At 50.5% G+C, this 140,993-nt stretch overlaps 4 protein-coding genes across 4 annotated transcripts in view; 3 read left to right on the top strand and 1 right to left on the bottom strand.

The window, feature by feature from the left end:
• PDLIM2 (PDZ and LIM domain 2) overlaps positions 1-14,953 on the top strand; it is a 15,896-nt gene extending 943 nt beyond the window's left edge. Inside the window, exons 2-9 of the mRNA XM_065399828.1 lie at positions 3,112-3,263; positions 6,758-6,827; positions 7,156-7,349; positions 7,558-7,642; positions 11,446-11,585; positions 13,271-13,416; positions 13,676-13,793; positions 14,755-14,953. Coding sequence (XP_065255900.1) covers positions 3,112-3,263; positions 6,758-6,827; positions 7,156-7,349; positions 7,558-7,642; positions 11,446-11,585; positions 13,271-13,416; positions 13,676-13,793; positions 14,755-14,953 — 1,104 coding nt within the window. The remainder of the gene's footprint in view (positions 1-3,111; positions 3,264-6,757; positions 6,828-7,155; positions 7,350-7,557; positions 7,643-11,445; positions 11,586-13,270; positions 13,417-13,675; positions 13,794-14,754) is intronic.
• Positions 14,954-27,022: 12,069 nt separating this feature from the next.
• C2H8orf58 (chromosome 2 C8orf58 homolog) lies at positions 27,023-49,011 on the top strand. The gene is made up of 10 exons (XM_065398348.1): positions 27,023-27,071; positions 30,386-30,510; positions 33,030-33,183; positions 38,424-38,534; positions 40,063-40,742; positions 44,821-44,985; positions 45,391-45,580; positions 46,254-46,366; positions 47,089-47,207; positions 48,909-49,011. The coding sequence occupies exons 1-10, from the start codon at positions 27,023-27,025 to the stop codon at positions 49,009-49,011; spliced, it is 1,809 nt and encodes a 602-aa protein (XP_065254420.1).
• Positions 49,012-57,291: 8,280 nt separating this feature from the next.
• CCAR2 (cell cycle and apoptosis regulator 2) lies at positions 57,292-66,136 on the top strand. The gene is made up of 20 exons (XM_065397762.1): positions 57,292-57,364; positions 57,830-57,945; positions 59,163-59,254; positions 59,850-59,941; positions 60,520-60,634; positions 60,846-60,972; positions 61,391-61,487; positions 61,646-61,762; positions 61,880-62,114; positions 62,200-62,313; positions 62,400-62,563; positions 63,242-63,425; positions 63,510-63,734; positions 63,821-64,021; positions 64,103-64,438; positions 64,530-64,679; positions 64,769-64,877; positions 64,965-65,162; positions 65,253-65,458; positions 65,582-66,136. The coding sequence occupies exons 2-20, from the start codon at positions 57,879-57,881 to the stop codon at positions 65,630-65,632; spliced, it is 2,880 nt and encodes a 959-aa protein (XP_065253834.1). The 5' UTR covers positions 57,292-57,364; positions 57,830-57,878; the 3' UTR covers positions 65,633-66,136.
• BIN3 (bridging integrator 3) lies at positions 65,997-121,313 on the bottom strand. Its single transcript, XM_065397763.1, has 9 exons — positions 121,264-121,313; positions 103,507-103,555; positions 95,417-95,457; positions 94,824-94,885; positions 90,501-90,637; positions 89,885-89,925; positions 73,478-73,619; positions 70,642-70,776; positions 65,997-66,582 (listed from the first exon to the last, which is right to left on the bottom strand). The coding sequence occupies exons 1-9, from the start codon at positions 121,269-121,271 to the stop codon at positions 66,436-66,438; spliced, it is 762 nt and encodes a 253-aa protein (XP_065253835.1). The 5' UTR covers positions 121,272-121,313; the 3' UTR covers positions 65,997-66,435.
• Between the last annotated feature and the right edge of the window lie 19,680 nt (positions 121,314-140,993).

Genomic DNA, 140,993 nt, shown 5'->3' on the forward strand with positions numbered 1-140,993 from the left:
TACTGATCTGGTCTGGCTCCCATTCCCTCTCAAAAGGTTGCAGCTGTCTGGAGGCGCTTGCCTTCCAAGCCTACCTCATTCATTCAACAGGGCAATTGATTACAACTACAACGTGGGGGGAAGATCTTATTCTACTTCTAGCAAAAAGACATTTTTCTTTTACCTTAATTATACTACCTTAGGGGTCAGCTATAACATATTACCAAGGTTCAATACTGCTGTTTCAGCAGGGCGGCGCTGGGGAAGGAGGGCTTTTTTCCACAGGGCGGGTGGCGCTGGGGGGGGGTTGTTTCTGTGGGGCGGGCGGCGCTGGGGGGGGTGTTGTGTTTCGGGGGGGCTGGGTGGTGCTGGGGAGGGGGTTCGGCGGGGCCGGGGGGGTTCGGCCCTCAGCTGTTTCCTTTGGAGTAATATGGCCTTCGCCGCTTTACGAGTTGTGCAGGCCTGTTCTAAAGCCTAGCCTGGGAGTGGCCTGAGGGTGTGTCTGGGGTCTCAGCAAAGGGATCTTGGCTGGTGGCGTGCAGAGAGGGTGGCAGCCAGGCCCCCAGCTGGACACGGCTTTGCGTTCTGGAAGTAGCTGCTGGAACGGGAGCCAGGAAGCCGGGGGATGCCCGGAGTTATGGCTCTCCCTGCTAAGTGGCATGTGCTGGGCTAGCTGCAGTGGTTCAAGGAGCCCCAGGTGGAGAGCAGCCAGTCCAGGAGGGGGGGTAAAGAAGCCGCAGAGAGTGGGAGGCTGTCCCCCGGCAGGGATGCTGCAGGTGCCTTCCTGTGGGGATCTGAAAGGGAAGAGCCCAGGCACTGGGTCCAGCTCCCCGTTGGTGTGGGGTCTGACAGGCTTGATCCTGGGGTGAGCTCCCTGTGGATTTCCCCATGGCTCCCTAGTATAATCTGGCTGGCTCTCTCGCATCTTTCTGCTGGCATGCTGTCCTCTCCATCCCCCCGTGCCGCAGCCGCTCGCTCTCCCATCGGCGAAGGGCAGGGGCTGCAGAGGAAGCCAGCTCCCCGCTGAGTGGGCGTGGTGCCAAGGGACCTGGGAGCAGATCCTGTTTACCGTCCTTGAGGAATCCTGGTCTGTGGGAACAGGCTAGAAGTCCCTGTGGTGCACGTGTGCGGAGAAAAACAATGGGCCCTAACGTCACCCCGGCCAAGAGGAGTTTCTCTCTGTTGTTGTTCTGGCCTTGACCTTGGTGTCCACTGTAAACCTGGCCTCAATCAGGAGAGATCAGGACTGGGAGGTGGGGTCTTCTGCCTCCAAGTCACCAGCTGGGACCCGTGAGCAGGCTGGCTGTGACCGAGAGCCCTTCCCGCCTCAGCAGAGAGGCCAAGGACTAGGTGGACCATGGAGATTCAACATCCTCCCCCAGCCTTAGGGGTGGTCCCTCTGAATCAGGTTTTGAGGCACATTGGCAAGACAGAACTCATCCTGTGCTGCACTGTGGATTTTCAGAAGCTTTTATGCCCTGCGGCTGTCGCTCTGGCATCTTTCCCCAGCACTAGAGTCATGTCACTTTATTGTAAGTAGCGCAGGTAGCGAGGCCTACAGTTAAGCTTGCTGGACATTTCCCATTCTAAGGCCCTGTTTTCCAAAGCCAAACTTTAAGCCTTCGGCCTGATATCTTCCATGCCAATTGGCGGTCTCAGGCTGAACTTTTTTGGAAAGTTTCAGCTAAAATGGTTCAGCCCTTTCTGAGAATGGAATTTGCCTCATTTGTTGCAGAGGTTGGCAGGTGTGTAGTGAATGAGGCAGGAGGCTGCAGGAAGAGAGAGGATGGTCTCATAGGTAAGGTGGTTGAATGCAGTCCTGGAGAACTGGATTCTATCCCTGCCTCTGCCACAGAGTTCCTGTGTGATTCTGGGAAAGTCACTTCAACCGGACATTTGTTTGACAGATGGTCACTAATTGTGTGTTCCTCATTTTCTGGGTGTCCAACTTGAGACCAGATAAGCAGAAGTGCTGAGCGCTCCCAGCTTTGCCTGAAGTGAGTTGGGAGCTGGGCTGTGAGCATATAACATGCTACGTGTTGCTAAGTATGCTGAAAAATCAGGCTCCAGGCGTCTCAAATGGACACCCAAAATTAGCTGACAATTTTGGCTTTAATCTTTGTGCCTAGTTTTCACACATATAAGCTGCGGGGGGGGGAGGGTGTAATACCACCCCTTGCCTCCCGGGCTCTGTGAATTTGTTAATTCATGTTTGCAAAGAATGAAGACTGCAATGAGAGCACTGTAGAAGAAGCCCACAAGGAAATGAATAATTCTCTATTCAGAGCAGGATAGTCATGCATGGGACTGCACAGTGTTGGAGGAGGATAAAAGGAAATACTGCCCAGCTTTGCTGAGCACTGGCCAGAGAGTAAGGCATGTAGTGTTGGGGGTGGGAGAGGGGTGCCTGGGGAGTCTCACCCACGGGGCTAGCGGGTAGCCACTCAAAAACTCAGCAGTGTCCTCTGCCCCAGGTCTACTCCCTACACTGTGGCCCCATTTTGACAGCCGCTTCCCAAGGGCAGCAGGGTATTTGGATGCTATCTGGTTTCCAGGTCAGGGATGGTTTCCCCTCCCCCAGGTCTAGGTACGATGTCTGGGAACCTCCTGTCTGGGGGCGAAAGCTCTAGGCCCCTGAGTGGAATGTAGGGCTCCTCTGAGCCAGCCGGGGCCAGGGGCAGGTAGAGAAATCGCTGCTGACTCGCAGGGTTTGGCCATCCCTTTGGGCTCCTCCTCACTGCAGAGTTACCCTGTGTGACCGCTAGTGTGTTCTGGCCAACCATGGGCAGGGCCGGAGGCTGGGCTGGAAGAGGTCCCACCGAGAAGCCAAGCTGGGGGAAAAGCTGGAAGCTGGTGGCGTGGCGGTAGGTGATGGTAAATGCAAGCCCAAGGCAGGGCTAAGCTTGGGCCAGTGTGTGTCATCTGTTCAGAGCAGGTTGGGAAGGCCCCCCTGCTTATCTCCCCCTCCCCTCTCGCTGCTCCTTGGGCGAGGGTGGCAGTGTCTCCTGTGCCATGGTATGCTGGAGGTGGCTGGCAGGCCTCTGCCCCTGGCATTGTGTCTCCCCCAGGGCGGTTTTTCTCTGCAGTAATGCCTGGGTGTTCTCCCGCTCCCCCCGCCCCCTTGCTGCGCAGGTGACGGAGCACGGGAAGGCAGCTGCAGGGGACCTCCGACCTGGTGACGTCATCGTCTCCATCAATGGCGACAGCACGGCCGACATGCTCAATGTGGAGGCGCAGAACAAGATCAAGCAGAGCTCCGGCCGGCTCCAGCTTCAAGTGGACAGGTGAGATCCGCCTGCCCGCGTCCGCACTGTGCTGCTCCCTGTTCCTCAGCAGGGCAGGGATCTGCTCGGGGGTCTGGCTTCGCTATTTCCGCCCCAGTCCCCTTGCGCTGGGGAGTGGTGCAGCGTCCAGGTGGGGCATCGGGGGTCTATGGCGCCATGGAGAAGAGCGTGGAGGAATCTGGAGTCCTGCAAGTTCAAACTAGCAATCACTCCAGCAGGATCAGTCCTAGCTCTTTTCATCACAGCAACAAGGCCTAAGGGGTGGAGCTGGGAGTCACGACTCCTGGGTTCTCTTCCCGGCTCTGCCACTGATTCACTGGCTAGCCTTGGGCAAGTTACTGACCCCCTCTGTGCCTCAGTTTCTCCTGCTGTGCAGGGAGGGGTAATGATCCCTCCACCTCTCCCGGAGAGCTGGGGGTTAGTTAACAAATTGGTACAGCACTATTTATGTCCCAATACAATATGCCATTACCAGGGCTCAGCCCTGTACTGCTCCTGCCTACACTTCCTGCATGGACAGGTTGTGGAGCCAGGGATGAGGGTTATTCCCCCCTGCCCCTCAGTGGTGGAAGCACACCAGCCTGGGCAAAGGTTGAGCGGGGTTCAGGGCTCCAGCTCCCTCTGTTTACATGGAGCAGCAGAGGCGTACAAGAGAGAGCCGAGGCCTGTATGGGGGATACAAGGCTGGAATACAGAGGGGTCTTGCCCTGGTCTCTTTGCTACACCCTGGGGATCACTGCTCTGGGGTCCTGTGCCAGGCTTTATGCTGCAGCTTTGAGGGCCGGGGGGCATGCTGGGCACAGAGCTGTGGCTCCTGGGTGGGTGGGGGGCTGTGACATGCTATGGGGTGGGCATGCTGTGCTCTGGGTGGCTCTGAGGCTGGGTGAGGGGATCAGCTGTGCTGTGCTTCTGAGGCAGGGGCATGCTGGGCACAGAGCTGTGGCTCGGGCGGCATGCAGGGCAGGGCTGGGGTTCTGTAGGGTGGGGCTGTGCCAGGCACAGCGTGTCTGTTCCTCCCTGCTTCGGGAGACGCCATCTCTGCTGTTGGCCTCAGGGGGCCTTTAGGCTGCTTCTGGAAACCAGCACGCTGTGCGCACGACGGAGCAGGCAGCTTTGGCAGCTACCGCCCTGCAGCCCAGGTCTGACTGGTTCCAGCAAGCCTCTGGCCTCTGGGAGGGGCAGGTCAGGGGTGTCCTGTGACAGCCCCTTGCAGCATGGGGCAGGCCCCAGTCAGCGGAAGCTGGAGCTGGACACGGCTCCCCCGGATGGCCAGGCTGCAGGAGAGGGACCCTGCGTGGCAGGTCTGTCAATCCAGTCGCCCCTGGGGCTGGCTCTTCATGACCCTCCCCGATTCACCTGCTTGGCCCGGATGAGCTGGCTGCAGCGGCTGCATTGACGCTTATGATCTAAGCCAGACCCAGAGGAAGGGAGGCCAGGAGCTGTCTTTCCCCTGAAGCTGGGTAGCTGGGCCCTGCCCCAGTGGGGAGGTGGAAAGTTTCTTTGCGCTGTCTCCTGATGACTCTGACTGTCCAGAACGTGAAACTATCTTTGCGGGGGGGGGAGGCGGTGTGATGGGTGCATCCTAAAAATACCTCGCTGCTGACCTGGGCGCAGCCACATGCCAGCCTGACTCACGGCTTCCTCTGGCCCTCCCCCGCCATCTGCGGCGCTCGCAAGGGATTGTTTGGCAAGGGAATCTGCCTGGCCGGCTGCCCCAGGGGTTGCATTGTAGGGTGAGGACGTGCCTGGGAGCGCCAGGCAAACTCTTGGGCTGAGCCCCCGCCTTGCCCTGGTCAGACGCTTCTGCAGCAGGTCGCGTCGCCTGGACGCTTGCTCGCATCCCCCCTCAGCAGTTGCAGCTCAAATGCGTGTGCGCACAAGCTTCTGTGCAGTCACGCTTGCACAGGCGTGTGCAGCCTAGTTTCATCATTGCTGGTGCACGAGCTCCTGGGGAGCTGCCTGCCCAAGAGACCCCCTCCCGCACGCATGAAGCCCCTTTCTCTCGCCAGCCCATCTCTCCTGGCTGCCTCTCTGCTCGGTGCTGCGTCCTCTCCAGCTGACTGGGACGTGCAGCGGGTTCCTGACGAAGGGTGGGAAACCCTCATGGTATCTTGGAAGTGGCCCAAGACCCACAAACCCAGCCGGAGCGGCTCAGGAGGCTGCATTCCTCTCATTCCGGGCCCTTTGGCTCATCTCCTTCCCTTCCCCGCCTGCCCCAAGAGCCAGCCCGCTGTCCCTGTGCTCCCGCTGGGTCCCCAGGGTGGGGAGCCACGCCTCTCCATCCCCAGGCTGCTGGCCCTTCCCCTCGCCTGCTCTGGCTCGTCACTCCTTGGCCCCTGCTGTACTGCAGCCCTAGAGCACAGGGAAGAGCAGCGCCCCATCTGAGTAGCCGCCCCCAGCTTACACACCCTTGCCCCGGGAGCTGGCTCTGTCCCTCTGTGAAAGCAACGTGCCCTTTTGCTGCCATTGGGCGTGTCTGCGTGTGTGTGTGAGAGGCAAGCAGACACCCGCAGTCTGCTCTGTGTCCTGCTGGCTGGGGCTAACCCCATGTGGCCCCTTTCCCCGGGTGGAGTGCTGGTCCCTATATTCTGATCCCTTTGGGGCTGGGCCCGGGCTTCAGAACTCCCAGCGCCCTGCCCCTCTGCTCACGGGCGTATGGGATGTGGGGGGATGACTCCTCTCATCTCCCACCGTCATGTTGCATTCCTACGGTCCCATTTGTACCCCTCTATTTAACTGCCCTTAATGAATTCCAGCTCCTGGCTACATCAAAGCCCCCAGCGGGTTCCTGCTGAGAGGGGGAGAGAATATGAAGCAGCCCTGTATTCCCCTCCTCCCTCCGCCTGGCCTCCGGGGCTGGCGCTGCGTCCAGCACATCTGGGCTGGGACCAGGAGCAGGAGTGGAAGAAGTCCTCTTAACCCTTTGTCCTTCTAACTGTGGCCCTCTAGGTCCCTGGATAGGGAGTGTGCTGGGTGGAGCGAGGCCTCTGGGGTGAACCGAGTTCTTCCTCGCTGACGGGGAGACTGTTCTGGTAGCCCCCACTGAAATCAGGGCCCCGTTGCTCCGGGTGCTGTACGTAAATAGTTCACTGGGGAACGGGCTGTTTCCTACCAGCCAAATAAACAAGATGATGGGTTATTAATGTTACCCCATTGGACGGATGGGGACTGAGGGGCTAGGGGTCTTGCCCAAGGGTGCAGTCTGTGGTGGAGCCGGGAGTAAACCTTGGGTCTCCTGTGTCCCAGGCCTGTGCCCCCAGCTTATCCTTCTTCTGCTTTCCCATGGGGAGGGTAGTTGGTGCAGTCTGTCAGACACAGTATACCAAGGAACGTGGCCTCAGGGCAGGGCACGAGAGGGGGTAACTAGCCAGCTGCCTTCTCTGGTCCCGGGTGTCATCCCAAGGCCCCAAAGGTGGAATGGGGGCCAGCCAAGCCGACCTCACTCTCTCTCTCTCTCTCTCTCTCCATCTCCTCCCTCTTTCCACTGCACTCAGGTCCCAGTTGTTCTCTCCCCACCAGACCAACGGTGAGAGCTCCCCAGAGATGTTGGCCATGCGGTTCCAGGTGAGACCCCCTCCCATCCCCAGCTCACCACCAGGTCCTTCCCCAGACCCTGGGGAGAGTGGAAACATCCAGCCCCACCTGGCAGCGGGAGCTCCATGTCTTGGCCCCAAGCCCTGCCCGTAGGGGGGAGAGTGCTGTGCCTGTTAATGGCCCTGGGACTAGATTTCAGGGCATGGCTGCCTTTGCCCATCCCAAGGCCTCTCCCCACACAAGCGTCCTTCCTGCTCAACCCCAAAGGAGGGGGAGTGACGGGGAGCCAGGCCATCCTGACTGGTGCGTGGGGTGGCTCCATCCCCCTGCCCGCTTGGCTGACAGTATCTTTCCCCAGGATGTCGTACGAACCAGGGATGACAGCCAGGGCTCGGTGAGGTCCTCCTACTCCAGCCCGGCGTCCCTCAGCCCCCGGCCTGGCAGCCCCTTCTCATCCTCGTCACCCGGGTACCGGCCCGGCAGCCCCTATAGCCCCCAGAGGCCCAGCCTGCCCTCCGAGGGCAGAGGGGAGACGGTGGCGAGCAGCTGCAGGTAAGGCCCAGAACCAGGGAGAGGTAGAGGCTCATGGCTGGAGCAACGAGCACCAGCAGTTAGAGGCGGGGTGGGCGTGCCACGCATCTGGCTTTGAATGGCACAGGTGTGGGGGGCTGGCAGGGTGGAGGTGATGGGGTACAGCTGACCCCTTTTTGTGATTCCCCCTATGAATGGGTTTCCCATGGACTTTTCCCCCCCCTTTCAGCTTCCAGTCTCTGACCAGTTCTCCCAGTGTCTTTGAGGATCGCTCCCCCTCACCCCACGGGCACCAGCGTCCAGGCAGCAGACAGGTGAGCAGGAGGGCGCTGGGGTAACAGCATCCCAGGTGCACAGCGTTCTGTGTTGGGGGGGATCCCCCCGCCATCGAGCTGGGGTGTGACGCTGCAGGGGGCAGGTCTTGGCTTCGTACCCTGGGGACCTGGCGTTGTGCTGGAGGTGTGTCTCTGTGGGAGAGTCTGAGTTATGTTGTCTCTTTCCTCTGCCTGGGCCGCCGCGGGAAGCCTCGTGAGGCCCTGTGTGGTGCCAATGACCCAAGCTCCTCCAATTCCCCCGCAGGGTTTGGGATGCCTTGTTTCTGAACGCAGGGGGAGCAGGGTGCCAGGGGCCCAGCTGGCAATTCCTGTCGCTGGCTGTCCCTTTTTTGTCAGATGGGATAACTGGACATTCTCACCATAGCAAAGTCCAGTCCATCTTCATAGTCCTACTGAGCTCTTGGCCCCAGCAATATCTTGTGGCAGCGAGTCCCACAGGCAAACCACACATTTTGCAGCAATCTGAAACATGCTGCCATTGGGTGTCGCTGATTTGGGGTGTCGCTACTGCCTTTCCTGTCCTACTCATTGGTGTGGTCTGTCCATCTGCACCAATGCCTGTCTCTGAACCCCCCTCTCCTGGGATATTTTTCCTTGGGGCATTTGTCCCTTCCCCTCCCGGTGCTGACTCTGGGTCCGGGTCCAGGTGTATTTGTAGGATTGGGGAAGAGCTCCATTGTGGCAACAGGAGGGGATTTTACTGCCGGAGGGGGTTGGGGTGTTCACATCAGCCCTCTGGCGCTGTGACTGCTCCTCCCTTGGTCCATCCAGCTGTGCCCGCCTGCTCCATCCAGTCTCCTTGTTCCTGTACTGCCCCAGAGGGACCCTCCTGGTGGAGCGAGGGCTTTGGCCTCCATGTTGCCCCACGTCAGCCGCCCCCTTGAGGCCGTGCACTGGGCCCCGTTACTAAGGCAGCCGGATCCCACCTCTGTCCCCGCAGGCAGCAGTGCACCTGGCTGGGGATGTTTGCCTGTTTCTACCTGGCGTCTCCGAGGCAACGGCTCAGGGCAGGGGAGGCAAAACCAGTTTGGGGAGATGCTGCTGCTTTCCCGTGGGCATGCAAGGCAGGGGCGTTGGCAGGGGAGGCTGCCTCCACAAAGACACGTGCTGGGTCCTGGGAGCCTCTGCTCTTCCCTGGAGGAGCCGCTTGCTCCATTGCCTCTGGGGGGGGCTGTTCAGTCTCTGTTCAAAGCCTTCCCTCGTTGCTGGATACTGCCTGCCCCAGTGCCCACTCCCCAATCCTGGGTGTGTTCTCTGTGCTGATAGCCAGGCCACACTGGCACCACAGCTGCAGGTCCAGGGAGTTCATGGCTGGGGAGCTGCAGCCCAGTACCTGAGCCATGAGCCCCAGTTACCCGCCCTGCCGGTGCTCGGCAGAGCCTGGCTCCAAGGGGCTGCATCCCCCTGCTGCCCTGGGGCGGTGGGCTCCGTTCCCTGCTCCGCACCACTGGGCTCCCTGTACAGCTTTCCCTATCCCAGAGGTGCCTGGGCAGTGTGGCCCAGGCCGGTTGCAGTGCAAGCCTCCAGTAGACTTTCTAGCCAAACCTACACCCGGGGTGAGGTGCTGGGAAGCCTGTGACTCACCAGGGGGTCTGGCTCCTGGACTCTCCCATATCTTACACCCTGTAGCCTCCCCTTTCCCATGGGGGCCTGTTCTGTGCACTCCGGTGACATAGTGCCCAGAGCCACATCCTAGCACGCCCCACTTCGCGTTGGCCCAGCATTTTCTTGGCTCCCATCCTCTCCAGCGTGTTTCGCCTGGGCCTGGGCGCTGCTGCTGCTTGTTCCTCCTGGCTCCACTCCGTGGCAGCCGCTGACTCCGGGGGCCCTCTCCCTTCCCTCCTTAGCTTTCTTTATTTTCTCGGGGCTGGGGATATTTTTCAAGCCCAAATTGGGAAGCGTGGTGGCCCCGGAGCATGGCCTGTTCCAGCTGGCAGCGGGCTTGGCACCAGCAGACCCTTGGCTTCCCCTGCTGGTTTGTTCTCTCGTTCCTTCCCAGCGTTTATTTGCTTTGGTCTCTGGGTCCTGGTGGGCTCCTCCCTGCCTGGAGGCCACACTAGAGCTGGGGCCCTGCGGGTGGGATCGGAGATGGGGAGACAGGACCCCAGTGTGCGGGAGCTGAGCAGGGATGCTTTCCCTGAGCCACATGGCTCCTTGGCAACTGCTTAGCTCTTCCTAGCAGCAAAGAGGGCCCCAGAGGCTAGACCATCCCCCCCAACCTGCCTGTCTCTTGATTCCCAATGACACCCTCCAGCCTCCCGAGGGTCTGTCTTTGGGACGCTCGAGTTAACTGCAGGGCCTGGCGTGTGGCACGTTGATATGGCCGGACCTCGCTGCATTGTGAGAGCTGGAGTGTCGCTGATGGGAGGACGGATGCTTAAAGTGCAGGCGGAACTGCAAGGAGAGTCTCTAAGGGATCGATTGGCACCGTAATCTCTATTGGGCCACTCTGGGGCCAGGGAACACGAGGGTTGCAGTGCGCATGGCACAGGTACACACTCGTGGGCTCTGTGCTTGGCTCCTTGCAGAGATCTGAGCCAGCCAGATCCCCTGCCCCGGGGAAGGGGACCAGACCCCTCTACTTTCCTCCTTGGATGGAAGGCTGAGCAGCCGGGCTCTGCTGGCTTGCGGGGTGTGCTCTGTCGAGTTTTTCTCCCAGAAACATTTGCTTCCACTTATCCGGGGTTTCGCCTTTCTTGTGGCTCCAGGACTGTTAAACAGGAGCAGATGTCGTTGGAGGAGCATTTCTGGGCTAGCAGCACAGGCTTAAAATAACAGGCTTTTTTGGGGGGGGCGGGAGGGAGTGTCTCCTGGATTTGGCTAGAGCCGACCCAGAAATAGGCATGCTGGGCAGGGACACAGCACTGGCAGAGAGGGCGCCGGGCAGCACCGTGACGGGGAGGAGAGGGGCATGTCTGCCTGGTGCTGCGTAGCTGGCTGGTCCTTGCAGAAAGGAGCCAGGGCTGTGGCAGGGGTGGGGAGCAAGCGGGGAGGGGTGCTGTGCTGGCCCCGTTTCCCTCCAATCCCCATGGAGGGGAGCAGGGTCTGGCTGGCCTTGGAACTGGCACCGGCTTGGTGGGGCGGCTGGGGACCCCTTCTAGGGCCTGCTCCAAGAGGGTGTGACTACCCAGAACGTCCTTTGCTTGCTCTGGGGTGGAATGAGCACGTGCAGCTCACCGCATAGTGCCAGGATGAGCAGAGCCTCCATCTCCCCTGCAAGCTGACGGGGCGTCTGCCTCTTGCAGATCTATCCATTGCCCACTTCCCCCAGCAAACAGAGCCCTCTCTGCACCGCTCACGCCCCGGCTGGGGGCCCCCCGGAAACCAGCCCTGCATTGTGGGCCAGGGCCCTGTGGGACAGGGAGGGCGTTGCCGTGTGCGTCTCCCCAGCCAGGAGCCGCAGGTCTGAGGGGGTCCCCTTTGCTCTGCTGGGAAACACTCCAGCAGCTGGGAGGAGATGTCTGGACTGTGGGTCAGGAGCGTCCTCTAGTGGCCGGAGCATGCCGTGCAGCCCTGGGTGTATGTGAAAGGGCCACGCTCTTGTATCCTGCGGAGTAAAAACGGGATGGACCCGTTGAGTGTCTGCACAAAGCACCCCTGCCCTGCGGCATCCCATTCGCTAGTATCCACAGCTTGACTTGTCCCTTGCTAAGGCATCGGGACGGGCGCCGTGGCCTAGCAAGCAGAGCTCTGGCTTGGGAAGGCTGGGTCCCCAAGTTCTGCGCCAGCCTCGCTCAGGGTCTGGCTCCTCACGCTCCCTCCTTCTCTCTCTTGTGTCTCAGGAGCGAGGCAGCTTGTGCCACCCGAGCAGCTCTCCAGTTGCAGCTCTGCCTCTGATCAACCGCACACCATCCCCTCTCGGCCCCTGGGAGATGGGGAGGGCCCCGGGCAGGGCCTCGCCCTCGTACAGCCCCCGCAACAGGTAAGTCTGGCTCGCCAGCTGGGGCTTGGGCAGGGAGGGGGGTGTGACCCAGCCCAGAGCGAAGGATGCTGTGAGGAATCAGTCTGTGACCCACAGGGCTCCAGGGGAAGTGTGACATAAGCCAGGCTGGCAAGAGGACCCGGAGGATGCTGCCATTCAGGGCGAAGGGGCGTTGGCAGAGCGGTGCCAGCCTTGAACTGATTTGGAGAGTGTGAGGGGGGTTGGGTCGAGGTGAATTGCCTCAGCGGGGCAGTGAGGGGGCTGGAGACTGAGGCACGTTGTGGGATCTGGGTCCGGGGAGGGGTCTCTTGGGTCTCAGCTGAGCTGGGAGATAGAGGGCGGGGCTGTGGGGTCAGTTCAGGGGTGCATAGCCTGGGGAGACTGGGTCTGGTTGGGGTTGTGGGGGTCAGGTTGGGATTGAGCCGCATCACTAGAGCTGCTTCCTTAAAGGCGTCCTGTTCCTACCTCACCCCCCCACCCTTGCTAGTCTAGTCCCACAGCCCTGCCAACGTACCTCTGTTCAGACCCACGGCACCCCCTGCTGCTCTGCTGAGCTCTGCCAAGGTGCTGCGCAGGCTGGGCCTGAGGTCTGCCAGCATTGCGGGGGGCAGGGGGTGGTGAGGGGAGCCAAGCACTGGAGTAGCTGAGAGTGAGGCAAGGCACCTTTGGAGAGAACGGGCCCCTGGCTGAGAGTGGAGTTGTGGGGTGGGGGAGCCCTCTGGTAGGCTGGGAAATCCCTGCCCAGAGATCCCAGGCCCCAGCCTGCTCACCAGGGGTTCCCCTGGCCCAGGGAGCCATGCAAGGGTTAACTCAGCTGATCCAGGTGTGCGTGGGAAGGAGCAGGGCAGGCCTGGGCATCACCCTGGCCAGGGAGCGTCAGTGCCTTGTCAGCACAGAGAGCTGGAGACTGGGCCTGCAGAGAGACCAAAGGGGCAGCAGGCTCGCCCCCTTGGCAGGGCCCTGGGGTAGGTATTTGGAGGGGTGTGAATTCCCAGTTCCCACCCACAGGGGGAACTGGCCATGTGTATGGGATGCAGGGTGCTGGCTGGGCTGTGGCCCCCGGGTTTCCTCATGGAGGAAGTGCAGAGGTGTGGGCTAGAAAGGCACCCCCCTGAACAACTCAGGTGGGACGGGCTGATGGGCACAGAGTTGTCTGTGCCTGGGGTGAGGAGTTGGCTCTGTCAGCGGAGCTCAGCAGCTGGGGTCTCTCCTCCCTTGGGATGGGAGCTGCAGGTACCTCATCCTGGCTGGAATCAAGAGGGGAGGGAGATCCTGCCAGTTCCTCCCTAGAGATGTGGGACTGTGGCCCCAGGGGCCCCTCTGGATAGGGGGTTAGCAGTCACCTCTGGGTCCCCAAGCTGGCACGCTGAGGAGGTTGGATTGTCTGAACACCCTCCCGCGGCCAGGCTGCTGCTGCCTTGGCACAACGGGGATTCGCTTGGAGCTTCGGCGGGTGAGGGGACCTTAACTGCCCCTTGTGTCGGGATGGGACGAGCCCCCTGCCCCTTTCTGGAGCACTGAGGCTTCCAGGTGGGTAGCTGCACGCAGTGGGTGGTTAGCAGGGCTGATTGGCCGGGATCTTGCTCCCTGCCCCACCTCGTGCTGGGTGCCTGGGGCTGGACATAGCTAGGCGCTCTGTGTTCTTCAGTGGGGCTGCTATACATCAGGGCCTGCTCTCTCCGCAGCCTGGACTCGGAGCCGGCCATGCGGCGCTTGGAGGAGGACTCCGAGGTCTACAAAATGATGCAGGAGAACCGTGAGATCCGGGCCGCTCCGCGGCAATCCAACACCTTCCGCCTGCTCCAGGTGGCTCTGGAGACTGATGGTGGAGGTGAGCAGAGGCTGGAAGGACCTGGAGCAGAGGGGCAGAGAAGGGAGTAGGCAGGAGTCCAGAAAAGGAGAGCAGAGGGGCCAGGACAAGGGCAGGGGTGTGATAGTCTCCAGGGTATGGGGTTCTGCATGGATGGAAGGGTCGGGGTGGAGGAGATTAGTCTTTGGGGTCCAGGGCAGTGTGTGGGGAGGCCTGGGGAGGGTCTGTGGACATGGGAGTGCATCCTTGATCCTAATGTCTCCCTTGCTCTCCTTTTCAGCGGGCACCACGACCCCCTTTCCCAGCAAGCTGTCCCCCAGCACCCACAAGCCAGTCACCAGCTCCGTGGCGGGGGTTCAGAAGCTGCACACATGTGAGAAGTGCGGCACTGGCATCACGTGAGTGTGGCTAATGCGGGGGAGGGAGACTCCGGAGACCCTCAACCTCCCTTCGGGCTGACGGCTCCATTTATCCCAGGATTTCTGGGGGGAGAGCCCAGTCGGGAACTCGCAGCAAGCCCGGGCTCTCTTGTCCTTCCAGCCCCCAGTGCTAGCTCCTGCAGGCCAGGCCTCATCTCCGTGCGGCAGGAGAGGGTGTCAGCCTGGTGCTCAGAGTCCAGACTCCTGGGTTCAGTTCCTGGCCAAGGGGAAGCAGTCTAGGTGGGGAGCAGTCTGCCCCGCCCATATTGCTAGGCGGGGGCGCGGAATGGCGTTGGCAGAATACAGAAGGCTGATGCGCTGGTATAGCAATGAGAGCACAGGAACTGGGCGTCGATCTCCTGGGTTCTATCCCCACCTCTGCCACCGATGCCCTTTGCAAGTCCCGTTCCCCCTCTGTGCCTCAGTTTCCCCATCTGGGAAGGCTTCGCGAATGTCTGCAGCATTGGAGATGGGGATCCATCCTTCTCCGGGCTCTGGGGCAGTTCAGACCCACGGACCCAAGCCCATGTGCCCTTTTGCCCGTCGAAGCGTGGCTAGGCATGGGGCTTGGCTGCATTAACCCCTAGGGACGAGGTGGAGGTGGCCACGTGGTCGCCCTTCTCCGTGTGTCTCTGTGCACACGGAAAGGCTTCTGGGGCTACTCTCCCGCTCGGCTGGTTACTGAAGCAGTGAGAGTTGCTCCGAGCGGCTGGAGCAATGCTATGGTGAGCGGCCTGAGGCTGGAGTTCAGAGGAAGGTGCCCTGGTCTCAGGGATGTCCCCACGGAGCAGGCAGGAACCCGTTGCTTGAATGGCTTGGCCGTAGCTTGGGAGAACGGAAGGCGGAGTTGACCCTGTTGGGATTTGAAGAGGCAGTGGCGCTGGGATGCTGTTGGCCAGCTCTTCCTCCCAGCTGACCGCGTCCACGCTGTCTCCCGCAGGACCCAGGCGGTGAGAATCCAGGAGAGCCGGTACCGCCACCCCTCCTGCTACATCTGTGCCGACTGTGGCCTCAACCTCAAGATGCGGGGCCACTTCTGGGTGGGCGAGGAGCTGTACTGCGAGAAGCACGCCCGCCAGCGCTACCAGGGCCTCGGGGAGGGCGCCGCCGCTGCCACGGCCATCTCCTCCAAGTCCTGAGCTGCACCCGAGAGCATGGGGCCTGGGGCTCCCTGGCTCTGCCCGCCCCCCCCCCTCCCCGGGGCTTCCGCCAAGCACAAACGCCACCTCCCATGCTGGGAGTCTCACTGCCGTGTCCTGCTCTCGGCCTCCCTCGATTGGCTGCTAGGCTCTTGCCCCCGCTGCTCCCCAGCCCGTCGGCTTCGCTGCTCTTGTTGCCGCCAGCCAATCGAGAGAGACCGATGAGGGAGCCTGCTAGGTATAGGGTAGCGGGTGGGAATGGGATAAAGAGTGGCCTTTGGCCTCTCGGTCACCAGTTCGAATCCAGATCCCTCTGCTCAGCCAGTCCCAGCTGGTGGTTGTCCATCTGCAGAAATGAGCTTGTTTGGTTCTCAGCCTGTTTCTTAAAAGGCGTCTGGCCTAAGGTGCCCAGCTGTGGGAGATGCTTGTCCCGTCTTCTTCCTGCTCAGTGGGCAGAGGGTTCGGACTCCAGGGCTGCCGGCCCCGTACCTCTCACCAGGCCACCTCCAGGATACAGACACACACTGTAGGACGGCTGTATCGCCTCATTCTCACGATCACTGCCAGGAGCTGTGCGTGCGTCTGGGTGCAGTGGGGAGGGTGGGGGTGGCGCTCACACACTTAGGTACTGGGGGCATTGCAGGGGGGAATGGGATAGGCACAGCTTTGTACACTGACTTTGTAAAGCTTCTCAAAGGTATTAAACCAGATCTCTATATAAAATATAATATATATACCTGCCCCGCACCCGCCCGCTCCTGTGTCTGGTCTGTGGATGCAGCCAAGAGGGAGGGGGAGCATGCTTTTTCCCCAGGACCAATGGGGCTTAAAGGAACAGGGTGCGTCCCACCCACCCGAGTCGGGATAGAGACAGACAGGTGTGTGGGGGAGAATAGAGAGGGGGTTGATGAGGGAAATACCCATTCCTATCAGAGGGGCACACCCTGGAGGTGGAGGAAATGCACCTTCCCATTAAGGATGTAGGGGGATGCTCTGGGGTCCCTCCTTCCCATGATAGGGATTGTGCAGGGCTTAGTCCCTTTCTGTATTCTGCCAAGCTGGGTGGGGTATGGAAGGGGGGCACCTCTAGTCCCAGGAGCCAATGCAGACTTGGGAGGCTCCATGGCCAACCTACCAGTTAATTGAGCAGCCCGGTGCAACCTGAGGAGATTTCCAGCAGCAGTGGGGCCTCTCCCTGCCGCTAGCTCTGGGGTGCAGGATACAATGTGGGTGAGGGTGGGCGCCCCAGGCCCACAGGAGCCAGGTTTGCACTGTAGTCCCAGCCCAGGTGGGGGTGCTGGCAGCGGCATCTGGGGCCTGCTCAGAGGTCAGCAGCAGCTGGGCTGACGGATCCCACTGCACAATGCAGTGCCCGCTGTCACCTGCCCCCTTTGAGTGCACTGTGGGCAGCTGGACGCTGGAGGGCAGCAGCTTCCCTTCAGCACATTGCACTGACTTGGGATGGTGCAGCCAGGCCAAAGCCTCCTGGGCAGGGGTGTGTGTGTGTGTGTGTTTGCAGGAGAGAACGCCCTGGCTGCTCGGGCAGCAGTGCATTGTGGGTGGGCGTGGGCCAGATCCTGAGGCAGCAATGCCCTGACCTGGCAGGTCCCCTCGCAGCAGGCAGCTGAGTGCATGTGCAGAGCAGGGAGCTCGGAGCTTTGCTCTTGCAACATCTGTGGGCTCCTCTGGCAAAGGGCATGGCTGGGGAAGGGGGAGGCAAGCCGGCTGGAGCAGGGCCCCGCTCCCTGCCCAGGTGGTGATTACCTGACGGGGGGCCTGCACGGAGATGCAGAACAGCGCTAGCAAGCAGAGCTCAAAGGCTGTCCAGGCCCATGGGGCTGGGTGTGTTCTGACCCTGGGGCGAGCACCAGGCCGGTGGCTGCCAGATGCACAGGAGAGGGAGGCAGGCAGGCCAGCACAGTACCTGTGCTCCATCCCAGCTGCTGGAGGAGAGGCCACGGGTACCAGTGTGCCCAGGTCTGGTGTTCCCTGGGGCATTAGTATCCCGCTGTGCCAGGGAAGAAAGGGTCATGGGCAACCACCCTACAGCTACATGCAGACCCTTGCGGAGCACGTGGCCCTGAATGCTGGCCGCCTGCCTGGCTTGGTACCTGCATGGCACCTGCAGGACCAGCCCTCCACTTCTCAGTGCACAGAGATCAGACCCTTGCCCAGGTGATCTGAAGGAGCATTGCCCTGTAGGGGGACTCAGGTGCCCAGTCCCGCTCTGCCAGAGGGATGGAAGCAATTGGGCAGTACTCACTGGCCCTGGGGGAGCAGCCCAGCTGTCTGCGTTAGGAACAGCGTCTGCAAACTGCTTCAGGGATGAGTGACTTGGAAGCAGCTGAGGAGCCTGTAGCAGCCTGAAATCGGCTGGGAGATGGTTGAGCTTGCTTAGCCAGCAGAGACCTTCCTACCCAGACCCCATGCCTGGCATCTCCTCATCCTGCTTCCCAGTGAGGGGTAAGTAGCTCTCTGGGAATGCTAATGTAAGTGGGGAAGGGGGTGCGGGGAGAGGAAGTGGCTTCATGGGACTCTCCTCTGTCACAGCCCAGCCTCTCCACCCCCTGAGTGGTAGGTGTGAAGCATCACTGGGGATGTGATGTGCCTGAGGATGCAGAGGGAACGGGTGGCAGAGCTGGGTTTGAAACTCAGGAGCTCCTGCCACCCCTCTGTTAGGCCTCTTGTCCGTCGCCATAGAGGGAATGTGTATGGGAGCTGGAAACAAGAACCCAGGAGTCTTAGGCCCCTGTCCTGCGCCTGCGCCACTTGGGATGGGGTGATTGTGGTGCAAGTCTGTTGGACGTGCAGCATCCTGCAGTCGCTTCTCTGCCCAGCCTCCCAGCTGAATCCCGTTTCTCTGGCACGGGGCGTCTCTGTGGCTGGAATGCCTGTGGGGTGGGGACTGAATTGGAAAGGTGGCGGGGGGTCACTAATCCCCAAGAGGTCAAGTTGGGGGGGGGGGGGAGGGAAGGGGGAGAATCCAGCCCTTTAAGAAGCACAAACAAAACACTGTGCCAAAGGCCAGGAGCAGCATTCCTGGCGCCTCCTCGCTTCCTGTTTGAAGCTGCATTCCTGCCATGAAGTCACCGCAGAAAGAGCCTGCTCTGGAATGCAGCCTGTGCGTGCTGTGCGGTCAGGGCTGCAAGCGGCAGGCTCTGGGGCAGAGCTCTCTGCCCATGGTGCACCCCGATGTGTGCTTGGGTTCCCTGGGAGCTGCGGGGGACTCCCCTGGCTTAGTCTGAGGCAGAAATTGGCAGCTCTCTCGTTTTCTCTGGGGCTGGACTGACTTCAGGGCAAAGAACACCAGGGCACTGGGACTCCTGGGTCTGTTCTGGTGCTGGGAGGGAGTGGGATCTAGTGGCGAGAGGAGGGGGGGCTAGGTCCTCCTATCTCTGTGTACTGCAATCACTTTGGGTGGAGAGAAAGCTAGGCCTAGAGGGGTGCGAGCCAGGACTCCTGGGTTCTGTTCCCTGCTCTAACACTCATAGCTTTGGACAGGGCACTTAAGCTCTGTGCCTCAGTTTCCCCACCACTAAAGCTGGGAGGGTGACTGTCCTCCCCCACCCCTTGGTGGCAGCCTGATGGAGCTGAGGACTAAGCAGACCGTGTGGAGACATGTTAGTGTTAGATGGCCACACGCCAGCCCTTTAACCAAACCCCAGAGCTCTGCTGGGGCGGGGATCTGCAGCCAGTGCAGGTGTGAGATGGATGCTGAAGACCCCTTGATGCCGCTAACAAGGCAGCTCAACTGCTGCACCTGGATAATCCTCACAGGCCTTTCATGGGGCCCTCCTGTGGGGCAATGAGCCCCAGGCCCCGCCCATGCCCCCTTGTTCTCTGTTGGGAAGTGTTAATGGGAAGTGTCAGTGCTTTATTGCTAGCTGTTAGTGGAGGTCTTTGTTCCCCTGAAGGAGGGCCAGGCGGGCTCTTTATCGGCTCCTCTCCAAGCCCAGGGCTGTTTGACTTTGCACTGAGGTGTGCTGGGGGTGCTATCAGGGATTTGCTGCTTATCTGCAGGGCCTTGTGCAGCAGCCGGCTCCCCCTGGGTTTCACTGGGCCCCCTGCTGCCTTGCTGGTTTCAGCAGAGAATCCTGCGCATAGATTAGGAGTGCGGGTTGAATGGGAGCCACATGGACAAGGCCTCCAGTCCTGGCCAGGGCACGGCTGCTCTCAGCAGGATGCTTTCCCAGCAGCCAGGCCCAGGACCTCTCTCTCCCTGGGGGAGAGGCCCATCTATCTCCCCTGGGCTTGGAGTGCTGGTGATGGGCAGGTAGCACGTAGGGGATCCAGGCAAGGCCTTTGCACCCCCATCCCTCTGCCTGTGTGCCTGTTCACATTTCAGCTCAGTGTGCCGCTGGGGGACTTCACTGCCATGGTACCCGCCAAACGATGCCCCATGGGGAGGAAGGGGATGTCCCAAAGGCCTGATGGAAATGCAGCAGGCCCTGCAGTAATGCGACTGTACAGCCCTGGAAAGGCAAAGCACACCTGCACAACGTGCCCTATGGGGTGGGTACCAATATGCCCCAGAGATGCACAATTAACCCCATGAAAGGCATTGACGTGGCTGTAGAAAATCCATGCTGCATGTGTGTGGCTAGAGGGTTGCCAACCCTCCAGGATTGGCCTGGAGTCTCCTGGAACTGATTTCCCGGTGACTATTGAAAGCAATCTGGGAGATTTGAATAGGATATTTAAAGAAAATGACATTGTCATGTTTGGGGGGCGGGGGAGGGGGAATCTCCCAGAATAGCTTCCATCAAAGTTGGCAACCCTAGGTGTGGCCCTTGTGACGCTGGGAATGCATGGCCAGGCTTGTGTTCAGGGGCTGGTACCATATGGCCCTTAAGCCCTGTATGATGAATGCTCTGAGCTCCCCACCTGCCATCCGGTTTTGGTGTGGAGTCTGGAGCAGCCGTGGCCTGTTAGAACGTGTACCGCGGAGTGGCAGGCAGTGGGCCGCGCTCCAAGGTTAACTGGCTAGGAGACATGTTGGCTGGGCTCTGCAGAGGTTGCCGGTTCCCCAGCCCCTGGGCGCTCTGGCAGTTGTTACACATGGTCTCCAGCCCCCTCTCCAGCTGCAGGAAGCTGCTCTTTACCCCCTGCTGGATTAGAAATGAGTCTATCACTGTGCCATTGACCCCTGCCACGATCCGGAAACGCCTCCCGCTTGCTGGCGTTATATGCAGCACCACCTGTTGTGGCTTTCTTCCTCCGAGGGCCCTTCAGCACAGCTGCTGGGACTTCAGAGCTGCGAGCTTCCCCAGAGCCATGCCCTGCCCGTGCCAGCCAGGACTCCAGCAGTGTGCACTTTCCCACAGCAGGGTCTGACATATAAGGTGCAAACACTTCAGCGCCCATGCAAGCCTTCCAGGCCCTTCCACCACTCCAAGGATTCTAGGTGGGAGGATTTTTTCGCTTTTGCTTGAACACAGGTTCTATCACTGAGTTCTCAGCAGTGGCCTGGCCTGTGGCTAGGTTACTCTGCTCTTTCAGAGAGGCAGGACTTGTCCCTAAAGAACCCCCACCAAACTCAAATAAATCGGGGCGGGAGTGAGGCCTAGGAGTTAGACCATGGAGCCTGCCGGGTTCTGGTCCTGGCGCTGGGTAGGAAGTGGGGTGTAGAGACGTGGTGGGCATCTTCCTTGCCGGGACTCCTGGGTTCAGTTCCAGCCCGGTGCTGCTGTCTCTCTTTGGTTGCAGTCTGTGAAAGGGGAAGAGGGGCGCTGGCCCTGACCCTGGTGTGAGGGGTGAATCCGTGACCAACAGGCGCTACGCTAGGTATGTGCGAGGGGCTGGTCCTGGGATCCGGGTAGAAGAGGCCAGCCCTTTGTGTTTGCAGCCCAGCCCTGTCTGCAATCCCATCTGAACTCTGTCCCTTGGGTATACGTGCTCCCCTTGCCCTTGCAGATCCCTGCCTAAGCTCCTGCTGCTGCTGAGGGCTGATTCCGGCTTGTCAGCAGTGGCAGGAGGAGGGGGGCAGGTGAATTCCCGCACGTTCGCCTAAGTCCCTTTATCTCCCTTATCTCTGTCTCCCTCCCTGAAGAGGGACAGACGGGAACAGGAGGCTCAGGCAGGGCTTCCTTCAGCAGCTGCTCCCACCCCTGCATTCTCTGCAGGCCCCGGGAGGGCGTGGGCCTGGGCCCTGATGCACACGGGGGCTCCCCTAGGTGCTGAGGGGCACCGGATACATTCTAGGGCCTTCACGGTTTGTTTCCTTTTCCCCAAAGGGCAAAAAGTGAGGGGGTGGCTGGCCCCTGTCTGGCACCTCGAGCTGGGTCCATAGGTCTTGGTCTTGCTCATGAGCGGCAGGTTGGCTTCTCTTCTGTGCCCCACAAAATGATGTGCCCATGGGTCCCTGCCTTGCACGCTAAATGGGTGTGTGTGTGTGTGGGGGGGGAGGCAGCTGATCCCATGCCAACCAACCTTGGAGGGGGAGCCAGGGGTTGGTGGATTCTCGCCTGGTGCCCCGAGTGGGATGCCAGCAGAGCTTCCCTTCTGCTTCCAGCTTCTCTGGCCTGCAAACAGGCAGGAAGCAACAGCTTGGCTCCCCTCTGCACCACCCTGGGCCTCCCCACCTAGAACCCCACATTCTCTGGCACTCGGTGGCTGAAGGAACCAGCCGCTCCCTCTTGACAGCTTCTTAATGGTTCCTCGATTGCTCCCTCCCTGCTGAGGAGGCATTGCTGGGCTCAGGGTCCCATGGGGGGCAAGAGAAACAAGCCCCCAGCGTGTCTCGTGGGCTCAGGGCATGATACCTTGGCGTCTTCATGGCTACAGCTTGCGGAGAGGCCGCCTGCAGGCCCCCCTTGGACAGCAAGGCCTGGGCCACTGGGCTCCTGACCTGGCCTGAGGGAACTAGAGCCGGGAGGCTGCCCTGGAGGGGCTGCGAGGAGGAGAGGTGGGTCACCGCTGAGGAACGTGGGCTGGGAGTCACAGCAAGACCTGGGTGCAGGTCGTGGTTCCCTAGGTGCCACGGGGGGGGGGAGGCCATTGCTCCTTGGTCTCGAGCAAGAGGCTTGTGAGGGCTACTTCATGGTCCCCTTCTGTTTACTGAGGCTGCAGGACACAGTGGCCCCTGTCCAAGCCCCCTTGCTGCAGAAGGGGTGAGAGCCTTGCATCTCCTGCAGTTGGCATAGGGATAGTGCCCTGTGTCCCCTCCTCCTCTTTCACTTCTCTTTGGCTCCTGGAGGGAGTCAGGGACCCAGGTGCTTGGGGCAGCTGGGGAAAGCCAGCAGGGGATGTGTTTCCTGCCCTAGGAGCTGAGTGGAGGGGGCTACTTCCTTTAGCCCTGGGAGCCTCCTGGGCAACAGCGGCAGTAGGCCGTGACCGTGCATGCGGGGAGCCCTGGGCACCTACACGATGCCTGCCTGGGTTGGCCGATGTCCCCACCCCATGCTGGCTTTCTTGGCTGTATCTGTGTGCCCGGGTCCGGCCCTTCTCTCCGCTCCCGAGGGACAGTATCCCCCCACTTCAGTGCACAGCCTTGGATAAGAGAAAGCGGGGTGGGGCGGCCAGGCCCATGGCTAGATGCATCCAAGGCAGGAAACAATGCCCTATAATGAATGGAGCAGCTCTCCACACCAAGAACTGCCCCTTGTTTGCATCTGCATAGGCAGCCTGCTCTGTGTCTGCGCGCCCCGGCACCGAGCCCTGCCCCGTGACTGCAGGGGTTTGTTTGCTGTGCATCTTAGGACCTGGCCAGGATCTAGTTCAAGGCGTTGGATAAAATCTCATCGCCCCCTTGGACCATCTCCACAAGGCTCCCAGAAGCAATGGGCCAGGCTCTAGTGTCTGCTCAGCTCGAACCCCCTTGCCCCCCCCCTTCCCCCAAGCAGTCACCACCCAGGAACAGCAGGAAGCTAAGCAGCTATTTACCTTTTGACACCTAATTACCTCTGAGTGCAGCAGGCCTTGGGAGGGATTAGCTGAGGGGCCTTTTGTTCCCTCGCCTCTTCACACGCCCTCCCCTGCACGTACATGCCCATCGGCACATACACACATCACCAGGCGCCCACACACACGGGCATGCAGGAGTGTATGCACACCTGCCTGCATGCATGCTCAAATGCATGACGCTATACATCTGAGAACACATGTACTTCTGGGCAGGCACATGTCAACACCCAGGCCCCCCACAGGCCTAAGAGCACACACAACACATGTACACCTGGAGACATGCCTGTAAATATGCATGTAAAACTGCATGTACACCCATGTGCCCTGCACACACCTGTGTATGTTCAGGTGTGTATATATATATATATACATGAGCCTGGGCGGGCATACACCCTATATGTCTCTGCCCAAGCACCTGCCATCTGGATCTTTGAGCACTTTACAGACCAATGAGGTAAGCCTTGAAACACCCCTGTGAGGAAGGCAGGTATTCTCCCCAAAGAACAAATGGGGAAACAGGCACAAAGGGAAGTGAGTTGCTCCAGGACACAGCTTGAGTTGGTTTCAGAGAGTGGGGGGTATAGAACCCAGGACTCCTGATTGCTACTCCACCCCTGCTCTAACCACTTGATCATATTCCCTCCTAGGCCCAGCAATAGAACCAAGGAATTCTGCTTCCCAGATCCCTGGAGTTAAGAATAGAACCCAGGAGCCTGGCCTGTTCTGCATACCCGGCCACGCCCCTTTCACAGACTATGAAGTGAAATGGTTAACACTGTTGATATGTCTGTGAGCTTTAATTAGGCTTCCACATTAACACTCCATCAAGGAAATTCACATCTTCTCCTCCTCGTTTTTCAATCTGTCTGCTGATTCCCCCCCCCCCCCCCCCCGGCCCATATTGGCTGGGCTGGCTATTAGGGTGCAGAAAACCAGACACTGTCCTGAGTTTGAATGTAAATGCTGACTGACTCCGATAGAGAACAGCTGAAAAATCTGGCTGTGTGAATTTGTATTATTGTAGCTGATGGCTTGTCTCACCTTGTCCATGTGCACAGATAATGAATACCCCCTCCTTCCGAGTGTCTGCAGTGTCCTGCATAGTGTGTGTGTGTGTGTGTATATATATATAAACACATAATTAAAATAGCCATCTATTTTCCAAGGGAATTGTTGTACCTGGCCATTTTCTCAGGGGTTACAATGAGTTCAACACTGGGGCAGCAGCCCTGCTGCATGAAACCTGCCGCTCCATAAAATAGATGCCGCACAGGCTGTGGTAAGGCAAGCATCCTCCGTACACTGCTGCCCTTCCAGATGCCTCAGTCCTGCACTGGAGAGATGGGGAAACTGAGGCAAGGTGGAGCCATACAACTTGACCGAGGCTGCAAAACAAATCAATGGCAGGGTAGGAATAGTTGGCTTGTCATCTCTTCAGGGCAGTGGTTGTCTTTTTGTTCTGTTAGTACAGCGTCGAGCACATAGGGAGCTTGGTCCCTTAGCCACTACCCTAAGGAATGGAGCCCTGGGGAACCCTGCCTTCTAGACTCCCCTGCTCTAAACATTGCCCCCCCCCCCCAACCCAACCCAGGAGGCCTGACTCCTAGTTCCTCTGCTCTAACCATGCTGCACCTCAGTGTTTTGTTTCATTATTCCTTGATGGCTGCGGGTGAGCTCCAGCTCTGAAATAGCAACATGCCCTGGGCAGATGCCAAGCGGAGTTCCCTGCTCTAGTTGCTAGTTCGAACTGGAGCTCCTTCCTTGTTCAGGGCATGGTCTAAACTGCTGCTTTAGTGGGAACTAAATGCCCTAGCGACCTCATATCGCCACTCAGCGCAGGCCCCTGCCCCATAAGCTGCACCCCCCACCTGCTTCCAGTGCATTGCCTGGGCTGGCTGAGTGACATCCAGCCAGTCATCTCCCCTCCGAACCATGCCTGCATGTGCTTGTGCTCCATACTATGCACTTCCCCGTGGCCTGCCCCGACACCCGGTGCCACGGGGCGAGGGTGATGATCCTCAGTGCACTAGTTCCTACTCCTCCTTAGTTCTGCTGCCTGCGGGGGATATCAGTTCCTCCCCGGAGCCGTGAGCCTGGCCACGTGACTGCCCAATAACCCCATCAGCGCCTGCCCCTTCTGCAGTGAGAGAGAGACCCTGGCATGTGCCTGGCTGCAGGGCACCAGGTTGCAGTCTCCTCCAGAACCAACTTGTCCAGAGCCCTGCAATGCTGCCACCTCCGTGCACTGGACAAGATGCCCAGCCTTCAGCAGAGGAGGGGGAAGCTGGGTGATGGGGGGCAGGGTGTTCTCTGTAACGGTGGGGACCTTTCCCACCCTCATCTGTCTGTATGGCATCAACTGGTTGCATTATCCAAGGGTCTCCACCCCTCTGGGTCCCTTGTTTGACTCTATGATCTGCGCCTCTTCTCTGTTCATTTTGTGTTAGCTGATCTCCTTTGTCACTACAGTGCCACATTCACTTCGTCCCTGTGCCCCTCGCTGGGACTGGGGGCTAGCACTGCATGGGAACAGCCCCAACCAGGCACAGCTGTTGGCACGACGGGGGGGTTGGATGCCCTGCTGTGTTAATCTCCTCCAGGGAGCGGATTAGTAGGAACCTGGCTGACTGCTTTCCCTGTTCTTAGAGAGAGACTGAGAACCTCCGTGAGCCAAACTTTTCAGGGGATGACAGAAACCTTCCAATAATTGTGTGTGGGTGGGTCATTTAATGACAGGAGCCTGTGTAGTGAGAAGCAACCAGGCAGGTGGCTGGTTGAGGGGAACAGGAGAGTGCAGTTCACCACGTGTCTTAATATGCAGATATTTTCTGAGCAGTAGCCCTGCAGGGAAATACCCAGCCTGTGGTTAGGACACAGGAGGGGCTACTCCAGGCAGTTAATTTCTCTTTACAAGTGCATTGATTTTAGCTGGAGGATTAGGCCTCTTAAATGCTGGATGAAGGTGGTAAATCTAATCAAGAGGATTTGGGTTCCCAATCCCCATTTATCTGTGTGAGGGCAGCTGTGGGCAGGTCTGACTTCCTGTCTCTCTCAATAATAACAGGTGCCCTCAGTTCTGAAGGGGATTTTCTTCCTTTTACAGGTGTAAAATAATCTGTTTTTCCATGCCCCATCCCTGTTACTCCAGCCCTTGCCCTCTGATGGGCATGTAAACTAGCGGTTAGTGTGAACTGGGTTCTTCTCTCCCTAACTCTGCCACTGAATTGCTCTTTAGCAAGGTGTGTCCCCACTCAGTGCCTCAGTTTCCCCATCTGATAAATCAGTCATATAGGTGCAAAGGGCACCATCTAAGGAGGAGTGGGCCTTTAGATCAGACTGTTGTCCCATCAGGTTGGGGATTGGGCATCATACGGTAGCTTGTACCCCATGCTTTGGGGGAAGGCAGCAACTCCACCAGTTAGTTAGGTGCCTGATTCGGTGGGTAGAGATCGATCTTCTGGGATCTCATCTGGACATGATAAATCGATCCCAGAAGCGCTCCCCCATCGACTGCGGAACTCCTGCTCGCAGAGAGGAGGAAGCGCTGTCAACGGGGGAGCTTGCCTGCGCTGCGTGGACCCGCAGTAAGTAAACCAGCTACACTATTCTCGTAGCTGAAGTTGCGTTTCCTAGATCAATCCCCCGCCCCAGTGTGGACCAGCCCTTTGAGGAGCTGGGCCCATGTGGCTGTAGTACCCCCCACCCCTCACTCCTGAGCGGGGCTTTATGCAAACCACCCCCTCTCCGCGCCCATGAGAGATTAGTTCCCTCGGCCGATCCTGGAGAGGGGATGGGGCACCGGAGGTTTCGACAGCTTTATGATAAGTGATTTATTTTCCAGTTCACAAGCCAACAGAAAGGACAGTTGCCGCAGCACAGCGAGGGCTGACTGGGCAGGACTCTTCCCTCCCGAGCCTAAATCCTAGGGCGTGAGCAGAGATTTTCTCCTCAAACCCCCCTGCTGCTCATCAACACGCCCACCCCCCCCCATTCACACCCCCTTCTCTCCGCCCCTCCGGCGGGGGGAGCCGTCCTCTGGGAGTGTCCCAGCCCAGGCAGACCCCTCCCCGCAGAACGCGGCCAGGAGCCTGCCGAGGGGGGCTAAGCAGAGCGAGCGCCCGGAGCTTGCCGCACGCACACGGGGCAGGAGCCGGTGTCCGCTCGGAGATGCTGAGGAGACGGCGGGTCTTCGCCGTGGAGCCGCTCTGGAGCCGAGGTGAGCACCCCGGGAGTGGCTGTGGGTGGTAGCCGCGGAAGGGAGGGGACGCCCTGGGCTCTCTCCGCTCCCTTTGCGCTCCGGGGCTGGGGCGGGTTCTGCGCCCCCGGGGCTTTCCAGCGCCCTTCCATGCGCGCAGCTGGCTCCGGGGTTCCTGCCGCCGCCGCGGACAGGCGCTGAGACTTCTCTGCCCGCAGCCGAGAGTGGCCCCGGTTCTCCCCCCCTTCCCCCGACCTTCTCCTCTCCACGGGGCGCTCTCTTCTTCCCCGCGCCTCGCCTACGCCCAATGCGCCCTGGTAGTAGGGAGTGAGTCTGGTCCGTGGGGTGGGGGGCTCCCTGCGCACTGTTGGGGTTCCTGTTTCCCAGACTTTCCCTTGGCCCATGCCACCCCCACGCCAGGCCCTTGTTTCTGGGCGCCTTAGGGAAGGTTCCTGCTCTGTGTGCCTTGATGGGTGCCCCATTGCTGGGGAGCTCCCTGCTCTGTGTGGGGCCTGCAGGCACCCTAGGCATTCCGTGCTCCGTGCACCCTAATAGGTGTCAGTAGGCTTTGGATTTGTTTGCCATTTGGGCTCTATGCGATCCAGCCCAGGCAAACAAACTGCCCCAAGGCACAATGCTCCACACTGCAGCTCCCTCTCTTTGAGGGAAGGGGCGAAGCTAACTTGCTCCGGGATGGGCTTGCCCCTCCCCAGCACAGGGGACTCCTGGGCTGGTGTCCTTCTGCACTGGGGAAGGGGCTTCCGGAACGCCAGTAGGTGCCAGCGCTTTCTGCAGGAGTTCCCTTGGAGGAGGGACGGGGGAAGAGGTGTATTTACAGCACACAAACTGTGCTTCCTTCTGGGGTTCACTCCCTCCTGGGGTGCAGGTCTCCAGAGTCATCCCTGACCATGGCTCCAATCAGTGGTTTAGTCCAGAGCAGATGTGGCTCCACTGAGCTAGGCACACTCATACCTCTACTGTAGTTCGGTTGTTCTCAACCTTTTCCATACCAGAACCCCCTGTTACACAGAAAGATGTTTGGGACCCAGCCAGCCATACAGACAAGGAGCATAGCTGGGGACCTCTGGAGCAGAGGGTAACTGCTCTTTGCACTGCTGTTCTTGACACCTGATGTCAAACATGGCCACGTCTCTGTAGTGCAGCCACTATCCAACTTGCTGGTGAAACAGGTTTTCCGAACCAGTTTAGCGGTGTGCTGGTGTGGACCTGGCTGAGCAGTGGAGACTCAAACCGGCCCGCCTATGGCTTTGTCTGTCCCACCAGGACTGTCGCCCTCCAGAGGAGATCACAACACAGTCCTGTGAGGAGCAATAACACTTGTGCTGCTCTGTAATTCAGAGTCCCAGAACAATTCCAGTGGGGCTCAGTGCTTTTTCGGAGGGGGGGAGCGGCCAGCAGGGGTTTGGAGCCAGGATTCCTGAGTTCTGTTCCTGGCTCTGCCAGTGACTCGCTGTTTGACATGCGGGGTGGGGGCGTCAATGAATCTCCCTTCTGAGCCTAGCTCTGAGTTCAGCCCTGCCCTGTTTCCCCTGGATTATTTTGAACCCTATTTCCTCTTCCAGCCTGGAAAAGGGGACTCCTCAGAGGGGTGGGAAAGACACAGCCGTGCAGGGAATGGGGCTAGGATGCAGGAGAGAGCGAGCTGGAAACCATTCACAGCGAGAAGCCAGCAGTGAGTCTCCGAGCTCCCTGCATGGGGGCTATGTACATGCCACACCCAGGGGCGGCTCCAGGCACCAGTGCACCAAGCGCATGCCTGGGGCGGCAAGCCACAGGGGGCGGCCTGCCGGTCGCTGTGGGGGCGGCAGTCAGGGAGCCTTCGGCGGCATGCCTGTGGGAGGTCCGCCGGTCCCGCAGCTTCGGCAGCAATTCGGCGGCGGGTACGCCGAATCCGCAGGACCAGCGGACCTCCCGCAGGCATGCCGCCGAATCCGCGTTACCAGCGGACCTCCCGCAGGCGCACCGCCGAAAGCCGCCTGACTGCCATGCTTGGGGCGGCAAAATACATAGAGCCACACCTATGTCCAGGTGGAGATTTGCCATGGACAGCTGGCTCAGCTACCTGCTGGAGGAGGCTAGCGGCTTTGGGATTGGTGATGGAACAAGGAGGCTTTCAGCTCTGGTTTATGGGATCAAATCCAGCTCAGATCAGTAGTAACTGAAAGCCCCAGTTCAGCTACCAGTAGCCACAGGTGTTAGTAGCAGACCAAGGCAAAGAACCGAGCAGGCCATGCAGGCGGGCTGAGCTCCCTCTTGGTCAGCACTGAGGTATGTTGGCAGCATGGACATGTGGAGAGGGCAGGGAGGAAGCTTACGCATCGGTTACTGGTGCTGGGCCTGTCCTGGGAATAAGGAAGTTGGCAGGGCTGCGCTAGCATGAGCATTAAATACACGTGTGAGAGAGAGAGAAAAAGTGGCAAGAGGCCCCATGTATCTATTATAATCTGTTCCCTCCAGTCTTTCCTTGTAAAACTACCTTGTGTGTGTACATTCCACCCCACCTTGAAACTGGGGGTGGAGCTAACAGTCCCTGCTGGCTGATGGAAATATTTGGGAATTATTGGAATTTGTATAAAAATGTCCCTGCAAGGTGTGTTTTGGCCATTAATTGCAAAGTTGTTGTTTAAAGGAAATGAGGAATGCTGCAGATTTAACTGCTGCCTGTCTGATTGGGCATTAATCTGCTCGCCAGTCCTACATGCATTTGCCTTTTGGTTGCATGTGCTGCTTAGGTGTCTGTCTTATTTTGCTTAAAACCAATAGGCTCTTGATAATCTGCAATGTATGGTATGAATGAAATCTTGGTCTTGTGCCACTTCTGTTTTGGTCAGGATACTTCCTGGAGTGTGAGGCAAATGTAGTGTGGTCTAGTGGACGGAGCATGAAACCATGACCTTGGGCAAGTTACTTAACCTTTCTAGTATCTCTCTCTTAGCTCAGCTGACTCACAACACCTTGTGAGGCAATTATTAATGACTGTTCATACATTGCTCTGGCACAGAACCATGCATCTTCAAAGCAAACTATTGTAGTAGCATTGTTTGTGTATGATTAAATGCATAAAGAAATAGCTGAGAAGATGTCCTATAATGGGGTGCAAACAAGAAATTATGTGGTTGTGTCAGATAGTCTGTGTGTCCAGGTGTGGCCCTACATCTTGGTCTCCAGACACAAATCCTGTCCTCCCTGCCTGTGAGGATTAAATCAGCCCAATGCAGGGCTCTCAGGAAGGGAGAGATGCCCTCCCATAAGACCAACCCTGCCAGCCAAGATCCTCGAATCTGGGCTCTGCTGGTGACTTGTTCTCTCTGCAGAAGGGATGGAAAAGGGGCTTCCATTGGCTGCCACAGCCCAGGCCCCACACTGGGGTCAGCACAATGCCATGCCCGACGCCTACCATGGCATGCGCTTGACCACAGCCAGCTCCTATGTTTCACACGTAGGTGTCGATAAAGCTAGGTATCTAAATCAATGTTTAGGGCTTGTCTACATGGGGTGTCTTCCACTTCCAGTATATCTGGAATTAAGCTAATTTGGCATAAATCTGTCCCATATGTGAAACTAATCCGGAATCGTTAATCTGCTTTAAATTCACACCCTACCTTAGTTCAGTTTAGCTTTCGTGTGTAGACAAGCCCTGAGTGATCGAACCCACTTTGCTGAGCACCTGCAGCTCTGTCTGAAGTGGGAGCAGGGCACTTGTCAGTTCTGGAAGATCTAGCCCAGGGGTCGGCAACCTTTCAGAAGTGGTGTGCTGAGTCTTCATTTATTCACTCTAATTTAAGGTTTCGTGTGCCAGTAATACGTTTTAACCTTTTTAGAAGGCCCCTTTCTACAGGTCTATAATATAATAATAATAATAATAATAAATAATACTAAACTATTGTTGTATGTAAAGTAAATAAGGTTTTTAAAACATTTAAGAAGCTTCATTTAAAATTAAATTAAAATGCAGAGCCCCCCGGACTGGTGGCCAGGACCCGGGCAGTGTGAGGCCATAGGTTGCCTATCCCTGATCTAGCCACTTACTCAGGGTCCTAACTATTGATCTAATTACCTAGCTTTGTAGATGCTCAAGTTTGAAATGTTGGTGTCTGTGTGGTTGTCTTTCCATCTCCTCAGTCCAGATTTAAGATTTGTTCTTAGTTCATAGTAATCTTAAGTAATACTTTTGCTTAAGGAAGGAGCTGAAATAAGGGAATTGGGAGAGCTCTTCTTGCTAAAACAAGGAGAGGTGCATGAAATAAACTGGTGTCCTAGTAGACGCACAGTCGGGAAAGTAACTGAAATACTTTCCTCATGGATTGTATTTTCTAAATGGACAACCTACCCTAAATTTTCAAAGGCTGAGGGACAATCTTCACTCATTGCTATATTTGCTTTCCACAACCAACTCTCTGTATAACTTTTCATGAGTGATGTACCCGAATGCTTGGCTGCTAATATCTAAACTGTATTCTTAAATTTATTCACCTACATTTGGGTTATTGCTGATTATGCACTATATGTATCTTATGACTTTAAAAACAAACTTTGTATTTGTGGGTAATCTAAGCACGACACCCAGATGTACAGACACTCTTTTCTTAACCTGTGTACTATATCCTTTTTTAACATTAGTTTTAATAACATTTTTAAATCTGAAATCCATGTGGCTGGTTGGTTGTCCCAAAGCCACTCTTGACCCCTAAACCACCATATTGGCCCATGGGTGGGGTCAGCGGGTGGAAAGGCTTCTTAACGGATAGCTAGACCATCTGGAGGGCTTCCTCCCATGTGGCACCTGGGGACATGTGCAACTGCCAGCTCTTGCGACTCAAAGCCTAGATCCACCTGTCCGGCAGCATGGGAATGAAAGCTTGTCTATCTTGTCTTGGAGGATCTGCTTTCTGGGCCCCTCCCTCCACTTCCTGACACTTTCACACTGGGGGTTTTGGACACCTGTGATGGGAGGAGATGTGGGACTGCCATCTCCGAGTGAGTCTTGCTGGTTACACTGGGTGCAATTATGTCCCGTATTGCAAGGTGATGGCAGATGCATTCCTGCCTGTGTCTTGCGTAGATAAGCAGTTGACCCAGCTATCTCACTGCTGGGCCCTCCCCAGGCAATGCAGCATCCATCCATCAGGGGAACTGAGCCCAGCCCAGCTGCACAGATAAGTGACTTTGGCCTCTAATGTTCCCAGGATGCCAGAGAGGGGGGGAGGGATGGTGTTGGTTTCTAGAAACATTCCCTGCTGGGGGGCTCTGGGGCAGGCCCGGGCTCTGGGGATCAGGGAAGGGTAATATTGCCTGCTCTGAAGGTGCATGTGGTGGTGGCGGCAGAGAGGCCGATCCCAAGCCATAGTCTCCCCTAGCAGAGACCTGGCCCTGTGGCTTTATGCCATGTGGTGCGTGGGAAACGGCATCTTGTCTCCCAGCAGAGAGTGGGTGACTTGTATTCTCTGGGCAGTGACTGGAGACTGTGGGTCAGGCCCTCGCCGGAGGAGCTGGCTGCGGTCGAGCACATGCTGTGGTATGGGTCGGGCGTGGCGCTGCGCTGACCCCAGTTTGATCCCATCGGCCAATGGACGCCCCTTTTCCATCCCTGCTGGAGAGAGAACGAGTCACTGGCAGAGCCCAGATTGGGGCACCTTAGTGACTGGGTTGGTCTTATGGGAAGGCATCTCTCCCTTCCTGAGAGCCCTGCGTTGGGCTGACTTATCCTCGCAGGCAGCAAGGACGGGATTTGCCTCCTCGTGGAACCCGTTAACGCTGCAGTGGATCGTGCTTTCTGCCTGGCCTCCGTGTTGCTGGCAGGTCTGTTCCCTCTGGCTTCCCTGATCAGGCTGGGGTATGTTGTCCCTAGTCCAGAGGTGGGCAAGCTTCAGCCCGCGGGATCCTTCTGCCCGGCCCCTGAGCTCCTGACCCAGGAGGCTCGCCCCCGGCCCTTCCCCTGCTGTTCCCCCTCCCCTGCAGCCTCAGCTCACCCCACTGCTGGCGCAACGCTCTGGGCAGCAGGGTTGCGAGCTCCTGGGGCAGCGCAGCTGCAGAGCCCGGCCTGACCCGGACTCTGTGCTGCGCAGTGGCATGGCTGGCTCCAACCGGGCGGCGCAGTGCTCCAGGCAGCACGGTAAGGGGGTGGGAAGCGGGGGGCGAGGGGGGTGGATAGAGGGCAGGGGAGTTCGGGGTGGTGGTCGGGAGCGGGGAACGGGTTGAATAGGGGCAGGGGTCCTGGAGGGCAGTCAGGAAGGAGGGGGGTTTGGATGGGGCGGACGAGGGACAGGCAGGGGCAGGGGTTCCAGGGGCGGTCAGGGGATAGGGAGAAGGGGTGGTTGGATGGGGCAGAGGTCCGGGGTGGGAGGAGTCAGAAATGAGAGGGGGGGTTGGATGGGGCGGCGGGGGGCAGTCAGGGGTGGGAGTTTTGGGGGCGGTCAGGAGACAGGGAGCGGGGGGGGGAATGGGGCAGGGGTTCCGGGGGGGCCATCAGGGGGCGAGAAGCAGGGAGGGATAGGGGGTGGGGACCGGGCCACGCCTGGCTGTCTGGGGAGGCATAGCCTCCCCTAACTGGCCCTCCATACAATTTCCGAAACCCGATGCGGCCCTCAGGCCAAAAGGTTTGCCCGCCCCTGCCCTAGTCAGTATCCCTAATAGCAGTGGGGAGGGTGACTTGTGTGCGCTAGCGGTGAGGGAAGCGTAGAAACAGGGCTCTTAAATCCTAGTGCCTGCAGACAGCACAGCGTGAGGAGTGGGGCAGGGAGAGCTGTGCTGAGCTGGGAAGTTATCCCTCCATCTGAGCTGGGAAGTTATCCCTCCGTGCAGCAGGGCTCTGGTGCCCAAATGAAAGCACCAGCTGCTGACAACCCTTGTGTCAGCGCCCTTGCCCAGGCTGGGGGACACTTGACGTGCTCACGGAGTGACGTGGTGAGAGTGGCGTTCAGTGGAGCCTGGCTCGCTCAGTGCCGAGGAATGCGGTTTGGGCCTGGTGCCAGGAGGGAGCTGTTTACAAAGCACCTCAGCAATGCGATTCACAAAGGGCCTGGGATCTGGGTCGGGCCCCAGGGGATGTTTCCGGGGAGACTTGGGACGCGCTGGGCTGTCAGATGCGCGCTTGGCAACGGGCTGCAAAATGCAGAATGAATCCACACGTCCGGGTGTAAGAACTTGAGGTCAAAGGATCCCAATTCCTAACCCGGCCACCGGGGGAGGGCTGGGGTCACAGTGCAGGGAGATGAATGCAGCTTCCAGGGAAATGGCGAGTGACCCTCTCTGAACTGCCCTTACAGAAACTAGATCAGACCTCTGTGGTCTGCGGCCAGGGGCAGGGCAGGATCCGTCCCTGCTGCCCACTCCAGTCACAAATAGAGTGACCAGATCGCAAGAGTGAAATATCAGGACACAGTGGGCGAGCAGGGCGGGGGGAGGGGAGAGGACGACAAAGACAGACACAGGTGCACAGAGCCATGAGAGGGGGCCCTTGGAAGCTGCGAGAGGGGTTGTACGGCCCCTGCTGCAGCCTGCACCACAAGCCACAGGGCAAGGACACCTATTGAATTCAATGAGAATTTTGCATGTGAATTGATGTACCTAGTTCTGAGATTATAAAGCCAGAAGGGATCTGGTGATCACCTGGTCTCACTGCCTGTATAGCACAGACATAGAACTTTCCCAAAATAATTCCTAGAGGATAGCTTTTAGAAAAAGCTTTTAGAAAAACACCATGACCCTTAGTATATTGTTAATCGTTAATTACTCTCACCATTGAAAAGGTATGCCTTCTATCCAGTCTGAATTTGTCTAGCTGCAACTTCCAACCATTGGCTCATGCTCTACCTTTCTCTGCTAGACTGAAGTGCCCATTATTAACTATTTGTTCCCCATGTAGATACTTACAGTCTATAACCAAGTCACTTCTTAACCTTCTTTTTGTTAAGCTAAATAGATTGAGGTCCTTGAGTCGATCACTATAAGGCATGTTTTATAATTCTTTAATCAGTCTTGTGACTCTTCTCTGAACACTCTCCAATTTATCAATATCCTTCTTCAATTGTGCACACCAGAACTGGACACAGTATTCCAGCAGTGGTTGCACCAGTGCCAAATACAGAGATAAAATAACCTCTCTATTCCTGCTTGCGATTCCCCTATTTAGGCATCTGGTCACCCTATTTCTGTATGCATTTCCCCAGGTTTTTTTGTAAAAATCAAAACTGAACTGCCCCAGAAATTCTGTCATGTGGAATCATCGTGAAACTCGCATGGCTCCAACCCTGCCGATGAACCTTTAGATCCACTGCACAGACTTCTGCCACTTGAGCTAATGGAGTAAGTGATGGCAGAGGCAGTAGGTTGTCATCCTATATGTGATAGATCAGCTCTATAGGGGGATGAGACACTTTTTTTGCCACTGGGTTTCACAAATATCTGCTGACAGAAGAGGAACTGTGAAACTCAGGAATCCTGGGTCTATTCCAGGCTCCTGAACGGAGTGGTCTCTAGTACTCAAAGACCCTTCTTCCCTGTCCCCTCCAGTCTATGTCTATCCTATTGCTGTCTAACCCGCCCCAGCTCCTCATCTGATTTCAACTGCCCCCCACTACCGCTCTGGATTCCTTGTCCCAGTTGCCTGGTCCTGTTTCACTCTCCTCTCTCCCCGCCCCCATCCCTCAGGTGGGATGTTCGTTCCAGACTGGCAAAATTCTAAGGCTTCCCAACATTTCAACACTTCCCATTCTAAATTTTCAGTTGCTTAACTATAGGCTAGCTCTGCCTACAACAAAGCATATTCAGAACCTCTGATTAAAGGGATTATAAGTGTAGCAACCTCCATCATAGCTAGTCACCAAAGATTGAACCCGAGCCATCCAGACTTGAAAGCATGAGCTTCTACTACTTGAGTTCAAGATATAACTCCCTTAGCTGGTAGCTATACAGTTATCCTCTAAAAATCCACCAGAGGAGGGCACAAAACACATGTTGGACAGTGAATTACAAAAGTGACAAATATTATTATTAGACCTGCAATACTTTTCACAATGAACATCCGTGGGGGATAAACTGGGAGTTTACGAATATTTGGAAAACAATTTTAGAATAACATTCAGTGCTGTGGTTTAAAAGAAAAAAAACCTGTTAAAACTCATAACTTAGCAGCATTCAGTGTTTGGAAAAAAAACAACTTCTAGGAGCTCTGGGATACAAGTTAAGAATGTTGAAACAGGAAGATGTTATGCTTAGTTATCACTTGGGCAAGGCGGCATGCTATGTAATACTTGCAAGATTTCACTGTAATGTTTTACAATATATAGCAGCGCAATGCTGATTCCATTGATATTGTTGAGCAATTCATGCTGATTTTATTTCAGCCCACATCTTAATAGTTTTGAATACTATAGATCACAATTTTCAGCTCAGTTGGTCTGAACATGCAGAGCTTTAAAACTGCTATGCTCTAAACTGTATATTAACTACAATTTTATAAACCTGCATGTCAGAGAACTGTGTGCCACTGTTTAGTAGTAGTGGCACAAGGCTATTCAGTGTGAATCACAGAAATGTAGGACTGGAAGGGACATCAACAGGTCATCTAGTCAAACCCCTGCACTGAGGCAGGACTGAGTAATAACAACACTAGACCATCCTTGACAGGTGTTTGTCTAACCTCTTAAAAAACTCCAATGACTGCTATTCCATAACCTCTCTAGGTAATTTGTCCAGTGCTTAACTACCTTTACAGTTAGGAAGTTTTTCCTAATGTCTAACCTAAATCTCCCTTGCTACAATTTAAGCCCATTGCTGCTTTTTCCTGCATGTCCTGAGTGGGACGGGGGTGGGTCCAGGCAGTGGGACTGGGGGGAGGGAGGTCGAGGAAGTCAGTGGGTGTGTGGGGATGGACCAGGGGAAGCAGGGTGGAGGAACTGAGAGGGACAGGACTGGGACTGGGGGAGTCGGGGGGGGGGGGCTTGAGGGGGATGGGGCAGGACTGGGATGGGGGGCGTAGGGTAGGGGCTGAGGGGAGCATGAATGGGACAGGGTAGAGAGAGCTGTGTAGAGTGGGGCGGGGCAGGGGAGACAATGGGGCTGGGCTGGGGAGGGTCGGGGGGTTGGGGAGAGGGACAGGGTCTGGAGGGGATGAGACAGGGGAGCAGGACTGGAATGGGGGGGAAGTTGAGGGGGTGGGACAGCAGGAGGAGCGATGGGGGTGGGATGATGGGAGAGGCTGAAGAAGAGATTTGGGGTAGGGCAAGGCTGAGGGCAGTGGGTTGGGGGGAGCAGGGGGACTGTGGGGGAGGCTGTTGGAACGGGGGCAGGGACTGAGGGCAGTGGGTTCGGGGTGGGAGGTACAGGGGGGGACTGCGGGGGAGGCTGAGGGAACAGGGTCAGGGTGGGGGCTGAGGGCAGTGGGTCGGGTCTACACTGGCACCTCTCAGCATTGCTGTGCCGGGCGGCAGACCTGCGCCAGCGCTACCCTGGCGATGGAAGAGTCCTCAGTGGAAATGCAGATGTCATGACACAGACCCTCCTCAGCACTTCAAACCTGGCGCTGCTCTGGTCAGTCGCTAGGCTCTTGTCACTTTCAAACCCATGCAGGGTATCTGGCTCTTTTTCAGTTCTCAGGTTAAGAAAAGCCTCTGCATTTTGTGAGGGCTTCAGCATTCACTTTCCTACTTGACAATCTGTCTGCCTGACACATTGCTCCCAGGGCATTCATCTTTATTCATTATCGGCAGGTCCATCAGATTAACGAGCAACGCAATGGTGTCAAGGATTTTTAATTTTTCAAACCACTTTGGCCTCAACAGGGATAACAGCAAATCTGGACAGAGCAGATGGGTGTCAGGATGGGTTTGGGTATTTATTTACTTAAGTGAAAATGTTTGGGGCTGAGCAAAGGCTGCAAACTTCCCTTTGGAAACATCTGCTGATCTTTTGCCCCAGGGGCTAATGACAGCCTGGAATCCGGGACAGATTTCCACATCCATTCAGGGTGAGATGATTGGGGGGGGGGGGGGGGAGGGACTGTGGGGGAGGCAGAGGGAACAGGGTCAGGGGGGCTGAGGGCAGTGGATTGAGGGTGGGGGGGACTGCAGGGGAGGCTGAGGGAACAGGGTCAGGGTGGGGGCTGAGGGCAGTGGGGCTGAGGGGAGCCCCCCCAGAGGGACCTACCAGGGGGCCAGGTGAGCCCAGCAGTGCTTACCTGGAGCGGCTCCCAGGAAGTATCCAGCAGGCAGGTCCCTCCCAGTCCCTCTGGCCCCTTCCTAGGGTCGGGTCGAGGGGAGGGGGGCTGCCTGCTGCCGCAGTCTACAAGCCCCGCCCCCCTGCAGCATGCAGCAGAGCGAGACCTCCTGCTAACTCTCTCTGTGCCCGGGGCAGGGGCAGGGCTGCGCTCTGCAGGCTCCTGCCGGCCCGGCAGCGGGCCCCGTGGGCTGGCGCTGCTGCGCCGGGAGCTCAGCTGCGCGCTGCCCCAGGGCCCAGGGAGGAAAGGTGCGTGGCGCCGGCTTGCCGCGGTCCCCTTCATATAGGGTGACCAGATGTCCCGACCAATGTAAGGTTGGGACGTGGGACAAGTCCCCTAAAATCGGGACTGTCCTGATAATATCGGGACGTCTGGTCACCCTAGTCACAAATGTCCCAAGCACCAGCAGTTCCCATCCCTCTCGGAGAGGGTCCCGCAGCCAGGTGGCTCTGTTGGGGAAAGCGTTCCCTGATAACTCTTGTGCCTCCAGGTCATCTCCCCCAGGTATCTGTAGACAGTTGCTGTGTCCTCTACCCCTAATGCACACACCTTCCAGGGCTTCATGGAGGGTTGTGCTCTGGCTTGGAGGAGGTGAGGAGTGGGAGGCTGGAAACCCCGGGGACTGGTGGGGGATGGAGGAGGGGGAGCCTTGTGTCTTCACAGTGGACTTTATTGTAGGAGCAGACCCTAAAGCTGAGAGCGAGGGGTGGAGGACTCTACCCTTGGTCCAAGCGGTGTGAGTCCAAAGGGGAAGCAGAGGAGCTGGCTCTGGATAACGGTGGGCTGCTCTAGCCCTGAGGCGATGCAGTAGGATAGTAATGCTCCGGACTGCGCCCGAGCTGTTCATGGGAAGGGCTGGGGTGATGGTGGAGGTGGATTTTTGTCCCTTAAACAGCTTTGCTGAGCCACAGCTTGGGGGTGGGGTGGAGGATTCAATGAGGGGTCAGGAGGGTGGGTGTCTTCCTCATCTCCCTGGGGTGTTTCTCTATATCCAGCGGCCCAAAGTTATTCAGGAGAGGGCTGGGACAGGAGGTGCTGCGTGGAAGTGCATCGGCAGAGCTGTGTGGGAGGCCCAGAAATGGACTAATAGTGGGGGGCTGTCGGGGTATCAGGGGTGCATCAGCAGAGCTGGAACGGGGAGCTCAGAGCTGAGAGATGAGGTGTCTCAGTAAAACCAGGTGGGAAACGTTGGTCTGGAAGAGCAGGGCAGAGCTGTGGGAGTGTGCTGGGCTGGAATAGCTGGGGAGCTGTGGGCCAGGACTGAGGCGCTGGCAAAGCTGCGGGTCAGGATTAGCAGCGTGGGGCGGGGGAGGCTTGCACACAGCTGGCTGACTGGTTCTGAGTAGAATGATGCTTTCAGTGAGGGCTAGATTGACACACACCTTGTAAAAGGAGGGGAGCAGGGGCAGGGGACTGCAGTGGCTGGCCCTTGATGTCCCAAGGACTAGAGAGATGCATGTGCCTGTCTTTACCCTGTGCAAAAACTTCCATGGTGAACTTTCCCCCCCCACCCCGCCCCACCCCGCCCCGCTCTCTGCTGCGTTTCTCCCTGAAACTCCCCGCCTGCCTGAATCACCAGGAGCTGCTTGTTCTCCTTGGAATGTGCATGGAGCAATAAGGGATGGGCAGGGAAGAAGGTTGGAGTCAGGGAGAGGGCTTGCCGGCTGGGCAGGTACCATATTCGAATAGCCACAGGTAAGGAGGAGACAGGGCTGCGGTGCTCTGGAGGAGGGATGGAGCCAGCCTCTCTGACAGTGCATCTCTCTTGCCTCGCAGATGGTGCACGGAAGCCCTGGGAGAGCTGTGTGGTGCTAACCTCAGCCAGCATCTACCGCAAGCTGCAGGAAGCCTCTGGAGAGAGCACGGATCCCGTTCCCGAGCCACAGCGGGGCAGCAGAATGAGCAGCGAGCTGGGCCTGTGGGGCCCGGCTGGGTCGCCGACGGAGCCTGGCCTCCCCCAACAGCTGGGCCTCTTCCCGAAGAGCGGGCGGCTCCTCAAGTCGGAGTCGGAGGACTCTGGGGTGGAGATGGCTGGCAATGAGAACTCACCCTCCACTCCACTGGGCTCGGAGAGCAGCTTCTCTCTGGACTGTCTTGATGGCTTCCAGCCCTCCACCGCAGACTCTGCTGTCAGCGACCCAGAGGAGGGCTGCCCCGAAGCAGAGGGGCCAGAGGAGCCGGACCCTCTCCGGGAGCGGGCCTACCTCCGGAACCTGTCGATCAGCAAGAAGTTGGCCCAGGTGATGCAGCGCTCCCGGAAGCTCCACGCGCCCAGCCGTTCTCCCAAGCCACTCGGCCGGAAGAGCCTGAGCCTGATGGAACTGGAGCTGTTGGCCTCCTTCGGCTCGCAGGGGCTGAGTGGAAAAGTGGGGGCTGCAGAGGGGCACAGCCAAGCCCTCTCCGGCTGCTGGAGCCTAGAGGAACAGAGCACTGAGTCCTGTGGGGAGGAGGCGGAGGTGAGTGCCAGGAACAGGCTTCCTTGTGGTTCAATAGGGGCTGGCCGGGGTGGAGAAGAGGGACGACTCCCCCTCCCCCCGCTTCCCAAGACCCGTTGCAACTGGACTGACTTCCAGCAGGTGTGGCTGCCTCTATGGGGCCGATGGGTTAAGAGACGTAGTGGTTCCGCATGGAGCAGGATGCCATAGTGTAAAGGTAGCAGCAGCTGAAACACAGCTCCCGGGGTGATGTGATGTGGTCTGGGCGCAGGCACTGCTACGAGGAAGCCTGTGTGCTCTCCCCTGCATTGGGGGGCAGGGAAGACAGGATGGCTGTCACCCCGCCACCTCTAGCCCATCTTGCCACAGGCAGGGCAGGGCGGTTTCAGATAGGGAAATGCTCCACATTTCCATCCCACGACACAAGCACGTGGAAGTGCCTCTAATTAGATTGTGGTATTGTCACTGCTCCTGTGATGACTAAGCTGGGATGCGCCGAGTGGCGTGGGCAGAAGCTGGGCTGGTTGTAAGTAGAACGGGGCCAATAACTGACTTTCCAGTTTGCCGGCAGTATAAAGAGTCGGAAAAAACGTAAGTTTCGGGTCAAAGGAAAGGTTTGGTTTTGATGTCGAGGTTTTTTATTTTTGAAACAAAATGGAAGGAAATTTCAGGGGGGAAAAAAGGCGTTTTGAATCAAGAGACAAGGAGGGGGAGTTAACATCTTTTATTGGGCCAACTTCTGTTGGTGAGAGAGACAAGTTCTGAGCTCCATAGAGCTCTTCTTCAAGCTTGAAAGCTCCTCTACCTCCCCCACCTTGTCTGTCTCCTATCCTGGGACCCACGCGGCTACAACAACACAGCAAACAATTTTCAATTGAATCATTTTGACTTGTTTCTTTGGAATGTTGTTGTCCGTCTCCCCATCCGTTGTGTTCCCTGTGACCCCCTCTCCCACCCCCATCCCCCTTCAGGGCACTGTTTCAGAGTTCCTGAATCTGCATGCTCCACGTTTTGGCTGAAGGGGTTGCCCAGCTGTAGTCATGAGGTTTCACCTGGCTCCAATGTCCAAGTGTCCTGGTGATTCCTGACCTGAGATGCAGTGCCCTGTGGTCACGTGACCTCGGTTCTCTTTGGTATGGGGGCAGTGCCAGTTTCCCCAGGATGGCAGAGCCCTGCAGGGCTAGCCTGTGGGTCATTGAAAGGGAATTTGCTGGGATCCTGTCTGTGCCCATTGTCCCCTCCCTCCCGCCCCCAGCTGCTTTGCTGGTGCACCTGCCCCTCTCCAGAGCACTCCTTCCAGGGTCCTGATGCCATGTGCTGGTCCATGCAGCGTGGCCTGCTTGGTGCATGCTTGCAATGACTCATTAGGGCTATTGCTAGTGAGCTGGGGGTAGAGCTCTTAGGCCTTACATCTGTGCCTGGCTCTGCTGGGTTAGTGGTGGTGTGGGGAGAGGCCGGCTGGTCCCATCTCCTCTCACTCACTCCAGTTGGGTCGGCTCCTCTTTTGCCCCTTAGAGGTCCCAGGATGTCTGTGGGCCTGTCCAATGTACAGAGCCCTCTGGGCATGCTGTAGTTCCTCGCCCGGCGTGTGCTGATGGACAGTGGCATGTTGGGGACATCCCCCGCTCTGACTGCCAGAATGAGGGGCAGCTTCTACAGGCTAGGTGGGGGTGGCAGTGGGGCCAGGAGCTGGCGGCAGCACTGGGGAGGAAGTTTTGATGCTTGGCCTGAAGATCTGAAGCTCTTTATAGCTATTGATAACCCTCACCATCCTCCTGGGAGATCCCATAACTCTGCTACGGGATGAGGAAACTGAGGCACAGCGAGCCAAAGCAACTTGCCCAAGGTCTGTAGAAGAGGAATAGAACTTGGGAATCCCGACTCCCAGTCCCCGGCTCTGTCCCCTAGGCGGGGTGTGTGTGTGAACAGCCTATCAGCAAAGAGCTTAGGAGAGAATGGAAGGAAAATATTTCTGTGGGTGCCCAGGAAGGAATTCCCTCCGCAGTGAGCAGGCAAGGCAGGGCATTGTGATGTGAAGAGTGGCGTGGCAGGCAGTCCGTTGTAGCTGGAGAGGGGCAGGAATACCGTGGGCGAGGGCCTTGCTCTCCTGAGCTGGGAGCCTTAGCCGGGTAGAGCTGCCACTCCCCTTGCCCTGGTGCCAGTCTGTGGCTGTGAGACTGACTGACTGGTCCGTGGTGCCAGTGGGGTCGCTGTGATTGCCGTGAGCCATGGGGAAGTACTGTGCAACTGCAGGGGGGCAGTGAGAGGGGACAGGGTTCAATGAGGCCCCCCCATCGTTGGGCTTCGAGGGGCCGGGATACCACTAGACCGAGCGGACGAGATCCTGCGTTGCCAGACAGAGCAGCCTGCTGCCGGAACTCCTCCCTGCTCTTCTCCCCTTTGCTCTGTGGGGGCAGCTCTCCAGCCCCCTGCTAAGCAGTTCCCCAGGCAGGAGTAGCGCTGTGCAATGCCTGCCCAGCCTGAGACCCCCTTCCAGCTGCTGAGACTATCCAGTGTCTGGGGCCTTCCAGGGGCTGGGCGTCTGGCATGGGGGGTTGGGACACAAGAAGGCTGGGTAGATACGGAGAGGCCCATTGGCTCCCCACAGCCCTTCAGACTCAAAGCATAGGATCTGTGGGGGTCTGCTGGGCTTTCCTGTCTGGGTTGGTCACTGGCTGGAGCTCTGGCCTGTCACCTGGAGATCCCGGAGCTCAGGGCTGCAGGCTGCGTTCCGGGGTTGGTCCAAGGGCCAGAGGCCAATGGCAGTGGCAGGGTACAGGTGCCATGCGGACAGATAGATGCTGGACCCATTGACCTGAGATGGGATTGTCTGGCTGAGAGGAGCTGTTGGGTGGGGAAAAGGCTGCTGTTCCATGGACTTTGTGCTTCCCATCCTCATAACGGGGCTTGTACTCCCAGCTGGTGTGGCAGCAGGCAGGGCACTGCTGTGAGGGAAGTTCACAACCTCCCCAGTCAGCAAAGCGGGGCAATGACCTGAGGGAATGTAACCTTCATTCGGCCCCAACCCCAATTACACAGTGAAGTGTTTAACCACGCTCTGAACGCAACCTGTCCTCTGCTGCGATGTGTCCGTCCACGGCTCTGTCCCTCCCCGGTGCAGTGCGTCTGTCCGCTGCTCCGTGCTGGGAAGCGGGAGGAGGTGTAGGGCTTGGGTGTCTCTGTAGGTCCCGGAGCGATGGAGCTGGCAGAGTCCAGCCACTGCAGCTTTGGCTCCTTGCTTCCTCTTAGAACTGAATAAGGCCTGAGCCCCATCTCCTCTTGGATTGTCCCTGGCAGAGATCCGATCCCTTCCCCCCCCCCCCCCCAAAAAAAACATGAACCACCCCCTCCAAAAAACCCACAAACAACCCACTCTACCTGTGTAAGGAGCAGGATGGAGCCAGCCTGCATCAGGCATAATTGGGATGCCCTAGTTTCATAATCTGGTTTAAACCCCTTAAGCTGCTGCTATCTCTCTAGCTACCTCTCCAGAGCGTGTGTGGCTGGGGAAGTGCCAGCAGTCAGGGGGCTACAGGGACTGTATGTGGGGGAGGAGGAAATCTGACTGCACCCCCAGCCCTCCCCCGGGACTCCTGCAAATCCAGATGTCCGGCTAGGTGCTTCGCTCTGCCCTGGCCTACCCCTCAAGGGTGTGTTGTGGTGTGTTCATGGCACGGACCCTGAGGCTAACACTGTGGGAGAGGCCGGAGGCGGCTGCATAAGCTGTTTGCATTGGTGCTGTTCCCGGGGAGGCCAGTGTGGGATCTGGGAGTCAGGAACTGATGCAGGGGATATTGCAGTCTGAACACAACCCCTGTTGGGCGGGTTCTGATCTGTCCCGTCCTGGCCACACCAGGGAGATCATCCCCAGCTGTGTGTTTCTAGTGCACTCCCCATGGGATGGGTCCCCTCCATGGACCTCTCCCCACCCTGCCCCCCAAGTTACTGCATTTGTTTCTGGGCACCTTGACCCCTTTCAAGACGTTGACAAATGGGGGGGAGCAACAAGTGCTGCCCTGGCTGGAGTGACAGAGCTGCAGGTCGTGCCCTGTCCCCGACGCTGCCCATGCCTGACGCTCTGTGCTGTGTCATCCCCCAGGTGCAGAGAGACCCCTCTTTAACCCTCCCAGGCCAGGGCCTGCGCTACCTGGAGCACGTCTGCCTGATGCTGGAGAAGATTGCCCAACTGCAGCGGGCCAACCTGCAGCTCCAGCAGCAGCAGAAGGTGATGGAGAGCCGGCTGTGGGGCCAGCAGGCTGAGAACGTAAGGCTGGCCGTGCGGAGGGCACAGGGGGATGGGCGAGGCTAGGAACCAGGGTGGGAGGACAGTGGCTAGGTCTTACCATTCCTTAAGGGAGGATGCAGCTGCTTGTCCAGTTGTATCCCCCAGAAAGGGGCGCTGCACACCTTGCAGTTGTGTGATCCCCTTGGAGGAAGGTGGGGTGTGTGTGTGTGTGGGTCTCTGTCCTCTTAGATCTCCAGCCATGGTGGGGCTTTCTCAGATACTTTTGAGGAGCTGGGGGGAGGAGGAGGGGGAAGGTGGGTCTTCCCTGGGCTCTGGGATTCCTTTCGCCATGAGGGTAGGGGTGGGAATGACTAGGGGTCTCCCCTCTCCCCCCCAATCCCTGCAGCTGCTTGTTTCACACCATGCATCCTCCCTGCCTGGCAGGCGGTGCCCTCTGAGGAGAGGCCATGCAGAGCCCCAGAAGAGCGGGGACTGTCCCAGCCGGAGCCTGAGAACAGGGCGGAGGTGGAAATGAAGGAGGAGGATTTGCCTTTGGACTCTTGGAGGCCCCACCACTTCAGGGTGCGCTCGGCCTCAGACACCGGGGTGCTCCAGGACCTGACCAGGAGCTCAGGTGAGTGAGCCCGGCTTGAGTAGCAGCCCCAAGACCCAATCCCTTCCCCTGCATGTCCTGGTGGCTAGGAGCTCCCGACTTGTGCCAGGGGAGGGGGGGAAGAACCCCTCCCTCTCCCTGCACCCCTGAAATTAATGAGACCCATGCTGTGCAAATTGAATGTCCTTGCTGGGGTGGCTCATTCCTTGGGGAGGGGGACAGGGCTGCTGCTAAAGATTTCTCCACCCTCCCATGAATATGCGCCCCCCCCCCCCCCCTTCTGATCTGGCTGCAGCTCCCTGGGTTTCCCCACTGGCCAGCTTTCTCCCTGTAGAGAAATGCCCTGTGCCCCCTTGGGGCTGGGTGTGCTGCCCCCGCTGGCCTGGGGAGAGCGAGATCCCAGACCAGGAAGTCTGTCTATCTCCCATCCCCTCTGGCAAATGCCAAGCACAGGGTCTCTGGCATTTAAAAAGGCCTGGGCTCTGAAATTAAGCTTGGTGAATGATGACTGAGGCTTTTCCCAGGTGGGTGTGCAACTCTGAGACCATTAAAGCAGGGAGTACTGACCCCAGGCCCTGGCCATGTGGTGCTGGCCCTAGTGCTAGATGGCCTGGGTTCTCTCCGGGGGGGCTGCATCTGGGCTGGTCGCTTTAACACAGCAGATAATGGTGCTGATACTGTCTCTTCCCTGCAGAGAATGAGCCAGTCTGCTCCAGGAAGCCGGCAATGCACTGCGTCAGCTCACCCACCCTGCTGGATCAGCCGGATTGGGGAGCCCATACCCTACCGCCAAACATGAGACCCAGGGTAGGTTTCATGCCCTGCAGAGCAGGGACGGGGGGGGGGGTGGGGGGGGGGAGGGAGAAAACAAGGATCCCCTAAGAATTCCATGTGAATCATCCTGATGCCGAGAAGACCCTGTATGTGCATCTAGTTCTGGTGCCCTTCCTTGCCTGGGCTGGGCCAGCACTTACCCAGTGTGTCTAACTCTTATTGCCAGAAGCTGGGAATGGGCGACGGGATGGATCACTTGATGATTACCTGTTCTGTTCATTCCCTCTGGGGCACCTGGCATTGGCCACTGTCAGAAGACAGGATACTGGACTAGATGGACATTTGGTCTGACCCAAGTCTGGCCGTTATGTTCTGTCTCTCCTGGTGCCGCTTGCTAAGCTGTTCCCCAGACGAGAGTAGCGCTGTGCAATGCCTGCCCAGCCTGAGACCCACCCCACTTCCAGCAGCTGCAGGGGAAGTGGCTTTTTGGAAATGCTTCCTGACAGCCAGCAGCTGAGACTCTTGTTTATCCCTTCCCCACTGCTCTACCCCGGGGTGGGGTTTGGGGTTCCTCTGCCCCTCCCAGAAGAAAAGCCCTTCTTTCTGCCCTGTCCATGTCTCCTGAGGGAGAGTTATCCCTGAGAACGGGGACTGGGTGTTCGAGTGCCAGGGCTCTGGCTCGCCCCTACGTGGCAGGAGAAGCCGCTGCCCTCACTCCTGCCTTCCTTCACCGCTGCCGTCTCTCTCCCTCTCAGAACGACCGCTCACACTGGGGGAAAGTCAAAGTGCTGATCAACAGGATCACCAGGAAATCCATCCGGGCCAGCGAGCCATCCCCGTTTGGGGAGTCTGCCGTCGACAGCAGACAGTGTAGGTAAGGCTGCCCCAGGCTTGAGACTGAGCGGGGAAGAGAAGGCAGCTCCTTGTGAATAGACTGCTGGGAAAGCCCTGCAGACCTTCACCCCAGCTTGGGTACGGCTGGGGCAAAGGCAGGGCAGGCTCCTCCCTGTGTCACCCAGCCATGCTGGAGGGAGCCCAAGAGGGGGGTCAGTCTCCATGGCCCACTTGATCCTTGGCCTCTCTGCTGAGGAGGCCAACAAGGGTCCCAGGTTGTCCTGTCTGTGATGCAGATTCCAAGGCCAGAAGGGACCATTCTGATACCAGTCTGGCCTCCAGCCTAGCACAGGCCAGAGAAGGTCCCCAGAATAATCCCTAGAGCAGATCTCTTTAAAAAAAAAAATCAAAATCCAATCTTGATTGGAAAAGTGTCAGTGCTGAAGAATCCACCATGGCCCTTGGTTAGTTGTTCCAATGGTTAATTACCCTCAAGGTTAAAAACATAGCCCTGATTTCCAGTCGGAATTTGTCTAGCTACAACTTCCAGCCACTGAATTGTGTTAGACCGGGGTAGGCAACCTATGGCACGCGTGGCGAAGGCGGCACGCGAGCTGATTTTCAGTGGCACTCACACTGCCCGGGTCCTGGCCACCCGTCCGGGGGGCTCTGCATTTTAATTTAATTTTAAATGAAGCTTCTTAAACATTTTAAAAACCTTATTTACTTTACATACAACAATAGTTTAGTTATATTTTATAGACGTATAGAAAGAGGCCTTCTAAAAACGTTAAAATGTATGACTGGCACGCAAAACCTTAAATTAGAGTGAATAAATGAAGACTCGGCACACCACTTCTGAAAGGTTGCCGACCCCTGTGTTAGACCTTCCTCTGCTCGATGTCAAGAGTATTAAATATTTGTTCCCCCTGTTGATACTTAGACTGGGATCAAGTCACCTCTTCACCTGCTCTTTGTTAAGCTAGATACATGGCGCTCCCCGAGTCTGACGCTAGAAGGCAGGCTTTCTCATCTTTTAGTGGTTCTCGTCTCGTCTCTGCACCCTCTCCAATTTACCACAACATCCTTCTTGTGGGCGGCTGGCCCCTAGAACTTGTTTCACCCTGGCCACCAAGCCATCAGCAGGTGGGAGATCCCTCCTTGGTCACCACCACCCCGGGACCTAGGGATGGGAGGTCCCATGTGCCATTCCCCCGCAGCCAGCCATTTCCCCCCAGGAGCACCCCCTCCTGAGAGGCCTGTATATGCTGCCTCTCCCTCCAGCTGCCTAAGGATGAAACCCTGTACTGGGCAGGTGCTAGGCACGGGGACCCTGGGAGCAGCAGCCTGGCAGAAGGAGCAATGCATGAGCTGTTCGAGGTCCGGGGAGCCTGGGTGTGATCCGAGTCAAGGGGAAAAAGGCAGCTGAAGCCACTGCCCCCTAGTGGTGCAGTTGGAGAAGTGCCTCCCAAACCATCTGCCCTGGGTAGGGCAATGCAGCTGTCTCTCTGCAATGGGGACTGAAAGGACTGGCTGAGGGAGAACTGAAGGGGACAGCTGTTTCTCCCTGCCCCGTGCCTCTTCTGGCTTGTGGTAGGGTGGCAATGGATGGCTGGGATCCACAGGGCTGTGGGTGTAATTTGCTGGCTGATCTGGGATTTGACAGGGGAGCACGTTGCCCCGGCACTGGTATATGGTGTCCCCCGCCTGACGTTTTCCACCCCCTGCTCTTCCCTTGCAGTCTGGAGGCTTCACTGGAGAAACAAGGCTCCCACCCCAGGAGGAGCTTCCTGCCAGCGCTGGGGGTGAAGAAACACCGCTCGAAAACCCTCTCTGTGCGCTGAGCGCCCCGAGGCTGCGGGAGCCTCTTGGAGACCTGAAGGATTTAAAGCTGCTGAGCCTTCCCTGCCATGAGCGGGGGAGCAGTACACACACTCCACGAAGGGTCCCCTTCATCCCACTGCCCCCTCGACGCTGGTTCGGATTGCCCAGTCTCGCCTGCTTCGATGAGGTTGATGGGATTTCTGGCCCTTCCTTGGAAAAAGGAGGCAGCAAGGGGCGGGTGTTGCTCTGTCGTCTGTTCCTGTGGAGCTGTGGCATTGAAGCCAAGCAGCTGTGGATCAAGCCTGCTTAGACATATGAACGCTGGGGTGCACGCTCTCCCTACTAACCCCTCGCGGTGGGCATGCATAGGAGGCACGTTCCTCCATTGAGGCAGGTCCTCAAGGAACCTGGTTTAGACCCAGCAGTCTCTGGTGTCTGTTTCCATCCACTCTCCCCGTCCCACACACACCCTTGCCCAGCATCCCCCCCGGGTATGTCTGTCTTCAGCAGGCTGGTTCTGAAATCTTGCTACTTCCTTGCTTGCAGTGTGCTGCTGCAGAAGCTAGGAGGCACTCTCACTGCTAGCGGACTCTCTCCCACCACCTTCCTCCTCCTGTGACTGCAGGCAGCTCCAAGGCTGCTCTTGGTATCAGGGTCTCAACGGTGCGTAACAAGGAGCATTGACCACTGGGCCGCTCTCCTGCGGACCTTAACTGAACTACGGGGCTGACCTGTGTGCCACCGAAAGTCTCCCTCCCTCCTAAGGGGCTGTCCATCCACGCTCCCATTCTGTTCAGACCCCTGCCTAGGCTGGGATTCCAGCTCTGGGGGTCTCTGCACAGCAGTGAGAAATCCCCGGCATTGTCGAATGCGAACTAACTCATCTGACCGCTTAGTCCACCACTACTAGCCCCTGGTCATTTTGTAAATGCGCCAGTGTATTTGTATGTAATGTATTTATATGGCCTCATGGAGAGAGGTGCTAATGGAGGCTGATGGATTCTTAGACACTTAAAAAAATAAATTACCACTGAGTTTTGCATCCTGATCTGTAAAGCGAGAGGTGGGGGCATCCTTCTTGCTGGGGGGAGGGATAGCACAGTGGTTTGAGCATTGGCCTGCTAAACCCAGGGTTGTGAGTTCAATCCTTGAGGGGGCCATTTAGGGATCTAGGGCAAAAATCTGTCTGGGGATTGGTCCTGCTTTGAGGTCCCTTCCAACCCTGAGATTCTCATGCCCCCATGCTACTGGGCTGTAGGTTGGCCAATGGGGAGTCTGTGCATGCAGGGCCTTTTTGTGTGATAGGACTCATGAGTGTGTGCGCTGTCCTGGCAGCTTGTTGGTATCCGTCTACCATGCAGGAGTCCCAGGATCCTCGCCTCTCACGCTCTGGCCTGTCAATATTGGGGAGATAACAGCTTGGCCTAAGAGACCAGTGCAGCATGAAGTGCCATGTGCCGCTACTCCAGCTGAGCCAGCCCCTCTGCTAGGGCAAGGGGTGAATTGGTCACCCAGTGTCAGCCTCATGAAGGCTTTGTGACCTAGCCATACTCTCTGGCCGCAGAGGAGTCTGCGTGGGAGCAGCACTGGGGACAAATCAGCGGTGTAGCACGTAGGGAGTTTAACACGTAGTGGAAAGGTAACCCTCTCCCCACCAAAGGAGGTGAGCTAAAGATCCAGGCTGCATGGAGGACATTAATCAGGAATCTCTTCAGAGGTGATGACTAATGCATGGAGCAGAACTGCACAGGAATCAAGAGAAGATGCAATTGTGACCGTGCTCTTAATGCTGAATGCCCACGTCTTCCAGGATCCAAGGATGTTGGGTACCTGGAGTAGGGTCAGCCCCAGCACTGCCTCCTGTCCTGTATATTCCTGCTGTTGCTTCTGTCTCCTACCCACTCCCCATTGGCATCACTGATACCTGTAACTTCTGATACTTAGCATTTATAGAGCACTTACCAGCGCTTTTCAGACGTAAGATCAGCCATGATGGGTCAGACCAAAGGTCCATCTAGCCCAGAATCCTGTCTTCCGACAATGGCCAATGCCAGGTTCTTCAGAGGGAATGAACAGAACAGGTCATCATCAAGTGATCCATCCCGTCACCCATTCCCAGCTTCTGGCAAATAGAGGCTAGGGACACCATCCCTACCCATCCTGGCTAATAGCCATTGATGGACCTATCCTCCATTAACTTATCTAGTTATTTTTTGAACCCTGTTTATAGTCTTGGCCTTCACAACATCCTCTGGCAAGGAGTTCCACAGGTTGACTGTGTGTTTGTGTGAAAAAATATTTTTTGTTTGTTTTAAACCTGCTGCCTATATTTCATTTGGTGACCCCTAGTTCTTGTGTTAGGAGGAGGAGTAAATAACACTTCCTTATTTACTTTTTCCACACCAGTCATGATTTTATAGACTTAGCCGTCTCTTTTCCAAGCTGAAAAGTCCCAGTCTTATTAATCTCTCCTCATACGGAAGCTGTTCCATACCCCTAATCATTTTTATTGCCCTTTTCTGAAGCTTTTCCAAGTCCAAAATATCTTTTTTGAGATGGGACAACCACATCTGCACAGAATATTCAAGATGTGTGCGTACTATGGATTTATATAGAGGCAATATGATATTTTCTGTCTTATTATCTATCCCTTTCTTAATGATTCCCAACATTCTGTTCACTTTTTTGACTGCCGCTGCACATTGAGTGGATGTTTTCAGAGAACTATCCACAATGACTCCAAGATTTTTCTTGAGTAGCAACAGCTAATTTAGACCCCATCATTTTATATGTAGAGTTGGGATTAGTATATGTATAGTGAATGATGAAGCCTCCTGACCCACAGACCTGTACAGAAGTAACTATAGCTGAGAGGCAGAGTAGAGAGAAGTGATAGAATAGAGAGGGAGAAAATGAAATTTGGTTCTTGTGCTCACATGATATATATCTACAGCAGGTGCTTGTGTGTGTGGACAGACCTACTATCTAAGGAGCATGTTGGGCTGTATAGACAGGGCAGAGACGAGGGATTAACCCTCTTCTGGCCCCAGGAAAGATCACCGCTTCCTCAAGTGCAGGGATCTGTAAGGTAGCTGAGCCAAGCCATGTGTGGGAAATTAACGAATCCTATTCTCCCAGCATGAGCCCAGGGGAGTTGTGGCAGGGAGAGTGGGGAGGAAGGTTCTCCAAGGACGAGGGGTGGAGCCGAGAAGAGACCTATCCTTGCTGCAGTTCTGCCAAGGTTGAGCCATGCGCTCTCATGGTTGTTGAGGCTGGCCTGTGACTTTAGTGCTCTTTATTTGAGACAAAGACCTAGTTGAACTTGGGCCCTGTGTAAAAGCAGCTATTTTTCTCCCCTGTTTTTCAATAATCAATACTATACAATTGTGAAAACTGTGCCTACCCTCTGCTCTGACGGGCTTGTCTAGGGCTTGCGTCTGCATTGAAGCTTAGCTGCCACTTCCGAAGTGAGCTAGGCCTACCTCTGTAAGGAGCCAGAGCCTGGCTAGCTATAGCATGTGCTGAATCTGGCTAGAAGTGGAGCTAGTCTCACAGTTCTGCTTCCTACTGAGAAATTGGGCTGGGGGCAAAGGGGAGAACCTATCCTGAATGAACGTGGGGAAGGTTTTAAATTTAGCCACACGATGGCAGTAACGTCTCCATTATAATCCTCCATGCAGCTCCCTGGAGTAGATTTGCTGTTCGAGATACACTCCATTTATTGCTCAACCTCCTGCATGGTTAAATGTTTCTCTGTGTACATGGGGAAAGGATTTGGGACGAATTAAATACTTGCTTAAAATAAGGCATAAATAATTTCAATTAACAGGTTGCATATGGTCTTAGTGTGATGATGATGTAGGGGTAATGGCTATTCGTAGCAGCTCACCTGCTAGCCCTTCCTGGGCAGGGAGTAATGCACAGGCGCTGTGATTGTTAAAGCTGACTTGGGCTATGAGACATAAGGGGTCAGTTTTGTGGGGTGGATAGTGGTAGGATCTATCTGCCAGAGCTAAGGGAAAGATTTAAGTTGGGCCAGGGCTGGGCCAGCCTTTGAGAGTCCAAGGAGCGAATTCCCAAAGGGCCTACTGGCCTCTAGAATTAGATCTACAGTAAAACCTTTGTGAGAGACCACCTATGACGAGTGCCTACGGGTAGAGGCCATGGACCATCACTGCTCTCTGGTGTGCAAGCTTTTGAAGAGAGGCGACCGCTTTTGGTAACTCCCATGAGTGGTTGCTCTAGGCGGAGAAATGGGCTGTGTCCTACCCCTGGCTTACTGATGGAAATTACTTTGGCTGGAGTTCATCAGCGGTGTTCACCCTCCTCCCTCTCTAAGCACAAGGGGTACACGGTGGCTTGTCCCAGTAGCTGGAGGGGTGATGCTACGGCCATGTCCTTCCTCCCAGCTCCAGCCTGGGCTAGAGTAGCAGCCACTCTGTCCCTCCAAGTCCTGGGAGCATCGGGCGGCTTAACACTAGTGAGGGAAATGCCCCTTCCAACAGCAGCTGCTGTCCCCTGAAGTGTGCAGGCATTGGGGGTCACAGGGGCCTTAACACTGCACCCCCACCTTTACTCATCCCCCACCGCTATAACGGGGAGAGCGGTAAAGAGCTATTGCATCACCAGCACTCACAAGTTTTCTTTAGCTGAAAGAGGTCACAGGACTTTGCAAAAAGAGAGAAGTGCCCCGTTTTCCCCTCAAAAGGATAATTACTAAAGGCAAAGTGGTGATATATTTTGTGAGGGAGGCTGTGGAAAATTCAGTCCTCTACCCCTTCTGTTCCTTGGCGTTGAACATTTAATAACTTTCAGGAGAGAGAAGAGGAAGTGGAGAAGAGGTGGGGGCAGGGCCTTGGGAAAGGGGGTGGAATCGGGGCATACCCCCTCCAGCCCCCTGCTGTGAACTGCTCAGGGCAGGGGGCTGGGAGCACCCCCACAACCCCAGCCCTGACCCCTGCACCCACCTCACAAACTCCCAGCCCCCTGACCTGATTCCTGCAGCCCCCCCCCACGACCCCAGCCCTGACTCCTGCACCTCCACACATACCCAGCCCCCCATGCCCTGACTCCTGCACCCCCCCCACATCCCAACCCTCACCCTGAGCACCAAACGGGAGCTCCTGCACCCTCTCCCCCCCACATACCCACCTGCACCCCTCACACCGAATGGGAGCTGCCCCAGGTAGGTGCTCCACACCCCAACCTCCTGCCCCAACCCTGAGCCCCCTCCCTCATTCTAGCTCCTGGCCAGACCCCAACCCCCAGCTTGCTCCTGCACCCTATCTCCCGCCTAGACCCTGTACCCCCACCCTCAGCTCGGTGCAGAGAGAGGCAAAGAGAATGGGCTAGAACCAGGGAGAAGGTAGGTACCCACTCTATGTGGGCAGGGGTGAGGGGGGGATCCTGTTTACCCCCTCTCCAGCCCTGCTGCGCTTGCAGTTTACTCCCAGCCCCTCCCTTGCTCCAACGACCAACCCTAGCTCCCGCCCCGCTGTGTTTTTGCCCCCAGCCCCTGCCTTGCTCCAGTTAGCAGGGACTAATCCTCCCCCCATGCTCATCTCACCCCTGGCCCCTCCCTTGCTCCAGCTGGGAACCAATCCTTCCCCCACACACACACCATGCCCAGCTGTCAGGGTGGATAAAAATCAATGGCTTAAAAAAAAATCAGATTTTTTAAATTTAAATAGTTCCCCCCCCCCCCTCAAAAATCCAATCTAAAGATTGTTTTAATTAAGATACATTATATCATGGAATAGGGATTATAAATTCTGATTCTATAGTAGGAGACTATATTCATGTAATGTTTAAGAAAAGTTTTGTAAATGAGTTCTAATAGTTCAGGGCTTGTTATGCAGACAAAACTACACAGGATCGTTTCAGGGGGCAAGGCAAAGATGCCACATTTATATTATGATAACAATTTGATCTATAACCACTAGCTAATACCTTAATACTTTTATTTATATATATATATATATATACACACACACACACACAGAGAGATGTTCTGCAGCTTCTGTATAGTTACCAGTTCTGAACATAGCTTGAGTTCGTGGCTTGAGTTCGCGGCTTGGGATCGTAGCTTGTGGCGGCTAACTGGCCAGGAAAGCCGGGCACAAGAAAGGGCTGGGTCTGCCCTCCCATGTTGGCAGCAGAACGTTACCCTTCCAAGTCTTCCATCTCACCCATCCTTTTTGTAGGCTTTAGTTTGAATCCAGAGTCTATAGATCTTGCTGCTGCTTCTGGGTTCGGTTATTGATTACCCATCTTCAGCCATTGGTGTTTGAACTCTGTTTCATCAGGACAGGCTGGTGCTGGAGGTTGATTCCATCATCCATCCATACCTCATTCACACATCTCATCTAAACTAATAAGCTTACAGCAGAGTTTTGCAAAAATGAAGGTTGCAGCAAGCTTTTACAAAATGGAGTAAGTGTTGTAAAATGGAGTTTGAATTACAATATGGCAAACAGTGAACAGAAGTAGACAAGCATAGTGAATGGCAAACAGTGAACAGAAGTTACAATGTAGGCAAGTGTAATGAATGGCAAACAATGAACAGAAGTTACAATACTGAAACAGTGCAAGTCTCAGTGATTTAAGCAGGAATTGGATTGATAGTGAAACTTACAAGGGCAACTGGCTGAACAGCTATGGCTCTTAACAAGCATTTTAATTGTCAATTAGCCAGTTATTGGGGTAACCAGTTTTATGAATGACTGTTGTTTAATTCATAAAACTTTACTTATGAAGTTACATTAATAAAGTGCACAATTTAAAAACAATTTCATTCATCAGTTCTACAGGCTTAGGGACCCAATCTTATGGGGTTCTACAGACTTCTGTATAGATTATTTAGGTTAATTTTTTTATCTACCCAATGGGACTCAGTGCTCAGTCTAGAAGATACCATCAGAGATGCTTAGTTTTGCAGTTCTCAAACTGTGGATTTGTGTCTCCAGAGGTAACATGCTTGTTAACAGCAAAAATGTTTTTAAATAAATAAATAAATGTATAGAGGTGAGAAATAACAGATCTCAACTCTACTGTCCCTCTGCAAATTTGTGTACACAGGGTCAACCCCTTACCTCTCTTTAAAAGTGGAAAGTTTCAAAAAGTTCAATGAATAGGAAGATTGTTGGGAGCAGAATAGATCTGGACATAAATGTGAAATCTGGAGATAAATGTGAGAAGTGAGGGACATGTTTTTTTGTTAAAATATTATGTTTGCTGTTGAAGGGAAAAAATCCAGAATACTTAACGTTATTGTTTTAGTTAAATAAAACAATTTAAATGTCTGTCTGGTGATGTTCTCCTCCTAATACAGCCTGGCAAGAAAATCCTCCAAATATTAATGATTAACCTGTTGAATTGGAGATAGTTCATCTCCCAATGACTTCATAAATATCTGCTTCAATTATCTTTGGTAAATGAAATAACTAAACAATCATTCATTTTCTGATATAGCTGTAAAACTCATCTGAAAAGTTTTCAAAATAAATCGCTGTTTAAAAATGTATAGTGTGTATTTTCTAAAAACAAAACCTAAATCTATCTCTGAGTTGTGAAGAATATGTTTTAAGGTTATAACAACCACCAAGAATGGATTTTTATGTAGAAACCCATGATTAAATCGAGTCTTCCTAACTAGTGATTTAAATCAAATCCACCCTGCCTGCTGTGCTCTTGCCCCCATCCTCTTCATTCCCCAGGGGGACCTACAAATATGTTTGGGGCCGGGCCCACAAAAAGTTAATCCGGCCCTGGCTACTGCGGGCGCTGGGGGGAGCTGAGTAAGGCAGCTGCGGGGAGGGGGATGGGTTGGGTGATGCACAGTTGGGTGGGGTTTGGAGAGGAGGGGTGTCTCCTTGTGCACCTGATGGTGTGGGAGGGTGCTGCAGGACTTTTGCCTGCAGGGGGCAGTATTGCCTCCAGGGGGGAGGGCTGTCCCTCTAGTGTCAGTGGGGTAGCACCAGGATGTCATCTAACAAAGTGATGTATAACTGTGATGTCACTGGGATAGTATGATGTCACACTACACGCTGTTATCCCTGTGCCCAGGTTCAGGCAACTCCCCCACGCCTCCAAAACATGCTGGGGGGGGGGGGGGAGCGGGCTGCACCCCCTGACCTCCCTGCCACACTTCCGGTCAGGGCAGTCCCTCTTCCGTTAAGGGATTATGTAACTTCCGGTTAGTGCCTCCGTTTGCCGCTCCGGGCAGCAACACTTCCAGTGGTGCGGCGGTTCTCGGTCCCTTCCGGTTGGGCCGGGGCGGGCGAAAGCGGGCTTCCGGTGAAGCGTTTCCGGGTCCCTTTGTCCCAGGTGTCGCGGGTCCTGTGTGTCCCGGACCTGCTCCGCCTCCGTCCGCAGGTGGGTTCCGGTTCCGGTCTCGGGTGCTTTTCCCCCGTCGCAGCTACGCGGGGTGTGAGGGGGGTGGCAGCGTCTCCCCCCTAATCTGGAGGGTGAGGGGAGCAGTGTCCATCTCCGCCCCGGTACGGCGCCTCCGCTCTCTCCCCCCGGGCTGGGGGCAGTGCCCGGTCCCAACGCTCCCCGGGGTAGCCTCTGTCCCGTCTCTCCCGGGCTGGGCAGTTCCGCCTCTTGCGCCCTGGCTCAGGGAGCGGGCCCGGCCTAGGGGAGGCGGGGTGTGCGCTCGGGGGCGGGGGGAGCCGGTTTCAAGGACTGTTGCTGGCTGGGGGTTGTCCTGCTCCTGAATTCATCTAGCACGTGTCTGGCCCGGAGAGCGCTCCGCTGGGGGTCTAGGCTCGCCCTGCTCTTGGCAAGGGAGGGGGGGGGGGCAGATTTGTGATGCAGCCTTTGTCTCTCTTTCTCTCCTAGGCAAGGCGAAGCTACTGCCTAGAGAAGACGAACAACCCGAGCACCCGAAATGGCCCAGTTCAAGCGTCAGAAGCCTCTGCGAGCTGGCAACCTGCAGGGAGCGAGGCCATTCTCAGGTCAGCTAGCCCGACACCTGGGGATGTTTTCTGCAGACTTAAGTAGTAGCCCAGCCTAATTGTAAATGGCCCAAGTGATGAGGCTTCCCTCACTTTTCCTGGGGAACCTGGAGTCAAGTATTTAATCAGAGTGAGAGCCAGGACTCCTGAGTTCTCTTCCTAGGTGCTGCCACTGACTCACTTAAGAATTATCCACATTTTATTTATGGATAATAAGGTTGTCTCACAGCCCAGAGCCCCTGGACTTCCAAGAGCTAAGCAGATCAAAGCAAACATATCTATCACATTGAGGAGATTTAAACTTCAAGACTTCTTATAAGCAGCAAAGAGTCCTGTGGCACCTTATAGACTAACAGACGTATTGGAGCATGAGCTTTCGTGGGTGAATACCCACTTCGTCGGAAGACTCCTCATAATAAATGGAAAGGGAGGTGGATTTTTTTTTTTTGGCTGTTTTAAAAATTAAATAGGCATTGTATTGTTTTTAAAATTATTATGAAGGACAAGTTTAAGCTTTGTTGTAATGTGCGCTGTTTGCCTGGACTTCTCAAGACCGGAATGGTTGTGTAGGAGGAACTCTTTGAGTTGGCTTTTTAAATACCTTCATGCTGTTTCACATCTGATATTTCTTGATGAAACATAGGAGCCTTGGTTTATAACAGGATTATTCAAAGTGATACAAGCTACGAAAGTGAGATCTTGGAAGCGTGTTGCCGTTTTCATAATGCAATAAAAATATTGTAATGATAAATAGTGTGTGATAAGCATGTCATAAAAACAAATTTTATATTTCCAAGTGAGACGACATTTTAATGAAAGGGGTTCACAGGTTGTTAAAGATGCAGTGGTTCCCAATTAGGAGATGCATGCTGGATAGAGGCAGCATCTTCCCTCCCAACTCCCCACAGTTTGGTATGCTAAGGGTAGGAGTTTCCCAGGGCATTGCTTCTGGAAAACTCTGGTAGCTCCAGTGAGTCAATCTGGTTCTCTGGCTGTTAGGCATCTGGAAAAGTGGACTGCTAATTACAGGTCCGTGTCTCTCCTGCTTGCCCCCCTGTAATCTGGGCTGGACCGGTCGGTACTGAATGGCTCAGATTGGAGCTACTTTTGAGTTGATTCCACAAGGTGTCTCTTTCCTGCTGGGCATGGAACTGTTTACATCCCCTTAGAAGGTCAAAAACAAAGAGCTTTCCCCCCCCCCCCCTCTTCCATTCTAGGGACACACCCAACCTCCTTATTGGGACCTCCACCTGGCCTGTTAAACCCTCCTGTCTCAGCAGATCTTATCCAGAATGCACGGCACCTGCAGGTATGTTGGGGACAATCCTTCCCTCAGCCCCAGCTGCTTCAGGAAGCTGGTGTTTAGGCTGGTCTCTCCAGGAAGTGAGAGACCTTGATGAGAGTTTCTGTCTCCATGCCAACGTATTCTTAACCCTCCAAGTACTAAGTCACTTCTGATCACAGCCCAGCCCCCTGCATGTGGCTGCAGGAATTTCCCTTTAGAGTCTCCTCAGTCTCTGACTGTACATAATGCACCAAATGAAAGTGAAATCCAAAGGGGTCTGTATGGGGCCAGCTCATCCCACTGAGCCACAGGGGGCTAGATGGTGGTGACAGAGCACTTGACTACAGTGTTCCTCAGTCCTGGGGATAGTAGGGGCTGCCCAGAGCTGATACTGGCTGTGTGTATGTGAGAGAGTAAAGTGATTTGTGCATGGAATGTGAGCACGACTGTCTGTATGAATATGTATTGTCTGTTGACTGCAGTGTGTGGTGGGATGAGCGCACAGGTGGTGACTGAGCGTAATGGCAGCAATTGTGTGTTTTGCCTGGTGCTGATGTGTGAGCCCCCACTTTGCCCTGCTGGGATGATGATGTGAACCCGCTGGTCCTTTGCCTTGCAGGTGGGTGAGAAGCAGCGAGTGTTTACCGGCATTGTCACCAGCCTGCATGACTACTTTGGGGTGGTGGATGAAGAGGTCTTCTTCCAATTGAGGTAAGGCGAGGGTTGTACTTAAAGTACTGCACAGGATCTTTTCAGGGGGAATAAGGCAAAACGCCACATTTATTAGTAATACATGTATTAAATAACACTGTATCATATGCATACAATATATATTACGCTCACGCACTCACATACCTATATACACACACACAAGCACACTCCGTCTTGTTGTTGTTACCAATTAGTTGCTCCCCTTAACTGCACTGGCCAGGTGAGTTAGATGGGGGAGGGGTGGAGCCGGGCTTCTGCGGATCTGGATCTATGCTCCGATGTTGACAAGACGAGACCCGGGGTCCTCTGCAAGACACCTCAAATTTATAGCAGCTTCCCTCTTATGCAAATCTGTACCTGTGTCCATTGGTCCTTTGTGCTGCTTCCTTCTGGGTGTTGTCCCAATGCTGCAAAGAGGGTGTTTCCAAAAGAAGGTGCTGGCTTCTAACCCCCGAGGCCATCAGTATGTCTCCTCATCTCAAGAGCCTTGAAGAGCAGAGGGGGACTAAAGTCAGGACGCCTGGGCTCTGGTGTGAAATGATAATGGCAGTGCCTTGTTGCTCTGTGTTTTGTGACAGTGTTGTGAAGGGCCGGTTACCACAGATAGGTGAGAAAGTGCTGGTGAAAGCTGTCTACAATCCAAGCCAATCGGTGCCCTGGAATGCCATGAAAGTCCAGACATTGTCCAATCAGGTATCATTTAAAGCCCTTATAATTCTCTCTATGTTAGCGATGGGTGAGGCTGATCCCTGTGAGCCTATGCCCTGCTGTTCCCCTTTCTCCAACCCTGCAGAGGTTGGGGTGCAGTGCTTCATCTTGAGGCAGCTGCTGCAAGCTGGGAGGCTCTAGGCCTGGGTGGGGAACAAGTTCTTGGCCTGAATATTACATGCCTTTCATTCTATAGCCCCTCCTGAAGGCCCCCACCCCTCTCCTGCATGTGGCATCCTTAGGACAGAAACAAGGCATCCTGGGAGCCCAACCTCAGCTGCTGTTCCAGCCTCACCGGATCCCTCCTCTGTTTCCCCAGAAACGTGAGTACTGACGGCTAATGCAGGGGAGACTTAGAGCACTGGAGCTACAGGGATTGCTGGGATGATCCACCTGTCTTAGTGGCAAGGGTCCTGTGGACATTTTGGTCTTGCCTCTTAGCAATGACACCCTTCCCATCCTGTTGGCAATTGGTCCTGGTAACATTGGGTAAGAAGTCTGGAATAAGCCCCAATCCTCATGAGACCAGAGGAAAGTTTATATGCACCAGCCTCTTCTTGACATAGGCTGGTGGAAACAAAGTTGATTGCCTCCAGACATGGGTTGTGGGAGCCCTGGGATGGCACCTCCTGGAGCGAGGGCGGGGGAAGCCAATGTAGTAATAACAAGCCTTAGTTAATCCAAACAGGGATTGGATTTTTGGAGTGGCTTAGAAATAAGACTGTGTATTTGTTTCCCTAGCAATGAGCCTCTTCCAGTCATCCCCTTCGCTCCACCTGGGCCACCTTGGGAGATACCCTGGTCGGGGCCCAAAGGGCAGACAGGACTCAGGCAGATGGTAAGGACTGTGGAAAGTGTGTCCCTATAAGCTCCAAGGGGGACCGTATAGAACCTTTGGAAAGAGTCTGGATATCTGATGATTGTGTTCCCCCACCCTTGAGGTAGCTGCATCAAGGTTTCAGTGCGTGATTCCTGTGCACATTGTGCTGGTTACAGGGACGACTTTGATTCGAAGAAGCGGAAACAGAAAGGTGGCGAACCGTGGGGAGTGAAAAAGCCACGCCATGATCCGCCACAGTACCGGGTCTACTTTGCACGCTATGCTGTGGACAGGTGAGAGCCCGGAGCACTAATAGGGACACCCGGCCAGCTGTGATTCCACTGTTTGAGGGGCTGTGACTGGCTCTGTGTGTCTGCTGCTAGCCCTAGTTTCTCTCTGCCTGGCTCCAGCCCCTTCTGCGACGCCATGGAAATCCTGAGACGCTACTGCAGCATCCAGTTGCCCAGGGAGTTCTATGAAGTCCGCCTGTGCTGGCTGGACACATTCCCGCTCACCCAGCCACTGACCCTGAGGCACCCCAGCCGCATCCTGGTGGCTGACCCTGCGGAGGAGGTGCCCGAGACAGAGGAGGATGCCACCCAGGATGTTGTGCTGGAGGACACAGATCCTGCATTCAGTGCCAAGGTGAGGGAGTCAGGGCAATGGGGTCCCATGTGCCCAGGTTTATAGGGGTATCTGTGCCAGTCTGACCATGTTGCTGTCCCCACAGGTGATGCTGCTGTCTTCCCCAGGCCTAGAGGAGTTGTATCGCCATTGCTTGTTATATATTGAAGAGCCCAGCGAGCAGAAGGAGAGTCCGGAGCACCCCACAAAGCAAATAAAGGTGAGGCTGCTGTTAATCTGTAGGGAGGAGCAGGAATTCCCTCCTTTATAGAGGATTATTGGGCTTCACAACTTCTCCTTCCCTAGTTCCTGCTGGGGAGGAAAGAGGATGAAGCTGTGCTGATTGGAGGGGAGTGGTCGCCTTCTCTGGATGGCCCCGAGCCGGACGCTGATCCCATGGTTCTGGTTCGCACAGCCATTCGCTGCACCAAGGCCCAGACTGGCCTGGACCTGAGCGCGTGCACTAAGTGGTGAGTGTTACCCTCCCCCATAAGAATAGGTATATTAATTGTCTTGAGAGATGAGAAGACCAAAATATAGCATCATCCACCAGGGTGGATTTGATTTAATCATGGTTTTCTACATAAAAGTGCATTGTTATTTCATATACCAAAGGTAATTGATGCAGATAGATAGTTCACCTCCCAATGACTTCATAAATGTCTCCAGTTCAACAGGTTAATCATTATCTTGCCAGGCTGTATTAGGAGGAGAACATCACCAGACAGACATATTGTTTTAGTGAACTAAAACCACAGTAATAGGATTGGGTCCCTAATTAATCCCTATTCCATGATGAGAGATCTTTGAGCTATAAAAATGGCCTGCTCAGATCCATGTAGATCTGGGCTGGGACTTTGGGTGCATTGGTTTGGCTGATTACATTATGGCTATATATAGAATTTCTGCAGTGGGTAACCGTGGCAACTGATTTTTATTTTGCTTAAACCTGGTCTCACATGTGACTTGGTTGGTTAGTAACAGCTAAGGGAAGATGGAGGCCCTCTGTCTTTAGCATTGGCGGGGTGGACCGAACAGCAAGAGACTTGGTTTGGGTGGGAGTCATGGTCTGTTGCTGTCTTCAGAGTGATCTAGCAGTGACAGGTTTTATTCCCTGACCCTCTCACCCCCTCCCCCATATGCTCCAGGTTCCGTTTTGCTGAGTTTAGATATCTGCGTCAGGGAGACCCGTCACAGAGGGAGACAGTGGTGATCTTCCTGCCAGATGTCTGGAGCTGCATGCCGCCTCTGGAGGAGTGGGAGGCCCTGTGCCAGCAGAAAGCAGAGAAGGCCCCTCTGCCACCCCCCTCACCGGAGGAGAAAGCAGAGATGGTGAGACTGGGCTGTCATAAAGCCAAGAGCAAAAGGTATTATCACTCACTTTTGTAAAGATCTCTCTGTAATGCTTTTAAACAGGACGTGGAGATCCCAGATGCGGCCCCTGCCCAGGAAATGGAGGCCAGTGCACAGGATGTGGATGCCACCAATGCTGTTGCTGAGCCAGCTCCAACTCCCCCCCTGGAACCTGCCATCATCGCTCACCCCAAACCAGCAATGCAGGGTGGGCAGCCGAGCTGCTCCAACATCTCGCTCTGCACCCTGCTGGAGTACAGGAGACGGAGGGAAAAGCTTTCATTTGAGGTAGGCTCTAAGGGAGCTGCCCTGCATGATGGCACCTAGAGTTGCTTGGAGCGCTGCACTTAAAATTCTCTCTGCCTCTCCCCAAGGTGGCGGTGGTGGCAGAGCTTTTCCAGGAGATGCTGCAGCGAGATTTTGGCTACAAGCTTTACAAGGCGCTGCTGGCTCTGCCAGCAAAGGAAGAGCCATCAGAGGCGAAGAGCCTGGAGTCAGAGAAGCCAGCGGAGCATGAGAGAGTGCAGAAGGAAGAGGCCCAGGAGGAGGCAACCAGTGAGCAGGAGCCTGTGCAGGTGTGTCCCCGCTACACTCCTTTCCCCAGCGTCTCAGCTGAGACTACAGAGCACTTCTGACTTTCTCCTGCCTGTTCACAGACCCATGAGGAGGAAGGGGCAGAGCAGAAGCCAGCATGCAGTGAGGGTCCCAAGGTGGCCAAAGAGGATGAGAAGGCCAGCAAAGTGGAGCCTAAAGACTCAACTGATGAGCTGTGCATGCTGAGCCTAGAGGATGACCTCCTGCTGCTGCGAGACGATGAGGAGGAGGACTTTGGTAGGTCTGGTGCACGGCGTGGGTGGCACGTGCATCTAGTTGGGTTGTGCAGACAACTTGCCTTGTTTGTGTCCCCTGCAGGTGTCAAGTTAGATGATGCGGAGGTGAGATCCATTGCTTCTAACCAGTCAGAGATGGAGTTCTCATCGCTCCAGGACCTGGTCAGTAAGCCACCGCAACCCAGACTGACTAGTCTTAAGGAGGGTGTGGGGGGGAAATAGGGCTGCCCTGAACCAATGGTTTGTTCCTTAGCAGCCCAAGGAGCTGGACCCAAGTGCTGTGCTGCCCCTGGATGCTCTCCTGGCCTTTATCTACTTCGATTTGAATTTCTGTGGCTACCTGCACAGAAGAGACCTGGAGAAGATCCTCATGACACTGGGGTTACATCTTTGCAAAGAGCAGGTGAGCACCAGCTTGTGGCTGACCCTCGGGGGGCACTCCATTGTGAAAGTTACTGTGCTAATGAGTGGTGTGTGCTGATTTGTTGACAGGTGAAGCAGCTTGTGAACAGAGTAGTGACTCAGTACGTGTGCCAGTACCGGAGCCTGCACTACAACCGCCAGGACAGTGCTGACCATGTCCCTGAGGAAGGGCTCTTGGGTAAGTAGTTAGTTATTGGACACGTGGGCCATGGCAACTGGTGCCCAGAGGCTAAAGTCACCACTAGGTTGGTTGCTCTTGTTTCAGGAAACCTCTCTTTGCTGCCTGCCTCAAACTCTGTGGCTGAGGTTTCTACTCAGCCCAAGGCAGTGGTGGAGCATGGGGACCTGATCTCCCACAATGGGACTGTCCTCAATGTGGGGAAGCTGCTGGAGAAGGCAGAGCAGACTGAGAGTAGCCGCCTGTACCTGGAGAGCAAAATCCACACTCTGGAGGTCAAGCTGGGTGAGCCAGTGCACTGCTGGGGTGGTGACAGAGTATATGCGGGCCCACCAGGGAGTCATAGGGGGGGCTGAATGTGTTCTCTGCCCACAGAGGAAGCCCAGACCCGTTACTCAGCGACAGAGTCATCAAACAAGGTGCTGACCACTGAGCTGCAGGCTGTACAGAAGCAGCTGGCTGATATGGAGGAGCAGGTGAAATCAGCAGAGAGGCAGAAATCCCACTTCCAAAGGCTGCTGCAGGAGAACAAAAAGCGCCTTGTTCCACTGCAGCTGGAGATCCAGAAGATCATTGAGAAGGTATCAATCTATGCTGTCTCCTCTTGCATTTGATTTTTTTTTGGGGGGGGGGGGGGGGCGCGCCTTTCTGAAGAGAATGGGCAGGGCCTGCTGGCTTATGCCTGCCATCCTTCTCTCTTCCAGACTAATAACTGCTTCGAGAAGAAGGAGGAGGAACCATCATCTAGCAACTGACGCCTGTGGATCTCTGAAGCTATAGTGTGCCAGGAGAGAGCAGAGTCTGTGCCCTATCATGAGCGTAGACTAAATGGCAAGGTCAGTGAGTGAGGGGCATAGATGCTGAGGAACTAAGAACCCTTTCACTGCCTGAGGGAGACTTGAGCTGGATTCCCATTATGGGGGAACAGGACAGTGTTTTCACAGCCTAGTGTGTGCCAGTGACAGCCAAAGTTGTCAAAAAAAGGCCTTTGCTAATTGTCTGGTAAGTGATGGCTGTGAGCGCTACTGCCCATGCCTCCCCTTTACAATAAACACACAAGGGTCTTAAGATGAAGGTCTGCCATCTGCACTTTGTGGTGCTTTAGACAACAAAACAAATGTGGTAACAACTTGTATTTAATGGGAAAGGTTTAAAAAAAATCTCTTCTTCACTTGTCTGTGGCTATTTTTGTCTCTTGTTTTCCCACTGAGATGACTTTGTATAATTTTTTTTTTAATTCTTAATAAATAGTTGTGTGCTACAGGAAAACCATGTGTACATTGTTGTTTGCACTTAAAACAGGGCAGCTTTAGGCCCATTGCATGAGGTAGCAAGAGTAGTCTGATAATGGTTTCCCTCTTTCTCTTGTGCAGCTATTACTCTTTTCCCCACCACCCATCAAAAGTTGTACCTTGTCTTTGAACTCCTTATAAGCTGGAGAGCAGCAGGCAGCTGTGCACAGGTTAGAACCTAGAGTCAGTCAGGAGATTTCCACCCTGTTCTTTATCATCAGACAGCAGCAGCCCTTGAGAAGGCTCCCCCAGGATGGGTGGGGAGGTCAGTCATCAGCCACAATGGACAGGGCCCGCAGCTCGCTCAGCTTGGCTTCGTTCTCTTTCTCCCTCTGCTCATCTGTGAGGCCTGGCTCATCAATCTGCTCTGTCAGGTCTCCGAAGATCTTGTGCATTTCAGTGTAGTACACAACCTGGGGAGAGAAGCGAGAAGTTAACCATGTTCCACCCCACTTACAAATAACAGGGTCCAAAGAATCTCCCCCATGATTTACTGTCCTGTTCCAGGTGGTCACAGGCCAGCACTCTGAAGAGCCTGTTTGTTTTGGCAGGAAGGAGGGTGGCTGCTGCTGGGGAAGGGGGCTGGTCCCCTGCCCTGCCTCAGGAGTGGTGGGAGGCTGAGCTCTGCTCCCAGTGATATCCTTACATTGTGCCACCAACTCACTCACAGTCCTCCCTTACACCACCAAGCCCTATGAGCCTTTATGAAGTAAACCATATAGTCAACTACAAAGATTACGGGAGGAAAGCCCTGAAGGTTTTCCTCCCTGCCCCCCCCCCAAGGTGAGATCTCCTCCTCAAGAGTCTGCTACGCACACAAATCCACAAGGGGGCTCCACACTCCAACTAGAGGATCCAAGTGATGCCCCATTAATGAAGATTGCCAGGAAGCACTGTGCGGCTACTAGTGTCCACACAGGTCCAGCAATTTTATCTAAAATAATGTCCCCATTATGCACCCAGCTAACTCTTTTCTCCACCAGTGTGTGTGTCTAGCAGGCAGTTCAGGTTCTGAGGAGACAGAACCATCAGCTCATGGTACATGGGCCACCAGCTAAAATACAGGCATGAGCACATTCACTAGAGGGCGCTCTGATCCTTTTATGAAAATTGTCATTGAAAAATAGCAATGTTGGCAACTTGCATGCAGGCCTAGTTAACGCGATGGGAATGGGAATTCTGCAGCGAGTTTTGGCTCCTTCTGCTGGCTGAGGAACTATTCAGTGCTAGAATGTCACCGGGGCATGTTGCATTGTCCAGAGACGCTGATGGGAATCCAAATGCCTGGCACCTGGGCCTTGGTGGGTCCGAACCATAAAGCTACTTTTGTGGCGCTCTTTCCCTTCTCTCTGGGTTTGACTCAGGAGAGGGGAGGAATCCTCTGTGAGTAAGAGCAGTGCTCCCTATTTGGAGCTCTGATTCAGAAAACAATGGCGTCTGCCCCTGTGTCAGCTGTGCCCTCCCTGGTCTCTAGAACGATCGCTACTATTCCATAGATACCCGTAGATGAGAACTAAAATAGACATTCCACTGAGTAACTCAAAACCCTGCAAAGATAAATAAACTCAATGAGGCACGGAGGGAGCGATAACCCGGAAAGAACGCCGGCAGGATGAATGGGCCGGCTGAACAGCCCATTACCATTCACGTGCCTTTGAGCACAAGCCCCTTTGGCACGGAAACAGGACGCTCTCGCCAGCCCATGGCTCCCGTTGGAGGAAAACAGTTCAGTGGTCACAGCTGTGAGTCAGGACTCCTGGCTCAGCACTGACTCATTAAGTTACCTTGGGCAAGTCAGATTACTGATCTGCAAAATGGGGAAACACTGCTCACCTCCTGCATGTGTCTGACGTGCTTTGAGACGGAGGGTGCTATGGAAGGGCCAAGTAACCCTACCAAGCGTGGCCACGAATGACTCAGTCAGAACTGCTGCTAACCCTCCACCCCAGCCAAGGGAGTGACTGTCGGTGAGAACCCAGGGACAGTCCCAGATTTCTTTACAACTCCCTGTGCTCGGCGAGGTGCCCCTTTGTCTGTTATTCCTTCATTGTGGGACAGGGAGGAAGGGAATAAATCACCCCTCCAAGCAACCTCAGGGGAAAGGGACAAGAGAAAAAGGTGTGTGAGCACTAGACAACTGAGGAATCTTTGCACAGACATATGTATTAATGGCCTCTGGAGAAGGGAAAGATCTGCTAGGTCCTGCAGTCCCAGCCAAAGCAAGCTTGGGAACATGCAACTGCATGCTCCTCAGTGCCTGCCCAGCCAGCACTGTCACTAGATTGCCAACACCGATGCGCAGCAGGAACCAACAGCTTAGTCTTGACTTTCAACCTGGTTGCTCCTTTATAGCTGGGCCATCCCGGAGCCCCTCTACCATGGGCTTACGCTCAGGGGGATGCGGAGCAGGACTGACACCTCACTCCCCTCCAAATGTGAATGGAAAAGCCTTCTTTCCTCCTCCCCACCCAGCTCCCAAGAAGCATCCTGTGGGGCAGGGCACACAAGTGCCAGCACAGGAGCAACCTGGCTTTGTGTTGGGCACCTCGAAAGAAGTTTCAAAATTGTTTCACGCCGGGATCACGTGTTCTTGAGGTGGGGGGAGGGAAAGGGAAGGCACAGGTACCGTTTGGTTTCATATAGCTGTATAAAGTCTTTCATCCCTCAGAGCGCATCATGGAGCACAGGCACCCAACACCACGCAAATGCAGTCACCTTAAGAGCAGAGGGCAGCAGCCAACTGGCACACAGCACAAGAGGAGTAAGGAGAGGTGATTCTGAACTGGTGTTATTTACACCTTCTTCCAGTCCCCTTAACCGTCTCTGGCCCACTGAGTCTACCGTATGGCCTTAAAATCGATGGCAGAGAGAAGACTGGCAGCAAACGCAACCAACAGGAGAGAGTGGGAAGGTGTACCTTACGGCAGGCCTTCCCCGCATTTAACTCACACCTTCCTCCAGATCTGTGTAAGTTACACCAATTTCGCTTTCCCAAAGCACTGGTAAGTGGGCGTAGCTAGGTCTAGGGGAGTGTGAACACGGCAGTCTAAGTTACACCACCTTACTCATCACCCCGACTGATGCCTGGTGTGCGTTCATCCTGCCAATCAGCCACGCTTGTCTCTCCTATCTGGAGTCACACCTTGTGAACTTGTACGCCTGCTCAGAAAGGAAAGAGGTTTGCTCTGCCCCATCAGGCTGGCCAGCTCCATGGGGAAAAGCTTCTGCACAGAGGAAACCTAGGATGCTTCTCACCTTCCTCATTCCCTCTCTCCACAAGAGGAGGACCCCAAAAGTTTACAGCCCTTCCTCATAAGGGAGGTGGGGGGGAAAGGACCTTGTCCAGAGAGGCTCACATGAACAAGTCCCTGAATCAAACTCTTTTGGACACTGATCACACGAATCCCCTGGGGAAGGGGTAGGATTTGAGTTATGACATTCCAGCCCCCCAAAACTAATCTACATTACAGCCTGCCCTGCACCGTGTCCCTACACAGGTGCCAAAACTGAGATTCCCATTCTCTATCACTTGTGCCAACAGAGAGATTGGGCAGCGGAAAACACAAAACCCTTGAGGATTATGATAGATGTGTAAAAAGCCACTAGCTACTCGGGTTTTTTCCTCAGCACACTTCAGCCAGGACCTGCAGCACTTCATAATATTCCAGTTGTGACGCCTCCCCTAGTTATACTGATGCCCATCAGTCATGACCTGCAGCATCCATCAGCTATGTAGAAAACAAGGACTGGAGACTAGGCAGTGACTTAATACCTTATCCTTTACGATCACCGCTCAGGACCCCAAATGCAGAGGGCCAGGGTATTCAGATCAACGAACCACCCAGCCTCACAATCTCACCTGTTTTGTTTTTTTTTTTGGGGGGGGGGGGGGGCGCTCTGCTCATTGACTCGAATGGTACTGGAGGATGGGGCCCTAAATAAACATCATGAATGTTTTGCTCAGGACCTTCTGCTGAAGCAAAGCACCAGATCCGGGCAACACTTTATGACACAGAAGGGGCGCAAAGTTCACTTCATGTCATTCTTCCTGCATGGCATTCAATCACCATAGAACCAGACCAGCTTCTACTAGAAGCCAACTCGATCTTCTGCCAGGTAAAGGGTCAGGCAACCTATCCGCCTTGTGCCCAACTATAGCTTCCACAATAACCCCAAAGTTCAGGATTGATGTTGTTCATCTGTGACTTCCTTTCCCCGCGTTCATACATCCCAGCATTTTAAGGGATTATTGCAAACCCCAGGAGAGATGTAGCATGCAGACAGAGAAGTCGATGGGATCAATATCTATTCAACTAGATGGTGCGTTAGTCTCAGGGACTCATATGCTGGTGAGATCAACCGTTCACCTAAATAGCATCTGAAAGAGTCTGTGCTCCAGAGCAGGCGCACAAGCTCATGGACATTGACATGAGGGCAGCCAGGGCAGGGGGAGGTTTCACTATGGGTCTCACCTGAGCACGGATCAATGATTCAAAGCTGGGCTCGAAGTAGTCGATGCGGCTGCTGTAGAACTTGGGCATCTCCTCCAAAAGCTGCTTGTTTTTGGCTTCGAAGTCCTCCTTCACCGGCCTCAGCTCCTCACGGGCCTGGGGAATGAGAGAGGGGGTTGCTCAGCTGCCTTAAAAATCCCCCTTTCCAAAACAAACCGATGTATGAACTTCCAGGAAGCTGGCTTAGGACAGTGGTTTTTCACACTAGGGCCCAAGAACATCTAGCGATTTCGATAAGGGAACATTCTGAGGACCAACCTGTGGGTTTGGGGGATGACTGAATCTCTCCCATAAAGGTCACTGAAAGGCAGTAAGGACTTTAACACCTCAGTGGCAAGCTCCTTGTATCTGCCACATGCACAACTCGACTCAGTGAGTGGGCACCAAACATTAAGAGCTTTCCTTAGCCAGTCTCCTCTATGTGGTACTATAAATATGCATCAAAGTTGCTTTTCTATGAGCAGCAAGGTACAGATGACCTGCTGGGAGGCATAATAAAATCGTTCCTTCTCCTGCCTCTCAAAGAGAAATGAAGGCTATACACCAGGGCCCTCAAAAAAGCCTGTGGTCTGAAACCAAACAGAGCTCTACAGAGCAAACCCGGAATGTGACACAAGATCCTCTAACTAGCAGCTCTAGGACAATGTTAGCAAGCACCATAGTTTATCTGTTGGCTGCAGCCCTGTGGTCAGGTGGTGTCTCACTAGGACATTGGCAGATTTCTCTCTCGCTGGGATAACTGTGAAAAGTTCTGAAGGACCCTACAGCCCACGCCATACTAGGGGCCCATGCCGGTGCTATGACCCCATATTCAGAGAGGGGGCGTGACTTGGCCAGCAAAGCAACTTTGCTATGCTGCTGGAAATAAAGGTGAGTAGGGGAGACTCCAAGCTGAGCTAAGGCTTGGCTCTCAGACCTGCTAGCGCCGCTGGGCTGATGCCGAGACTCTGATGGTTTTCTGTCTGCCCTCAGGGTTTGCTCCCCTAACCTTATGCCCTCGGACAATTTGCTGGGTCAACCCCAGGGGAGACTCTTCTGTCTTTGCACTTTGCCTGTGACCTTCAGTTTGGAGAGTCCTATTGGTGATCTTTAAACAGAAGCGTGGGGAGAAAGGGAAATGTCTTTCAGAAGGTGTGGAAAAGGGCAGGAGGGGGTGGGTGCTGAAACATTAGACAAGTTCAAGTCTGCCACTTAATCCTGGTGCAATTCCAAAGGGAGGGGGTGTGGGCTAGCAGTGAGATTCCACATGCTGGCCCTGCTCTGGCGGTGTCTAATCCTATGGACAGATTGGTGTTAAGACAGGTTCCGGGCCTTTGTTGGGAAAGCACGCTAGAGATATGGAGCAGGCATAACTTCCGGCTAGTAAGGTCTTAAAATGACACCAGGCTCAAAAGGGGCAAATGCATTGTCTGACACCAATCCAGCTACTCAAACTGAGGCTGAGAGTGTTCCAACTCATGGGAAAGGAGGGTTAATTCAGGAAGCTTCCTGCATCCAAAAATTGAGGGCTTGGGTAAACAGCTCTAAAAGGCCCAATGTATATTTTAGGCCAGATGGAAATACCTTATGAGACTACGCTAACTCCCTACCAAATATCTGGATCTCTCTTGAATAGCCTGGCTTTAGGTCCTCTCCAAGAGCAGCTCTGGCTATCCCAGGTGTCCAAGCTCAGACTTTTGATTATTTATTTCAGATTTTCATGGGGAAAAAAATTAGATCATACCAGAAGTTCATTAGGAAAAAAATAAAACCGACTTAATCAGCAGGACAAAAGAACTCCCATTTTTCCAGCCATAGCTTTAGTCACTGAGGCTGAGCAGTATAAGCTGCTTACTATGAAGTCTGAATTCTCTTTTGTTAATGCTGATAGGGCTGTTCTTTAACACAATACTTAATTTGGAGGGGAAAGTGATCAAAACGGTGTGTTCTTTCACTCTGATGAAGGCGACTATTCCTTAGAGGTTTCAAGCGAATGTTTTGTAGAAATGACAGATTTTGCTGGGAATGCCGGTGAAGATTTAGTAAAAACAAAACCCAAAACCCAACAACTTTGCTCGAATTTCAGAAAGACATAAGAATTTGGTGAGGTTTCATGTTAACCAGTTATTGCAATTTTGTGAGACTAAGCTTTGTATCAGGTGGCAAATGTGTAGAATTTTATGATTTTTTTTTATAGCTCTTTAGTCAAATTCTGAAGTTCAGGGGAATGCTGTCTCCTAATGTGCTCTTACAGTTATCTCCAGTTCTTGTGGGCTTTAGTTTGGAAAGGACGTTCTGTTTGGTCTCAGACTGAGTGCTCTTAATTTACCTGGATTTACCAAGCGTTGCGCATGTCAATTTAATATTAAAAAAATAATGGCACATTGCCCCGAAACCCTGAATAAATTAGCCTACACTTTAGGGAATTTAGATACAGAACTTAGGAAAGACAAAAGATCATTCAGTCCATTTCCCTGCTGAGGCAGGGTTGTACCCAAGTGTACATTTACAAGGGATTTCCCCTGTCTAGTTTTAAATGTCCCAAGCAATGGTGTTCCGATCATTTCCCTTGTGAGTCTATTCCATAGCTTAATAGATCTTCGATGCCTAGATTTTCTCTGTCTTAATTTCATCACACTATTCCCAGTTACTGTGCTAAATAACTCGGCGCTTACACCTTTCAACAATACTTGGCATGTCAGGATGAAACATACGTAAGGGAAATTGTAGTGTGTCACCCTGCACACAGGGGGTGCCCTAACATTCTCTCCAGAGCTTTTCAACCCCAGCAGTAAGCACCTGTCTCCCAGCTCTGTACCTGGTGTAGCTTGGCAAGGATGGGGCCGGTCTTCTCCTTCTCTTCATATTTTTCCACCTTGGACTGCAGCCGCTTGTAGTCTTGCAGAGTCTGCTCACGTCTCTTCACTGCCATGTTCAGGCTGGGGAACACGCTGCTGAATCTGCAGGGGTTCAAAGAATAAAACCCCGTGGATGCTGTGGCCTGGCTGGACTCATCTTAGAGACATATCTGCTTGGCCAAACTCCCAGCTAAAAGCCTGTTAATTCAAGGTGCTCAGGCAGAATTCTCTATGACACTAGGAGTGGGCGTTAGCACCTGTCCTTAGATTACTGGTAGGGCAGAGGCAGGGGCGGGGTGAGTGCCCTTATGGCCCGATCCAACCCCCAATTACTTTAATAGGAATCGGATCAGGTCCATAATCTGCACAAGTCTTTCCACACAAGACACGAGGTTACCCTACAGACCATATTGATCCTCTTGGAGCTTCCAGCAGATGCATCGTGGGTCCTATGGCTTTAGTGTCTAAAATGTATTTCAAGTTAACGGCCTGCAAACATCTGTAAGATGCCAACATTAAGTAGGGAGAGGAATTCTATGGGGAGTTGCAAGGGGGTCTGACTAGAAGGAAGGGAACGGTATTGGACAACTGGAAATGTAGGCTGAACATCAGTAAACATTTCTTAACAGTGAAAGCTACAAGATCTGGCATAGCCTCCCAAGGAATGGGGTGGAAGCTCCAGAGCTCAGGATATTTAAAATTAGACAGGGAAAAATGCCAGTATGGAACGTTTTTGCACTGGCCGCTGGGCTGGGTACAAACGAATGTCTATGACGCTATGAAAGAGACAGGGGAAGGAGAAAGATAAGAGCTCCTGGCCCAGCAATGAGCAGAATGGTTCAGCAACACGTAGCTGTCCCTTCTCTCGTCGACTGGAAACTGGGCTCTCCTTAGCCAAGTGACTGCTATTAACACAGCCCAAGAAGGGAGATCCCTAATACTAAGGGAGACAGAGACAGCCCTCAGCATTTCCCTGAGGGAAGAGAAAAGCATGAACAAAGGCCTGGGGCCACAAGGGAGCAAGTCCTGAGGGATCCCAGTGGCCCTGGCACTGCCTTGCAGTTTCTTCACTGCTTTGAAAGATTATATGAGCCACATGTTGCTCTTAAACCAGGACATGGGATCATTAGCCAGTCTTCCTGGGACACAAGCACTAGTTCATGACCGAGGAGGAGGAGGGTTGCCAAGACAAAAAGAGGAACAGGAAAGAAATCACAGGGAATTCAGAAATTTTCTCTCCCCTGACTTGTGCTGGCTAGCACCCAGGCCACAATCCTGTGAGGTGCTGAGAATCTCCAATGATTCCACAGGAGTGAAACATCTTGCAGGATTAGGCTGCAATTGATGAAACAAAAAGAAACCCTGATCCCCTCTTTTGTGCATGTGGAAGAGCTCCATTTTGCTACTTCCTAATGTGAACAATAATTTGCTCACACCTATCCTACTTCCTGCACAGAGCATGGAAAAACAATGGGGGTTTGTCTAGGTGCTCAATACTCACCAAAACATTGGTTATGAAAAAGATATTCCCGGCAGCTTTTGTGGCATTTCCCACTAGAGTGAGTGTGATGCAATCCACACTCCCAACACCCCCTCATCTCTCTGTCCTCTGAGTCCTTTTGCTAACATGAACCCTGCACTGTGTGGATTTAAAGACACACCACTCCTTTTACTGGGCTGATCTTACTCTTTAATTACAAAGGGACTGCCCTGCTTTCCCTTTCCGAGAGGGACACGGTCAACTTAGTTTAGATCCAGAATTTAGAATCTGTTAATCAAAACAAGGAGTGAAACAAAACCTAGTCCAAATAGAAATGTGTGAGACTGAACTAACTAATGTTTGTAAAATGCCTGGAGTCCCAGCTGATGGACGGTGCTACTAAAAGGGAAAGTTAGTAGTACGATCATTATTTTGTTAATATAAATTAGGCAGTGGCCTGCAACAACAAGGGAGTGGATCCAAGAAGGCCCTTTCCCGTCTTATGTTCCCATGTCAAAGTGTTTTTTTTGTTTTTTTGTTTTTTAATTTAAACATACATCAACTACTTAAAATCTAGTCAATTTCACACACCTCGTTAGAAGTAGTTAAGAGGCCCCACATTTGTCTCCCAGCCCTCCTTCGGAGACTGGTGATTTTACAGTCATATTTTCCTATTTTTTAAAATGTTTTTTCTCTCCTGCTACTGCTGTGTTACAGAGCCACACAACAACGTGGGAAGCTGGCTGTCTACACAAGGGGGGAATAAAGAAACTGACCCTACACAAAGTGCTGTTAAACACATAAAGCACACAAACTGACAGAGGAGAGAAAAATACTGTTCCCCCACTCATCTTATTAATTTCTAATCACCCAAGGTGTTATTTGCAACAACACCAGCTTCAAACAACAACGTTCAGACAGAGGGTGAAAGTTTTAAGTGGATGGTGGCTCTTTAAATATTGTCCTGCCTAGTTGTGAACCCAATGACAACAAACTTGTGCTAGTGTCTGAGAATTAAAAAGGGACGGTGACTTGCTGTGAAATTAATCGGGTCTAGTTTCACTGTCCTGACCAAGTGAGTTGCAAAACATAAGGAAATAGCAGTGACAGGAAGTAAATGAGACTGTGAACATTTTTCAGGATTAATAATCTACAGTATTAATATAAGGCAAGGGAATTTTTAACTCTGAATTTCCCTTATCAGTGTCTCTTTAACACTGAGTTTCAGCTAACACTGTGCACCATCTCTCTTATCATTATCACATTTGTTCTGCGGAAATTTAGTACCGGGTTTACTTCTCACATATAATAGATCGAATTCTAAGCATTTTGTGAACCTGACTCCTCTATAGTCCATCTAAAATGCTACTGCCACAACCATTTCTAGCCCATGGCTTCACCATGACACGTCCTCTGTATGAGGCACTTGGCTGGATCAACATTGTACTGAAGAGCAAATTCACACATCTTGCCCTTAAGGTTTTAGCTCAGACAGCCCCTGCCTACGACTTGAACTTTATCTCCTTTCATATTCCCTCCCAACCTCCCCGATTTTACCAGTGATGCCAATCTCGGGATCCTCCTCCCACAGCTGATTCCTCACCTTCTTCCATGCTGCCCCTTATATTTGGCACCCCCTCCCTGAGTCTGTTGGCCAAGCCATGTCACTTGCACAATTTAAATCCCTCCTGAAGGCTCACTTCTGCTACCTCATCTAGGCAAAGTAAGGGGAAATAAAACGAATTATTGGCAACGCCAGGCTGTGCCTATGCCTTATTGAGTTGCTTCATCTTCTGATCACTGTCACCTTTCTCCTTCCTCACCTCCTTCCCCTTATAGCCCTGACTCTACCCAAAACCATACGTGTAATTTGACTTCTATATTTGGGGGGGCAGCTCCAGTCAGGCCAATGTGGCTGCGCATAGGGAGGGCGGGGGGAGGGAAGAGAAATTTTGTGGCTGCCCAAGGCTTGCAGGTTTTTTTTGGGGGGGGGACGGGACATCCCCCTGTCCCTCCCCAAACTACGCCTGTGCCCAAAAATCTCCCTTACTTCTGCTCCTCAGTGCCAACCCACATTTAATTTAATATCAGCCGCCTTTGGGTCAGCTGTCAACAGAGTTAAGGAGATCTCCTCCTACACTCGGAGACATCCCTTGCTTTTCATCTGTCCCCTTGGCTGCTTTCACCATTGGAGAGAGGCAGTGAGGTTTATTAGTCTGGGAGTCACTGTTGTAATCCTGGCTCTAACACTCATTCCCTTTGACAAGTCCCAACTGCCCCGTCTCAGCTTTCCCCATCTATAAGATAAGGGTAATGATTCAGATCTCCGGTTTTAGGCTAAACTTGATGAAATCGCTCTGAAACAATAGCACGAGAACAGGTTTTTTATAATGTAGACACACACACAAAAATACCCAACAGGTTCAAATTCTGAAGCATTGAAAACTGCTGATGGGCCCCCAAAAGCTCCTGTGTTTTGTAAAGCAATCTGAAGGTGACTACATCCTGGGTAGAAAGTTGAAGTCTCCCCACCCCCACCCCCGTCCCTCTCCTATTGTCACAGACTGTCCGGATGTGCTGTTAAGCCATAGCCTTAGTCATTGTAAGTCCTACCAGCAGCACAACCAGGATGGGAGCTCTGTGCCCCAGACTGAAGGAGTAGTAGCACCATGCTATCAAAATTCATATTGCCCACAGCAATGGAGCCAGGAGCCAACAATTATGCAGGCTACAGGAATATTCATATTAGCACCAATGTTTTGTGAATTAAGAAATGTCTTAATGAACATTTAAGTAAGAAACCAACAGAGAATATTGCTGAAAGTGACAGAAGAGGCAGCCAACTAGGAGATGGAGGAAAGACCCACAGTTGACCATATTAAGCTAGTTTACAGAACTGAAATGAAGCTTTGTGGTAAAAATGAAACCACCCTCCATCCTAACTTTCAGTGGACTTCAATCATGCACACAAATGGCTGACTATCAGAGAACGTGCTCCTATGAAACTGGCCACTGTACCTCCACAGTGCACTGGATAACTTGCTGTTCATAAACTATATCAGGGGTAGGCAACCTATGGCACGTGTGCCAAAGGCGGCATGCGAGCTGATTTTCAGTGGCACTCTCACTGCCCGGGTCCTGGCCACCGGTCCGGGGGGGGGGGGAGAGGGGGGCGCTCTGCATTTTAATTTAATTTTAAATGAAGCTTCTTAAACATTTTAAAAACCATATTTACTTTACATACAACAATAGTTTAGTTATATATTATAGACTTCTAGAAAGAGACCTTCTAAAAATGTTAAAATGTATTACTGGCACGCAAAACCTTAAATTACAGTGAATAAATGAAGACTCGGCACACCACTTCTGAAAGGTTGCCGACCCCTGAACTATATGGTCAGTTTTACAGGCTAAAACCAACAAATCCTTCATGAAAACAGTTTCAATAGTACTGCAACATTTGTCCTTCTGTTATGTCTTTCTTACAGGCTAGTATAGGTGAGCGGATTTTATACCCACCTATGATCAGCAAGGGGTAAATGAGCAAAAAGAAAAATCCCAATTTATGAATTTAATTGCGTTTGATATATTTAGATACATGTACTATGTCGAAGGATTTAGCCTTGGAAACAGAAGCCAGGCTTGCTTTGCAGCACCGACCACTTAGCTCTGTGCATGTTTAATATTATTTATTTATACTGGGGCTGCACTCAATATGTGCTACGTGCTGAGCAAACACGTAGGGAGACAAAGGGCTTGCTCTGAAGCACTTACAGTCTAAAAAGACAAAGCCCAGAAGAGTTGGGGAACGGGATACAAGGACCATTAGTGTTTAATATTCCTGGCTCAGATGGCGAAACACCAGCTGGTGTTACCATGATCCCGATCGCTAGGTAGAACTCAAAAATAGACATAGATGCACAGTGGGTTAGTGCAGGGGAGGCACTGCGTCTTTCATGCCTAACTATGTGCCCACCTGATTACTCTTCCCACTCTGCCCAAGAGTCCACGGGGTGACACAGACTATCACAAACCACAGTCACGGCAAAGCTGCTGGTCCAGTGTTCACAAGCGCCCACAATGTCACCCCCAACATGCTGTACCATCAAGATAACCTCTAATCAGAACAACAGCCTACAGAGACCACCCATAAGGACAGAGCCCCGGGCCTTATGTTATCCTGTCCTGCAAACACCAAAAGCAACTGTGCCTTGTATGGCTGATTCTTTGCATCCACCATCCCTTCATCTCATTATGGAGATGGGGCTGGGGCATTAATAACCTCATATCGCCCTGTGCAACCTGAAAAAGTCATCAGCAAGCACAAGGTCATTCTTCCATCCAGCTGGTCACATGCAGATCAGATGCTGCTACTCCGAGATTGCTTTTTATAGTCAGTTTCACGCAGGGTTTGCCATTATATTTAAATGTATCAGCTAACAGAGTGACTCCCACTGGGACTGGCTACAGAGGCCCCTCGTTTCATGGGCATGGGGGAAATATTTCAATATTTAGCTGCTATGTAGATAAGTAAAGAAACACATGTATTAAAAGGGCTGGATAAGTAGGAATCTGAACGAACACAAGAGATCTGCACAGAGAAAACCAGACAGGTCAAGGGAATGTATAAACTGTCATGCCCTACCCATATTAAAGGCCCCGTGTACTCTGTGGCAGGATGGCCATGAATTCGGTGGCTTTTTGGTGCACCACACTGCAAATTCTGCAAATTAAATGGTCGCTATTTAAAATGAATTTGAGATGAAAATGAGTAAAACAATCAGTACAGTGGCCCCTGTTTTTATTGGGATATTACAATTTAACTTATTTTAGGATCCTGAAGAAGGCAACGGCAGGATGGCTCAGAAGGGTGGTAACGGAACATGGAGCCTTTTAGCGCTAAGTAACAAGTTCAACTCCCGACCAGACCAGATGTTATTGAAAGTTGTGACCTTCTCATGGCTGGGGGTGGCCTTTGTGCTATTAGTTTGGTGGGTCCCAGTCATGTTGCCAGCAGACAGGGGTCTACAGTGCAAAGCCGACATTGCCACTGATTGCTTCCTGCTTGGTAGTCTCAGCAGAAATTCCAGGACTGAATGGGCCGGGGGATGGAATTCCCCTCTTCCCAGGTTCACACTGAAGCACTGCCGTGGGGAAAGCTCACACTCCAGCTGCCTTTTGCTGTACTTGGTATGTGGCTAGACAGAAGCCTTCTGTCTCCAGGGCTGTCAGTCTAGCATTTGGCCCCAGGGCTACATTCACATGTACACACTTGTGGCTTTTTTTAAACACCCTGACCATTTTTAAGGCAGTCATTGTCATAAAGAGGAAAACAGCATTGACACAACCACTCATCTGTGGTATCACTGCTTACGTACACCCAACATATGTGCACTCTACGAATAGGATACAGGATGAACTTGGAACGTATGTCCAGGAGATGGAATACAGTCACTTGTCAGTGACGAAGGACTTTACAGAGCACAGCCATCAATTTGCAGCATTTCTCTAGAAAAACAACATAGTCTAATGGCGTGAGCATGAGGGCTGGAGTCCAGACGCTCTCAAGTTCTAAGCCCACCACTGACACTGACTCTTTCTGTGGCCTCAGGCAATTCACTTAGCCTTCAAATCCTTCCTTAAGACTCCTCTCTGCCACGATGCCTGCAAAACCCAGCCGGTTGGTCATGGCTAGGCAGGTGACAAGTTGTGACTGTTGCTCCTCCTCTCTTTCTTTCCTTCTCCATCCTCAACTATAATCCATGCAACTAACACAGCTGAGCCAATTCTACACCATAGTCATAGCGTTGGGGTCTTTAGATTGTAGGCACAACGGGGCCTCAGTCCCATCGGGAGCCTTTGACTGCTACCACCATATAAATATTGCTACCACCTATAAGAATATCTGTGCCTTAGTTTCCTCACCTGTAACGTTGGCATGACTCCTATCCACCTCCCTGGGTGGAGTTTGGAGGATTCATGTCAGAAATGTCCTTTGCAAATGTACAGAGTTATGACAGCATTACATATTACCCTTTCAATAGGCTCCTCAACATGTTTTTTGGATAATGCTCAAAGATGTATGCTTAACAAGGGCTCTCTCCACCACGACCCATTGTGCTTAGTTCTAGGATAGCACTTTACGCCTTGAAAGCACCGCACAGGACATCAACTAATTAGCATGTAACCATTCACATCACATGAACCCACTAAAGCAGAAAATACTCATTCGGCTCTGAAATGTGGCATGCAAGATCTCAGACGAGGACCTGCGACAATGAAGGTAGATCTGTTTTTAAAACAAGGTGGCTTGACTTTTTGTGCTCCTAGTATTCAACCCATCTTGGATTTAACAAAGTGAAATTTTGTTGGAGGGGCATCATGCTTCAGAGTAATTTAATAAAGTAGCTCCAGCACAGAGACTGAAGAGGCAGTTACTGTGTCGGCACGGCAACTACTGTCTCATAAGGACTTTTAGTGCATGGATTATATACTGTATTTTGGGGTGCGGGGGTTATTGGACTCCGCAAGCTGCCATCATCACAGTGCATTATGCCAGCTCCAGACAATCATGACAAACTGCAGATTCAAACTCCCGAATCAAAAGAACAGAAATCTATATTCAAACAACATGGAAAGGGATGAGCCCTCAAAATCAAGGATGTCCAGGGTTAAAGCTGGGATGCCATGGTTTGATGCTCCACGCCCCTGGGGTTTAAAATATTTTACTCAATCCTGACATTTCAGCATTAACTTTCAGTTTCCCAGGGCAGGTGTTATGGGCTTAAATCAGACCCTGAGAGCTGTTTTATGAAAGGCTATCAACCAAACTGAGATCAATGAGATCTGCACCCACTTACACGATGGCTGAATTTTTCCATAGTGCAGTAATAATCATCAGTAAACTATTAACAGGAATGATAGTTTTTGGAAGTTTGCCGTAGCGTCCGAGGATATCCTGGGATGCGGCAGCATTGTCTAGGAGTTCTCTCATTTCAGGTCAGATCCTGAGAAGTTCTGAGCACCCACAGACATGAGCAAGTTGTGATTGCTCAGCACCTCGCAGGAACAGCTCTTACTGCTCTGTGCATTCTAACAGGTAGGCAGCAAGGCACATGGTTTAATTTTATATTGCAAAGGTAATCAGGTAAAAAAGGCAACATACACCTTCACTGGGCTGGGGCTGGATCGGGTTGAGGAAACAGTTCTCCTGTCATCAGATCCTGCTGGCTCCTGATGGAACATTCCTATGGAAATTCTCTCATTACGACAGGACTTCTAGACTTACACTGAAAGGTATGGTACGTGCTAGGTATTTTCCTTCCCAACTAAGATTGTCTCTCATTTTAATCCTTCTTTACTGGACTGAGCTGTATGTGGAAGCAGGCTCTCAAGCCAAATGCTCCGGGTGGTAAATAGATGTGAAGGACAGATGGAAGATATGGCTCCTGTTATTGCAGTGGGGTAAGGCACAGGACAGTGAGTCAGGAGACCTGAGTTTTGTTCCCAGCTTTGCTACTGAATCACTGTGTGGCCTTGAGTAAGTCACATAACCGCTCTCTGCCTCAGTTTCCCACCTCTATGAGAATCACGATACCTACTTTGCAAAGTGCTTTAAGAGCTACAGATGACAAGTCTTGGAGACGTGTTCAGTACTAGTCATAAATCCAATACCATTATTCCTCCACAGACACATGCTGCTGTACAGGGGAAAGATGTTTTGACAGCCATAAACACTTAAAAAAACCCAAGGATTCTAGCACGATCCATTTTTTAAAAATACTTGGTGAAATAACGAAGCCGACTAAGTGGGTCTCACTTTGGTGGGTACGTTGCTGAAAACAGGCAGCAGAGGGGAGACTGAGCTGAGATTTTAGACAAGTCCCTAGCTCACCCCTGCTTCCCAGGGCTGCAGATTCCTGCTTATAGAGTAAGCTGCCATTGCTTTCTGACACCTCTTAGGAAATGTGGTTGTGGGGGATTCCTAAAAAAACAGGTGAGGGTAGATACATAGGGATAACGAAAAGAAAATACAAATAATAGTCGCCCCACCACTGGGGAAAAACGTACCAATGAAACTCCTTTTAGGATGACATTTTAGCCTCAGAAAAAAAAAAATCCAGACTTTAGAAGATTCTCTGAATTATAAATAATGTTGCCACTTCATTTCTATGCTGTAGCCTTCCTTCAGCTTCCCATAATTAAAGGATGGGGATTGAGAGACACTACCACGGAAGATAAAAGCACCATCAGAATTCCCACCACTGCCGGATTCATTAGCAAGTCAACCTAACTGACAAGTCTGTTACTTGAAAATTGTAGACTTCTCTCCCTCTCTGGTTGTGACATGGTGACTGCGGCAGAGATCCGTTAGCACCAGGGCTCTGCACGCCTGGAGTTACAGCGCTAATAGGAGGGGAGGAGACTGTGCTGGCCTGCATGCGTACAGGTGCACATCAGTTGGGCGGTGTCTTGATGGCTGGAAGGAATTGTGTGTGCCGAGCGGATCCGCTGCAACGGGGAAAGGGATGTTCACAGGACACACGGGAAGAAGCAAGCGGTTGTCTCGACGCTCAAGACAGCAGACGAGTAGCAGAGAGGGCCCAAGTCTGTTCCCTCTGTCAATCTCTCAGCATGTTATAACCATTCAGATGATCATCAGCACCAAGGCCAGCTAGCAATCTGCCTTCTCCCTCCTAAATGCCTCCTCTTTCTCTGTCTCCCCTTCCCATGTCCATGCCAATCCTTATACCTTCTTGGCGACAGTACAGGCTAGTGGACGAAGCATGAGACAGGGGAAAACAGGACGCCTTGGTTCTATTCCTAGCTCTTCCACTGGCTTGCTGAGTGGCCTCTGGCAAGTCACATCTCTTCTCTGCCTATTTCTCCTCTCACAGGCAGGTTGTGCGGATTAACACTGGTTCAGTGCTTTGAAAATGCAAAGTGCTGTGTAAGTGCTAAGTATTGTCATTATCTTCTACAGCAAACGACCGCCTTCTCTTTATCCAAATCCCTCCTTAAAACACAGTCCCTCCTGAAAAGCATTTCAGTGATGAACCTTCCGAGTGATCTGCAGCGCTCTGACACTGCATCCTCAAGCTGCATAGCATGTGTATCTCAATGCTACTGTCTGAGTCTGATCCAGATTGTAAGAGATCTGGGAAGAGGGGGCCCAATTCTGCTCTCAGTGTAAATCCAGAGTCACCCCACGGAGGTCAGTGGAGAGATCGAGGATTGACACCAGTGATAGCTGAGATCAGAACCCGGTAGGGTGTTTTTATGTTTGCACAGCGTCGAGCATGCTGATGGCCTACAATAAAAAAGAACGAGCCTGATCCTCAATGGGCAATCTGAAGGCGTCGGGGAAAGGAAAGGGGAATGAGGAGGAAAAGAAGGTTATAAGGGAAAGGAAGGACAGGAATCAAGAGGAGAGAAAACAGTAACTAAGCATGAAAAGGAGAAGGAAAAACCTGGGAGTAAGAAAGAAATGGGGAGGAAGTTTAAAGGCCGAGGGAGGGATGGCTCAGAGCTAGGCCAAAGCACTTGGGCTATGTTCAGGAATGCCTGCCATTCCGCAATCCATGCCCACACGTCCGTTGCGGGCCCATCCACCCACCAGGAATGGGAAATTAAAACCATCCCTTCCGACTACAGCAAAAAGCAACCGAAAAATAAGACGACAGTTCAAACTGGAGAGAGCTGAGGATTAAGGCTAAGAGCCCCGAGATGAGGGAGGATGCACAGGGGGGCGAGGCAGCCATGTGGCTTGCTTTGTGTATGAAATCCTCATTAGAGGCCTGTAAGGACATGAAAGCGGCTTTTCCTGTTTCCGGTCCCCAGCGCCCCCAGGGGACCCTTACGGCTGGTTATCTGCTTTCACTGTCAGAGTAGGAAGTGCAGATTGAGGCTGTACACTAACGGCAGGGTTTTATGTGGTTACAGGGAAAAAAGGAGATCACACAGCATGTGTGCAAGCAAGCTGAGGAGACAGAGACTAAGCAGTGCAACTGATATTTTGGGGGACTCTGGCCAGCTGATCAGGAGAGGCAAGGGCTCTGCTCTGATGGAGCTATTCCTCCAGACGGTGGACCCCTGTGCTAAGGATAGGCAGCAGGGATTTTAGACACTCACTCCTGGTTTTTCAGCCCTCGTGGAAACTGGCCAGGGGACTCACTTGCATGCTGATGTAATTTAGTTTATACATCAGTCTGCGGTGGGAGGCATTCTACTTATGGGAATTTGAGTTCTCCTGACATTAAGACCAAGCACAAACTGGCCACACATGGAGGTAGCATCACCTGCACCACCTTTGCCAAAGCACCTTAGTCTTGGCCTGCATTACTCCCTAATATGCTAGTTCTGAACCCTCCCTACACAGCTCTGGCAATGCACCTCCCTCCTACCTGGCAGCCCCCTGCTATTCCAGCCCAGGGGCCCACACAGCCCAACCCTGATCTGCAGCCTTTTCTATTATTCTAGTCCTGCCCTCATCCCCAGCTCTGCCAATTCACCGCAGTCCTGGGACCAGTACAAATTCAAAAAGAGCACTTCAGTCCTGAACTGCAGCTGGTCTCGAGTCTCGGGGCAGAGAGCCGACTGTGCCAAGTTCCTTCAGATTCTGGCCATCATATAACTCATGCAAGACTAGTAAGCGCATGCACCAGCAACTGTTTTGGAGGAGAGTTCCCCAGGATCCCCTCATTCTATTCAGTATCTGGGTGACCTTCTCCCCTGCCAAGGAAGGCTGGATGCAGCTCCCTCCTGACCATTTGAAAACACTTTTTCTATCTTCTGGGAAATAAACTGCATATCAATAGAAGCTGTTTATAGCCACTGCTGGTATGGGATCTCTGGATCCCTTCACACCGGTGTGGTACAAACCACACGGCTGACCCATTCACTATGACAGCAGAATCCTGATTCTCCAAACCACCTGGGTGACACCAATTATGATTGTTATTTGCTTGCAGTTGCACCTACAACAGAAGGGGAGCCTTTCAGACACACAGGAAAGAGAAGGCCGCTGCCCCAAGGAGCCCACAGTCTAAGACAGACAAGTAGACAGATGTCAGGGATAGGGAATATTTGGGCTAAGATGAGGGCGAGTTTGATAGATTGGGAATTTAGGCTCTGAGGGAAGCCCTCATTAATCAGTAACACTCGGGTAGCTTGACAAACAGGGTGGTTCAAATCATCAGTCTGTTAAATCAAGATCCCCTTGCAATTAATATCCGATCAGAACCCACAGCTCCAAACGCAAAAGGCATTAAAGTCAATGAATCTTCAAACCTCCTGGCTTATTTAAACTGTTTCCTGCCCTAAATACTGACACATAGGATGTAATATCAACATGAAAGCACACAGTCCATCACCAACCCCAAGTCCAGCCAACGCACTTCAGCCCTCACCCAAGGGATAAGAGGAGCCCAGCCAGGCTGAAGAACTGGAAGTTACAGAGTGCAGTAAAAAGCATCTGTTTTTTCACTGAGCTGATCTGGTGTGAATTTACACAAGCAGCTCCCAAGTGAAGGCCTGACCTCTCCAGCCACCCGATCTCTTTGCCCAACCCACACCTTAAACCATGTCATATTCTAGCTAGAGCTTTGCTAACTCCGTGAAATTAAATGAGTGATTTCCAGCTATGAGTTTGTTACAGTTGCAAAAGGGAGAGACTGCATGATCCTAACCAGGGCCGCTGAGAGCGGGTTTGGGCCCCGGTGAAAAAAATTTTTCGGGCCCCCCAGCAAGGGCGGACTGGCTATACAGGGCCGATGAGAGGGGGGGAAGCTGGGGAAGCCGGGCCCCGGGCCCCTTTCCGGACCGCCGGGCCTCGGTAATTTGTACCGGCTTCCCCCCACTCTCGTCGGCCCTGATCCTAACTCTGCCATAAGCAGGGAGATCTGGATGATAGAACCACCCCTTGAGATGGTTACTCTTAATGTGGCTGATAGAAACCTCATATCGCTGGACTACAGAATGGAGATTTTATGACACATGTGCCTCTGATTACAATATATTACCATTAATATAATGCCTGCTTTCTACTTATCTGTGTCTTTGGCTAATAAACTATAGAAGACCACCAGTGAAGCAGTAATAAAGCACAGCTGTTGAATCAAAGCCTGTTTCTAGGTCAAAGCGAGTTTGGGAGAGGCCGGGGAGAATGGGCTCTACCAGGGGAAACAATACTGAACTGAAACGAGAAGAGGATCCTCCAGGCAGCTTTAATTAATCTTTAGTTTTATCCCAGAAACGTTACTGGAGTTCTTGGCAAGCAGGCCAAGAAGAGGACGCAAGTCTGCATTTCCATAGTGCATCTCATTATTATCCAAATGGACGCCCCTGACTCTTTACAAATTGTATCGACTGTAGGAATTATATATGCACATACCTGCACTCGTGCATACTTAGAGATAGGGAGAGGAGACGAGTCATTCTTGGTCACCATTGAAATGCAGCCACCACAGTCACGAAACTGGAGCCGTTTTAGAACGCACTGCAACAGTGCTCAACTGACAAGGGCAGGAAATGAAAAATGTCACATCCAAATACGGGGGAAATGTAAGGAGACAGAAACAAATCACCAGAGCTGGAATATGTAGTCAGGACACTGGGGTAAACAACCGTAAATCCTACAAAAGTGCTTTAATGACAAGTGGTCAGGAATTGCATTTTACATCTCATGACCACACAGAGCTCACCACCACAACCCTTGGGGCCAAAGGAAGAACGTCAGCTGAATCACCAACACTGCTTTCAGTGCGATTCCAGAATTTCTCTAGACTTCTTGCACCCAAACAATGTCTTGGTCTGAATCTACTTAGCCTGAAAGCTGGCTACCTCAGAACTCAAGGTGGGATGGAAGGGATCTTTCTTATATGGATACATGATTATTATTATTTGCAGTACTGTCGCGCCTAGGAGCCCCAGCCAGGGACCAGGACCCCGCTGTGCTAGGTGCTGTACACAGAACAAAAAGACAGTCACATGGAACCCACATGGCTAGTTTAAGCTAAGATCTATTTCTTGACAATTAAATGAGACGGTTTTAATAGAATGCCAGAAGACAAAGTTGTTGTATCTTTCATGCTGAGGACTATCTACCTAATAAGCAACACAATTCCACCATAGGAGGTTTGTTTTTTTTAATAATCAAGAATATCTGGTTATAGTGTAAGCTACAAAAGCAAAACTCAAGTCAGCATGCCCCCCCACAATAAAAATCCAGGGCAGCCCTATGCTTAGAGTGGTATATGTTGGTTTACTTTCAGACTTGGGATTAAACAACAATAAGCAAAAAAACAACCACCACCCAAACCCCAGATGTCAAATGTAAACTAAAATTGTTATTCAGCAATTTGCATCACTTACTGTCTTATTAAAGTCAAATGATTTTCGTTTCTCTCTCTCTCTCTCTGTTATTGTAATAAAATAAAGAATCTAGGGACTTCTGAAGACATTTTGCTGCACTAAATGAAATTCTCCTTTAACTTTTAGGGGTATAGTCTCACTTACAACTCCTGCCAACGCTGGTGGGACTTGCACAGAAATGAACATTTAAGAGTTCCATGGATGACAAGATCCCTACAGAGACGATGCATCAGTGGGTTATGACACACTGTAAGACACAAGGTAACTTCTTGCCATTAGCAAAGTGTGGCGGGAATGCAGTGATCCTGCAACAGGGGAGGTGGTATTCTCAAGGTAAAGGAACCAAAATGTCAAGTGACTGCAGACCAGCGCGTTCAGCCTCTGAGCTTGGACTGACTGAAGCCAATGGAAATTCTGGCATTGATTTTAGTGGGTGCAGGATCAGGCCCTAGAAAAGCAAACAACTCCTAGGAAGACCAGCTTTTTCATGTAAGCTCTACAGCTCATGGAAAGAAACAACACCAAATTCAACCCCCTCCCATGGCAGCAGAGGGTCAGGTGACTCATGGTCTGATCCTCATGGGATCCTTCCCCCCCCCCCCCACGAAGGAAATTGTCTATAGAAAATAAGTCAGTGGGTGGCTTCTATGCCAATGGATTCATTATTAAATCCCTGCCTCCATGGTGAGCACCAAACACTGACTCAGTGCCAAAATCCACCTGCTCTGCTAAGGCTCGGTGGGATGCTTTTGCGGAGCTTCACAGACTCAGTTCCCTCAAGGCTTTTATCTGACTGTGATACGTCATGCCATGTATATTTCTGTGTGAGGTCTTTACTTCCTAGCTTCTCCTTGAACAAATTTCAGAGACACTGGCGGGTCAAATCTGGCCCAAAATTTAGGTGTTGAAAAAACGCTTTTAACTAAAATTAAGAGGAACAAAGTATTTCTGAAAATTCCCTTTTTTAAATTTCCAAAGGAAACATTCACCTCTAGCATCTGTAGCCCCAAAGCGGCAGCAATGCATTAGACTGCACTGCAACTTCCTAAGGACCAGAGACTGAAACGGATTAGAAAGCAAATGAAACTGACTAGTCCATTTTCCTCCTTCAAGCCCAGCAAAATGTAGCAAGTAACCAACAGCACAGATGGAGATAGACTGGATGTTTTAAGTGCTTTCAAGTTTTTAATAACTTCAGGTGTTTTGTGAAACACAGTTAAGTGCATTTGGCAGATTGAAGTACAAGATCAGGAACTAAGAGATTCGGGCTCTTTTTCCAGCTGTGCCACAGGCTAACAGCCTGGACTTGGTCAAATCACTTAACCTCCCTGTGCCTCAGTCTTCTCACTGTAAAATAGGGACGATACCTTCTTGTATGGAGGCTGTGAAAGATTATTTGCTTTTGGAAGGATTATGATTTTAAACCTGACACTGTCCCTTTAAATGATGCACGTCTCTAAGGAACATGACTACTGAGAGCACTTGATTCTGCTCATAGGAAAATGCTGCTACTTACTTTTTCAAGGGCTCTATCACCGTCTTTTGGATTTGGTTCACCTATTGGAAGAAAAGAGATTGTTACAAACAAATGTTGTTGAAGAAGCCTGTTTGAACTAAGTTATACATTTGTGCAGCATCTTCCATACCAGGGCTCAGGCCTCGAGGTGCTACCAGAGTACAAATTAACAACATCATCATCATCTTCATCAAATCCTCACCCCACAACCTCCTGTGCTCTGGAGCTGAAATGAAGTTTCCAGTGCAACTGGCAGCACTGGGACACAACTCTGGTCCTGTGCTCCCAAACCAGCAAAGACAGGACGTGCTGTGAGGGCAGCGCACTTGGTCCTCCGTGGAGTGGGGATGAGAGAAAGGACTTCATGTTACTCTATAGAACTCTCTCTAGTCAGTTTAAGGACTAGCCCTGATTGGCTCCAGGTGGAGGCACATGCATCTATTTTCATCTGAAGTGTCCCAGGATATGATAAATTAATCTGGGGACCCTCCTAGGCTGAGAGAAGAAAGGGAAGGGGTAGGGGAGAGTTCACCTATATGGAGCAGATACACACACACACACAGAGCACAAGTTCCCATCCCCTCCTCCTCCCCACTTCAGTAAAACCCACACTCACCTTCTCTTGGTTGAAAGAGTCCATTCTCTTCATGGCAGTGTCCAGGGCTGTTACCATCGTCAGGAAATCGGGGTCTTGCTCGCAGAGCGGGTTGGACAACAGGTCTGAAGAGATTTTCACGGCTGATTTCGACATGGCTGCAGTACGATGGGACCCAAGAGCATGTAAAAGAAGAAGAGAAGGTCCGTCAGTGACACAGAGTTGCATAACAGGACAGGCACTTGCAAAATAATCCAGGTTTGCTGGAACTAATTCATTATCCCAGTTCTACAAAAGACGGTCTGGGACACAAACCTAAATATTCAGCCACTAAGGCACTTAGTTCAGCACCTAAACTTTCCAGGGACACAAGTTGGAGGTTAAGAGAGAAGATTAAGAGAGAGGTACTGATTTTTTCATGTAAACACTGAGAGAATAGTTTTTATACAGGTTAAATGTGGACCATTTAAATGCAAGATGCGATGCTGCCAGAAATAATACCAGACTAACAAAAGCATAACTTTCTTTTAAAAATAATGTAGACAGCTTTTTTGACATTTTTTTATACATCTGCTTTTTTTTAACAGACTATTAAGCATTGCTCTGTCTCATTGTAGCTCCTCCACAATGAGAAAAAGCACAGTCCATTAAGTCTTCCAAAAAAGCTTTACAAAGATACATATTTTAAGTGGATTTAGTGCTGGGGGAAAGGGGCCAGACTGACAAGGCTGGAGAAGGAAGAAAAGTAAGTAGCAGCATTTTCCTTTATTCACCTGCAAAACAGGTACAGCATGAGCAGAAGTAGTGCAAGCTTGTCACCAATGAGCCTGAGTTTTCTTCCAGAGGGAACCATTTGCTAGCAATGGGTCCTCAGCACACCCCTCCATAGGCAAAGACCTCTCTGCTGAGACTGCCAACAAGAGGGCCATCTGCTGTGGCAGTTGTGAACTGGCCCCTTGGCCACCAGAGAGTCACAGAATTTAAGGCTAGCAGGGACCCCCGGGACCACCACTGAACTCAGACGCAACTTTCATTGCATCAAGACCCTTTTGCTTTCTTTTAGATTTACAAGCATTTCTTCTTTTCTATCCAATCAACTGGCCTCATTTTTCAACGAAGAAAATTCAGGACAAAGACCCTGCAGCGTCCTCCCCACACACACCACTGTAGAAGGATAAGATGCGAGATCAATGAAGAGTTCGTACAGCAACAGGCTGAACGACGTTCACGGTAAATAACTGGAATATAACGTAGGAAGATGAATAAAACAGAAAAGCCAATATGTAAGTAAAAAGAGCATAACTATCCAGAAATCTCTGTCTCTTTTCCCAGTAATGTTGCTATAAGTTATTCCAGTTAAGGATCTGAAGGCCAGACTCTTTTGTACAGTAGCGCAGAGGAGTTTTTTAAAGACTATCACTGTACAAACTTTTAATGTCTGAATTAAAGTCATCCTCAATGATGGGGCTTAAGATCACAAATCAAGAGATTAAATGCTCTGATTTAAAGGTTATACGCAATTATACATAAAGCTCAGAATTCATGTTCCGATGGCTGGAAAGCTCATGAGACACTCACTATGGAATAACAAAGCTACCATATCCGACTATTATTCAAACATTAAGGGTTTAAACATTTAAACCTTTAGGCAGATGGGACAGAAACCTCATGTGAGACCACATCTGAGGAAGGATTTGTGCCAAAACAGGACTGGGCGAAAAACAGTAGAACTCTTTAGCTGGAAGAGAAATTACTATGTGCCCCCAAAATGCAGAGAGCTGGGACTTAATACAATTAGGATAGTGAGTGATGGCAGGCAATAGTCAGACAGATTCTCAGAGGCTGGGAATCAAGATTCCTGGGTTCTAGTCCCTACTCTGCCATTGATTTGCTGTGTGGCTTTGGGCAAGTCATTTCTCTCCTCTCTGTACCACCGTGTCTTCATCTGTACAACAGGGGGAAGGGGGAGACTTGGAGGAGGAAGTGGTTAAATGTTTGCATGGTACTTTGCAAATTTAAAGTGCTGAGTATTATTAATATTAGAAAAAGTGACCGTAGGCCATCGCTGGTTATTCAAAGCAAGATAAAGCTACCATTGTATACTTAAGACAGCATCCACCTGCACACCAAATCCAGAGCAGGATTTGTGGTCTAATGAGGCAGTTATATTTTATTTCAAAAAGAGAGGACTTTTATTACAAAAAAATAAATAAAAAATCCCTGCTCCTTAAAGCCACCTCCCCTCTGGAAAGGGAGACAAGTGATGGAGATGCTGAGTGACCCTCAACCACAGCACAGCGTTGCAGGTAATTCTTACTGAGGTTTGGATCACCTTTCCCAGCCATGCTGCTAAAACTGGCACGGCAGCATCCAAGTACCCCAGGAAAACTGGTGTATCTGAGAAAGTGTCTGCTTATTTCAGAGTGTGTATCTATTGTTGGCAGAACATGGATTGGGCTGACTAGGTGAAACGTGCTGGTGAATGTTTACAGTCAGAGTGAACAATCAACCCCCTCGACACTCAGATACAATGGAAGAAATAAGACACTAGGAAGAACAGCAGCAGAGCTGATGCACTGCCAGACTTCTGCTGGACATGGGAACTACTCATTAGCTAACTAACTACAGTTATCTCTTCATCTCTCTGTTACTCAGATATTGCGGGGCGAGGGAAGCCTCCAGAGGGCCTGAATGCCTGTTCAGGCATCTGTTCTCCATCTCTATGGACTGGGACACTCTTTATTCACTGGCACCAAGTTTAAAATTCTCCCCTTATTCAGGATTTCATGCCTTTAAATGAGAAATCAGCTCATACCGGATCTGGACAGGGCCTGGACTAATTTGCAACCCTGCCATGAAGCAGAACGGAAAAGGAGAGTCCTCCCACAGCTCCTCTGGGGCTTGAAATGCTCCATATAAAAACACCCACTGAAAGGGAGGGGAGGGGAATCCTTTACAAGGAAAAACTTGCCAGAGGAGCCCTGATAATGAACAATGTCCCAGGGAGAGAAGCTTTCACCTTGGAAGGGTTTTTTTCCTTGCAGCATTTGTTGTTCATGTCTATGATAGAAACATAGAATATCAGGGTTGGAAGGGACCTCAGGAGGTCATCAAGTCCAACCCCCGCTCAAAGCAGGACCAAACCCCAGACAGATTTTTGACCCAGATCCCTAAATATCCCCCTTGAGAATTGAACTCATAACCCTGGGTTTAGTAGACCAATGCTCAAACCACTGAGCTATCCCTCCCCCCCGGTGATGATGGTGCTGTGTGTGTAGCTATGTATCCTCCTGTCCTACTGCTGGCAGGCAGCAAAATGTGGGTTCTTTTTAGCATACCTGTCTCTTCATAAATCAAGTCACCGTGAGGTGCTTGTGGAGATTGGACCAGCCCTCACCTGCCTACTCATGTAATTTGACTTGGCTCCAATGCCCAGCGGGCCAATAAAAATAGAGACTGCTCCAATCTCTGTGCTGCAAAAAAGCCATCTCTGTTTAAAACAGCTCTTTTCTGCATGTTCCAGAAGGCTGCTCAGCTCGCTTCAGTAACTGGCAATCACTAATCTCCACTTCCCCCAGTGTCTCTTCCTTCAGATTGTCTAGTCTTTTCATCTTACCCATGTTTGTTTAAACCCCGTATTGTGTGATGCGGTCAGATTGGGTTCCTACTGGCGAAACTGCTAAGTGAGCAGCAGGACCCCATGTGCAGGAGGGACGCACACCTGCACAGCAGATGTCACTCTCTGACCTCGCAGAAGCAAACAGCTGGGGCAGTGACATGAAGAGACTACTTGTTTATTGCTTCCTACCTAGTCCACTGCAGCAAGACCAAGCCAACTATTAGGCAGAACTCGCAGGGTTACTCTTACATGTGAGCCATTAAGTTGGCAAAGTGATATAAATGAAATGCACACACTTAGCACTTACATAGTGCTTTACAATGTCTCTCGCTATGTGAGGATACAGTGACCAATCCAAGGGGGCCTCATTCTCAGCTGGGCCCTTCAGGCGCTACCCTAATACAAATAAGAATGATCCCAAATTTTCAAAGGCAGAAACTGAGCCACAGAGAGGTGAAGAGACTTGGCCAAGGTCACACAGCAAGCTGGGGCTCAGGAGAATGAGGTTCTATTCTTGGCTCAGCCAATGGACTCACTATATGACTCTGGGTAAGTAATAGTTTAGGAGCCCTCAAGAGGACTGTCTTGTACCTAAGGGACTGAACTGGAACTCAAGCGATCTGGGTTCAGTCTCCAGCTCTGTCACAGGCTTCCTATGATCCTGAGAAAGTCACTTACTCTTTTAATGGCCTGATTCCCAATCTGTGCCTCACATTGTTACATACCCACATCTGCATCTGTGCTCTTCTTCATGTCCTTCTGCAGTTTCTTGGTCTGATCTTCCAGCCTGAAATAGGAAAGAGTAAGACTAAGTTCTGAATCTTTAAAAAATAAACAAACATATACATGACAACTATGCCAACAGGCCAGCTGGTAGTTAAAAGGCAACTGGACACGTTTCTATTATGTATAATGCTGTTTAACCATATAACTAATTTCAAGTGACCTCCCACATCTCCACATGACCCTTACGTTTTAACTCTTACTTTTATAGTAAACATATCAGATATAGGTCCATACAATATAACAGTTACTACAACTACAACATTAGACCTTACAAACGTTGATGGTTTTGGACTCCCTGAAGATATTCTGGACATTTTCTTTTCTTTGCTTTAGAATTGTAATAAAATTGTCAATACCTCATGACCCCCCACAGGTTGCGACCACTGACTGAGAAACACTGATCTAAACCATTACAAAATTACAATGCACTCAGCGGGAGAACAAGCTGCTGAGCAACACAAGGAAAGATGCAATAAGATTAAGTTGGGTGAAAAGCAGATCCGTGATCATCCCCAAACTGGTTAACACTTACTGCTGAAGTTTCCCATATTCCCTTTCGAAGTCTCTCTCCACCTGGGGGAAGGAGAAAGAGAAACCACATCAGCTCAAACACATTAGAGCACAATTCAAAAAAATCCACCCAGGCCCCTGTCCTCCCAGCGGAAAGTACGAACTGGAATGATCTGCAAGTATCAACAGATACATGTCAAGCTATTACTATTTATATAGTGTCAACAGCATGCTAGGCACTTTAGAGACAAACATGAGGATAACGGGTAACATTTTCAAAGCACCTAAGTCCCATTTTTAAAAGAGTTTTAAGCACTTAGGAGCCCTAAGGCCTGGTCTATACTTAAAATTTAGATCAAACTAGCTACATCACTCAGGGGTGGTAAAAATTCACACCTTTGAGAGCCGCTGTTAAGCAGATCTAGTCCCGGGTGTAGACGTGGCTAGGTCAACAGAATTCTTCTGTCAACCCAGCTGCCGCCACTCGGGAAAGTGGGTTATTTACATAGATGGAAAAACCTTTTCCATTGATGTAGGAAGCATCCACAATACAGTGCTTTAGTAGCACAGCTGTAGTGTGCCACTGTAGTGCCCGGAGCATAGACATGGGCTAAGTCTCACTGGACTTCTAAATCACTTGGATGCTTTTGAAAATTTTACCCAAGGTTCCTGCCCTGATGATATTACAATCTAAATACAGAACTTGTTTAGCTTGTAAACTATATAAGACCTAAATAAGATCTGAAGCCTAAAACCTTGAAAGTATTTGGAGTATTAAATAACAAAACTTTTGGTGGTTCCTCCTAATTTAGTTCCAAAGTGCTCACTGGGATTTCAGATCAGGAAACATCATGAATCTTCCTGCACCAGCAAAATTCTAAAGTTCTGAGTTTCATTCTAAGGCATCAGGGGAAATGTCGAAAGGTGGAGATATGAGTGTAGTGTATTCAGTGTAGTGAAATTTGTATTCAAGAAATACCCAATGGACCCAAGTAAGTGGGTGCTATAGCGTTTCCCAAAAGTAGAAGTGACACCTGTGTTTTCTGTTAGTAGACAGACCAGACCATTTTAGAGCAAAAGTCATTGCCACCAGCTGTGTCAGTTCACTCTGAGGACATGCTAGGGCACATGAACTGGAAACTGACAAAATAAATGGAGCCGTTCCAAAAGCACACAAAGGTGGCAGCCCAACAGGTATCATGACACATGAACACACATGCAGTACTGTCCGCTTTACACAGCCCTGCTTGGTGTTTACAGAAGAAGAGCAGGTCATATGAGAAATGTTTCTGTTCGGGGGTCCAGAAACACTGTGTGCATACGTTCACCCATGGTAATGGAGAACGGGACCTGGGGCATGCCCCTCTCTCCTTTGACACCAAATTTAAAGGACTCCACACTCTCCTTTGCCGATTATTAAGTATCTATCTTCTCTGCATGCAACTATTTTGTATTTCCATGTCACTAATATCGGCTCTTCAGGCTTCAGTAACTGGTATTCTAGGCCTCCTCCTTTTCCCTTATGATTTGCCTGTGTGATGTGCCCCAGCACTCCTCCCAACTCCCATTCTAATCCATAGGTTCTAATCCACCACAGAATCCGGACTGCTCCAAGCCTTAGACTTGAAACTGGGTTTGAAGCAGTTTAAGCTCCATTAGAGAATGCACAACTGAAGGGGTGGCAGTGGCTACTGGCTGCTACAGCTGAGTTCTTAGTCAGATTAACTACTGCAGTTGTCCCAAAGGATTGGTAATTTTGTATTTTAGCACTTCTTTTCTGATCACTTCCTATGAAACTATACATTCTCTGTACCATACCCTCTGTCTCCATCAGCTCAGGTAACCAAGGGCCCCCTTCTAAGCCTCAAGATACCACTGGTTCTCCATGCCCCTCAAATTCTAATACATGGCCCTATTGCAAACAAATCCACCAAACCATGGGGTGAAAAGAAAACAATTTTATTATTTTAATTGCAGTTCTCAGTGTGCTGGGCACTTTCCAAAGAGATGAAGATAGAGTCACTGCCCCAAAGAGTATACAAGCTAAAAAAAAAGTCACCCAAGCAGAGAAGTATTCTCCAAATATGACATCAATGATTTCCTATTCCAATCTGCTGTCTGACAGAAAATCTCCAATGAGCTATGATACTCCATGGTGCTTTCATTCCAGGTGGACTGTTTTAACACATACTTAAACATTCATTCCACATCTTATCAACCAAATAAAGCACATGGATTTCAACTGACCAGCCAAGAGTAAACGTGTACTTTTGTTGTCATGGGATCAAAACTGGGTTCTTTTTCGTGGTTAAGCTGCCACACTATTAAACAGGCAGCAAAGCGTTGCGCACAGCCAAGACTAGAATGAACCAGAGTATTTTTTTAAAAAATGTACTCCATGCTGCTCCAGGCATTTGAGACCGAGACTCACAGCAACAAAATATAGCTAAAGAAACAACACATTTAATAAAATCCCCCCCTTGGTTTTCAATTCCAATTGCTATAAGGCCAACATTTTAAAGTGGAGACCTACAGGTGTAAATGTCACCCTCATTTTTTGCAATCCCCCTTTCTTAAATATCTTCTGAGTTTGGAGGTTCAAATCCACCCAAAGTCAGTAGTGACTGAGTCACTGCAATCTGATGGCTGTTTGGTAGGTAGTGAGTTTGGTGAGCTTCGGTCAAATTCCAAGGGGATATGTGTCCAGGCCAACAGAGACCACTATTACTGGCACCCACACTGGCTGTCTCTGTAGACTGAAAAGCTCCAGAGACTGATCTCCCTTTCTCGCTGCTAAAATTGGTCCCTCCAGGACAGGGTGGATCAATGAGGGGGCAGCTTGCAGAGCCAATGCCTGGTTCACAGCTCTGCAAAAATCCACGACAGCTGGTGCCTTCAGGTCAGGTAACCAGCACATAGTAAAATCACCCTATATTTCTATGGTTGTTCCGGCTGTAAAAATAACCCCAGACTATTGCATTCTATTTATATGTCTGTGTGAACTGTCCTGGTTGCAAACCAAAGGGGGCCGGCATGACTCAGGCGCGAGTCCTTTGACGGCTGATGGTATTATTCCCCCTTTTCTCAGCATGAAGCTCCATCCCGTTGCAGATGTACTATTCAGAAGAATTTCCCTTTCATTTGGTCAGCAATCAGTTCTTTCTAGGCTTAGTTGCAAAGGGTGGGGAGGCTCGGGATGAAACGGAATGTAAAGATGCTGAGCGGTTCCTGACATTTGCTGATTTACCCATTATTGTTCAATTCTCCCCTCTACCTGCAGTGCCTGGGGGTGAAACAAAAGCATCTCAGTCTATTTGACATGAGGGAGGCCACAACTCTCACACAGAAGTTACTTTTCTATGTGGAGTACACGTGTTCCTCAAACTCTCATCCTGCCCTGTCTTTCTTGGGTTCCCTGCCTAGTCGTCTTGTGTGCACTCTGCATATCAGGGACTGAATCCTCTTCTCCACAAGGCAGCACATCAAACACCCCTCCCCACTCACATCCCCAATGACATTTATACAGAGACAGCTGCCCAAGCATTAGTCTTGTTTCACCCCCACAGTAACAGTTGGCTACCAGTCACTGCATTCTGCACACCCATGTGCCTCTGCTAGCTACTATTAATTATTATATTTCTATTACGGTAGCACCCAGAGACTCCAACTGAGGCTCATGGACCATCATGCGACACAAATAAGTCCCTGCCCCAGAATGCTCACAATCCGGGTTTATGTAAAGATGCAACAGGTGGATGAAAGAGACAAATGCAGTGGGCTGCGAGGGCAAGGTAACAGTACACCAAGCACGTTATGCATAGTACCCAGCAGCTTCAGCTCTCACTTAGATTTCACCAGCCTGGAAACTTAATGGCCGTAGGCATCTGACATGTAAAGCAAAAAGCTACTGATAGAATTACCAAGTTAAAAATAATGAGCACTAGAGGTACTTTGAAGAAAAGAAACCATCTAGGTAAGTTTCCACATTCAAATAATTCCTCCCTCCAACCCACCTCACTCACTTTTGGAAGCTTGAAACCAAAATCTGTTTTCCTTACTGAAATACTTTTTGTTCCATGCACATTGGTTAGTTATTGTAAGATTGCTCCCGAGTGCAGACTTAGGACTTTTAACTGAAGTGCTCTTTAAAACCCCCCAGTGAATTACATTGACTTTGTAACAAATCCAAGAAGGGGTCGAACTTTGGGCTTTCCAGCCATGATAGAATCTTTGTAACTCAAAGGGGCTGTTGTAATCAGCAATGTGGTAGAGAGGAAATGATGCAAGACCAATGAGCACCACAAGAGGATGGAAAGGCAGTACTGTGAAGAGCCTTCTTACTCTCCTGGAGGAAGGGTGCTATTTGATTTCCACATGGCATCATTCCATTGGACTCAGACTCCCTTAATGGGACTTGGCAACAAGAGGGAAGAGAAAAAATTGTGTAGTTAAGCCAAACGTTTTATTATAACCACAAACTTCTGCTGGGTATGTGCCATCCCATCAAACACAACGAAGATCCCACCTAGACAATGCAAGTTGTGTGCATAAATTGGGTGCAGCAGAACAATTAGCACAAGACATAATAACCCCTTTGTGTCTGACAGTCGAGTACCTTGAGCCAAAATAATCCTGAAATGAAGTGAAGCCGGAATACGAGCCTGTACACCCATGACTAGGATTTCGTGGACTTCACAAACCACAAGCCACACCTACCCATCTTCTAAGTAAGGCTATGGGTGGATAAGCAGTGCACAAAAGCAATGCTGCTCCTAAGCCGTTCCCCAAAGAGCATCATGTGCAGCTTCAGAATAGAGGGATGGGACTCACCCGCTTCAGCTTTAATGAGAGGGGGTGGAAGGGAGAGTGTAATAGACACAGTCACCTAATTCACCAGGCCCGTTAATTTCATCCCACCAATGCTGTTACTCCGGTATTAGAGATTTCAAATGTTAGTCATGTGCAGTGGAAACTAATTATGGAAAACTTGCTGGGATGGAATTCTTGTTCTAATGAAGCTCAGTTATCGAAAGGTCTCAGGGAACACCAAAATCTTTGGCTAAATCAAGGGAGCAGACTCTGAAGTCTACAACCCAGGTTTGTGAGCTCTGGAATACACTCTGCCAATCATGCCCAGCCAACTCACTCAAGGTCAGCCAGCAACACAGTGGGGGAAGGATACACCCCGAATTGAGCAGACTGAGGTGGGGAACCCCTGACCAACTCGTCCAAGGTTATTGGGGGCGGCTATGCTCTGGATTCCCTTCTTCCAAGAGAGAAAATGAGCTGACTGGCTTCCCCTGCTTTGCCTGGCAGTGGTGGGAGGCTGTGCTCCAGGCTCACAGCTCACTGTGGAGAGGCACAAGCTGCAATTCTTTTCAGCCACCTGCCGACTCAGATGACCCAGTCCCCACTGAAGAGCATGGTACAACCCCAGGGTGACCCAGATGAACTTCAGTTAGCTGGGACTCCACTGCAGCTTGAACAGTGTAACTTGTGCTTACAGTGAAGTTGTCCTGGGGGTGGGGGGAAGGGGAGAGAGAAGGGAACTGTCTCCACTATAAGAGGCATCCACTGTGTACTGGATTTAAATAATAAACATTCTGCACACAGATATAATTCTAACAGGTTTAGGTCCTATCGCTGGGCATTAGTTTAATTGGGCTGCGTTACTATGTCCTCTATCGTTCCCCTGACAGCAGGTCCTCTCTGTATATTAGATCCTCCCACCCAATCTCCTCGCCTCTGTACGAGCTCAGTGACAGATGCTCTTTTCAGGGGAAGAGGAGGGGAGAGATTATTCCGTCTGGAATTGGATTTGCCCAGGTTTAGGTGGAAACAAAGTAGTGACATGCCGGGGGTGTGGGGGGTGGGAGATCACTTCAGTTCACCAGCTGATATTTCCTACAGGGGTTTCCTTCTATCTGAAGAGCTACACGGTGGCTGACACTTTGCCCTTCTTCAAAGGATCAGCAGCGAGTGGGCACAAGGAGTCATGACTAATTCCTACTGCAGCCCAGTCAACTTATTTTCCAGTGCTCCTACTAGTACTAGAGCCTTTTAATCACAAAAGCTTTGGTGAGCTAAGCCTGCCATGTCAGAATGATTCTGTCTCTCTCCCCGTGTTGGAATTAGCATGCTCTGGTGGGAACCAACTGCTAAATTCTGACAACTGCCCCCCCCCCTTTTTTTTGTGGTACAATCTTGTGAGTGGGAGAGCCTCTCCATAACCGCTTCCCTTCTGATGAGCTCTGGATGGAGCCCTGGAGATGCCACACCTTCCCACTTCCTGCAGAAGCCTCCAGAGGCCAACATCTGGAATAAAATGGAGAGCTAAAGCAGATTGTACTGCTGTTCACAAAAGCCCACACAGATGGAATGTCTCAGCCTGCAAGGGGGAGGTAAACTCGGAGGTCTACGCTAACTAGCTTAGCTACAAAGCTGCCCATCACTTCCATACCCTGAAACTAAGAGGAGTGTAAATCTGAAGGTCAGATTCTCAAGGGAGATTGGTAGGTTCAAATATTAACTCTCGTTCAATCTGGGCTCCTGCTCTACCATTAGGAGGGCTAGCTTCAGAGGTGATAGTGGAGACCTTGGTGTGTGGCACTATGTGCAGCAACACAGTTTTATGTAGTATAAGGTCTTTCAGACAAACTGCATCCTGAAACACTTTATATAGTTAAACAATACATTATGGCACAGGGAAAGGGAAATTCACAGCTGCAGACAAAGAGAATATGTACTCATATGAGAGACAAAAATCAGATGGGGCGGAAATGTCCAAAAACACTGTTCAAGTCATCAGGTGATGCGTAGAAGAAGGCTCTTGCGCCAGCAGAGAAGAAACCGGTGCTAGATAGGTGGATGGAGCAAGTAAGGAAGTGAGACAGTCAGGATCTCTGCAATCCGATAGAGAAAGTCAATGAGGGATTTAAAAACAAAAAATAAAGGGTAATTTTGAACTGGATCTTGAAATAAACAGGGATCCAGTGGATTTGCCTGAGGCTGGGGGTTGTATTTCTTTGCAGAGATTGCAGAGAGCAGCATTCAACACATGAGGTCTGGAGCACTAGAACTTGGGAAGACCACAGAAGAGTGAAAAGGAGTCAAAGGCCCTCATTAGGGTTTCAACATTGCCGTTCTTTAAAAAGGTCCCTTGCTTAAATTTTGCACTGCCAGTCTGAAGCAGAAGCAGAAAACTGTCGTTCTGCAACACCACAGAACGACACCATCCTTTAAATAAAAGATTACAATTCATCAATATTGGGAAGTGGCAGAGTAAACCCTCCATCTCAAGGGGAAACTTCATGCCACAAAAAGCATCTTTGACACCTTAATACAAGTAACCCACGCATCCTAAGGAATTAGCAGTGGTGGGAGTCCCACAGAGGAAGGATCAGGAATGTTAGTCTGTACAGGGGATTAGTTCACCAATGCAGTTATAATTATAAAGCCAATGTCTCTGTCACACTAGCGATCAGGACGCTTCTTTTAAAGCAGGTACGCAGGTTAATTCAGGGATTGCTACTGTGAGCACTACAGCTTTCACAGGACAAGGACCATCTGCTTAAGCAGGGAAAATACCACAGCCAGCTGCAAGAAACAGCGCTTGGGAAAGGACTTTCAAATTCATCAGAATACAAAATGCTTTTTTAATTTTCTTTTAAAGCAAATGCTGTGCAGCACAAATTAATTCATGCCTGAGTACTAAGCATCTCAGCCTCCTCTGATAAGCTTTCCTTTGGAAACAGTTATATTCAGCGATCTGAACCACTCCCCCTCCTCCATCTGCTCAGAAAGGATGAACAAACAAGCCATTGCTGAAAGAAGGAAGGAAGCATGTTCAGTCATCTCCTAGGAAAACTGTGCCAGAATGAAAGAGCCCCCTCCCTTAAAAAACAGATCCCGAGACCAAAATACTGCATGTAGCTGGGACTCCCCCTCACCCACAGCGCAAGGATGTGATGGTCAAACACAGCAACAGGTTCTGCTCACTCACACTCCCCTCCCACATACACACACAAAAATGGGACGAGTCAAAGTGCTGGCTTGACTCACCAGCCACATGATCACAGACTGGATCTAAAAAGGGGGAATTGGTTTACTCACTGTCTTGGGTACAATCTGTTTCTTGGGCTGCCCAATCTTGAACGGAATCCTGGAAAAGGGAGGAGGGAGAGATAAGGAATATGTAAGCGAACAAGAATAGCTGGCCTCACATGCGACAAAGTCAAAAAACACGTTCCCAAAGCTCTTTCTTAGAAAAGGATTTTTGGATGCCAGCTTCAGTGGAATAACATCCCAGATCCTGGTACTACATTCAAGATAAAGTACATCTCCCTTTGGAGTTGGCTTCAGCTCTGGCATCAGTGATCTTCCCAAACAGCAGTGCCAGCTGGGTCTCCAGCAGTGAAAACCCCCTTTTTCCTCCGGTCAGTGTCCTATTAATACAACTAAGGGCTCTAGATGTCCAAGGCACTCCTTGGCAGCACAAAGGTCTGAAGGTGGTGCAAAATTTCAAAATAAATCTGAAAGGGGAGGCGAGGGTGGGGAGGAAGGAATCAAACACTGCAAATATTTACAAAGAGAACATTAAGAGGGGGGGGGGGGGAGAGGGAAAGACCCTCAAAAACCACCACCCAAGTGTCTGGAGTTTTGAGCTGCTTCAGAGGATTTTTCTTACAACAGCTGCAGTGATGGCTCACCTGCCAGCTGAACAGCCTTCATTCTTAAAAACCTTAATATGGTTGTGAGTACAATCTGGATGAGCTATTCCCCCCCCCCCCCATAAGCTAGTTGGAAGGTGAAGAGTGCTCACGATGTATCCATTTTTGGCTCGGTCAGATTGTTGTAGTCATAGTCATAAAGCAATTAAAATAATTAAGTTTCTTTCCCCACTTGATAACCAAAGTAATAAAAACACAAAAATTCAGCCATTGCTTTCAATGTATTAGACTAATTTATGTTGTCTGGTTAAAATTCATGGTCCATAATGCTCCCAGTTTATACTAAACCCAGTTTACAGCATATTATGCTAGTGTAGCTATGGGGAGAATTCAGTTACATATTTTTTAAAAAGGAATAGCCTTATCCAGGAATGGTATCCTGTCTCAAACAATGTTCTGTACCACATGCAAAACAGAAGGTGCAGAAGTCCCCTAATGGTCCTGTGCAAACAGTAACAAATTGTCACATTTTTTACTAAAATTGATTTTAAAAATCTAATTTAGTTTATATTATTTAATCTCTTAACCAGTTAATTTTTGTCAGTATTGCAGAGTGAAAATGGCTAGTCAGTTTCACAAATGTCTCTAATCAGTTTCATTTACAGGTTGAAGGGTTGTTGAGGAAAGTTTTAATTCAAACTACGCTGATTTCCAATGATTATTTTTAACCGTGAAAACATTGTTATTACCCTATCGGTTTTGTAAAATCTCTTATATACAACTAACTTTTAGGATTAAACTACCAGTTAGAGACTTCTCTCTGCAGGCACCACTCCACAAACACCACACCATATGAGACAACACTTAATATGGGAATGACAGCAAAAACAAGATCATCCAATGACCCAATTCCCTCTTTGCTTCATTTCAGCCAATCATAGTCAAACCAATGGTATAATTAGCAACCAGTAATAAACCTAGACTGCAATCCATACCTCCTGAACTGACCATGGAGTAAAAGTCAACATTAGTCACAAATGTTTAAATTTAATTTCTGGAGTACTTCCTGTTTATTGTTCTCCAGCATGGCTGATGTAATTTTAGGCTGTTAACCCCTTCCAGTTCCACTGGCAGTCACAGCAACCATGAATCACACTTCTTCTATAAACAAACAATCGTCTAGCATATAATGAAACAGGCAATAACTGGTTGTGGTGCCTTACAGGAAGGAATAGGAAATTAAAGATTTTTCTTTTTTCTACATGGGCAAAAAGTCAATAAAAATGGGGTGACTCCCTTATTACCCTCTGGGCACTGGTCATACTATTGAAGTCAGTATAACCAGGTGCTATCTATCATTAGAGCTAGTTATTTGTGACAGTGAAATCTGCATCAGTAACTGCCCTCAGGTAGAGGCCAGGAACAAAACTGGGGAACTGAGGGGCAGCAGTGGGATGGAGAAGAAGAAAACTAGGACCAAATACAGCTCCCGGTGTAAACAGATGCAACACTGTTGCTGAATTTGGACCTGCTGTGCCCAGCCTGAGACTGGTTGATAATATCTTGCAGCAGGCATTGCCGGGAGTTCCTATAGAAACATAACACGGGAAGATGGAGATTGCTGGCAGTAAGTGAAGAAAGCATGTATAAATCAAAGCTTAACCATTTGATCTCCTGTGAAATATACAACATGCAGCTACTAGAGTGGCACCCTGAGGTCCCACGCATCACTGACACCATGCTGAAGTAATCAGCTAACAAACGCACCTTTAAATACTTTGCCCTTCTACATGACATTACAACAGAGGATCTCCGAGTGCTTACAAACACTGAATCTTTATCTCCATTTTACAGATGGAGGAAACTGATGCACAGAGAAATTAAGTGATTTACCAAAGGTCACAAAGTGAGTCAATGGCAGACAGGAATAGAACTCAGGAATCCTTATTCCCAGTCCCTGCCCTAAGCACTTCAAATCCATGAGTAGAGATGTGGCATTAAATAGAGATATTATGGTGAGTGACGTTGTACCGATAAGAGGAGGTGGGGGAAATTCCACCAACGGCACCCCATTTGAATGCATTATTTAGTATTCATGTTGCACCATGAATTGCACGGTGCATTACAGAGGAGAGAGAGAGAGACATGGTCCCAGCCCCAGAAAGTTTACAGTCCCAGCCAAAGAACAGTTAACACTGTGCACGATTAGGGATAATTGTTTCTCTGTTGCTAATGATTAATCTTAGTTAACACAGAAATGAACACAGAATTTAAATACAGGCCCCTTACAGAGGCTCTGAAACACCACCAGCCAAAGAGGACCATTCAAACAAAGATGCCTCCTGCAAATTAATCTGCAATAGACAGAGTGGCCGGCTGGAAAACGCAAAGAGCAGCAGTGAAGATAGCTATAGTTGTGTGAGTCTCTAAACATTTGTTTGCAGTGGTTTTGGAGCTGTGCTGATCCCAGGATATGAGACAAGGTGGGTTAGGTATAGGGTTGCCAACTTTGGTTGGATGAATTCCTGGAGATTCATCACATGACATTATCTGTAATTAAAGATTCATCTTTAATTCCTGGAGACTCCAGGACAATCCTGGAGGGCTGGCAACCCTAGTTAGGTAATATATTTTATTGAACCAACTTCTGTAGGTAGAAGGTGCAAGATTTTGATTTCCTTTCCCCAAAGCTGAAGAAGAGCTCAGCATAGCTCGAAAGCTTGTACCTTCTACCAACAGAAGTTGGTCCAACAACAGCCATTGTCTTGCCCACCTTGTCTTACTAAAACATGACCTTTCACCATTTACTTAATCAGACTTCTCTACCCAATACAGCTTTGCAATCTCATGAAGTATGGGGGCTTCCTAAGAAAAGGCAGCCGCTCTGGAAAGTGTGTGAGGCATGGGGAAAAACCGACTGTCAGTCTTCATTAAAGAGCATGACAAAACTAAGTAAACTCTAGTAAAACAGGGATACTGGAAACTGACCAGATTAAATCACAACTCATACTAGGCTTGGATCCTAGTGTTCTAAACCAACCAAGACCAGCAGCTGAGGGTGCAGGCAACTGGTAGTTTATGTAACAACTAATTGCAGGATGGAAGGGGATGGAGGAATCCGGGCTCAGACCGAGGGAGTATTTCAGGTCTTCTACAGCACCTGAGTAGCCTGGTTGAGCTTAAATTGTATCACTCCTTCCTCCTACCTTTAACCTGAACTGACATAGTCTGCTTTAGCACTTGCGTTTCTTCTCGAGCCGAACTAGAATAAAACAAGAAGCTCAGGTCAATTAATGGATAATGGGATCAGCCCATCCTGTTTGAGATGGCTCACTTTTCTTTAAACTACTCATTACATTTATGCAATGAAGGGCAGTGCGGGATGTGAGCTACAGGATATTTCAACTCCATCTCAGTTGGGAAGGAAAGGATTTTCACATCCAAAAAGTTCTGTGTACAGAGGAAGAAACAAAGACTATTTTCTTTCATAGCAAAAGAAAGTCAACAGGATGTTCAACAAAGCTACAAATATACTTTGAAACAGCAAATATCTCTATTAGCATCATGATGCCAGTTGGCTAATTATGTCTGTCTCAGTAAAAACCTTTTTAAAAAACCCGGTTCATATAATGTCTATTTTTTTATTTAAAAAAAAAAAGCTATTTTATATTTTGAGACAATTTTCCTGGTTTAATATGGCTCAGTGAAAAAGCAACACAAGAAAGAAGAACAGAAAGAATAAAGCAATGAAGTAGTAAGAAGATCAGAACCACTGATCTTAGCTGAGATTTTAAAATAAATTGACACACCCGCAGCTTTGAAATGCAGTTGAAAGAAGCTGCTGGCAGCAGAGAGCGAGAGATGTGCTCCAACAATCTGAGCACGAGCCCGAGAGCCAATAACTCCTCCTGGGTTCTAATCCCAGTTCGGACATTCTATTGCTGTGATGCCTTGGGCCAGCCATTTCACTGCTCCGTGCCTCAGTTTCCCCATCCGTAAAATGGGGATAATATTATTACCTGATATAGTGGGATGCACAAATTAGCAGCTGTCAGAGTGCGTTGTAAGATGAAGAGCTCCAGGTATTATTAGTCTGCCTGGATACCACAGCGATGAGCATATCAGAAATAGATCAGATTGACATACGGTTCCAGATCTTTTACTATGTGTTACGGAGCCTCCTCCTGGTGTGCCAGAGCCGCAAATGCTACCCTAGAAACCTGAGCACGTTTCCACATAACTTAGAGGAGAAACCTGGACTTGTGTGTGTTTCGGTTCTATTATTTCTGCTGAGTGAGAGAAAGCTGGGGTTGTGTTTGGGGTGTGAAATCCTTGAAATCATGTTCATAAACAGTGTGGGCACGCTGAGTCAGAGTCGGAGTTTTCCCACTCTGAAGAGCTCTCTGGTCAGATACAGCCATTTACCTCGGCGAGCCACAGTAACAGTAATGCCACGAAGATTCCTGGCCTCACTCTCCAGGCTGGCAGGGGGAATGCGGCAAAGGCAGCGCACACAGCCCCCATCGGGACGCTGTGAGTCGTTCAACGGCAGCCTCTCTGGCTCGTTTGGGAACACCGACATCAGAAGGGAGGCTCCACCTAGTCTTCCTCAATGGAGGAGGGTGAAGAGAGGGGGTGGGGGCTTAAAGTAAGAAAAAAGTGTAGGTGGGTGGAGAGAATCCTGAAAGCATCCCATCAGGGAAGTTGAGGAACCTCTGGGAGGGGAAGGTGGGGAAGGGAGGGAGAAGCTGTGGCTAATTTTCTCTGAAATTTCCCCAGCAATGTAGTATACCTCTCCATGTACAAGCTCAGAGCCACACACCAAAGGGTCTAAGGCTGTGTCTACTCTACAGCTTATGTCGGCAGAACTTATGTTGCTCAGGGATGTGAATAAATCACCCCCCTGAGTGACATAAATTACACCGACATAAGCACCGGTTTGAACAGTGCTATGTCAGCGGGACAGCTTCTCCCACCAACATAGCTTCTGCCACTTGCAGAGGTGGTTTTGTTATGCTGACCGGAGAGCGCTCTCCTGTTGGCACAGAGCGTCTTCACCAGATGTGTTTTGATGCAGCTGCGCCACTGCAGCGCTGTACGTGTAAACATGCGCTAATTCTCCTCCACATGCACAGGAGCGTTGCAGATAAATCCACCAGGCAATGAGGAATACAGCCCAATGAGATTTGCAGGGCACTTTCTGTAGTCCCCTCTGAAAGTAAGATGCAGAGGAATCGTCCAACTGGATCAGACCATGTAATTTCTAATCTAGGGCTGCAGCTGTGGTTTTACCTATTCTCCTGTATAATAACATTCCCTCCCCCCAGCAAAACACTCAATTTCCTGACAAACCTTGCTCACTCTTGCTCCCTAATCAGGCAGAGACCAGAAAAAATGGAGGAGGGCTATCAACCTCAGGAATTTAAATGGGGGAAATAAGCGTAGACTGCAACAAAACACATGATGACGCCTTCCACTTGAGGACCACAAAACACTAATCAGGCTTCCTATGACCTCTCTCAGGTAAATAGGGAAAACACATGAATATTTTCAACCACCACTGAAATGCAACTGCTTCTGGGGATATGAACAGCTGCTGTTCAACAGTCACAGCAATCTCCAATGATGGTTTAGGACAGGAAGTAAGGAAAAAGCTGTATGCAACTGAAAGTGGAGGGAAAGTTGGAGGGGGCAGAATGTATTTATCGACAATGTACATGGTCAGGACCTCAGGGTTAACACTCAGACTCCTGCAGAAAGTGTCACAGGCTCTCTAATAACTATAAGGGGTCAGACTAGGAGGGCTCACTGAAAAATTTCTGTTGAAACCCATTTCCAACTCAACAAATTTTTTCATGAAAAGCATCTACTTTCCAAGGAAAATTTTGCCTTTTCATCTAAAAAACAAATGCTGCATTAAGTTCACCTTAATTAGGTGACAGGAACTTTCTCAGCAAAGTGCTGAAAACCCTCAATTCCCATTCCCTACACACACCATCTGGGACCTTGTCTACATTAGCAAAGCTCCGGCAGCTGCCAGCAGTGGAGTGGGGCAGCTACTATGTTTGTAGCAACAGTGGAAGCACTAGTGTAAACGGGGGTAGATGCTTCTCTCACAGTATGATTCAATGCGGTTCTGTGCAGCTTTTCATGACATAATAATAAAAATGCCTGGGCCCTGTCTACACTAGCAACCTTAGGCAGCTGATGAAATATGGGTAATAATTCTGCTACTATAGATGTGTCCTTGCAAGAAGTGGGCAACACCTCATAGGATCAGGGCGTAAGAGAAATCATTCACTGCATGCTGACAGTGTGCTTGGTGCTGTACAATGCCTTAGTGAAAAACTTATACAACCACCGAACCTCCAAGTCTCAGATAGCTGAATAAGGAGTCCGAGACTGTCCCAGCCTTAAAAAAAAACCCTATGACCTTATACAATGCACCAGCAAGTGTCCAAGGAGCAGGGGGAAATTCCAGCCCCAGCCCTCACAGGTGAGAGATGCATGAACACAAGACACAGTTGGAATTAATCTATCACATCACTCTGGATGTCTTGCTGTACTACACGGTGTCCATGGAAACCGCATACACCGTCCCACCCCACTCCCCCTTCTTTATAAGAACTCATAGCAACCACTCCAAACAGAACACTAATGCGAAAGGAAAAAATTATTCAAATGGATCACAAACAGCTTATGTTAAGAGAGATACTGCGCCAAATACTGTGTTGACTTCTGCCCGTGAAGCTCCATTGGGAGGTCAGTGGGATTGCCTGGGGCATGCAGCAGCACAGAATTTGGCTAAGAGTATTGGACACCTCTGAAATCAACTGAAAAATATATAGACTTAGTAGCCCTGGGTTTCAGTCCGCCCCGACAAAGCTATAGGGCACCAACAAAACTGGTCTCAGCGTGAGCCCTATAGCAGGGGTAGGCAACCTATGGAACGCATGCCGAAGGCGGCACGCAAGCTGATTTTCAGTGGCACTCACACTGCCCAGGTCCTGGCCACCAGTCTGGAGGCTCTACATTTTAATTTAATTTTAAACGAAGCTTCTTAAACATTTTAAAAACCTTATTTACTTTACATACAACAATCGTTTAGTTCTATATTACAGACTTATAGAAAGAGACCTTCTAAAAACATTCAAATGTATGACTGGCACGCGAAACCTTAAATTAGAGTGAAAAAATGAAGACTCGGCCCACCACTTCTGAAAGGTTGCCGACCCCTGCCCTATAGCAAAGAAAAAACGCATAATGTAACCACGCAGTTTATGTTGATTTAGACCAGCCTCAAACTCTAATCCTTAAGTATTTAGTCCTTTTTGTTCCAAATCTGCTTCCACTGAGTTCAATGGTGCAGTACTAAGCCCATAGACTGTAAACTCTTTGGGGCAGGGACTGTCTTTATCCCTTGTGTCCTCTGCAGAGCCAAGTCCAGTGCCAGTACTAAACCAATGCAATAACAATGTCAGAAGTTACTCTCCCACCCGTTCCAAGATGATAATGAAAAAACTAATGATATTTTACTCACCCATCAAAAGAGAATTACTCACGCCAGGTGCGTGGGCGAACAGAATTTTGCAAGGCTGTTTTAGGCCCTGACTATGCTACAAAAATAACCATTTTAAGCGTGGTTGTGAAAGATGGTTGTGGTTTAACTGTGTTATAAGATTGTTTTTTAGTTGCCTGCATGGAACACCACCACCAAATCATGTGATAACCATGTTAGCGTTAAAAGAGGGTGCTCACATATTTTTTTCTGTACACACAGGTAAGAAAAAATTATGGCTCTGATCCTACAAGCTGGTCCACGTGGAGGGGACCCCCTGAGCCTGTGTGGACCCCCACAGACACCAATGGCTCAGGGGTTCAAGTCACACAGACTAGTTTGCAGGATCAGGAGCTACATTATAACACAGGTAACAACTACATTTCACTATAGTGTTTAAACATGAGTACTTCTGTAGTGCATGTGACCATCTATGCTATAAAATCAAGTATCTAGGTATATGTAGGAAGTAATTATCTATGTAGCTATTTATACTTTGCTCACCACTTTGGGATCTAAGAGCTTTTTTGGATCAAATTTTATCAGATACTAAGGGCCAAATGCTGGTTTCACTGGGAGTTTTGCCATATACATCAATGAGACCATGATCTGGGCTTGAAGAAATACCCTTGTTTGCTTCTCTCCAGAACTCATTGATCAAACAGGTGCTAGCCTGCTATCATTATAAAGAAATTCTGTTTAAATTCCATCATGAAAAGTGGCATTTGGCAGAAAAGCCCTCAGTGCATGGGGCACGGAGAATCAGCTCCCCTCTCATCCCTAGACACGGGCTTTCTAGTGCAGAGGTAACAGCGCTTCTCTTGCAGAGACAGAAGGCTGCATCCTCCAGAGCTGTCAGGCCTGCACTACGTTCCTTTGAATTCCATACAGAAGTAAGTTCACTCCAAAAAGGTGACAAACAAGAATTCCGGGATGAGACCAAGTTTAAAAACTGTCAGCCTACGAGGTATTTTGTGGGGAAGGTAGGCCAGTTAGCAGTTATAACCCATTGAAAATGGAGGCTTAGTCTAAAAAGTACCTTCTTAACTGTAACTGCAGCATCCCTAGACTGTAGGAAGCTAGAAATAAAGCTCTTTGGGGCAGGGACTGTCTCTTTGTATGTGTTTGCACAGCACCTAGGAAGATGGGGTCGTGATATTGATCAGGACTCAGGACGTGACTGTAATATTAATAATGTTAATACATAATAAACATTTATGTTGGAACCTGAACATGCCTGTCATTTCCCACCTGTTCCCAAATATACTTCCTCCCAGTACCTATGGAGTAGATGGGGTTCAGTGATCTAGAAAACTGCGCTTTATTGCACGACCTGAGCTAAACATCAGACTTTACACACCGAAATCATTTGGAAATGGATTAACGTGGAAGTCTTGTTAGATCAAAACCTGGTAAGGGTTTGGGGAGTTAAACGTCACAGGACTATACAATTCAACTCCTAACTTTAAATTAATACTAGGTGCTTAGTGTAGTTAGTATGCTGGAACTGGAAAACTACTGGAAGAGGTGAAGTGTAGTTTGAAAACCTGCTTTTGAGATACAACAGAACTAGGTTTTAAGTAGTTTCTTCCATAACTACAGGTACCCTTTAGATTATAAATAGATGCTTGAATTGTAACTGAAGAGGAAAACACAGAAACCACTGGTTCAGTAATGGCCCCAATACAGCCCAAGTCACTCACATTTGCTTTTAGAGAATGGAGGTCAGAAGATCAGTACTGTATTTTCTACCCTTCCCCCAAAAGTGACCTGGGATCTTTAAATTTCACCTGTGACAGCCACAGGAGTAGAGCTCACTTTAATATATCATCTGAAGGACAATATCTCTAGCCATACAGACCCCTCTCTAGTATGGCCCTGAAATATCAGCACAGGAGAGGAAATCCAGATCCTGGTTTGGAACTTGAGCGAGACCTCCTGGTCTCAAAGTGTGTTGCCACCTAGCCACACTGAGCAACTTGCTGTCCCCCATTCCTAACCCGTAAACCTGCAGAAAAAGTGCTAAACTGCCTATGAATGCTGCGGTGACAGAGTCCCTAAATACCTGCTACACCACAAATACTCACTCCAAATGGCTAAGCAGTGGCACAATTCCTGACAGCACCAGCAACCAAGCTACAACTTCTCAACACAGTCTCTGGGGCAGCTCATTTAGGAGACTATAATCCAAGCAAGACACAAAATCTTAATGATGCCAGTGTGGGTCACAGAAGGATCAAGATTAAAAAAAATAATCGCATCTACCTACATAAAATATCCCTCCCCAAATAAGCCTAATTCTGCTCTAATTAAAGTTGGCCCTAAAACATGGTAGAGAAAATGTCATCTAGTCATAACCCAGGTGTGGAAGTCAGGAGATCTGGGTTTGATTCCTGCTTCTGTCACAGATTAGTCATAAGGCCTCTGGCAAGTCACATCCTCTCTGGGTCTCAATTTCCCCATTTGTAAACAGGGCCGGCTCCAGGCACCAGCTTACCAAGCAGGTGCTTGGGGCGGCCACTTCGGAGAGGGGCGGCACGTCCAGCTGTTCGGCAGCAATTCGGAGGACGGTCCCTCACTCCTGCTCGGAGCGAAGGACCTCCCGCTGAATTGCCGCCGCAGATCGCGATCGCGGCTTTTTTGTTTTGTTTTTGTTTGGCTGCTTGGGGCGGCCAAAACCCTGGAGCCGGCCCCGTTTGTAAAATAGGAATAACAACACTGACTTTCCTTATGGGGCCAGGCAGGCTTAGTCTGACAGCGTTTGTAAAGTGCTAAGGAAAGACAAAGAATTAATAACACAGAACTTGAGTTACATCCATCCCCTTGTTACAAACAGGCTCTTTATAGCAATAGCACCTTTGATCCCAAGGATCCCAGTGTGCTTTATAAACATTAATTAAGCCTTGCAACACCTATGCGAGGCAACTATTATCTCCATTTTACAGACGGGGAAATTGAGGAAGAAAGACTAGGCCACCTTCCTCAAAGCACAGTGGTAAAGCCAGGAATAAAACTTTGTAGAGTAGGGGGAGAGGGATAGCTCAGTGGTTTGAGCATTAGCCTGCTTAAACCCAGGGTTGTGAGTTCAATCCTTAAGGGGGCCATTTAGGGAACTGGGGTAAAAAATCTGTCTGGTTGGACTAAATGACCTCCTGAGGTCCCTTCCAACCCTGACATTCTATGACTCAGTCCCTTTCTCTAATCACTAGGGTAAGCTTCCCACTAAACTTCAAAACATTATGTTCCAAGCTGCAGACATGCATCTGATGAGGGCCATTGTTGGAGAGAGGCAGCACGCTCAATCTAAACAAATAGTGATATATCGGCTAAACAAAGAAAACTCTCAGTCTTGAATGTGTGGAACAAGGCTCATCCTCTCTTTTTGCAGAACTCCCAGCAAGCAAAGTGATATAAATGTTAGACATTTTTTACACTGACATTTGGGAAGCAGGGCACAATCCCCTAGACAATAGGCCCCCTCTGATATGCATGCTGTTCTACAGAAGAATTTGTTACTGCCTTGCTTGTTCACAGTCACCGCAGCCTAAATGGTCCAAATGTGACCTCAGGAATCTTCCTACATCAGAGGCTGCACGTCAGTAAGACCCTTTCCCCTCCGAAGACGTACTGAATTCCAGACCTAAGTGAATGACACAATTCATTCAATAAGCAGCAGCACGACTTCACATTGGCCATATCTGCATGAATTAGCGACTATTTCAGTTGGCATGGCCTGCCAGCCATTGACAACCGAACTGAGAGCGATTGTCTGTTTTATACAGACCTCAGAGTTCAGGTCTCTCACATTCATGTGGAAATGGGGCCACAACACGCGCAAAGACTGACGTTGATCTGTTGTGGAAGAAGAAAGGGGAATCACAGATTTCAGTTGAGTAACCCCACCCTTGACGGTGACCCCTCATTCCTACCCCAGCAAAAGATGAAAAATTCATCTTCCAGTGCAAGCCACATATAATGTATGTCAGCTATTGCAGGCTAACGTTCCTGAAATAAAGCAGCTCCCCAGAGGTACACAGGGTTTCTGAATTCTCTGATTCTCTGCTAAAGCTTACTGAGGGCCCCATATTCATTAATGGAGCAGTTGTTAAAAATCGTGTTAAAACACAAGTCATATGTGGCTCCCAGTCAAGTGGCTCGGCAGGAACCATGTTTAAGCTATGCTCTACCATGGCTTTCCCGGAGGGCTCCATCCTGAGAGTATGTCTTCACTGCAGTGTTAGCGCGAGTGACTCCTGTTGAGTTACCCTCGTTCGGGTGAAAGCGGCCACACCACACAATAATCCTGTGTCCACACTGATGCTGCTGTGTCCACACTGATGCTGCTCTCACTTGTGTATGGTGCTAGGATTTCTGGGGGCATATCCCCTGGTTCCAAACTGCAGTAAGCTGAGCTGCTCCAGGAATTCCTTCTCAGGGAATTATGGGAGACCTCATCTGTCCTTTCTGGGCACAGGAATGGAGTTGTGGGAAAGGACCAAAGGCACTCGAGTGGCTCTAGCCTGAGTCCACACTACACGAGTGGGCATGTTAACAGCTGATGACTTGTGTTAATCTGAACTTTAGACTGTACTACCTGACAGGCCAGTGAACTCAAGTGAAAAGCACCATCATGCTCAGTCTAGGGGTACATCTACACTGCAACATAAGCCCAGGGCTAGTGGAACGTGAGTCAGCAGACCCTGGGTTAGAGAACCCAGGGTTTGAGCGCCTACACTGATTGTCAGTCCTACGTTAGGAATTTTCTAACCTGGTCCCAAAACCGGGGTTCCAGCACCTACACTGCAGTACGCAGAGCTGAGTGCAATCAACCATATCCCAGCTCTCCCAGTGCCCTCCCGCCATGTGACTGCTCTACCTCTTTGTTGTGCAGTTTTGGGAAAACCTGATTGTCCACTAAACTTGACTGTCCAAAGGACCAAGAAAGCCAGCCCATGGGAATGTGGGATACTTTTGGCTGACTCCCAGAGCCTGGGTCCAGTGGGGCTGCATCTACACTGCAAAGCAATAGGGCTTGAACCCTGGGTCCCAGACTCCCAGTTTGACTCAGGCTTGGACCCTTCACCCTTGTGGGGTCCTGGGACCCTGGGTTAGAATGATTTGGGTAAAGATGGAAGGGAGGTTAGGCTTCAGCCTAAGTTCAAACCTTGCGCTTATGCTGAAGTGTAAGTGCACCTAAGTGTTTTTGTGTGTGGACATGACCTGACTTATAACCAGGGATCCTAGTATTCTGATAAAAAAACCAAAATCCTCTGATTAAAAAACCATAAAAATCCACTTTTTTTTGCTATTTAAAGGAAACACTGAACTTTAGTTTCCCTAGCCACAATAGATATAGGTGTCAGTTGAACACATTTTATTGATATATTTACAATTTTTAAGCTGACAGCCTGAGCACCGCTGCCTGGGGCTGACATCCCAAGCCCTGCCCATTCCCCTGATTATCTGAATTTTTGATTATCCGAGCTGGCCCCAGTCCTAATTAGATTGGATAATCGGGGTTCAACTGTATTTGGTTTTATTTTCCTCACAAAATGTCAAAACTAAAGATTCTCTCTAACACCACAAATTCTGCATTTTTCCGTGGCAAATGGATTTCTAGGATCCCTGGTTACAACTCATGTTAACTTTGTAGTGAAGGCAAATCCTTAGTGTAGACAAGAGCTTAACATGCAGTTATGCTCTGAAAAGGGAATTCACAAATGACATGATAAAATTCTGTTTACTGTCTCAGTTATTTCTGATCAAACTGGACTGGCTTGGTTTGAATATTTCTTTTCTAACCATCAGCTATGCAGACTCACCAGGGATCTGAGGGTCAAGCTGCGTTCTTTCTGGCTCATTCCTCACCATCAACAGAGTCTGCATGCCAAATTTTCCCCTCAGTTACACCTGTGCTGTCAGATTGTCTTCAAAGGAATTGCAAAGTTGTAATTTGGCAGCATTTAGCTCTGTACTGGGAACTTCATTAATGACGATACTTATGATACCTGAGCCATCCGGTTTTATTAGCTCTGCAGTGCTAACAGGTGTAAAATGTAGCAAAAACTGATTCTCAATATACAGGGAGTAAATCTGCTGAGCGAGGTGCTATTTTCACAGTTATTTTTCTGACCATAGCCACATTTAAAAGCACGTTTACAGACAAAGACTAAAGCTTATTTGTCTATTGGCCAGCCCTGCAAACTCAATCTGGGATCTCAGAATCAAGCTAAATTCTCTCTTTCTTACATCACCATACATCTATCTCTCACTATTTTGGCTCTACATGATTAACAGGATTGAAAAATTGCTTAGGGCAGTAAAAATATTTTTAATTAAATGACCAACACACACGAGAGGAACTGTGGATGTGATCTGTCCCATAACAATGTTTTAGGAGTCTTGTACAGAGCTTTTAGCAAATCTGACTTGAACACACACACAGAGGAACTTTTTTAAAGCTCCAACTAAAGTTCTTTTTGTTTGGCGTTAAAGGTCCTTCTACAATGTTTACAAACCAAGCATCCCATCATTGTGTGAATGCATGAGAACCTCAAAGTGAAACTACCTATTTTCATTGCCCAGGCTGAACAGAACTAAAAAAGTAAAAGTGCATAAATGGATAAAAAAATACAATAGGTTTTTACTCTCCTTCCATTTTTAACAATCAGAGAAGTGAAAGAGTTAAGGGCATTTTAAGTAATATTACTTTTAACGTGACATGGTCCCCTTAACTTTAGGTAGATTTATAAATGTTTGGTTTTAGGATCCAGCCATTTATAGCATAGAACACAGATGATGCAGCGGTGTCAGCGAAAGCACAGGTGGAATGATTCTGTGCTGTGCAATTTAAGAGAGTAGTAAGATTGATAGAGAGAGTGAAATGAATTGATTACTTTAAAATCTAAGTGCAGCAATGGGTGTTTCTATGTATAATTTACCACAATAAAGTGATGCATGAGTCAGGACTAAAAATACACTGATTAGGCTACCTGGACTATAAAGTACATATTCCTTTCTTTAAACAGTAGGGCAGTATAATCAGGAAGATGATTCTGTTCAACTGGAACTTTTTATTCAATGTATCCATGCCCTGTTTGTCTTCAAGGCAGATCTGCTGACTTTACGGATACAGAAAAGTTTCTGCTGTTATCCTTGAACAGCCAACATAGACACAGCAGAGCGAGCTGGAGTCTCTTACAACAAAGTTGTCAGCAAACTTCTGATCCTAGAATCTTTATTACTTATGGTGACAGTAGGAGGCAGAGAGAACACTGCTAGATTTTTCAACTCTCAACTTGAATTTGCGGTGCCAACAGCTAGGAAAAAAATCAAACATTTGACTTGTAAACAGACCATTTGAGCAGGAATTGGTGAGCAAGAATAAATACAAAACCCAACAAGGGTTTCTAAGCAAAACTTTATGCGGGGAAATGGAGGTTAGAAGAATCTACTCAGAAATGCTGCACATTGATCTGTTACAAAGCAAGAAATCAAGTTTTGTAGCCGGACAAGTAACTTATATTTGGAAAGTCATTCTGGATAGCTGAGTAATTAAAGCATGTATGCAAGTATACTGATGATATGTGTACTTGACAATGTTTGGTTTGAATGTCTTGATCAAATGATTTTTGGACATTACAATAAACATTAGAAATGCCTAAGATGGATAAATACCAATAATCTTAAAAAGAGAATCATCAGTTATTTTAATTTATTGCAAATAAAGATTACAGTCATTTGAAACCATGAGTGTGAAGGGCTGCATTAGTGTTTCAAGTATCTGATCACAGATCCATTTTCATTAATAACAGAACAGACTCAAAGCAAAAGTGTACATTTATTTTATAATCATATTTGCAATAGGCAAGGAGGGTAGGTAAGGAGGAGGATTCAGTCAGAGAGAAGGGAGAAATGATTAAGAGGGGGGAACCAGGAAGGTAGGGAAGGGTGTGTCTGGGTAAGCAATAAGATGTTAAGCAAGTACTATGCTACTTTTGAGAAAATCAATCTCATTTTTGGGCAGGATATCCTATGCATATATGCACATTGCTGTACTCTGGTCCTTACTCATTCCATCCCCTCCCTTGTTTGCTACTGTCCCATAAAAATTAGGCCCCAAACCCACAAACATTTACATGTGGCTAACGTTACACATTAAAGTCAGTGACTGGGGCCTTAGATAGTAAGCTCTTCGGGGCTGGAAACATATCTATGCATGCATCTGTACAGCACAATAGTGGCCTGATCCTGCTTGGGGCTTCTTAGTAACTACAAATTCTTTGGGTCAGAGACCGTATCTTCCAAATTGTTCTGTGAAGTATCCAACACACATTTACTTTAACACACAAACATTCATAAATAGCAATACTTAACATTCCCAAGCTAAGATGAGGTATGCTGCCAGGCCTGTTACAAAGGCAGGAAGCCTTCCCATGAGGAAACTGGACAGCATTGCTAGCACACACGGGAGAGTACATACAAAACCCCATCCCCCAGTCTGCATTGTTACTATTTTAATATTGACATTATGAGGTGCAAATAATGTATGTATCACAAACATACTGAAATCCATTTGAGAGGCAAGATACAAGCTAAAGTGACTTCGGCTAGTTCTGAACCCAATGTAGGTTTTATAAAACCTATTAATAGACTGTTTCAGGCATTTAAAAAAATTAGCAAAAAGGTTTTGTTTTGATGTAAACCTTCCTCTGCTGTGTTTATATTACAGACATTGTTAGGCAAGTATATAAATAAATAAGAATTTGGAACGAGATCCAAAACCCATTGAAGTCTATAGGTGCCTTTTCACTGACTTCCATATGCTTTGGATCAGACCATAAAACATGCTTCTCATCCACAGACCAAGAGCTGCTTCACAAAGGGGAGCCAAATATCAGCCCCATATTGTATAGGGGGGAATTAATGTGCAGAAGGGAAGCAACTCTCACACCAGAGCGGAGAGCAGCAGAACTAGGAACTCAGACCAGGCTGTTTGACTCTCAGGCCCGGGCCCTTTCTACAGGAACCGGGTGCTGTAAGGGGGGGGGGGGGGGCGGAGGATCCTGAGAGTGAAAGGGACTAAAAGAAAGTGAAACTAACCAGCCCACTTTCACTGTCCAAAGGGAGTAACAAACACCAGTGGCGAGAAGTTAACAAGGGGCCACGTTTTCACGTTAACAACCACACGTACACTGGGTCACACAGGTCAGCAAGCGAGGTGACTTCCCGCCCCACCCCCCCCCAGTAACAAACCTGACACAACAGCCCTTTGCTACAAGGGAGACAGGAGGGTGGTGCGGGAGCTGGGGAGGACACGAGAGGGATGCGAATATCAGGTCAGTAGCGGATGCAAGGGCTGGAGGGGGAAGCGGGAGAAGGGCCAGGGACCCGGGACAGAGGCGGGAGGAGGGCCCGGGCGAACGGGGAGTGGGGGGAATGGCCCGGGGGGGTGGGGGCAGGGCTGGGCGAACGGGGAGCCCCGAGTGTCTCGGGCGGGGGAGGGGGCCGCAGAGGCCCAGCGCGGAGGAGACGGGGAGACACGGGACGGAGCGGTCGGCCGGGGCCGACGGCAGAGAAAGGCCAGGAGCCGGGGCCGGAGGAGCGGGACCAGCCCCCAGCGTCTCCCCCTGCTTCACTCACCAGCTCATGGTCCCCTCCGGCCCCGGCTTTCTCCCGGAAGCGCTTGTTCTTTAGCCCCGCCCCTTCCGGAAGTGAGGTAAGCGGCACGCTAGACGGCGTGACGTCACGCACCGTCGGGGGGCGGGGCCAGCTGGACGTTAACATGCTGCCTCCCAGACAGCCTGGGCCCCGGCTGAGCCACGCCGTCACACGCTTTGTCGTGATGTCACGATGTGGAGCCGTGCTTTGGTGCTGTGATGTCACTGTCCAGTGTCATGACATCACTGGGCTGGGCTGAGCTGGTGAGAGGCTGCGCCACAGTTTTACAAAGCAAGGCTGGCATGCGGCTGCCCTGCGAGGCTGCAGCGATCACTCCCCGGTTCTGCCATCACCAGCTCTCTGGGACATGCTCCAGCCCAGCACATTGCAATGACCCCCAGCAGCCGTTCCCTGAGCCACTCCAGGGCCTGGCTTTGGGGAACAGCCTAGAACTTCAAACTCAGCTCCCAGCAATAGCTGCAGCTTAACCCCGGGAGCCCTCCTAGGCAGATAAATTGACACCCATGCAGCTGAATGGCTTTCACAAAGTGGACAGCTTATGGGCCCAGGCCTATTTGCAGTGTGCGCATTCCACAGCGCTTTTCCTAGGAGACAGAATTTGCCCAACTTGCCTCGTCCAAAAATCTACCTCTGTTGTTGCACAGTGGATGTGCTACTGGGGGCTGCGTTGCAGCAGTTACGTATGTCTATGGCAGTGGGATAAAGAGGTGTTGCTCCAATGGATGGAAAGACTTGTCTCTCCGCAGACAACTTTGAAGCTAGCTTCTCATTTTAAGCGTGATTTATTTATTATTAGACACAGCCCCTGAGGAAGCCATCCCAGCATTTACACAAGGCCCAGTACATGCTGGGACAGGTTAGCGACTCTGGCTTAGTCATTTCAGTGTAGGCATCCAGCCAGGTTGGGCGGATTGAGTAAGGCTTCCAGTTCTTCCCTTTAATACTGAGTCTTGGTGTAGTCATTCCAGGTTGCCAGAGAGCTGGTACAACACAAAAAAGGTTAACAAGTAACAATGCCAGGATCCACAAGAAAAACAAACTTGAGAGACAGGACCATGGCAAGGAACTGATACGAACAAGATAAATTAAATGTAAGGTAAGGTGGAGGCAAGTGACTAAGAAGGAAAATAAATTGCATACTATTTTTAAAAGCCTTTGAGGGAACGATTGTATTATGATTTTTGCAATGTCAGGAAGGATCCAGTTGCACTCAATAGTCAATGAAATTGATAAAGTACATGGGAACTGAGTAGGGAACCATATGGCTTACCATTTATAATCTTCAAAGCATTTACAAACCTTTAAAAATTGCCCCTCACAAGCTTCCAGGGGTAACTGGCCCCATTTTACAGATACAGAAACTGAAGCAAAAAGAGTAAGACCAAAACATTTAGATGTGCTGGATTGTGCCCTCTGATTTTGGATGCCTTTTGAGTGGCTGATTAGAATTACTTAGGCCCACATCCTCAGAAATATTTAGGCACTTAACTCTCATTGATATCAATGGAAATTAGGCGTCTAAATATTTTTCAGGACCTATGCCATCAGGCACGATTTTCAGAGGCACTGAGCTACCACAGCTCCAGCTGACGTCTATGGGAGCTGTAAGTTTTCAGGTCCTCTGAAAGTCAGGCTCCAGGTGGCTCAGATCAGGCATCAAAAAAAGGAGGCACCCATATATAACAGATTAGTTGGAAAATTTTAATCAAAGTGACTTAAAGTGATTCCTGTGAGGGGGTCCCAGAACCCAAGCCCCAAAGTAGCCCCAAGCCTACACAGTAATTTTTATCCCTGCAGCCTGAGCCCGAGTCAACTGATCTGGGTCAGCCGTGGCCATGCTGCGAATCTTTTATTCTACTGTAGACGTACCCAGTAAGGTTATATGTCCTGCCCTCTCTCATTAGGTCCTTATCTGGCCTCCATTGCTGTAGTACCTGAGTACCTCACGATCCTTAATGCATTTATCCTCTCACCACCCCCATGAAGTAGGGAAATGCTGTTAGCCCCATTGTACAGATGGGGAACTGAGAGATGAAAAGCCAAGGTTTTCAAAAGTATTTATGTGACTAAAGATGCAGACAGGCGCCGAGTGGGAGTTAGGCACCTAATCTTCTTAGGCTCTTTTGAAAATCCCACGAGACACCTATCAGCATCTTTAGGCACCTAAATACCTTTGAATATCTGGTCCTTAGTGACTTGGCCAAGGTCACACAGGAACTTCATGCCAAAGCAGGGAATTGAATTTGAGTTTCCTGGGTGAATACCCTAACCACTGGATTATTGTCCCTCTGCTAGTCAGTTAACAGGGCGGGGAACAGACGCTAGATTTCCCGCCTCCCAGGCAGGATCGTACACCCTTATAAGTAAAGAATGGGGCATGCTGCTGCCTTCCAAAGAACTAGTGCGACATTTGGAGCCACCACTGCAGAAGGCTGGATTACAAAACGCTCAGCTTCACACCCCAGGACTTGCATACAAGCTCCCCACCCCGATTGCTGCTGCTGTCAGATGTACTCCTCTCTGCAGTCCTAGATGCTTACCTCTCCCCCACCCAATTTCATCATCCAGGCCAATTACAAGCTTCTCCTGGGAGACCCGTCTCACTCCAGTTTGTGGCACAGGGTTTGAATTTCCCTGCAGCGTGGCCCCAGATCCCTATTTTGAAACAGGCACAGGGAGGGAGAGGCCACTGACCTGAGTGCCAGTCAAGATGGCAGCAGCCACAGCCTCTGTTCAGTTCCAAACGTGAACAGGGCGATTGTCAAGTGCAGGCAGGTGCCCTGCCGTGCCAGTGGGATGTGAGGAAAAGGCTTTGAGTCAGTCACTTGTCTGCCAAGCACATGGGGAATTAGAACATCATGTCAGGACCATGCAGACTCCTGTCTGTATCCTCAGGGTGGGACAGGGCTGGAGAACAAAGGCTCCTGTGTTTTCTCAGGTGGCAAGAGGGACTGACAGCACAGGTAACCTTTTGGATCAGTATAAAGAGAACCTTTGAGGAGAGTTGGACCCTTACTAATAACAGTCCCAAGGTAAAATGGTGGTGCTCCAGGGTGATGACTATGGTCATTCTTACTAACTACACCTTTGCCTGGGGGAATCTTTCCATGTTCCATGGCTAGGGAGATACTTGGAGTTGTGGGTGGTGGAGGACCAAGATGCCTTTGGTCTAGGAGTAGATAAAAGGGCATCTCCAAAAGTAAGCCCAACAGAGGGCACAGAAGGCCCTGGCATTTCAGAAGGTGATGGGAGAAGCTAGGGGGGGCTGGGTGGCAACACGAGGAGGTGAGTTTCTAGGCTTTTCACCTCACCCACATACTCCGAGGGCAGAAAAGAGACAGCTCTTGGATTGAATGGGCAATGAAGACTGAACTTCACTCCAGAGGAGGCCTCTCCAGAAATGGCGCATTGGCAGCGGAGCTTGCCCCGTTGTTGCACACGCTGGACCTATAGGATCAGAGGAGAGTTCATTCTCTGCAGCCCATACAATCCATGGTCTCTCTGGTGAGACTACCAAGAAAGGGACCGTGCAGTGGTGGCACATCTGCCTTTTGGGAACTCAACTTGGACCCTACCAAATGTTCATGTGAGCTGCCAAAGTTCCTTTAGAACTTTTAATTACTACTGACCTGGGTTGAGGAACCTGGCAGTGAAATGCTGCATGTTGCACATCCTCCCCCTGTCACTCCCCCTGAGCCATCCACTCCCCGGATGCTGCTCCTTTCCCAATTTAAAAGCCACAAGCGTCCAGGACAATACCGAAGCGTTCCTAGCTAAGTGCCTTGCCTATTGCATAAGAGGCTCTCAGGCACTGTGGCTTCCATTTCATGTCTGCCTGTTTGGATTCCTGCTTGCAGAATGACTAACTTTAAGGACTAAAAAAAAAAAAAAATGTTTTGATTACACTGCCTTTTTGCCAACTGGGAGCATTAGTCACAGCATTTTTTGTGTGGAGATACCAGGCTTAAAGCTCAGCAGAGCTCCTTTCTTTCTCCCCCTCCTCCTCCTTTCTGACTTATTAGCAGGATCCCAAGCATGATGAAGAATGGAGAGAGAGAGAATGTGCATGAACATCTTCAGGGAAAATTACTCTGCATTATTTTTCTTCCCCCCCATCCCACCCCACCCCACCCCACCCCACCCGAGAGAGGAAACCACCAAAGGCTTTTTAAAGGTTTGGGGTCGGTCTTTGTACACATGGGCCCAGATCCTCAGCTGGTATAAATCGACACAGTTCAGGGGGCTTTGACAGAGTTATGCCAATATGCACCAGCTGAGGATCTGGCCCACAGTTTGGCACCTATTCATCTCTCTGTATAAAGCGAGGGCGGGGGAAGGGTTCTGGATTAGCAACTGTCTGGTGATGGGCAGAAGAGGGGCGCCTTGCTTGGCTCGCTGCTCCCTTGGCATGCCCCGCCCCTGCCCCAGGAGGCCCCACCTTGAAAGGGAGACAGGGGTATTCAGTCTCCACTGTCCATTCCATCTTTGTGGAAACCACCAACAAAAGGAGGCAATTCGCACTAGTTGCAGGGGTGATTTTGGTGAGGCCTGCCCCCTGGAACTAGACTGCCATGATTATTGTGTGTCTTATGGTCGCACCTATGGGCCCCATCATGCCAGGTGTTGTACACCCACAACGTGTGAGAGAGTCCGTGCCCTGAAGCTCACACTCTGGGTGGGGAGTATTATTATCCCCACTTTACAGATGGGAAGCTGAGAGAGCCTAAGCATCAAACCCAAGGCCATATAGTCAGTGGCAGAGATAGGAATTGAATGTAGATGTCCATAGTCCCAGTCCAGTGCCTTAATCACAAGACCATCTTTCCTCTCTAAACTTGAGACCCACTGCACTCATTTCCCAGGGGCCACCAAACAGCAGTCAGATGGTAACAGCTTTGAGCAGCATCAGCCTATGTTGGAGTTGAACTAGCAACGTAGAGCTCTGTATTCTCTTATTCGTTTCTGGAGCCGTCCAGTTCCCCCATACGTCAGCAGTAGCCTCTACAAAACATGTTGATGACTTACAGGGCCGGCTCCAGGCACCAGCTTAACAAGCAGGTGCTTGGGGCGGCCATGGGAGAGGGGCGGCACCTGCGGCAATTCGGGGGCAGCAGGTCCCTCACTCCCTCTAGGAGCGAAGGACCTGCCGCTGAACTGCCGCCGCCAATCGCGGCTTTTTTTTTTTTTCCAATTGCCGCCGCCGATCGCGGCTTTTTTTTTTTTTTTTTTTTGCTTGGGGCGGCAGAAATGCTGGAGCCGGCACTGATGACTTAGCACTTAGGAGCTGGCTAATGCTAGAGACCCACCAGTTTGTCTTAATAGAAGAATGCAAGCGGTAATCTCCATCCCAGAACAGGCTTGGGGCTGTGTCTGCCAGTAGGGGGAGTAATGCTGGAGCCGAAATTAAACACATCATCAGAGTGCCTTCTACAGTACCTCTTCTGCCAGCTGCATAGGTTACATGCGCCATCTGCATAGTTCCTCAGCTGAAACCGGCACCCACACTCTCCTGGTTTGTAGGAGACATGTCCGCCTTTTGAGCCAGAAGGGAAGCTTGTCCCTGGCCCAAACTGGTAGGAGCCATGCTGAGCTGGTCTTGGAGGTAGACGCCCTTTGCAAATCTTGCGCCATGCAAAGGGCTCCTGCTCTTGGTGCTCCTGGCATGGGATGGTAGGTATTTGAGTTCCTCCCAGGGGTTTTGTAATACCCCCACATCTGACACGTTGCACTCACAGACTTGACTGGCATCTCAAGGCACCGCACAATAACAGAAGATAATTAAACTAATTACCAAGCTCATTGAAACCAATTAAAAAGGGCTCCGGGAGACTATCAAGTCTTTTAACGGGCACCAGCTGAATGTTGCAAACCTGGGAGTACCCAAACGTCAGGATGCAGATGACAAAGGCTCCAGCACCTGCTGTGTTAGAGGTGGGAGTGGGGGGTGACCATGGGAGTTGTGCTTCCAGGTGGGTCCCCCTGGTGAGTAAGTTGCTGATTCCGTTCCCAAGGCATAATGGAAAAATCCAGTTTATTATGGAGACAAATTGCCCCATGAGCCTTTCAGAACATGGAACTCCATTGGCTTGGCAGCCTTATTGAGAGCCAGCTGCCTCCTTCCAGCCTCCCCGCTAACAGCCTGGTGAACCCAAATACTGCCTTCATCCTGCGACTCTCTGTCCTCTAGAGCTTGAGCCCTTCTCCTCCTCCTCAGGAGGAAGCAAATCCCATGATATGTGCAGTCCCCCCAGTGCCAGAAGGTGACTAGACACATCCATCGGTAGGTACAACGCAGGGGCCACCTTATGGAGGAAACAGACACAACCTGTGAATCTAGACACTGCAGAGGAGGGGTTCGTGGGATCAGCGTTCCCAGGACTTTTCTCCAGAATTATAAACTCCAGATTATTCCAACAGGGCTGCCGGGAAGAGGACCAGAGCTGAGGGAACTGGGCTTATTTAGTCTGCAGAAGAGAAGAGTGAGGGGGGATTTGATAGCAGCCTTCAACTACCTGAAGGGGGGTTCCAAAGAGGATGGATCTAGACTGTTCTCAGAACAAGGAGTAATGGTCTCAAGTTGCAATGGGGGAGGTCTAGGTTGTATATTAGGAAAAACTTTTTCACTAGGAGGGTGGTGAAGCACTGGCATGGGTTACCTAGAGAGGTGGTGAAATCTCCATCCTTAGAGGTTTTTAGGGCCTGGCTTGACAAAGCCCTGGGTGGGATGCTTTAGCTGGGGTTGGTCCTGCTTTGAGCAGGGGGTTGGACTAGATGATCTCCTGAGGTCTCTTCCAACCCTGATATTCTATGATTCTATGATCCAGGATCTATGAGTGAGGGCATTGGAAATCTTCTCTGGGACACATCTGCACTTATAGTCTTGTTACTGGTGTTTAGGAGAATCTCTTCTATGTCCCATCATGAGAGATGGGGAGGGCTGGAGAGGGGAGTAGTCTTACCATACAGCATGGTAGAAGTTCAACCCAGGACAGTCTCTGCAGAGACCATCACCCCAGCAGGGAGAGTGCACCCACATCACCTTTTCTCCTGCTTTGGCTGGAAGTTGCCTATGTCACTTGTTTTGCTTGTGCAGACACAACAAAACGAGACAGCATGTTTTAAGGGAAAGCCAAAAAAGGCCTCAATTATCCGTGGGTTCTGATTATACCACTGGGAGGAAAACAGGCTGGAGAGGGCAGGAATCTCTCCTCTTGCTGCTAGAAATGAGCCTGAAATAGCAGAGCATCTCCTAAGCGTGCTTGAAGTTTCTGTGCACCAGTATTATCCTTATTATGGAATTTATGTCCATGAAGTCATCTACCAAAAAACCTTCCCTCTGCTAACGTGACCTGGATGTGCTATGCCCGGGTGTGAGGGTGTCTAAATTGGCTCTGCTCTTCCAAACTGGTCAGCTGGAGACCGCCTGGCACAACCAACTGGCCTTGGGGATTTGCAGTCCCTTTACCTTACGCAACTTGTCTGAGTTTCCGTAGCAAAGCCCTAGATGGCAACTAGTGCAGTTTAGCAGGTGGAGGAGTCTGTTTCTTCCCTCATTCTTTCAGGAGGAGCAGATGGAGTTTAATTTTTCGTGCAGCGGCAGCGAGCTGAGAATAGCAGCTCTTCAAATTGGCACCAAGGCAGTGGAGAGGCACAACAAGAAACACCCAGAAATGCCCCCTACCAGCCGGGATGCTGGAATGCAGAACTGGGTCTTGAGATGCAGAACAAGCACAACTGCACACCGGGTAAATTCAGAGCTGGTGTAAGCGGCTGCAACTCTGGTCTCATGCCACATCTGAATCTGATCTGGGATTACTGATTTCGTTCCATCCCGTGACTGGCCCCCTGCTATGACCAATTTGTCAGGGTCCAATCCTGCCAGGTGCTGAGCTCCCTCTGCTCCCAGTGACTCAGTCCAATGCAGACGGAGTGTTTTAATACAGAAGGATAAAAAATGTAAGAGCCCAGGGAAGGCCAACGCCCCTTGTTGCTGGGATCAGGGTAAATTGGTGGGATATTTCCTCTTCCATTTAGCCAGACAGAAATATGAGGGTTGGATGCAGCCGATCCCTCTGCTGGAGTGGAAGATCAGGATCTGGCAGTGAGCCCTGTCTCTTGCTGTTGCCACAGGGGAAATTTAGGTCAGGCTGTAAACGCCCTTGCACTGCTGGAGCAGGGAGATCAGGTGTATGAACTGCTGAGTCAACACAGGGCCATGCGGCCCCAGAAGCAGTCACTTGTGCTGCTTGGAACTGGAAGTTCTGCAGCCCAAATTCTCATGTTTTTTCACAGCAACAAATTATTATTTGTATTACAATAGTGCCCAGAGGCCCACCTGAGATCAAAGCCCCACAGTGCGAGGGACTGTTCAAACGCAAAGCACAAGACAGCTCCTGCCTCAAAGAGCTCCCCGACGATACAGGGAAGACAAAGGGTGGGAGGAGAGGTATTATTATCCCCATTTTACAGAGGGAGAAGCTGAGGTTTTTGGCTGGCAGCTTTGAAATCCCCTTAGGCAGCTTTGAAAATCTCAGCCAGTGAGATTAAGTGACTGGTCCAAGGTCACACAGAAAGTCTGTGGCCGTGAGCTGGGAAATGAACTGAGCCCTCCTGAATCCCAGTACAGTGCATTCATTACAAGACTGTCTTTCAGCAGTGACTCCTTTCAGCTGTCAGACAAACAAACCCCCAGCACGGAGACAGGGTAGTGACTGGCGCCAGGTTTTGGCAGAGCTTTTAGATCTGATAGCCTGTGTTTAACTGTGTACACTTAAGTGTCATTAACAAGTAAAACCTATTTCTGATAAAACTTCTTATCTGAGAAATTACACAAAATGGAAGAATTCATTGAGTAAAAGGGGGAACAAATAAACCCACCGCCACATCTCTTCTCATAAGTACAAATCATCTGTATCCGCTCTTCTCCTGGGAATACACTGCTTTTCAAATCTATCGCAATTTTCCCTGCATGACAGAAATCAGAAAAACTGTTCTTAACATACAGGGGAGGGAACGTCGCGGGAACCTGGCACACGTCGCAGCCTAATGCAAGAGAGAAATTAAGAGAGATAAATATCCCTAGACATTTCACTCCCCACAAACAAACTCAGAGAGAGTTTAAAATATCATGAGATCGTTTAATTGCTTTTTCAATTTTTTTAAATAATAAGAGCTGGATCTCACTTGTGCCTTGAATGGAGAAAGAGAGTATTATGAGCTGGAAGCAGCAGTTAGGAAAGTGAATTGGTGTTAAAATTTGAATCCCCTTGTTTTAGAACCCACGCCTGAAAAAAATGGAAGCACGCAAGGTTTAGGGTTAGGGACTGTCTTGTGACTGGATGTGATTCAGAAGATCTGGTTTCAATTCCCTACTCTGACACAGACTTCCTGTGTGACCTTAGAGTAATCACTTAATCTCTCTGTTCCTAATCTGTAAAACTGAGATGATAATATTTCCTTGGTCAGTCTTATTCATACTGTATGCTCTTCAGGACAAGGACTGTCACTTAATATATATCTGTACAGTGCCTAGAACAAAGAGGAATCTGGTCTTAGATGAGCCCTCTACCTTCTATCATAATACAAATAACATAATTCATGGCCATACGTGTCTGTAGGACTGGGGTGCTGGTTCACTAATCTAGATGCTGATTCTGCAAGCATTTAAGCATTTCGGCAACTCTACTCATGTAAGAAAAGTTGCACATAATTGTAAGTATTTGCAGGACTGGGGCCCTAAAGAATGCAGTTATAAAGCAAGGCACAAAGCAAGCCATGGTGCAGTGGCATCATTCCACAAAGCCAGCGACTTTGCAAATCAAAATAAGAAGGGGAAAAGCAAGTAGGAGGAAATTATAGTTTCAGAGTTATTTTCAGAAAGGAAACTGAAAAAAAAAAAGTCCCTAGTTTCAGTACAAAACATGGAAAATTGAGGAAAATAACTTCCAGCATGTTTTGGGGGGCGAGGGGGAGATCTTCTCTGCTCTTTTCCTGGGACTTAAAAAAAAAAGACTCTTAAAATTGCAAAGGTGTGTGTGTGTGTGTGTGTGTGTGTGTGTGTGTGTGTGTGTGTGTGTGTGTTGAAGCCCTAAGCATTTTCAAGCCCCATTTGCCACAGCAAGTTTAGTCAATTCGATTCTCTTGCCACTCCTAGGAGTGGTTGTGTTTGAGGCAATCTGGGTGTACATGAACCCTGGGGAAGTCTAGAGCTGCTATTGTGGGCATGGGGATAAGGTGTGTGAAAGGGAGAGAGGGGCATGCCTGTGGCGGGAAGGGGATTCATGTGCATATAGGGGGGTGCTGTGCGTGCACGGTTGATGGTGCAGAGAGTGACTGAACATCAGGAGAATGTTGCGGAGAACGTGCCCATGTGTGTGAGGAGTGGGGAATGGAGTGTACAGTGGTGGGGAAAGTGTGTGTGTGATGGTTGCATGGAGAGGGCACGTGTGTGACTCCAATGTGTGATGGTGGGGCGGAAAGGGAGAGATTATTGACTGACCAGCTATGCCGCTACACCAGTAGTTCTCAGCCTGTTTACCATTGTGGGCCGCATCCAATACTACCTGTATGGCCCTGAGGATGTCACATGAGCCACAGGTCTGTGCTGATTGGGCCACAAGCCGCCTGCAGGTCACAGGTTGAGAACCACTGCACTACACAGTCCCTTATTGTCTTTCCTTCCCATTCGGTGTTGGTTTGAGCAGGTTATAAGCACCTGTGAGTTGGAGGGGTTAGGGAACTGCAATGGAAGGGACGCCTGGGATTTGAGAGCCATGGAAAATGTGTCTGTGGGGCAGGAGGGTGGATGAATGAGGCGGCTGGCAGTGGGGAGAAGGGCAACACTGAGAGAGAATAGAAGGGAAGATTCAATGAGCCAGCAGCTTGGACAGTTGAACTGTCTACAACTACGCGAAGGGCATAAGCACCAAGCAGGAACAGGAGTGGTTCCGCGTGGGATGAGGGGTATAACTGAGAGCAAAGCTGTGTTAAGTCAAGGCAAACTTAGGCAGGATGATCGGAGAAATTCCCTAGCAGCAAGATCTGAGACTGCACCATTGATTCTGCGGGTACAGCTTCCCTGGGGAGCTTCGGGTACCGCAGTGCTCGAAGGGCTTAGCTGAGAGTGAGCAGCTGGAGTAGAGAAAGAACGCGCATGGAAGAGAAAAGCAGAGTGGCAACTGCAGGGCAAGTGGAGCAAGTGAAAGTGGGAGAGGCGCCCGTCACTCGGATCAGTATCAGTCCAGTGTACGGATCAAGGACCTGGAAGAAGAAAGGAGCAGGCCCAGATAGATGATAACATTTACCTAAGGCACAAACCTGAGGGAGGAGACAAACACAAAGGAAGGGGATATGCAACTCCGATGGGCCTGGAGAGATGTGGAACAGGCCAGAGACAAGTGTAATTTAGCCCATGCGGAGAGAGATATAAGGTGTGGCAGGGAGCAGCCCCGTTAATAGTCATGCTCTAAAACCCCCTGAGCAGCAGGAGAGTCTGGGCAAGAGGAGGAGAAAAAGGGGCATAAGCCCCTGAGAAAGAAAGATGTAGAGGCTAATGGAACCAGAAGCAATACACAGCACTGGAGACTGCTGAAGTAAATACCACGTCAGAAATACTCAGTCGTTTTAATCTCTAATTACAACATGAGTGGATGAAGGGGACACGGGAGATATAATACATCTAGACTTGGGGAAATGATTTGATATGGTGCCTCGTGAACTCTTACTTGAGAAGCTAATTCAAATTGGCTTGGATGTGTGAGCGCTGTCACATGGATCGAAAACTAGCTGAAGGATTGGTGACGAAGGGTAATGCACCATGGCACTGTGCGGTGGGGAGGTGTCCGGCACAGAGCTGCAGGGATCAGCGCTAGGGCTGGCTTTATTTATTAACAATCTGGATGTGCAGGTAAACAGCACGGTAATTACATTTGCAGATGATACTAAACTGGGAGGTGTTACAAACACCAGTGAGGACAAAGGATTAACATAAAAGGATCTAGGGAGGTTAGAAACACAGGCAGGAAATGAACATAGATTGATCTTGGGCAAATGCATCTAGGGAGAAGAGATCCCGAAGCACAGATATTCACTGCGTAGGTGACATTTAGAAAGCAGGAATGGCCAAAAAAATACAGCTAGAGGTGAGAGCAGATAGCAAATGAGATGGGAGCTTGCAATAAGACATGGCAGCAAAGTAAAAAACAAACAAACAATGCCATTTTGGATTGCCGAGGGAGATGCATCAGAGCAGCTCCAGGAGGCAGGGGATGAGGGAAGGGAGAGCTCTTCTTAAAGCATAAAAAGAGCCTCCACTTCTCTCCCTGGCTTGGGTGAACAGGGTTCCCCACAGCTCTCCCTCTTCCTTGGCTGGTGTGATGCAAGCTCCTTCTTTTGTTTCAATCGACTGCTCCTTCTCTGCCTGACACCTTCTGTTTTGGGCTCATTGGTAGAAGGAAATTATGAGCAAATTGGGTGGAGAGCAAAGAAGAGACGGGGAAGCGACTGAGCGGAGTGAGGGGGCTGACGTAGGAGGAAAGCTATCGAGCCTGATCTTGTGAGGGGCCCTGAACTGCTTTTGGACTTCAGTGAGAATTTGGGGCATTCATCATCCTTCCGTAATCAGGCCTGACTGCTGAGCACCTCTGGCAAATTGGACCCTGAATATGAGCAGCTTGGCCAGACAATGATCAGTGGTGAGACACCCAGTCATTGGCAAGTGCCTGAAGGGAATAACCAACAAAGGAGAGGAATGTAGGATAGTCCAAGGGTTAATATCTAGGGGCAACAGGATGTTTAGCAGAGGAACACTTAGGTTGAATATTGGGAGCTGGGATGTCTATTAGCTTATGGAAGAGCCTCGTGAAAGATCATGGAGAAGCCCTCAGTTTAGGTTATTTAAAACTTGATCGGACCTAGCACCGACAAACAACACTGTGTGGAAGTTCCTGCATTGCCCCTCCACTCCCCCGTCTCTGGCAGGGAGGAAAGACAGCCTTGTGTCTAAGGCACTGAACTAAGGATGCAGGAGATTAGGGTTCATTCCCAGCTCTCCCTCATGTGACCTTGGACAAATTGCTCCTCTTCTGTGCGCCTCCGTTCCCCTCCCCAACATGGGAATAAGGACACTTCTCCAATTCGCAGGGGTGCACTGTGTGGATAAATACCTGGAAGATGCTCCAGCACTATGGTGATGGAGATCAGATTTGTCACTAGCATTGGGGGCAAGAGTGATGACGGGGGGGAAGGGCAGGATAAACTCTGAAGCAAAAAGCGGGGAAAACACAACCAAAAAGATGGAACGAGAAGGCATTTGAACAGAGATGGGGCCGGCTGCAAGGGAAAGCCAAGCACGGATGGAATTTAAGCTGCTTCCTCTACACAGAGAGCTCTTGCTATAAGGAATAGACTGTCAGGGGCAGTAATAGGAATGACTCCTATAAATCATTTAAAGAAGGAGTTAGAGATGTGAGTCGTCAGTCTCCTGTGGGCCTGTCCACCACCAGCAATCGATAGCACAGACCTTGCATGGAGCTCAACCCACACAACTGCTGATATTAACGAAACATAACAGCTCCCTTTTGGAGTCCCCCAGCCCATGGCCCCTGCCTGCATCAGCAATAGCAGGGCTCCCCTTCCGAGAGGGCACAGATTGGTTAGACTAGGAGACCTTTAAAAAGGCCCGGCAGATTTCGGGAGCAATTTCCCTTTTCAAATTAAAATGGCCCTTCTTTCAACTGTCTGCAAAGGAGGCGTGTACAAGGACTGAACATTATAATCTACCCAAACAGCTTCCACAGGCACAACTCCTACTCTCCTCTAGAAATGTTTGTGCTGAAATCTGGGGCAAGAAATTGCCACACTGTGTAAGGAAAAATTGGTTCCACACAAACAACTGACTTCAAGGAGAGGGGAGTCCAATGACGGGACCAAATGTCAGCCAGACCCTCTTGAGAAGATGCAGTGTTATGCCATATGGGGCGAGTGGAGGCGGAGGAGAGTGGTCAAACAGCTCGAGCAGTTATGGGGAGTCAGGGTTCCTGGGTTCTATTCCCCAGCTGTAGGAAGGGAGCTGGGTTTAGCGATTACAGCAATGGGCTGGGAGCTAGGACTCCTGGGCTGTTGTCCTGAGCTCACTGTGACCTTGGGGAAGCGGTTTCTGTTCCCTGTGCCTCAGTTGGGAAATGAAACCTACCTCGTAGGGGGCTGTTGGGCTTAATTAAATGTTTGTCAAGTCCTTTAAGAGCCTGGGCTGGGAGATGCCAGACAAGGGTGATGTTATTACTGCAAAGGCTAAACATCAGCCAGTGAGCTTATTCATAAAATTAAAGGGCACTGTTAAAAAGAGAGAGAGAGAGAGAGAGAGAGAGAGAGATCAGATCTATTCCAGATAAACTGGTGTGTGACCGGCAACAGCACACGTATGCCAGAGAGTCCAGAAGGGGTCCGGAAAGCATTGTGCTCCCTGAGCAACCATCAGCCTTCCTGCAGGGTGCTGCACTCCCATTGACATCGGGAGAATGCAGGTGCTCTGCACCTTGCAGGTTCAGCCTGCAAATACTCAATACCTACATCACGGGGGAGAGCAGAAGTAACTGGCCTGCCTTATGTGAGGGCCCAATCCAGCTCTCACCGAAGTCAATGGGAGGTTTGTTGTGGACTTCGGTGAGATCAGGATTGGGCCTGAAGAACCGCAGGTCCCTTGCTTGGAACAATAAACATCTTGGCTATAAACATCCAGCAGTCCCAGTCCCAAACAGCAGTGACACACTATGGGGATGTCCTCACTGCGGCATTAACCGAGGCTGTTACTTGGGTGTTGTCCCTAACCCTCCTCCCATCCACACACAAAACTCTCTCTCCTGAGAAAACTGGTGCTTTCCACCCAGCCTAACTGGCCCGGCAGGGGGCTGGGTTAAAGCTTGGGTTCTGCTTTCACTCGGGCTGGTAACCTGCCCACTTGGCAGTGAGGATACAGGCTAAATCCCTCAAGTGCTGATAGTCCTCCAATGCCTTCCTACAATTCTGCCCATGTGCCCAGAAGGACAGACCATTTATCCCATAATTCATTGGGAAAAAGAGTGTCTCAGCTGACTGCAGCACAAAAAACCATGGGCTGTGCCCCAGGAGAAGTCCTTGTGACACACATGGGGGAAGTACAGCTCCAGTGAGGACACGGGAACTCAGATGAAACCAGGTGCCGATCACCCAAGCTAACTCTGCAGCGCAGACATACCCGATGGGCCCTGCTCGCTTGGACTCCTTCCACAACAAAAGGCAACCTCCCCACTCCTACTCCAGTTCCACCCTAAAAGGATTGTTTTGGTGGGAAACTCTTCTGAAACAACCATGAAGGATTCCCTGCTGTGGCAGAGGGACTACAAGATGGCATCTTTAGCTACCACCACACCCCTCTCTCGTCAGGCCTGACAAGAGGCATCCCATGCCACAGACCCAAATTTACCTTGATCCCCAACAAACTTGTTCTGGTCTCACCATTTTTTAAGTGCAAACTGTTGACAGTGACAGAAATACAGACCAGAAGAAGAACGCTGCGGAGCTCAAAAGCTTGTCTCTTTCACCCACAGAAGTTGATCCAATGAAAGATATTCCTCACCCACCTTGTCTCTCTCAGAAATACAAAGGACAGTTCATCGTAAACATTACAGACAAGATCCCCATGGCGGTCTGGGATTCCTGCTCTATTTGTGGCTGTTGTAGGCCTCCTTTCAGGGTCTGCGTCACACACTGGAAAGATCAGTGTCACCCACTTGGGGACAAGGGAAGGTTACACATTTACAATGACTGTGCTGACAGCAGCAGGAGACCATTATCCTGTCACAACGCTCTGTTTCACTTACATTTGGTCATCACAAAGAGACCAGTTTATTTCACTTCTGGGCACAGGGGAAAATTCTTCTCCTAGCTTTGCAAATTCACTGTTATTATTAGTGTCTCACTGTAGCTACCTGGATCTCAAGCTGAGAAAAGGAGGGGGGGCCTCTAACCTCCAAGAGAAATCTCCAGATGAAAGCCATCAATACCCAGGTGTGTTCTGAACTTTACAATCCAAAGGGCCAAGAAATTACACACAGAAATAGGCAACAGGAGACTGCCTTATTTTTATATAGCGCCTTCCATCCCAAAACACTCTACGAACCATAGCCTCAGAGAAAACACGTCACCAGCCATTGTAAGGCAGCCACCAGCCCTGGACAACCTGCCCACGGCAAATGTCACAACAGTGTTGGGGATGGTGAGGGGAACTGCTCACTAAAAACATCGGCACAAGCCCTTAATTTTATGGAAGGAATCATGGGATCGCTAACGTCCAGGCACTGCAGATAGAATGTCAGCTGTTGCAGTCTCATGTCAGTGACCCACATGCCCTAATCAGCCCACAGAAATCAAACTTACCTCCGGGGGAAGGGGAAAAGTTGGGCGGACCCTGCTAGGATTTGAACCTGTGGTTCTAGAGAGTCTAGGTATTTCAAAGCTGATACTTAAACCAATCCCTTCCAGCTTGCAAGACTGGGACAAATTTACCCCTGATTTCACATCACTGGAGTCACACCATGGATAATTTGCCCCACTGGGTCTACTGGAATGTAAAGACCATATAAGGAAAAAATATCAGTGAAATTACAGTAATTAAAACTGCATTGACCTGGCAGTAGCAGTTAATTACTTCAGGACTTGTCCCCGGACAAAATCTGAAGTACATGAGATTTGCCAAAACTGCTTCAGCTACTTCCCCTTCGCCCCAGTAGCCTGCGTGAGTCTAGGTTCTTAAAGCAGAAGAGAGTAAGGAGAAGAGTATACGGGGAGGGCAGGTTAGAGAGGAGGATGTACACCAAGCAGAGAAAAGAAACTCTTCCTTTGCTGGGTTTGTATGATTGAAGATGTTGTAACCCAAGAGAGAATTATTCCTTGGAGGAATATAATGTTAAGGGGGATCCAACTGCTCTAACTCTGCCCAAACAGACCCACCCTGCCACCACGCGAGGGCTCATTCTGGCCCTGGTTCAACAAGATACTTAAGAACATGCCTGACTTCAAGCACGCATGTAGTCCCACTGAAGTCCAGGTTAGGCATGTGCTTCCTTGCTGAACCATGGCCTACCACCATTACATGCCCTTTGTTCCTATGGAAGAAAAGAGGAGCAGGGGCTGAACAAACAGGCCTTATGATCTGGAGAGGTGTGCATTTGTGGGTATCGCAAAAACCTGAGCAAGTGCCAGTCCTATTCCCAGCAGCTTCCTCGAGTGAGTAGTCACAGCTACTCCCACCTGCAAACAAGATGCGCTATTGCTTAACAGAATACTCCTCTAGCTCTTCTCCAGTCCTTTCCGTCAAAGCACTTTCTAAATGGTAACGAATTAAGCTTCACAATCCTCCAGGACTCACTGTGCACCTGAATTTGGGGTGTAAAGAGGAACATGTCCATTCAAACTATCTCAGTTTCTTATCATATTTAATCTCCCATTGGAGGCTTTTTCTTTCCTGCAGTTACTACAGCAGTTTCTAAAACCCTTGCATTATTTCTAGCCCATGTACTTCATCTCAGATGACCTATCAGAATGGAACAGATCTCCTGTTTTCTATACCTGCAGTGATTTGGCTTGGGGAAGGAGGTAGAGTATTAACAGTTCAGCTGAACCCACCAGACCCCTTTTCACCCTCCATTATCCAGTAGATACAACAGAGCCTTGCAACTTACAATTAAGAGTGTCTGTAAAATGGTGACAGCATCAGTCAATTACAAATTCAAGACTGGACAGAGCCCTGAAGAAGATATTGTGCGGAACAGCCCACCCTCCTAATGATGAGTCTGGATTAGGGGCTTGCTGCAAAGACTACTTCAGGGCAATGCGCCCATTGATGTCACTGGATTTTGGATCGGGCCCTTCAATTCTTAACAGGTTTCTTCCATTTCTAATTTCTGTGATACACTGGGAAATGGAAATGGGAGGATTATGAGGAGCAATAAGACGTAATGTGGCCAGTCCTTGTTACCCTAAGTTCTGACCACTTAGCCCTGTAAACAGAACCCGAAGGAGATGGGATTGGTAAAAGGATGGGTTATTTTTAAAAAATCATATCAGAATCACTAGAAAATGTACAAACAGATTTCAGATATGATCTATAGAGATGCACAATGCCTAACATCCTACATGTTTCAAGCAAGCCCTTTTAACATTTTCTTTACATATTAGAGATTTTTCAGAATATATATATATTTTTAAAGAAAGATCAAATAAAGATATTTACTGCAGGATTTGATTGTCAGCAAACACAATATATTTACTGCATTAGCATTTGCTCACAGTGCAAATGGTACAACAATACATCAGTTCAATATTTCTGATTTTTTTCTTAAAAATGCTGTATGCATTAACTATCATATTTGCATTACAACGTGACAAATGAGCAAATGAAATGTGTGTGAAAATTATCACCTTTTCACAATATCAAGCATAATTTTTTTAACCTTAGTATAAGGTACTATAAATCCAAGAAATAAAAACATCCACAAAATATATTACATCTGGTAGGTCTTTTTTTTTTTCTCTAAGTACTCAACTTTATACAAAAGACTTTCAAAAATATCATTCCCTTAGGTTTGCATGTTTAAACCTGATTTTTGTGTGTGTTCCTTTCAGTTCACATAAACTAGATTGCATTTTCTCTCTTCTCCTTTATGTTGTATGGTTTTTGTTTTGTTTTGTTTTTTAGAAAAAAAAAATCACATGCAGACATCAAACCTGAATAGCACAACCTTTTGGCAACAAATATTTTTTTAAATAATTATTATTTTTGTTTAGTTTAGCTTAAATGTCTGAGCACAGTTTTATTAAAACAAAAGAAGAAAAAATCAGAGCAGTCATGCAGTGACATGCACATACCAGAAGGAGAAAGGAAAAAAAAAATAATATAGAGGGATAACTGATTTCTCCTCCCTGTGTTTTTTTAAGTGACCAATTAAAATAAAAATATATCACATTATAAAAAGTATTCAGCAAAATACTGTTTTCTGCATTTCCCTTCTGCTGAAAAAAAAAGATCAATCAGTATCTTCCCTCCCACCCTCCCCAACATTATATTGTCAACCCAGATTAAGCTAGGAGTACCTGGAAATTCATCACCCACTTCCCTTTTAGTTTCTTTTTAAAGATCTAGATAGCTAGTCCATTTAAATCCACCACAGAAAAATGGTGCTTTGGAAAAAAATAAAGGGTGAAAAGATGCATAAAGTGACTTTAAATCAGACATCCTGTAAACTCAATTACTTCCCCCCTCCCTCCCTCACCCCAACAGTATACTAGCCACAGGGGAAAAAGATTGAATAGGTAACAACAGTACATTCAGTCAGATCTTTGATGAAAGCTGCTAAGCAGCTCCACTTTCCCCGTCTTTTGTAGGGTTCAATTGAGCAAGTACATTCAGAGCTGCTTACAGAGGACAACTGGGAGGTGGATTTGGGTGTGATAAAAGAGGATTTTAGTTGAATACAAATCCCCCATCTTCCCTTTGGAGGAAAGTTTGGAGTAAAATTTTACTCCTCACAGTTATTTTCTCTTCTCCAAAAATAAAACATTAAAGCTGTAAATACTTATATACCTTTATATATGGTTGGTACTGTACTAGAAAGCCAATAGTGACATTAACAAATACATACTGTATATATTTTTTA

The sequence above is a fragment of the Emys orbicularis genome, chromosome 2 (assembly GCF_028017835.1).
Source record: "Emys orbicularis isolate rEmyOrb1 chromosome 2, rEmyOrb1.hap1, whole genome shotgun sequence".
Taxonomy (NCBI): domain Eukaryota; kingdom Metazoa; phylum Chordata; order Testudines; family Emydidae; genus Emys; species Emys orbicularis.

Bases quoted from the DNA above. Each gene is read 5' to 3' on its own strand.
- BIN3 (XM_065397763.1), bottom strand. The intron at 94,886-95,416 runs GTAAGTGTTAAC...TTCCTATTTCAG, and splicing joins GAATATGGGAAACTTCAGCA to GCTGGAAGATCAGACCAAGA. The intron at 73,620-89,884 runs GTAAGTAGCAGC...GAACCCCTGCAG, and splicing joins GTGATAGAGCCCTTGAAAAA to ATTCAGCAGCGTGTTCCCCA.
- C2H8orf58 (XM_065398348.1), top strand. From the start codon at position 27,023: ATGCTGAGGAGACGGCGGGTCTTCGCCGTGGAGCCGCTCTGGAGCCGA. The intron at 45,581-46,253 runs GTGAGTGAGCCC...TCTTCCCTGCAG, and splicing joins GGACCTGACCAGGAGCTCAG to AGAATGAGCCAGTCTGCTCC. The intron at 47,208-48,908 runs GTAAGGCTGCCC...CTTCCCTTGCAG, and splicing joins GTCGACAGCAGACAGTGTAG to TCTGGAGGCTTCACTGGAGA.
- CCAR2 (XM_065397762.1), top strand. From the start codon at position 57,879: ATGGCCCAGTTCAAGCGTCAGAAGCCTCTGCGAGCTGGCAACCTGCAG. The intron at 59,942-60,519 runs GTAAGGCGAGGG...GTTTTGTGACAG, and splicing joins GAGGTCTTCTTCCAATTGAG to TGTTGTGAAGGGCCGGTTAC. The intron at 61,763-61,879 runs GTGAGAGCCCGG...GCCTGGCTCCAG, and splicing joins GCACGCTATGCTGTGGACAG to CCCCTTCTGCGACGCCATGG.